Genomic DNA, 144,179 nt, shown 5'->3' on the forward strand with positions numbered 1-144,179 from the left:
AAGAGATATGGGACACCATACAGGAAGGTGGCAAGGTAACCCCAGCACCACCAGACAAAATGTTAATAGGTAGAGTATCTGTATTGGCTGTGAATGACATCAAAAGATTAGTGTAACATTTGCACATTGTTATATTAGCAGAACACTTTTTCCACAATATTAAATGAAGGATGGCTTATTCTACATGGAGCTGTCACAATTTCAAGTTAGCGAAACACTTTGTTTAGAATATCTACATAAGTTCAGCAATTTCATTCTTCTCATATTACACTTGTAGGCTACTCAGTACGAGAAGAGTTCCATCCTCATACATCTCACATCTGCCTGTAGTTAATTGAACTCTGCCTGCTGGATCCATGAGGCAGACTCTGGGATATTCAGGATGGAGTGTCATGCACTCCACCCCTCCTGCCACCTGACTGCACATGTCCATAACCTGTAATACATTACAGGAAGGGACTTCATCACCCACTGGAGACTTGCCAAGAAACTGAAGATCTCGTACAATGCTGTGTACTACTCCCTTCACAGAACAGCGCAAGCTGTCTCTAACCAGAATAGAAAGAAGGAGTGGGAGGCCCCGGTGCACAACTAAGTAAGAGGACAAGTACATTAGAGTGTCTAGTTTGAGAAACAGACGCCTCACAAGTCCTCTACTGGCAGCTTCATTAAATAGTACTCTCAAAACACCAGTCTCAACGTCAACACTGAAGAGGCGACTCCGGAACGCTGGCCTTCTAGGCAGATTTCCTCTGTCCAGTGTCTGTGTACTTTTGCCCATCTTATCCTGTTATTTTTATTGGCCAGTCTGAGATATGGCTTTTTCTTTGCAACTCTGCCTAGAAGGCCAGCATCCCGGAGTTTCCTCTTCACTATTGACATTGAGACTGGGGTTTTGCGGGTACTATTTAATGAAGATGCCAGTTGAGGACTCAAACTAGACACTCTAATGTACTTTTCCTCTCACTTGTGCACCGGGGCCTCCCACTCCTCTTTCTATTCTGTGAAGGGAGTAGTATACAGAGTTGTACGAGATGTTCAATTTCTTGGTCATTTCTCGCATGGAATATCCTTCATTTCTCAGAACAAGAATAGACTGATGAGTTTCAGAAGAACAGTCTTTGTTTCTGGCCATTTTGAGCCTGTAATCGAATCCACAAATGCTGATGCTCCAGATACTCCACCAGTCTAAAGAAGGTCAGTTTTATTGCTTCTTTAACCAGGACAACAGTTTTCAGCTGTAGTAACATAATTCTAATGATCATTTAGCCTTTTAAAATGACAAACTTGGATTAGCTAACACAATGTGCCATTGGAACACAGGAGTGATTGTTGCTGATAACGGCCCTCTGTATGACTACGTAGATATTCCATAAAAAGTCAGCCGTTTCCAGCTACAATAGTCATTTATAGCATTAACAATGTCTACACTGTATTTCTGATCAATTTCATGTTATTTTAATGGACAAAATGTTTTACTTTTCTTTCAAATACAAGGACATTTCTAAGTGACCCCAAACTTTTGAACGGTAGTGTATACTACCGGTCAAAAGTTTTAGACTACTACATGAAGCTGGTTGAGAGAATGCCAAGAGTGTGCAAAGCTGTCATCAAGGCGAAGGGGGGCTATTTGAAGAATCTCAAATATAAAATATATTTGGACTTTCTTGGTTACTACATGATTCCATATGTGTTTTTATGTTGTTTTGATGTCTTCACTATTATTCTGCATTGTAGAAAGTAGTCAAAATAAAGAAAAACCCTTGAATGAGTAGGTGTTCTAAAACTTTTGACCGGTGTATTATTTTGGGGATACCTAAAATTCAAAATCAAATAGCTGAAATCCAATCTTAGCCTGTGACCCGATCATCACTGACATCACTATGGTGGGTTTATATGCTTATTTATGTCCTTTATAGTTGTCATTTTCACTTTCATATTAGTACATCATATTTATTTGAACTAAGTGACTGGACCAGTTTTACCGCTATCAAGCCAGTCTGAAACTGATGATGGGAAGATTTCATCTCGCAAGCCTGTGTCACACAAAGCAATCTGGATGCAATTTCTGTTGCATATGCAATTTCCAAGTGACATCTCGAGCAACTTTGCACATACACGAAGCAATTAAAACACATGGTTTAATAAATGATTTGTTTATCCAAAAGTTTGGTAATTGCAACAGCGTTGGTATTAGAGGTCGACCGATTAATCGGAATGGCCGATTAATTAGGGCCGATTTCAAGTTTCCATAACAATCAAAAATCTGTATTTTTGGGTGCCGATTTTGCCGATTTTTAAAATTTATTATTATTATATATATATATTTTTTATACCTTTATTTAACTGGGAAAGTCAGTTAAGAACACATTCTTATTTTCAATGACGGCCTAGGAACAGTGGGTTAACTGCCGTGTTCAGGGGCAGAACGACAGATTTTCACATTGTCAGTTCGGGTGATCCAATCTTGCAAACTTACAGTTAACTCGTCCAAAGCTATAACCACCTGCCTCTCGTTGCACTCCACGAGGAGACTGCCTGTTACGCGAATGCAGTAAGCCAAGGTAAGTTGCTAGCTAGCATTAAACTTATCTTATAAAAAACAATCAACCAATCATAATCACTAGTTCTATACACATGGTTGATGATATTACTAGTTTATCTAGCGTGTCCTGCGTTGCATATAATCGATGCAACGCTGGGGGATGATTTAACAAAAGCACATTTGCGAAAAAAGCACAATCGTTGGACGACTGTACCTAACCATAAACAACAATGCTTTCTTAAAATCAATACACAGAAGTATATATTTTTAAACCTGCATATTTAGCTAAACAAAATCCAGGTTAGCAGGCAATATTAACCAGGTGTCACTTCTCTTGCGTTCATTGCACGCAGAGTCAGGGTATATGCAACAGTTTGGGCAGCCTGGCTCGTTGCAAACTAATTTGCCAGAAATTTACGTAATTATGACAACATTGAAGGTTGTGCAATGTAACAAGAATATTTAGACTTAGGGATGCCACCCGTTAGGTAAAATACCAAACGGTTCCGTATTTCACTGAAAGAATAAACATTTTGTTTTTTAAATTATAGTTTCCGGATTCAACCATATTAATGACCAAAGGCTCGTATTTCTGTGTGTTATGTTATAATTAAGTCTATGATTTGATAGAGCAGTCTGACTGAGTGATGGTAGGCAGCTGCAGGCTCGTAAGCATTCATTCAAACAGCACTTTAGTGTGCGTTTTGCCAGCAGCTCTTTGCAAGCACAGCGCTGTTTATGACTTCAAGCCTAATGGCTGGTGTAACCGATGTAAAATGGCTAGCTAGTTAGCGGAGTGCGCGCTAATTGCGTTTCAAACGTCACTCGCTCTTAGACTTGGAGGAGTTATTCCCCTTGCTCTGCAAGGGCTGCGGCTTTTGTGGAGTGATGGGTAACGCTGCTTCGAGTGTGGCTGTTGTCGATGTGTTCCTGGTTCGAGCCCAGATAGGGGCGAGGAGTGGGACGGAAGCTATACCGCTACACTGGCAATACTATAGTGCCTATAAGAACATCCAATAGTCAAAGGTACATGAAATACAAATGGTATAGAGAGAAATATTCCTATAAATACTATATTAACTACAACCTGAAACCTCTTACCTTGGAATATTGAAGTCTCATGTTATAAGGAACCATCAACTTTCATATGTTCTCATGTTCTGAGCAAGGAACTCAAACGTTAGCTTTTTTACATGGCACATATTGCACTTTTACTTCTCCAACACTTAGTTTTTGCATTATTTAAACCAAATTTAACATGTTTCATAATTTATTTGAGGCTAAATAGATTTTTATTTATGTATTATATTAAGTTAAAATAAGTGTTCATTCAGTATTGTTGTAATTGTCATTATTACAAATAAATGTAAAAAATTGGCCGATTTAATCGGTATAGGCTTTTTTGGTCCTCCAATAATCGGTATCGGTATCGGCGTTGAATAATCATAATAGGTCGACCTCTAGGTGGTATACACAAAATTCTAGTTGTACAATTTAGCTAGCTAGCCACAATGTTGCCTGTTTGACAACCATGTTTTACCAAGCCACACGTCATTGGCACCGGTGGCACCATAAGATACAAGAGCAATAACTATTGATCAAGTAGACTTTGTCTGATGTAAGGGATGTTAGATTTAAATTATGCAGATGAACAATGTTAAATATTGTAATTGTTATATCTGTATAATAACATATCATATTATTGACATTTTATGTGGTCTGAATGTTGAGAAAAGTGGAAAGTTTGAAAAAAATAGAAACCTGAAGTCCTGCCGCTTGTGCACTTAGCGTATTATATCTGTGAGAGTGTATTGAAGCATTTTGGAATGCTAATGTGGAGTGTACCCACTGAGATTTAAATCAACATGGTAATGCTTTCACTGATTGCACATAAAGGAAGATACAGTAGTTCCTAAATGATAGAGTGCTTGCTTTGTTATCCAACTGATCTTGTGTCCTGTCTGTCATCCTGTGAACCCCGTTAGTTGCTGCTCACAGCTATATCAATGTAGATCTTATAATTTTAGTGAGCAGTACAACATGATATTGATGTCTCTTTTCATTGTAAATGATTTAACTGAGTTAAATCTAACGTCATCATGTTTTTGGAAAGATAGGGAGTTTTGAAGATATACCTTGCCTCGGTGACAGTATAGTGTAGTACACTACTCTGAAAAGTGCAGTTCAGATTTGTTCTGTGGCATCTCTATGTAGAAGAGATGTATTCTGAAATGCTTCATCCAGACATGTACACAGAGAGGAGAGGGGAGGGGAGGGAAGAGGGGAGAGGGAAGAAGAGAGAAATAACTGAAAAGGAGGAAAAGAGAAAATAGGAGAGGAGATGCTATCAAAGTCTCTCAATGTGCCATTTGTTATGATACGGGTAGCCTCACAGGACAGAAGCAGGCTTTAACTGCGCTGTAAAGCATTGTGACAGGGTCTCTGAAGAGCTCCATGATGACACTGGCTATAAACCTATGCAGATGGTTGCAGGTGATCAGTACAGTGTGAGAGAAATACAATATAATGACTGCAGTAAGTCTTATTTGAAAGTGTAGATCATGACAGGACAAAAGAGAAGCAATGATTTAGCTGTGGGTTTGGTGATTTACACAGGACTATGATTAGAATACCACTAGAACTACTTTGTGGGGCCCCAGTGTTGAGGATCAGCGAGGTGAAGATGTTGTTTCTTACCTTCACCACCTGGGGGCGGCCCATCAGGAAGTCCAGAACCCAATTGCACAGGGTGGGGTTGAGTCCCTATGGTGTTGAAAGCTGAGCTACAGTCAATGAAGAGCATTCTTACATAGATATTCCTCTTGTCCAGATGGGATAGGGACAGTGTGCAGTGTGATGTTGATTGCAGTGTCTGTGGACCTATTGGGGTGGTATGCAAATTGAAGTGGGTCTAGGTTGACCGGTAAGGTGGAGGTGATATGATCCTTGACTCTCAAATCACTTTATGATGACAGAAATGAGTGCTACGGCGGCGATAGTCATTTAGTACAGGTACCTTTGCATTCTTGGGTACAGGAACAATGGTGACTATCTTGAAGCATGTGGGGACAACACACTGGGATAGGGAGAGATTGAATATGTCCGTAACCACACCAACCAGTTGGTCTGGGCATGCTCTAAGGATGCGGCTAGGGATGACGTCTGGACTAGCAGCCTTGCGAGGGTTAACACGTTTAAATATCTTACTCATGTCAGCCATGGAGAAGGAGAGCACACAGTCCTTCGTAGCAGGCCATGTCGGTGGCACTGTATTATCCTCAAAGCGAGCAAAGAAGTTAGTTTGTCTGGAAGCAAGACGTTGGTGTATGTGGCGTGGCAGGTTTTCCTTTTGTAGTCCGTGATTGTCTATAGACCCTGCCACATACATTGTCTCGTGTCTGAGGCGTTGAATTGTGACTCCACTTTGTCTCTATACTGACATTTGGCTTGTTTGATTGCCTTGCGGAGGGAGTAACTACACTGTTTGTATTCAGCCATTTTCCCAGTCACCTTTCCATGGTTAATGCGGTGGTTCGTGCTTTCAGTTTTGCGTGAATTCCGCCATCTATCCACGGTTTCTGGTTAGGGTAGGTTTTAATAGTCACAGTGGGTACAACATCTCCTATACACTCCCTTATAAACTCACTCACCGAATCAGCGTATACGTCAATATTATTCTCTGAGGCTACTCGGAACATATCCCAGTCTGCGTGATCAAAACAATCTTGAAGCATGGATTCCGATTGGTCAGACCAGTGTTGAATAGTCCTTAGCATGGGTACTTCCTGTTTGAGTGTCTGCCTATAGGAAGGAAGGAGCAAAATGGAGTCATGGTCAGATATGTCGAAAGGAGATTGGGGGAGGGCCATGTATGCATAGCAGAAGTTAGAATAACAGTGGTCCAGTGTTTTTCCAGCGTGAGTGCTACAGTCAGTATGCTGATAGAATTTAGGTAGCCTTGTTCTCAAATTTGCTTTGTTAATATCCCCCGCTACAATAAATGCAGCCTAAGGATATATGGTTTCCGGTTTGCATAAAGTCCAGTGAAGTTCTTTGAGGGCCATCGTGGTATCGGCTTGAGGGGGGAAATACACGGCTGTGACAATAACCAATGATAATTATCATCGGAGATAATAGGGTCGGCATTTGAATGTTAGGAATTCTAGGTCAGGTGTTACAATTACACCATGAGTCGTTAGTCATGAAAGAGACACCCCCGCCCTTTTTCTTCCCAGAGAGATGCTTATTCCTGTCAGTGAGACGCACTGAGAACCCAGGTGGCTGTACCGACTTAGACAGCATTAACCCGAGAGAGCCATGTTTCCGTGAAACAGAGTATGTTTCAATCCCTGATGTCTCTGTGGAAAGCAACCCTTGCCCTGATTTTGGTGACCATGTTATCTAGGGACTGGACATTAGCGCTTCCGAAGTCTGACCAGAAGACCGCTCCCTCTTCCTCTTCTCCGGCGGCGTTGTTTTAGGTCAGCCTCTGGAATCAGTTCAAATGCCCTGGGTGGTGCGGCAAAGGCTCTGCTTTGGGAAAGTCGTATTCCTGGTCATAGTGCTGGTCAGTTGACGTCGCTCTGATATCCAACATTTCTTCCCGGCTGTATCTAATAACACTTAACATTTTCTGGGCAAACAATGTAAGAAATAATACTTTAAAAAACAAAATACTGCAAAGTGTCCTGGGGACTAGAAGTTGAGGCAGCACTCTCTGTCGGCGCCATCTTGTCATTGGCCCCAGTCTGAGGTCTTGAGTGCTCTGGAGCATGTTTTCATCAAGGTTTTCATCTCTCTGTACTTTGCTCTGTTCATCTTTCCCTCAATCCTGACTAGTCTCCCAGTCCCTGTTGTTGAAAAACACCACAGGTGGACTCCAATCAAGTTGTCGAAACATCTCAAGGATGATCAATAGAAACAGGATGCACCTAAGCTCAATTTCGAGTCTCATAGCAAAGGGTCTGAATACTTATGTAAATAAGGTATTGCTGTTTTTTATTTTTAATAAACGTGCAAACATTTCTAATAACCTGTTTTCACTTTGTCATTACAGGGTATTGTGTGTAGATTGATGAGGAACATTTTAATTTAATCAATTTTATAATAAGGCTGTAAAATGTGGAAAACGTGAAGGGTCTGAAAAAGTGAACAGCTAAAATAGTTTTTATTTACTAACTCTATTTTATCAATGTACCAATCAGGCTTCAGGAAGAAGCATAGCACAATTGCAGCAGCCATGAAGGTTTTAAATGATATCACTGATATCCCTGAAGCCATTGACAAAAAACAGCACTGTGTCTCACTTTTTATTGATCTCTCTAAGGCTTTTGATACAGTTGATCATGCTATACTAAGGCAGAGATTGTCGAGTGTAGGTCTTTCGGAGCATGCAGTTGCATGGTTTGCTAACTATCTGTCTGATAGAACTCAGTGCACTCAATTTGATGGGCTCAGTCAGTCTGTTAAATTGTCTGTCTTGAATGGTGTGCCTCAAGGCTCTATACTTGGTCCTCTCTTATTCACTATTTATATAAATGATTTAGACAAAAATGTCCTAAATGCACAACTTCATTTTTATGCTGATGATACTGTTATTTACTGTTGTGCCTCGTCTCTTACAAAAGCTTTCCAGAACTTGCAAACTGCTTTTTATACTGTTCAACATACCTTGTGTCAATTGAAGCTTATCCTCAATACTGACAAAACTAAACTAATGGTGTTTTCTAATGCAAGAAATAGACCTCTGAACCTTTCATCTATTACTACCTCTCAGGGCAAGGAGATTGAGGTTGTAACCTCATATAAATATCTTGGAATTTTAATTGATGACGGCCTCTCTTTTAAATTGCATATTCTACAACTTACAAAAAAAATGAACCTGAAATTGGGATTTTATTTCAGGAATAAGGCCTGTTTTTCTTTTGAAGCCAGAAGGAGGCTAGTATCAGCTACATTTATGCCTTTACTAGACTATGGGGATATTTTATATATGAATGCTTCCGCTCAGTGTTTGAGATCAATTGACACTCTTTACCATGGCACGTTGAGATTTATTTTAAACTGCAAAACACTTACGCACCACTGCACTTTGTATACCTCTAGTCACTCGTAGGCTCAGTCAATGGTATACTTTTATTTACAAAGCTATTTTGGGTTTACTACCTTCTTATTTGTGCATTTTTATTGTTCAGAAATGTGGTGGGTACTCTCTTCGTTCGCTGGACTTTATCCTGCTAACTGTTCCAAATGTCCGAACTGAATTTGGTAAAAGGGCTTTTATATACTCTGCGCCATCATCTTGGAACACCTTACAAAATACTTTTAAACTGGCAGAACTTGTCCTGATTGGTGTTTTTAAATCACTGATGAAGGATTTTGAGGCTGTTTCCCTGACCTGTCAATGTTTTTAATTTGCTGTTTTATACTCTTGTGAATTCAATGGTTTTTACTAGATGTTGTCTGTCTGTAATTTTTTTGTAATGACTTGGTGCTGCCAAGTTCCTGGTCAAGCTAATGGAGGAAGATGATATGGAGATGTAATTGTGCATTTTCGAGGGGACTGTGCAATGGGAAGGAAGGCTGGCCCAAACCCAGGTGTTTTGGTATCCTCCCTTTTCGGCTACTTCGACTTGAAATCCGACTAGGCTGCGAATTATGAGGGATTCAATAGCGAGATCCTGAGCCGTTATGGATTCAGCCTCGCACTCCGTGCACAACTGGTCCATGACTGGACCTTTGACTCCACCATCTCTCCCCGCGCTCAGATGACTGACCTGGTCCGCCTTACCAAGGGCTGGCTACTGACTGACATACCGTCCCTCCCGATAATAGATAAAATTGTTCTGGATCGGTACCTTTGGCCCGTCCTCTATACAACATGAAGAAGCAGCGAGTCTGCAGAACCCCAAGAGCCTGGAGGAAATGCTGTCCGCGGTGGAAACCCACCTGAACACCCAGGACCTGCTGAAAGGGGCACGTGCAGAGAGAGTGGATGCATGGAGGGGGAAGAAAAGCATGGAGAGAGGCGAGGGGCTGAAGGGCGCCCGGAGAGAACCAGCCAAGACCGGGAAGCAGGAGGGCGACCTCAACCGATGAAAACGTCTTCTGCTGGACCTAGATCAGAGGCGCTGCTATGAGTGTGCGGCGAGCAAAGGACCCCTCGCATTGAGCTGCCCTGGCCGGGAGGAGTCCATGCCCTCCGCATCCCCCAGCTCCGGGGTAACCCGGAGGGTGAGTTATGTCACCTCATGTTGGGCACACAGAGAGATGGCCCCTCTGCTGGTTCCAGTATGAATCGATGGTGTCGACACTAGTGCTCTGATGGATTCCGTCAGCATGGTGACCGTGGTCCAACCGCATCAGACCAGGAGGAGGGAGACCTCAGGCTCCCATTTATGGAGGTGGGGGCACCAGACGGGCTGTCTGATAGGGGAATTCTCACGGGTCAGTTCAGGACGGCCCAGTTAGAGGACCCCAATCTCCAAGATGCAATGCGCCAGGTGAATACAGTGGACGGCACGCAGTTACCTGGGGTATGTAAGTGGTGCTACCCCCACTTCGCTATCAAAAAAATGTATTGTATCAAGTAGTAAAGCACAATGGGGAGACAAAAGACTTGTTACTCATAACAACCCAGTATATTAGTACTGTCTTGCAGCTCGCCCACATCCACCTGCTTGGGGCACACCTGGGGATGGTGAAAACCAGGGAGCGGATCGGGAGCATGTATACAACCACGAAAGTTCCACCCGGGTGAAAAAGGTCTTGGTGCTGATTACCACAACAGAGAGCAAATTCCTGGCTATGTGGCATGGGCCATACGACATCGTCGAGCGGGTAGACGATGACAATTGTAAGGTCCGCCAACCAGGGCGGAAAAAACCCCTCCAGCTTTACCATGTGAACCTACTGAAGAAGTGGCACTGTGCGCAACGTGGACCCGGCCACAGCAGAACCTTCTCTCTGTCAAAGTTTCCATGGGGGAAGACCTCAGCCCGACCCAACAAGCGCTCCGGCTATACCACTACTGGGTTCTTCCTTTTGGGCACCACGGGGTCCTAGTGATCTTCCAGAGATTCTTGGACCGCATCCTGCACCCGCACCGTGAGTACGCTGCTGCTTATTTGGATGATATAATTGTGCACAGTGACATTTGGGAGTCCCATCTCTGTAGATTACAGGCGGTGATGTATGCACTAAGGGATGCGGGCTGACAGCAAACTCCCACTAGTGCAAGCTGGGCTACGCCGAGGTGGAGTACCTGGGCTATCGAATCGAGCGGGGAAATGTGAAGCCCCAATTCATTTTTGGGGGGGGGGAATGGCCAGTTCCCCAAACCAAGAGGCTGGTGAAGTCGTTCCTGGGGTAAGCAGGCTGCTACAGTCGATTTGTACCTACCTTTGCCGCAATATCTTCTCCCCTCACAGACATAACAAAGGCACGACTACCCCAGACGGTGCGATGGATGGACACAGAGGCGGCGTTCCAGGCCCTGAAAGATGCGCTATGATCGCACCCGGTACTCGTCATCCCGGACTTCTCACAAAAAAAAGGGGGAAGAAGATGTACTCGATTGTTAATAAGGAGTGCCTTGCCTTGATGTGGGTGCTGGACACCCTCAAGTATTTTTCTTTTCTTCCTCGGGAGGAAGTTCACCCTGATCACTGACCATGCCCTCCTTGTGTGGATAGCAAGAGGTAAGGACTCAAATGACCGCATCACCCGAGTGGCTACTGCCAACACACTGTCAATGCCACTGACTCTACTCCAGCCACTTTAATCATGGGAATTGATGGGAAATGATGTAAATATATCACTAGCCACTTTAAACAATGCTACCTTATATAATGTTACTTACCCTACATTATTCATCTCATATGCATACGTAGATACTGTACTCTATATCATCGACTGCATCCTTATGTAATACATGTATCACTAGCCACTTTAACTATGCCACTTGGTTTACATACTCATCTCATATGTATATACTGTACTCGATATCATCTACTGTATCTTGCCTATGCTGCTCTGTACCATCACTCATTCATATATCCTTATGTACATATTCTTTATCCCCTTACACTGTGTATAAGACAGTAGTTTTTTTTGGAATTGTTAGTTAGATTACTTGTTCGTTATTACTGCATTGTCGGAACTAGAAGCACAAGCATTTCGCTACACTCGCATTAACATCTGCTAACCATGTGTATGTGACAAATAAATTTGATTTGATTTGATTTGATTTGGGTTTCCTGTCGTTACAGCGATTCTCTTTCTCTGTCATCCAGAGTTCGGGGGCCCAGCACGGCAATGCAGACACCCTCTCCGGGAGAGATGCAAACCTAGCCTTGAGCACGCATCCCTCCCGTCCAGGGGGGTTGTGTGATATGCCGGTTGGTGATAGAGGGGAGGCATGTGCCACAACGTTAGCTCACGCTGGGTACCCCGATGCCAACCAGCATTGCAGGCCATATAAAGGGAGCACCATGGCACACCACGAGGAGGACAAAGAGGGAGGAGTGAGCCTACAGAGGGGAACAAGGCACTGAGCTGAACATGAAAAGAAGGGTCGAGCCAACCCTAAGTTATTTTGGTGTTTTGTTTATATTTGTTCCCTAGTAAAGTTGTGTGTTTCTGACTAGAACCTCCCAGTCTCTGTGTCCATCTCAGCATGCTCAACCCAACACCCCACAGTTTACCACAACACCTTAAACAGAGTTCCAATGGTGTATTTGATCTGCGCATGTGGTAGCACCAGCCGAGCGAGCCTCCCTCTTTAGCGCGGGTGAAGTAAGTTCGGAATAATATAAAGTGTGCAACTTAGAAGTAGTTGTCATGTACAAACTTCCCAAAAATAACATGGTTGTCATGGTATAACTTTTTTTTTATTGGACATTTTATGCAAGTCCCATCAGGTAGCCTGACTTCAGATGTTGTCACGCCTTGGTCTTAGTATTTTGTGTTTTCTTTAATTATTTGTTCAGGCCAGGGTGTGACATGGGTTTGTGTGTTGTGTTTCGTATTGGGGTTTGTAGTATTTGGGATCGCGGCTGATTAGGGGTGTTGTATAGGCTTGGCTGCCTGAGGCGGTTCTCAATCAGCAGTCAGGTGCTTCTCGTTGCCTCTGATTGGGAACCGTACTTAGGTAGCCTAAGTTTCGCTTTGTCTTTCGTGGGTGATTGTTCCTGTCTCTGTGTAGTGTTCACCAGATAGGCTGTAATAAGTTTCACGTTCCGTTTGTTGTTTTCGTATTTTGTATAGTTTTCATGTATCGTCACTTTTCCATTAAAGATCATGATTAACCACCACGCTGCATTTCGGTCCGACTCTCTTTCGACAAACGAAGAACGCTGTTACAGATGTGTCCATGTAAACACGATTATTAGGGAAATTATTATTCTTACAAATCATGTAAATGTTTTAACCCAAATATTTTATTAAAATCATATTCATTGATGTACATGTACAACTAGTTTTACTAGTATTATTTTTGTTGAAAACTGTGAAACTTTCCTTATGTCAAAAATCTGCAGACACCTTCCTTATGCTACTAAATAGCATATACAAGATATGTTGGCCTTCAATTAAACCCATTAAAGCCCATATGAAGTGCAATTAAAGCCATATGAAGAGTTTGTCACTTCTGTATGTCCCAGATCTGTGGCTGGATGCCAAATGTAACCCTATTCACTATATAGTGCACACATTTTGACCAGAGCCCTATTGGCCCTGCTCAAAAGTAGTGCACTATATAGGGAATATGGTGCCATTTTGGCAGCTGCCTGCGTGTTCCATATGGATGTTTATGGTGGTAATTCAGGTTAAGAACCTTGGATACACAGTACAGGCCCACCTGGGAACACAACCTTCTGGTCTCTTAAGCAGCCCTGTGCTAATTGGGCTGGAGGTATAACTCACAGGGTTTTATATGTAATTACATCGACACCACAGGCTTCTGCTAATGACTCCCATGGTTGTTTGTAAGGTGGATGGCAAAGGCATATAGTAAAAAGCAGTATAAAAGCAGTATAATAACATCATCATTAAAGCTCATCACTGCTTGTATATTCCGTAACAATGCTTATGGAAAAAGACATACCAGTAATTATTTTGTAAATATGTGTTTATTTCATGATGCACTAAAGTCATGTCTGGAGGAATGTTTTGTCTAAGATGTCAAATGGATTTAAGGTGTATTATGCATGAAGATTCTGTAAATAATTGTTGCTTGTTATAACCATGTTATATTATTATATTATTCTATATAACAGTAAAATAATCTCACCAGGAGGCTGCTGCTGGCAAATTTGTTGTGTAATTAATGTAGAATTTAATCCCAGATTTAGAATAAAGAGTTGTAATACCAGTCTGGAAATGAGCAAGCTATATGCATTGTTAATGTCTTGGCTGTTTAACATTCAATTGTCTCAGACAGGTCTAACATTACAGTACTGGAGCTTCAATATTGTCAAAATGCACCCGTTGATGTGTTCGCTCCACTTACACGTGATACTGTATGTTTGTACTTACTGATTGTATGTGTGACACCCGCGGTACAAAACTAATTTGTATAATATTTAGATAGTTTCCTATGTGTGTCATGCAGCAAGGTCCCCTTTAACCTCTGAATATTGACTGAACCGTGAGTAATTGGGTGGTCAGTTCCTAGGCTAATTAATGGGGGGCGGTGTGTGTGTGTGTGTGGTAGGAGGAGGTGGAAGCCAGCCCTTATCTACCACTTGGTAAAGTAGAGCCATCACCCGTCCTCTCAGTCCCTACAAGGCTGGGGGGTGTGGTTCAGTACACTGAGGGCTCCCCCCATTCAAGATCCTTGTAAAGGATGGTGCAGGTCACACAGAGCATCCATGCCACTATAGAGAGACGTTGCGTTCCAAATGGCACCCTATTCCCTATATTGTCTCTGGTCAAAGTAGTGCGCTATAGGGAGATTTTGAGACGCAACTTGAGTTTCACTTCTCCAATCCTCATCCCTTTATTTGTATGATTTATTTGTATGATATCATGACAGGCATGTAGGCCGCTCTCTGTCCTTCTAGCATGCTTTGCTCTCTGACCACTGGCAGACCGAACAAGTACAGCCCATGGCTGAGGGCAGGCAGGCTGCAGCTGAGCGCAGAGAACCGGATGTTGGCGTGAGGCTCCTTGCAAAGTGCCGTCGCTTGTACCATCATGGATGTTGATTTCAATTAACTCAATCACATGCTCCCAGATTGACCTTTCCTGTTAGGACAGCCAGGGCTGCAGTCTTTTGTTCCAGTTCCTCTACACATGCAACACCAACACCTTAGGCTAGTAGTGTTAAATTGTGTGGTTGGTTGGTGTTTGCGTGACTCCCGGTGATGGTCTCTTGTCTCTCCTCCTCTCAGATACTCAGTTAGATTTGCCAAGACATTTCAACATTTCAGCGGCGGTTTGCCAAGGCTCGTTGGTCAGCTTGACGACCACCAGTGGGGAAAGGGGGAGGGAGGGTGTGGATTGTGGGCTTATGATGTAAAGGACTAGGCTGGTAATCAGTGTGAGCAGTGGTTGGTCCTGTACTGGTGGCTGCGTGGTGGCACGCTGGTGGTTGATGACTGCTGCTGGCAGGATGGTGATGGCGGAGTGATTGATGCTGGCCTGTTCCCTCATGCAGAGCGCTGCCATGTAGACCCTACTGTGTAAACATAGTCGCCGTGACGATTCTCTTAGCTCCTTAGACCCTGGATTGGTCAGTGGCCAGGGTTGCCTAGCTGAAACGCTGCCCAGAAACAGACAGGTAGCCTAGCATCTAGCTAGCTCACTGCAGCTAATGAAATGCTGCCCCAAAATAGACCGGTAGCCTGGCATGTAACTAGTGTCTTGAGCCAAGTGTCTTGAGAGTCCCAGTCCCAGACTTTAAATATCATAATGTCACTGCTGTGCAGGATGGGGGCTGGGGCTGGGTCGGCCCAGGCTGGGTCTGGGGCCGATAGGGCCTTGCCTGTGGGGGTCAGAGTACTCCCTCCCTCCCCACCAGGCTCCCCTCTCTCAGAATGCCCCCTCCATCCCTCCATCCCAAATGCTGAGCTCAGGGCCTGAGATAAGTGCTTCTCCAGAGATGACACCTCGCCTGCAATTGCCTTCCACATCTGTGTAAAGATGTAAGGATGTCTGAGATGTACATGTTTTAACATGGTCACCATTAATCATCAGGAGCCCAACCAACAGCCATGGGAGCTACGGGAGCCACGGGAGCCACCAACCCAAATGGAAATGTGTCCCGGGTCGTGTTCAGTGGGCACAAAATAGAAGAAAACGCTCCAAATCTGAATCGTTATTGTTAAAGAGAATGTGTTCTCAGTGACTTACCTGATTAAAGGCAATACATGAAATGGGGATAAAACAGTTTTTGTCAAATAAGAAAATAATGTTTTTGTTTTCCATTACAAAATGTTTTGCTACATGGAGTACCTAATGAACACAACCCTTGTGAAATAGAACACGGAGAACGAGAGTGGTACCATAAGAGGAGACCTCCTTATATTAGCATCACAGTTACTCAGCAGCACTTCAAGGTACACATGGCATGGTGAAGATCTTACTCTAGCCAATGGGGCAAGAATGGACAGTTAGCATGTATGTTGTTAGAGATACAGAGGTTATTACAGAGGTTGATACAGAAGTACACTGAGTGTACAAAACATTGGGAACACATGACTTCCATGACATATACTGACCAGTTGAATCCAGGTGAAAGCTATGATCCCTTATTGATGTAACTTGTTAAATCCAGAAAGAAGGATGTTTAAGCCTTGAGACAATTGACACATAGATTGTGTATGTGTGCCATTCAAAGGGTGAACGGGCAAGACAAAAGATTTAAGTGCCTTTGAACGTGGGGTATGGTAGTACACTCTTAGAAAAAAAGTTTCCAAAAGGGTTATTTGGCTGTCCCTATAGGATAACCTTTATTGGTTCCAGGAAGAACCCTTTTTGGTTCTAGGTAGAACTCTTTTGCGTTCAATGTAAAAGGGTTCTACCTGCAACCAAAAAGGGTTTTCCAAAGGGTTCTCATATGGGGACAGCCGAAGAACCCTTCAAGGTTCTGTATAGCACCTTTTTTCCCAAGAGTGTAGGTGCCCAGCACACCGGTTTGAGTGTGTCAAGAACTGCAACATTGCTAGGTTTTTTATGCTCAACAGTTTCCCATGTGTATCAAGAATGATCCACCACCCAAAGGACATTCAGCCAACTTGACACAAGTGTGGGAAGCATTGAAGTAAACATGCGACAGCATCCCTGTGGACACCTTGTAGAGTCCATGCCCTGACGAATTGAGGCTGTTCTGAGGGCAGAAGGGTGTCACGACTCCTACCGAAGGTGGCTCCCCTTCCTGTTCGGGTGGCGCTCGGCGGTCGTCGTCACCGGCCTACTAGCTGCCACTGATCTTTTTCTCCCCCTCCTTGTCTGTTTATTAGTTACACCCGTGTTTAGTTAAGTTAATTAGTTGGGCTTTATTATCCAGCCGTCCCGCCTGCTGGGTGTGTGGGATTGTTTTATGTGTACTCGTGTACACGCCTGTAAATCACGGTTGTTTGTGTACGTGAGTTATTCGGGACTGTTTAGTTCCCCTGTGTTTTGGGGCATTTGTTTGAGTGGCGTCGTTTTCACCTGTGTGGTGAAGAAAGAAATAGCGCTACTCTGAACTCTCTGTTTCCTGCATCTGACTTCTTCCTCCACTACACCCCGGGCATTACAAAGGGGGTGTTCCTAAACACTCTGTAATGTCAAAGTGAAAGATGTATTTTATTAGTATATTAATAGAAATTAAACAACTAAAATATAGTTGCTGCATAAGTATTCAGCTCCCTGAGTCGTTAGAAACACCTTTGGCAGCGATTACAGCAATGAGTCTTCTTGGGTTAACTTTACACACCAGGATTGTGCAATATTAGCACTTTATTATTTTCATAATTCTTCAAGCTCTGTAAATATGTTTGGGTTTATGGCTTGACAGCAATATTTAATGTCTTGCCATAGATTTTCAAGCAGATTGAAGTAAAAACTGTAACTTGTCCACTCAGGAACATGCACTGTCTTCTTGGTAACAACTCCAGTGTAGATTTGTCCTTGTGTTGTAGGTTATTGTCCTGCTGAAAGGTGAACTCCTCTCCCAGTGTCTGTTGTAAAGCAGACTGAAGGTTTTTCTCTAGGATTTTACCTGTGCTTAGCTCCATCCCATTTCTTTTTTTCCTGAAAAACTCCCCAGTATTTACCTATGTCAAGTATACCCATACCATGATGCAGACACCACTATGCTTGAAAATAAGGAGGCAATTACTACTGATGTGTTGGATTTGCCCTAAACATGAAGCTTTGCATTTAGACCAAAAATATATTCCTTTATGGTATGACTTTAGTGTGCCTTGTATTCTGTATATTTGTATTATTCTTTTCACTATGTCATTTAAGTCATTATTGTGGAGTCACTACAATGTTGTTGATCCATTCTCAGTTTTCTCCCATCACAGCCATTGAACTCTGTAACTGTTTTAAAATCACAAATGGCCTTATGGTAACAATCCTGAGCTGTTTTATTCCTGTTCTGCAGCTCAGTTCAGAAGGACGACTGTATCTTTGATTTGTCTGGGTGGTTTAATACATAATCCACAGCATAATTATTAATTTGGCCATGTTTAATTTGAATAAGGATCGGCACCTTTTTTTAAAAATTTCGACTAAATTGACATACCCAAATCTAACTGCCTGTAGCGCAGGCCCTGAAGCAACGATATGCATTCTTGTTACCATTTGAAAGGAAACACTTTGAAGCTTGTGGAAATGTGAAAGGAATGTAGGAGAATATAACACAGATCTGGTAAAAGATAATACGAAGAAAAAAACATCTGTTTACCATCATCTTTGAAATGCAATAGAAAGGCCATTATGTATTATTCCAACCCACCTGCAATTTAGATTTTGGCCACTAGATGCAAAGTTTTAGCCTGATCCAATGAACCATTGCATTTCTGTTCAAAATGTTGTATCGAGACTGCCCAAATCTGCCTAATTTGTTTATTAATAACTTTTCATGTTCAAAACTGTGCACTCTCCTCAAACAATAGCATGGTATTCTTTCACTGTAGTAGCTACTGTAAATTGGACAGTTCAGTTAGATTAACAAGAATTTAAGCTTTCTGCCAATATCAGATATGTCTATGTCCTGGGAAATGTTCTTGTTACTTACAACCTCATGCTACTCACATTAGCCTACGTTAGCTCAACCGTTCCGCAGGGGACCCACCAATCCTAAAGAAGTTTTAAAGGGATGTTCAATGTCTGTCATTTTTACCCATCTACCAATGGGTGCCTACTTTATGAAGCTTTTGAAAAGCTCCCTGGTCTTTGTAGTTGAAATGAAAATGACATTTTTGACTGAGGGACCTTGTAAGTATGGGGCGGCAGGGTTGCCTAGTGGTTAAAGCGTTGGGCTAGTAACCGGAAGGTTGCAAGTTTTAATCCCCGAGCTGACAAGGTACAATTCTGTCATTCTGCCCCTGAACAGGCAGTTAACCCACTGTTCCTAGGCAGTCATTGAAAATAAGAATTTGTTCTTAACTTACTTGCCTAGTTAAATAAAGGTAAATAAGACAGAGGAAGGGTTAGTCATTCAAAAATCATGTATTTTACATAGAGTGAGTCCATGTAATTTATTTTGTGATTTGTTAAGCCACATTTTACTCCTGAACTAATTTAGGCTTGCCTGAACGAAGAGGAAGATTTTTTTATTTATTAATCTTTCAAAAAATGTTAGAAATGTTCTTCCACTTTGACTTAGCAGAGTATTCTGAGTAGATTATCGACAAATAGTTGCAATTAAACCATTTTAATAAAATCACCCGTCAGCAACCAGTAGAGGAACCCCGCTCTAGATATCCTTCATCTTGTGTGAAACAGTATCCTTCTCTTTCTTTCCCTTTCTTTCTGTCTCTGGTGCCTTTGTCATGGACACAGACGGCTGTAGACAGAGAAGTCAAACTGGACCTCTGAGGTCATAGGGTCAGAGAAACTCTTCACTACTGTTGACCTTCATCCAGACAGATTTAGCCACTTGTCAATGACACACACACACACACACACACACACACACACACACACACACACACACACACACACACACACACACATACACACATACACACACACATGCACACACACACATGCACTCACACACAGTCAACATTTCTCTTTGAATACCCCCCCCCCCTCCAATCTCTTTTGTGATTGTAGACAGCCATAATGAAGATATCACTTTTAGCTTTTTGACCCCTATCATCTTTCTGTTGGTTAGTATTCAGGAATTATAGTTATTTGGTCAAAGAGTGAGGTCAGGATGGTGAGGGCCCCAGCCCCACCAACTTATGTTGTGATCGCAGACAACCATAATGAAGATATCCCTTTTAGATTTTTGACCCGTGTCTTTTTAATGCAATAGCCAGGCAATACTCAACATACATATTCAAGAATAATCCTTAGAACAAAGTAGTGAGGTGAGGACATTGAGGGATAATAGTTGTTTTCTTCACATTGTCAAAGACAGGCTGTTAAAAAAAACAAGTCTATCCATTTGCCTGCGTAATCACATGAAATTGCTCGAAGCTCATTTGCAGATTGTTTGTTGGACGAGACGGAGCTGAGACAATTTACCCACTTGACAGCTTAGTTAGCGGTCCGGGAAGTTGTGAAATGTCACACTTCAAGTTTTTCAATTTGAAAGCCACACATAGAGATGTGAGAGGGAGAACCGTCAGATAAGACACAGGCTTAATTTTGCTCTTCAGTGTCCACCTCCTTGCATTATCTCTCAAATCTAGTCAAACTAAATGCAGCAAATCAGCATATGAACACTATGTACAAGATAAGGATATTTTACTTTATTTTAGCAGTTTGTCCCATTGAGGTCAGAAGACATGCTACATTATCAGATTCACAACAATTTAAGAAGTGTGTTATGATAATCGCACACATTCGCGTTGCAACAAACAACACACATCAGACCAATAAGACACCACCACTGTACTCAGTAACAAAACAATAACCTCCTGCCTCCTCAAAACCACTTTGTTCCTCCTTCGTCAGAGGTCAGAGGTCATTGTCGCTGTGTACCCAGGTCTGCAAACAGCTCATTAGCCAAGCTGTAGTCTCACTGGGTACAGAGCTCCTGGGAAAACTTGCTACTCCAAACACACACCCATGCACAGACACACACACGCTCCCTGCCCCTGTGCTGGTACATGTGTGTGTGTGTCTGGTAACCTCAGACCTCAGGTTTGTTTAGAGCCCTCATAGGGGACTCACTCCTTCATAGTGCTAGTTATGTTGTTTGTCTGTCTCATATTTAATAAAAAATTCACTTGTGTCAACTGCATGTTTAAACACATGCTGTAACATCATGGAAAAGACAGAGGAAGAAAAGGTAATGTCAGGATGATGAGCTTTGTTTGTTTAAATGGGCTCCAGAGTGGCGCGGCATCTCAGTGCAAGAGGTGACACTACAGCCCCTGGCTCGAATCTAGGCTGTATCACATCCGGCCATGATTGGGAGTCCCATAGGGCAGTGCACAATTGGCCCAGTGTCGTCCGGGTTTAGCCAGGGGAGGCCGTCATTGTAAATAAGAATTTGTTCTTAACTGACTTTCCTAGTTAAATAAAGGTAAAATACATGGCCTTCTTCTTCTGTATTATTCTAACCCAATAATAGATGTCCATATAACGAAAATATAAATGTAAATACAAATTGTAGCCAATACTCAATGATTTAATAAAGACTAAAGAATCGTGTTGAATGTATATAAAAGCTATTCGTATTGGCCATCTCTTGACTTAATTCAGGCCATAAAGAGAGAAAATTACCTAATATAAAACCTGGATTTTCCCTCATTCTCCCAATCTCTTGCAAAATACCACAATTGGATCCAATGTTTCTCCTTGATCATCCTCAGAGGTGGAGGTGTTTGAAACACTAATAACCACTGTGACAGTTTGATAGCTTGAGGAAAAGACCACATTATTTGTGTTAGAGGATGGCGGGTGCTGGGAGGTGGTACTGTACGGTCACCACCACCTTGCCCAGGCAGTGAGTGTATGTGTCCTAAATGGCACCCTATTCAATATGTAGTGCACTACTTTTGAGCAGGACCCATGGATCTCTGATCAAAAGTAGTGCACTATATTGGGAATAGGGTTCCTTGAAATGGGAGACAATAACAGTAAAACCCCAGTTAATGAACCCCTCCTGGTATGATATCAGGTGGTCTGATCTCTCCCCTTTTGGGTCTGCTGGCTCTGCTGAAAACAGGCCATACTGCATCCCAAATGGCACGCTATTCCCTATATAGTGCATTATATTTGACCAGAACATTATTGGCCCAGGTCAAAAGTAGTGCACGACAGAGGGAATAGGTTGTTATTTGGGATCCCATAACAATAATAATTACCCGTTTCAGGTTTACTATTTCAACCTGTTTGAGTCCCTGATTCAGTCTGATTATTATCTACCAGCTTCATCTGTCTGGTGTGTTTAGCTCCATCCTCCATCCTATCTTCATAATTACTATGAGGTCCAGGGTTAAAAACTCATTTAATTGCCTTTATGTTAATAATATTATGAATAGCTGGAGCGGCTGAGGCGGATTGCAGAGGAGAGAGAGGGTCTGCGTCCCAAATGGCACCCTATTCCCTTCGTAGTGCACGTGCACTACTTTTGACCAGAGCCCTATGGGCCTGGTCAAAAGTAATAATATGTCGGGAATAGGGTGTCATTTAGGACGTAATGAGAGAGTGTAATTCTGTACAATAGCTAGCTTGCACGTTGCATAGCCCCCTGGAGGCCTGTTCATTTTGCCAGCATTACAGAACTTCCAACTCTGCTCCGCTCTACTCTCCCCTTGCAGGTGGGATTCTCTGCTCTGCAAAACCAGAATTCATGTGCAGGACACTTTATCAGCTATGACAAATATGCTCTCCGGCAAGGAATTATCTTGTAAGATTGGTTGAGGACACAGACACACATGCGTTCTTATACACACGTACGCACTCACACACACACACACACACACACACACACACACACACACACACACACACACACACACACACACACACATACACACACACACACACACACACACACACACACACACACACACACACACATACACACAAGCACTCATACAAACACTTACACAAACATATACAGACACACACGCACACACGCACACAAACACATACACACAAGCACTCGTACAAACACTTACACAAACGCATACAGACACACACACACCCCTCCTCCCCATCCACACACACTACCCTCGCTCGACTCAATCTAACTAATATAGATTTGTACATTCTTAAATGCCTCTTCAGTAAACATGGATCACATAGCAACTCATATTCAGTCTTCTCCACCTCCTGTCTCCCTCCCTGGCCCCCACGTGTGATTAAAGTTTCTACATTGTTAGGTCCTGTTAAAGGACATTCCTTCCCATCTCCTGAAATGTGTAAACCAGTTGGGCTCCAGCTAAATGAGCCAGCATAAGTCTGCTAAGCTTAGGAATAATGATAATGGAAATGCCTCTCAGCGAAGAAGCTATTTTACCCATAAATATTGCAGAGAGGTGATTTCAGAGGAGCTTTGGCACTTTAACTAATTCAAATTCTCATTAGCCGAGCAGCCGCTGAGAAAACCGGTTTCTCATTTGTGAGGCTGGTTTTTATAAGCTCAAAGGAAGATAGGTTTTTGTTGTTTGTGTTTATTACAACAACAATGCCAACTACATTCACTTTAATAAAATATAACTAGAGAGTAAAATTATGAATTATAACTTGAATCAAATATTCAATACAATTTACCATACGAGTAACATATGAATTACATAAGTAATGTACAATACAATGTAAGTCCTTGCAGACATCCAACAACCCCTCTTGTCCCTTTCAGACATTGGAGCACCTCTCTCCAGGACGGAAAATTCCCTGTCTTTGGTCAGTTAGGATAACCACTTTATTTTAAGAATGTGAAATGTCTGAATAACAGTAGAAAGAATGATTTATTTCAGCTTTTATTTCTTTCATCATATTCCCAGTGGGTTATAAGTTTACATACACTCAATTAGTATTTGGTAGCATTACCTTTAAATTGTTTAACTTGGGTCAAACAATTTGTGTACCCTTCCACAAGCTTCCCACAATAAGTTGTGTGAATTTTGGCCCCTTCTTCCTGACAGAGATGGTGTAACTGAGTCAGGTTTGTAGGCCTCCTTGCTCACACGCGCTTTTTAAGTTCTGCCCACACATTTTCTTTAGGATTGAGGTCAGGGCTTTGTGATGGCTACTCCAATACCTTGACTTTGTTGTGCTTAAGCAATTTTGCCACAACTTAGGAAGTATGCTTGGGGTCATTGTCCATTTGGAACACCCATTTGCGACCAAGCTTTAACTTCCTGACTGATGTCTGAGATGTTGCTTCAATATATCCACATCATTTCCCCTCCTGATGATGCCATCTATTTTGTGAAGTGCACCAGTCCCTCCTGCAGCAAAGCACCCCCACAACATGATGCTGCCACCCCCGTGCTTCACAGTTGGGATGGTGTTCTTCGGATCTTTTTCCTCCAAATATAACAATGGTCATTATGGCCAAACAGTTCTATTTTTGTTTCATCAGAACAGAGGACATTTCTCCAAAAGGCACGATCTTTGTCCCCATGTGCATGTGCATACCGTAGTCTGGCTTTTTTTATGGCAGTTTTGGAGCAGTGGCTTCTTCCTTGCTGAGCTGCCTTTCAGGTTATGTCGATATAGGACTCGTTTTACTGTGGATATAGATACTTTTGTACCTGTTTCCTCCAGCATCTTCACAAGGTCCTTTGCTGTTCTTCTGGGATTGATTAGCACTTTTCGCACCAAAGTACGTTCATCTCTAGGAGACAGAACACGTCTCCTTCCTGAGCGGTATTGTCACGACATCCGCCAAAGTCGGTCCCTCTCCTTGTTATGTCGGCGTTCGGCGGTCGACGTCACCGGCTTTCTCGCCACTTTTCATTTTCCATTTGTTCTGTCTTTCTCTTATCACACCTGGCTTCACTTAATCAATTACTTGTTTATTATTTTACCCCCTGTTCTACATGTTGTATTTGTGAGTGATTGTTTGTTGTATTGTGGTCCGTATTGTGTGGCCGTGTATTTACGTGTTATGTTTGAAAGTTTTGAGTAAAGTATTTTATTACTCATATTTGCTGTCCTGCTCCTGACTCATCTCACCAGCTACACACAGACGCCTTTACAGGTATGACGGCTGCATGGTCCCATGGTGTTTATACTTGCTTACTATTGTTTGTACAGTTGAACGTGGTACCTTCAGGTATTTGGAAATTGCTCACAAGGATAAACCAGACTTGTGGAGGTCTACAATTTTCTTCTGAGCTCTTGGCTGAATTATTTTGATTTTCCCATGATGTCAAGCAAAGAGGCAATGAGTTTGAAAGTAGGCCTTGAAATACATCCACAGGTACACCTCCAATTGACTCAAATGATGTCAATTAGCCTAACAGAAGCTTCTAAAGCCATTACATAATTTTCTGGAATTTTCCAAGCTGTTTAAAGGCACGGTCGACTTAGTGTATGTAGACTTCTGACCCACTGGAAATGTGATGCAGTGAATTATAAGTGAAATAATCTATCTGCAAACAATTTTTGGAAAAATTACTTGTGTCATGCAGAAAGTAGATGTCCTAACCGACTTGCTAAAACTATAGTTTGTTAACAAGACATTTGTGGAGTGGTTGACAAACACGTTTTAATGACTCCAACCTTCGTCAAATCAAATCAAATCCAAGTTTATTTGTCACGTTAGCCAAATACAACAGGTTTTGACCTTACAGTGAAATGCTTACCTTCAGGCTCTAACCAATAGTGCAAAAAAGGTATTAGGTGAGCAATAGGTAAGTAAAGAAATAAAAATAACAGTAAAAAGACAGTGAAAAATAACAGTAGCGAGGCTATATACAGTAGCGAGGCTATAAAAGTAGCGAGGCTATAAAAGTAGCGAGGCTACATACAGACACCGGTTAGTTGGGCTGATTGAGGTAGTATGTACATGTAGATATGGTTAAAGTGACAATGCATATATGATGAACAGAGAGTAGTGTAGCGTAAAAGAGCGGTTGGTGGGTGGTGGGTGGAGGGTGGCGGGACACAATTCAGATAGCCCGGTTTGCCAATGTGCGGGAGCACTGGTTGGTTGGGCCAATTGAGGTAGTATGTACATGAATATATGGTTAAAGTGACTATGCATATATGATAAACAGAGAGTAGCAGCAGCGTAAAAGATGTGTTGGTGTATGTAGCATAATGAAGAAGAACTAAAGACCATGAGGAAGAAGTTCTTGGTGTACGTCACAAATGGCATCATATTCCCTACATAGTGCAATGCTACTTTTGAATGGGCCCTAGTCAAAAGTTATGCATTATATAGGGAATAGGGTGCTATTTGGGATGCAATCCTTAGTTTACGACAACGATGGCCAGACGAAAACGAGTGCATGATGAATGGTTGTATCTCCCCCAAGCTAAAAGATGACCTGGGTACCACTTTCTCTCCCTCTTTCCTGCTCTCTCTCTCTCTCTCTCCCTTCCTTCCTTCCTTCCTTCCTTCCTTCCTTCCTTCCTTCCTTCCTTCCTTCCTTCCTTCCTTCCTTCCTTCCTTCCTTCCTTCCTTCCTTCCTTCCTTCCTTCCTTCCTTCCTTCCTTCCTTCCCTCTCTCTCTTTATCTCTCTCCTCTGTGCCAAGTTGTCCACCATTTTTCACTGGTCTCACATTTAGCCATGGACAGGCTGCAGGCTTCAGGCTGGGGCCCCTCCTTTCCTTCTCACTGTAGCCCTGACCTGCAGTATAAATACATATGCCTCCATCCTCCCTCCCTATCCACTTCCCTTCATCTTTACTTACATGCAAACGCCTCCTCCATCCATCCCTCCTCCCTCGTTCTTCCCCTCCTTCCCCCTCCAAAAAACAGTAATCCCTTCTCCTAGCTGGGCTCTGTAATTTGATCAAATAGCATGCATCCTTCCCACCACTTATTGGCCAATTAAGTCAAGTTCTCAGGCAGGGGGTCCAGCTGTCTGGGTGTTATCTGGGGATGAATTGATTGAAGCCATTCCATGTCTATGAAGGCCTGCTTTAATGATCTAGGTGATAATACTTGTAATTCTTCTCAGTCAGGGGACTCACAGGCCCCAGCTGTTGCCACAGTAATCCTGTGCATCCCAAATTGCACCCTATTCCATATATAGTGCGCTACTTTTGAAGAGAGCCCAATGGGCCCTGGTTAAAATTAGTGCGCTATGTAGGGAATATGGTACCATTTGGGATGCAACGTTGTCCTGATACACTGAAGTACTGGCGAGGCATTAATCTGTTCCTCAGATACGAGAAGATCTCACTTGTAGTAGGTTTTATTTGTAGTCTTCCCCCCTCCCCCTCCCCCTCCTTTCTCCATTTTCCCCCTTTCTCACTTAAAACATTTTTTTTTTACTCCAGCCTGTCCCTCATCACTAAGACTAGCTACATCTGTGAAATGTGACATTTAAGGTTTAGGCAAAAAAGAGAATATCATTGTGAGGGATTCTTAGAGGTTGAATATGCAGCATAAACACAACATCAACAATAGCCTCACAGATTATCCAGTCCATACCTACAGTCCGTTTCACACTGAAAAATTACCCTGAACCACTACAGTCCAGTAAATTTAAGGAGGTAAAAGATTTACGCCTGAATAATCTATAAATACATGCATCATTTTTAAAGGCAGGGCATTACCATTGTTAAACAGGTTTCGGCTTTAGTTCTGCCTCCAACCATCCAGCCAAAATATCACATTACCATAATGAGCTCCAAATGCATATAAATGTTAAGCATTATAAATCAGAGGAGAATAGTTGTAAATGTGTTACGTTATTGTCTTTTCACTACTGTGAATGAATAGTTTGGTGATTTAGTTTCCTGTCTTTTCCTAATAAATGCAGGTATTCTACAGAACATCACACCTTCCAGTTACAGTACTCTTCTATTCCATCATATTTTAAAAATAACTTTATTAACGATGAGAATTAATAATAAAGGTGCTATAATATAATCTCTTTATTCCTTTAACACATTCTTTCAGAAAGGTGCAAACTTACATTTTTATTGCCCAAATTAAAGATCCAACATTGAAGCGGAATTTTAAACATCTCATGCACCAAAACTCTGTGGAGCAGATGTCTGAGCTGGCTAAATTATGTTTTATCCAGAAATCAGAGAGAGACCACATGGAAGCAGTAGTAGGGCTCTATTCAGCCACTGGGATCTTCAACAGGGTATTTTTATCCAGTAAAACCACTAGCCTTCTCCCATGGAGTAGAGCACACGCACACACACACACACACACACACACACACACACACACACACACACACACACACACACACACACACACACACACACACACACACACACACACACACACACACACACACACACACACACAGAAACTAATTTTAATAGACAACACACACCCCCTCCAGGCCACGGTGGGGTCAGTATGAGGATCCTCAGGGGTGTTCTGTTCTACAGGGGTCAGGGGTCGCCAAATCCAGGTGGAGTCTGAGACAAATGTATCAAGGGAATGAGATCATGTAGACTTTTAAGTATCGTCAACAAGGGCAAACCTAGGCAGACCAGCTGGTGCTCTGTGGCAGAGACAACACTCACCTGCCAATAAAGAGTAAAGATGCTCTCCTCTCGGCTCTCGCTACGCACTAGGGATTCATTTACTTGGAGGGGCGGTTTCCCAGACACAAATTAAGCCTAGTCCTGGACTAAAAAGGAGAATGTCCACTGAGCTGGTTTTTTTGTCCACATTGTGTCTTATTTAGTTATAATAAATTGCCAAATGTATGTAATATTCATTTCCCTGAAAGCCATTGCAGTGTCTTGTAGGGAAAACATCTACAAAATACGTGTGTAAACGTAAGTATACTGATACAATTTGCACAGCATTCTGAGATAGGATGCATTGAAGATTAATTCATTATAAATAAAGAGCTGAACAAATTTGGATGGTTTCAGATCCAGTCTCTCCCCTCCTTAATGTGTTACACAGAGTATAATAGTACATCCCAAATGGCACCCTATTCCTTATATAGAGCCCATAGGGCCCTAGTCAAAAGTAGTGCGCTATATAGGGGATGGGGTACCATTTGGGACACAAACATACAATGCCACAAAAGATCTCGCTATTAAGGATGAAAAATTGGGCAAGTAAGCAGTCCTGGCAGAGCGGATCAGTCTCATGGTAAACAATTTGGCTAGTGAGGGGTCGTAATGACTATCTACTGTCTCATTTAGAACGCCTGTTGGTGGCTTGTGGTGGGTACGTCTCCCCATTGATGCTGCATGTACAGATTTGAAGCGTGATTGCAGTGACAGGACATTTTAGCTGCCACAGCGCGACACCTATTTCAGTCTGAAAGCCATCCTTCGTTTCTGCCTCCCCGCTACTGTAGCAAAATGTCACACCTTCTCATGTCTAATGGCATATTGCACAGCTTACCTTTAGCATGCTGCCTTTTTGTCTTAAAAATAGTTGTGTGTTGAGGGGGTTAGAAAAGCAATACATTTCAATCAACCTTGAAGGCTTGTTATGTGTGCTGAACTGATGCAGGTGGTCACTGGGCAATCAAATGTAGAAATACATTATGCACGTAAATAGCAAATGATGAAAAACATGGTTTGTGTGTATTTCCTGCATGTGTGTACTTTTCTGTGTGTGGCTCTGTGTGTGTGCCTCGTGCGCGTGTGTTCATGCTGTGTATGTGTGAGTCTGGAGGGTTATAATAACGCATCAAGTTAATTATGTGGCCTGTAAACACAACATGCACAAAGGCTAGAGAGGAGAGAGAGAGCTTCTGTTGGTTGTGCTCCTTATCGTTTTTGGCAGGGTTCCATATGTTCGCAGTGCTGGGTAGCAGTGTGATTACCATCCCAATCAGCGGAGAGAGTCACATTAATTTGTAGTAATTAATAGCAGTGATGCATCTGACAGTGTACGCTAACGAGGATCAGCCTTTGATTGTTTGGATCTCTAAGTACGCCTCTCATTGTTTGCATCACCTCAGAGGAATTCATAACATCAAAGCTTAGCAGCTATCTGATACTTGTCAAAATGCAATTTATAAAAGTTTGATTCTTTTATTGATTTAGTTTGGGTTTGATGCCTGCAGTGTCAGCTCCCCTGGTAGGACTTAGTGGATTCAAATGCTTGTCACTAGCACGGCCTCCTTTTTACTGAGAACAATCGCCATAGGCCAGCCCAACAGGCATGCTTTAATTGCCTTTAATTAAAAGCATAAATCTTTTTTTCTTCACTTGCTCTGCTCTTAAACAGGGGCTTTAGTATCTGTTTTTTTCCCTGTGCTTGTCAGAATCCCTCCTGGCTAGTAAGGGTTCACCCGCTCCCCCTCCTCTTCCCATTCTCCCTCTCTCTCTCCCTCTTTTTCTCTCTTTACCAGACGTTTCTGGAATCATCTTTTTAGCACACTCCTCTGCATGATCTGACGTGGCGTGCGTCTGTTCGGGCGTCGTGGTGATATTTAGTAAACCGGGTTCCTTCTTTATTGCAGTATAATGAGGTCAAATGAATCCCCTCATACGCATGCTTAGATGGCTCCTTGCTTCAAATCCACGCTGACAGCCAGTAAAACAGCCGGCAAACACAGTGCAGGCTCCCAGACATGGCCGTGAAAAACCATGCAGCTAGTGCGGAAGAAAAAAAGCTTTCATACGCTGACAACTTCCCTCCTCTCTCTTTCTTTAATTAGGCATTTTATAAGCCTCTGTTTTTCTCTCTCCTCCACCCAGACTGAGGCGGGCTAAATACCCTCTGTATAATGTAATACTGCTACACACTGGCAGTAGAGCTGGGTTATACGTTACAGTAGCTAGGCAGTTTAGTCCACATCATACTGTGCAACCTGTCTGAATAATGGCTGCTTTATATTGAAGCAGTTTAGATCATATTAGACATCATGTCTGAATGTGCAGCTGGTTTATACATTACAGGACATAAGCAGTTTAGATCAGATCATCATCAGATTAGTCCTCTGTAGTTCATTTGGTAGAGCACGGTGCTTGCAATCTCTGGGTACGTGGTTCGACTCCTGGGACCACCCATGTGTAAAATGTATGCACACGTGACTAAGTTGCTTTGCATAAAAAACACCTGCTAAATGGCATATTTTATTATTATATTATCAGACAGCAACAACTCCATTTTCTTTTTATTAAACCAAAATGTATTTGGCTTGGCCATATAGATTTGAAAGGGGTTCTTTTTGTTGTTCATTGTTTTGTATGTGATAAATATTTACCCCTTTTTATTTTGACGCAAGCTGTTCAGTCACAAATCTCCCTCTTTGGGGCAGACGAGGGATGGTGGGATATATGGAAGGGGTGCCGCTCAAATCCGTTTAAAGCAAGGGAGGGGTTCCACGGTTCCAAAAAATGGTATCAGTAAGTGGTGACTTGGATTCATGGTGTCAAAACAATTCTGTTCCCTTTTGCTGCCAAGCATCGTCCTCTAGCCCCTTAGCGCCTAGCCCCCTAGCCCCTCAGCCCCAGTCATACCCAGTGCTTTGGGTGGCCATGTCACCATCAACAGCTCATCCAAGCTGCACGGCCGTTTACGCATATTAGCTTTTGTCGCATCTGCCAGCGTTCGCAGCCCTTCTCCCGCTTAGACGGGAATTGATAAATTTTATTTGCCAGTAAAAAAAACATGCATATGTTTAAAAACGTGACAGCGATATCACAAAAAGTCTGAGACTTATTTCCATTGTGGTTCCTAAATTCCAGGTGCAAAAACATTACAACATTATACAGACACATTACCTAGATATACACACATTACCTAGATATACACACATTACCTAGATATACACACATTACCTAGATATACACACATTACCTAGATATACACACATTACATAGATATGGGGCGGCAGGGTAGCCTAGTGATTCGATTGTTGGACTAGTAACTGGAAGGTTGCAAGTTCAAACCCTCGAGCTGACAAGATACAAATCTGTCGTTCTGCCCCTGAACAGGCAGTTAACCCACTGTTCCTAGGCCGTCATTGAAAATAAGAATTTGTTGTTAACTGACTTGCCTAGTTAAATAAAGGTAAAATAAAATTCTAAATTCTAAACTATTTACAAGTGTTGAGGGCTGGGGCTGCCCGCGCACACGCACACACACACCCAAAACCTCACAACCTCCCACCCAGGCCTTACTGCCTTATTAAAAGCAGTGAGTGTTTCGAGTTCAGGGTCGCTGAGAGAGTACAGAGCATAAATATCTGATGGCGGCAGCACTATCAGCCGGTCAGTTTACGGAGTGTGATCGATGATAGCCCAAGCCGACACACTCCCTACAAACATCTTAAGCGGATGCTGTTTTGCCTAATTGGGAGCTTTGCAGCACAGATCAGATTCTGCCTTTTTTGATGCTGATGATGTCCCAGGAAACAGCCTGTGAGATTTCTGCTGGCTGCTTGCTGTCTTCATTTGTAGGCCGGTTACAGCTCTAACCTGCCAATTTGACCTACATAGTATTATACCTGAAAGATAATTATCTCCATCCCCTCCATTCTAGAGGGGTTATGAACACAGGCACACACACACACGCAAGCAAGCGGGAGTGCACACACATATGCTCTCTCTCTCACCATGGGGCTGAGCTTCTATTTTAATCCTGGCGGCTCCCTGTGAAGGGAGGAGGAAGTTCCAATTAAAATTAAAATAAGCTCTTTTAACGGTCTCTTAAATTGACAACTGAACAATGATTTTCGTATTGGTATCTGTCAAAGGTCTTGGAAAATCCTCAGTTGATAAGGCCCAACGCATCCAATTAGGACCAGAGCAGGGCCTCAGCCAGTAATGATTTCCTCCATGTCCCTGAAGATGTGGCTCGGACACTTATTGCAAATTACTGACAAAAATGCCTGCTGTATTGATGAGGGGGAGAACAGACTGTTCACCATGTTCCCATCAGGTAGAGGAGGAACTAGTTTACAGAGAAGGACTGAGGTGCTTGATGTTCGGCCCCTAGCCTCTCGCCTGTCTCACTTTCTACAGTAACTATTACTCTCTCCCCTTTGCTCTCTCTATCTCGGCCCAAGTATTTCTCTCTCTCTCTTTCACTCTCTCTCTGTCTCTCTGTCTCTCTGTCTCTCTGTCTCTCTGTCTGTCTGTCTGTCTGTCTGTCTGTCTGTCTGTCTGTCTGTCTGTCTGTCTGTCTGTCTGTCTGTCTGTCTGTCTGTCTGTCTGTCTGTCTGTCTGTCTGTCTGTCTGTCTGTCTGTCTGTCTGTCTGTCTGTCTTGTCTGTCTGTCTGTCTGTCTGTCTGTCTGTCTGTCTGTCTGTCTGTCTGTCTGTCTGTCTGTCTGTCTGTCTGTCTGTCTGTCTCTGTCTATATATATACAGTGCCTTGCGAAAGTATTCGGCCCCCTTGAACTTTGCGACCTTTTGCCACATTTCAGGCTTCAAACATAAAGATATAAAACTGTATTTTTTTGTGAAGAATCAACAACAAGTGGGACACAATCATGAAGTGGAACGACATTTATTGGATATTTCAAACTTTTTTAACAAATCAAAAACTGAAAAATTGGGCGTGCAAAATTATTCAGCCCCTTTACTTTCAGTGCAGCAAACTCTCTCCAGAAGTTCAGTGAGGATCTCTGAATGATCCAATGTTGACCTAAATGACTAATGATGATAAATACAATCCACCTGTGTGTAATCAAGTCTCCGTATCAATGCACCTGCACTGTGATAGTCTCAGAGGTCCGTTAAAAGCTCAGAGAGCATCATGAAGAACAAGGAACACACCAGACAGGTCCGAGATACTGTTGTGAAGAAGTTTAAAGCCGGAGGAGGCCTGTCTCCTGGTAGCGCCCTCCTACGGCCTCCACCATGTCTCCTGATGTACTGGCCTGTCTCCTGGTAGCTCCTCCATGCTCTGGACACTATGCTGACAGACACAGCAAACCTTCTTGCCACAGCTCGCATTGATGTGCCATCCTGGATGATCTGCACTACCATAGCCACTTGTGTGGGTTGTAGACTCTGTCTCATGCTACCACTAGGGTGAAAGCACCGCCAGCATTCAAAAGTGACCAAAACATCAGCCAGGAAGCATAGGAACTGAGAAGTGGTCTGTGGTCCCCACCTGCAGAACCACTCCTTTATTGGGGGTGTCTTGCTAATTGCCTATAATTTCCACCTGTTGTCCACATGTGAAATGTATTGTCAATCAGTGTTGCTTCCTAAGTGGACAGTTTGATTTCACAGAAGTGTGATTGACTTGGAGTTACATTGTGTTGTTTAAGTGTTCCCTTTATTTTTTTGAGCAGTGTACATACAGTACCAGTCAGAAGTTATTTTACTATTTTCTGCATTGTAGAATAATAGTGAAGACATCAAAACTATGTAATAACACATATGGAATCATGCAGTAACCAAAAAAGTGGTAAACAAATCAAAATAGATTTGAGATTTGAGATTCTTCAAAGTAGTTACCCTTTACCTTGATGACAGCTTTGCACATGCTTGGCATTCTCTCAACCAGCTTCACCTGGAATGCTTTTCCAACAGTCTTGAAGGAGTTCCCACATATGCTGAGCACTTGTTGGCTGCTTTTCATTCACTCTGCAGTTCAAATCACCTCAAACCATCTCATTGGGTTGAGGTTGGGTGATTGTGGAGGCCAGGTCATCTAATGCAGCACTCCATCACTCTCCTTCTTGATCAAATAGTCCTTACACAGCCTGGAGGTGTGTTTTGGCAAATTTTCCTGTTGAAAAACAAATGATGGTCCCACTAAGTGCAAATCAGATGGGATGGTGTATCGCTTCAGAATGTTGTGGTAGCCATGCTGGTTAAGTGTGCCTTAAATTCTAAATAAATCACTGACAGTGTCACGAGCAAAGAACCCCCACACCATCACACCTCCTCCTCCGTTCACCTACTCTGCGTCTCACAAAGACATGGCGGTTGGGACCAAAAATCTCAAATTTGGACTCATCAGACCAAATGACAGATTTCCACCGGTCTAATGTCCGTTGCTCGTGTTTCTTGGCCCAAGCAAGTCTCTTCTACTTTGTGGTGTCCTTTAGTAGTGGTTTCTTTGCAGCAATTCAACCATAATGTCCTGATTCACGCAGTCTCCTCTGAACAGTTGATGCTGAGATGTATCTATTACTTGAACTCCGTGAAGCATTTATTTGGGCTGCAATTTCTGAGGCTGGAACTCTAATGAACTTATCCACTGCAGCAGAGGTGTCTCCGGGTCTTCCTTTCCTGTGGCGATCCTCGTGAGAGACATTTTCATCACTGCAGTTGATGGTCTTGAGACTGCACTTGAAGAAACTGTCTTAAGTCTTAAACTAATGATGGACTGTCGTGTCTCTTTGCTTATTTGAGCTGTTCTTGCCATAATATGGACTTGGTCTTTTATAAAATAGGGCTATCTTCTGTATACCACCCCTACCTTGTCACAACACAACTGTTTGGTTCAAATGCATTAAGGAAAGAAATTCCACAAATTAACTTTTAACAAGGCACACCTTTAATTGAAATGCATTCCAGGTGACTACCTTATGAAGCTGGTTAAGATAATGCCAAGAGAGTGCAAAGCTGTCATCAAGGCAAAGGGAGCCTACTTTGAAGAATCTCAAATATAAAATATATTTTGATTTGTTTAACACTTTTTTGGTTACTACATGATTCCATATGTGTTATTTCATAGTTTTGATGTCTTCACTATTGTTCTAAAATTGAGAAAATAGTAAAAATAAAGAAAAACCCACTGGTACTGTATATACAGTTGAAGTCAGAAGTTTACATTCAACCTAGCCAAATACATTTAAACTCTGTTTTTCACAACTCTTGACATTTAATCCTAGTAAAAATCCCATGTCTTTGGTCAGTTAGGATCCCAACTTTATTTTACAAATGTGAAACGTCAGAATAATAGTAGAAAGAATGATTTATTTCAGCTTTTATTTCTTTCATCATATTCCCAGTGGGTTAGAAGTTTACATACACTCAATTAGTATTTGGTAGCATTACCTTTAAATTGTTTAACTTGGGTCAAACTATGTGTAGCTTTCCACAAGCTTCCCACAATAAGTTGGGTGAATTTTGGCCCATTCCTCCTGACAGAGATGGTGTAACTGAGTCTAGTTTGTAGGCCTCCTTGCTCACACATGCTTTTTCAGTTCTTCCCACACATTTCCTGTATGATTGAGATCAGGGCTTTGTGACGGCCACTTCAATACCTTGACTTTGTTGTCCCAAAGCCATTTGGCTACAACTTCGGAGGTATGCTTGGTGTCATTGTCCATTTGGAAGACCCATTTGTGACCAAGCTTTAACTTCCTGACTGATGTCTTGAGATGTTGCTTCGATATATCCACATATATTTCCATCCTCATGAAGCCATCTATTTTGTGAAGTGCACCAGTTCCTCCTGCAGCAAAGAACCCCCATAACATGATGCTGCCACCCACGTGCTTCACGGTTGGGGTGGTGTTCTTCGGCTTGCAAGCCTCTCCCTTTTTCCTCCAAAGATAACAACGGCCATTATGGTCAAATAGTTCTATTTTTGTTTCATCAGAGCAGAGGACATTTCTCCAAAAAGTACGGTCTTTGTCCCCATGTGCAGTTGCTAACTGTATTCTGGCTTTTTTATGGAGGTTTTGGAGCAGTGGCTTCTTACTTGCTGAGCGGCCTTTCAGGTTATGTCGATACAGGACTTGTTTTTACTGTGGATATAGATACTTTTGTACCTGTTTCCTCCAGCATCTTCACAAGGTCCTTTGCTGTTGCTCTGGGATTGATTTGCACTTTTCCCACCAAAGTATGTTCATCTCTAGGAGACAGAATGCGTCTCCTTCCTGAGCGGTATGATGGCTGCATGGTCCCATTATACTTGCGTACTATTGTTTGTACAGTTGAAGGTGGTACCTTCAGGTATTTGGAAATTGCTCACAAGGATAAACCAGACTTGTGGAGGTCTACATTTTTTTCTGAGATCCTGGCTGATTTCCTTTCATGGTCCCATGATGTCAACCAACGAGGCACTGAGTTTGAAGGTAGGCCTTGAAATACATCCACAGGTACACCTCCAATTGACTCAAATTATGTCAATTAGCCTATCAAAAGCTTCTAAAGCCATGACATCATTTTCTGGAATTTTCCAAGCTATTTAAAGGCACGGTCAACTTAGTGTATGTAAACTTCTGAGCCACTGGAATTGTGATACAGTGAATTATTAGTGAAATAATCTGTCTGTTAACAATTGTTTGAAAAGTTACTTGTGTCATGCGCAAAGTAGATGTCCTAACCGACTTGCCAAAACTATAGTTTGTTAGCAAGAAATTTGTGGAGTTTTGTGGAGTTTTAATGACTCCAACCTAAGTGTATGTAAACTTCCGACTTCAACTGTACAACATAACCGTGGCCTTGCTCATATGTGAAATCCCCTGCTGGCTTTGACCCTGCCAGACTTGTCTCTGTTGACGTGTATCTCAACCCTCCCAGACTAGTGTCTGTTTATGTGTGTCTCAACCCTGGGAAATGCTCATGCCAAAAGGAGGGCCTTGAGTGGCTCATCAATAACTTCTGGTAATGCATTTCAAACTGAATGTATCAATGTGTGTGAGATGTTGTGTTTCAACGTTGATCATATCAGGGAGCTATTGAAGGCCATTGTGCTCTTGCTAGCTAGGGGGTTAGTTCTATCATTTAATCTCAGTGCTTAAGCTCCTGTAAACCAATGCTGTTTTGTTGTACTATTTTGCATTATACGAAGTCCAGTCTATACCCCCCCCCCCCCCCCCCCATATCATATTGGATTCAGGAGGCAGTCATTTCCAAGGATTTACTTACTGCTTTATGCAACATCACATAAAGCCGGAAATGTAATACACTAATGGTAGAGTCTTATCATGTGAACTAATTTGAATATGTATCACCTTATTAAAACCGTCATCAAATGTGCGCCAACACTTTGCTTTGGCTACTAGTAGCTAGCTCAAGCTGAATATACGACCAAAGATACTGAAAACCTTTCATCTGTGGTGTGACTGTTAGCTAAGCTACTTACCAGCATGCAGGCAAAAGCACACTGTGTTGTGACTGGATGCCATAGTGTAAATTTGACTTTACACTATTAACCCAAATAATGAAGACATCCGACAGCAGTGGCTTCTTTTCGTCCCGGGTGGACAGGCTGCATAGAAAATTAGAAAATAGAAAATTACGATCCTGTCACACATGTACAGTGCACATTTCGAGGAAAGTTGCTTTTTCAATTGGGGAGAACATTCAACGGGTTTTTCCAGGAAGCTAATCCCGAAGACGGATGTTGAATCATCATGACAGTGGATGATCAGTTTATTCCATCCCTAAGCCCCCTATATTGAATCTGAGAACTGTCAGTGCATACAGTTGAAGTCGGAAGTTTACATGAACTTAGGTTGGAGTCATTAAAACTAATTTTTCAACCACTCCACAAATGTCTTGCTAACAAACTATAGTTTTGGCAAGTTGGGTAGGACATGTACTTCGTGCATGGCACAAGTAATTTTACAAACAATTGCTTAGAGACAGATTATTTCACTTATAATTCACTGTATCACAATTCCAGTGGGTCAGAAGTCTACATACACTAAGTTGACTGTGCCTTTAAACAGCTTGGAAAATCCCATAAAATTATGTCATGGCTTTAGATGTTTCTGATGGTTAATTGACATAATTTAAGTCAATTGGAGGTTTACCTGTGGATGTATTTCTAGGCCTACCTTCAAACTCATTGCCTCTTTGCTTAACATCATGGGAAAATCAAAAGAAATCAGCCAAGACCTCAGAAAAAAATTGTAGACCTCCACAAGTCTGGTTCATCCTTGGAAGCAATTTCCAAACGCATTAAGCTGCCACGTTCATCTGTACAAACAATAGTATGCAAGTGTAAACACCATGGGACCATGCAGCCGTCATATCGCTCAGGAAGGAGACGCGTTCTGTCTCCTAGAGATGAACATACTTTGGTGCGAAAAGTGCAAATCAATCCCAGAACAACAGCAAAGGACCTTGTGAAGATGCTGGAGGAAACAGGTACAAAAGTATCTATATCCACAGTGAAACAAGTCCGATATCGACGTAACCTGAAAGGCAGCTCAGCATGGAAGAAGCCACTGCTCCAGAATTGCCATAAAAAAGCCAGACTAAGGTTTGCAATTGCACATGGGGACAAAGATCAAACTTTTTGGAGAAATGTCCTCTGCTCTGATGAAACAAAAATAGAACTGTTTGGCCATAATAACCATCGTTATGTTTGGAGGAAAAAGGGGGAGGCTTGCAAGCCGAAGAACACCATCTCAACCGTGAAGCACGGAGGTGGCAGCATCATGTTGTGGGGGAGCTTTGCTGCAGGAGGGACTGGTGGACTTCACAAAATAGATGGCATCATGATGAGGAAGGAAAATTATGTGGATATATTGAAGCAACATCTCAAGACATCAGTCAGGAAGTTAAAGCTTGGTCACAAATGGGTCTTCCAAATGGACAATGACCACAAGCATACTTCCAAAGTTGTGGCAAAATGGCTTAAAGGACAGCAAAGTCAAGGTATTGGAGTGGCCATCACAAAGCCCTGACCTCAATCTGAAAGAAAATTTGTGGGCAGAACTTAAAAGTGTGTGCGAGCAAGGAGGCCTACAAACCTGACTCAGTTACACCAGCTCTGTCAGGAGGAATGGGCCAAATTCACCCAACTTGTGGAAGGCTTGTGGAATGCTACCCGAAAAGTTTGACCCAAGTTAAACAATTTAAAGGCAATGCTACCAATTGTGTAATTGTGTATGTAAACTTCTGACTCACTGGGAATGTGATGAAAGAAAGAAAATCATTCTCTCTACTATTATTCTGACTTTTCACATTCTTAAAATAAAATAACCATCATAACTGACCTAAGACAGGGAATCTTTACTAGGATTAAATGTCAGGAATTGTGAAAAACAGAGTTTAAATGTATTTGGCTCAGGTGTATGTAATCTTCTGACTTCAACTGTAGCTGGCACCAAGGAATGCTGTACACAAAAGGTGTTGCATTGTGTACAGTATTTGTAATTTACCCCTGAAATCCTATTTGCCTTGTGTGGGTTGTTGTCTTATTTGAGGTAGTGTGTCATTGGGGCTAATCATGATAATTAGGTTGTCTTCCCACTATCATTAAGCTGTAATGATAGACATTTTTGAAAATTCAACATCTACTCTGTCTGCACAGTTTCCCAGGCAACCACCGGAATGATGAGATGCAAAATTAGCTTTCCCAAGGCAAAGAAGGGGGATATGCTGTGAAACTCCAACATACAGCAAGACATAGTTATTCATTTCAAATCTGCATCAATTAAGCATTTCAGGCATCCACAAATTCCAAATACAATCATTCACAAAAACGTGTGTAACCAAATATTGCATATTTCGAATTGAGTACTTGAAAAACACCAGAAAACACACTGTAGAATGAGTAGATCACTACATCAATGAATTGATAGCATCATAACTCAGAACAGGAAATAAAGGAAATAAAATTCTCAACCCATTACAAGTTGTTAAATTTTAACAAACATTTCCATTTTCATTAACATTACAGGCTACATAGACAGGCTCCTGGATCTCCTTTTCAACGAGGTCACCCTTGATCCAGCGAAGCTGTGTGAGTTGTCCATCCCAGGACCCTTGTCTACCCAGTGTGACAGGCCTGACAAGGAGGAGGCCATAACTGGATTTGTCTTTCTCTTATATTTTGGGGGTGACTGAAGCCAAGTGGATGACTGAAGCCTGCTTGATTGAATTTGGGTACATGGCTCCCCTTCCTCTAGTTGGTTGCATTCCTAAAGCCTAAGTAATTCACTTTTACATGATATGATATCACATTTTATTACTTTGTATAGTTTTTTAAGAACCATTCGGGCGGGAGATGAGCGTTGCAAATTGTACGAATCAATGGGACAGTAAGCAATGAGTGTTCATCTTGATATATTTTTCCGCTATGCTGGCCTATTGTAAATGATCAAATAAATGTCTGATCAATACATACAATTCTAAGCATATTGTCATTTATAATGCTAATACAGAGACACCAAGAAATGGTCCAGTACACTTATTGTTTGTTGTTTTCATGTACATTCCCTTATGCCTAAGCTTGCAAGGTTACTCAGTGAACTGTATTTTGTAATTAGCTACAAAACAATATAAATACAAGAAATGGTCCAGTACACTTATTGTTTGTTGTTTTCATGTACATTCCCTTATGCCTAAGCTTGCAAGGTTACTCAGTGAACTGTATTTTGTAATTAGCTACAAAACAATATAAATACAATTGTGTATTGCTGCTGTTTTTCTGACATCCAACCGTCCATGATCAGCTCTGTTGACCAAGAGAGCATTTTGCATAATGACATGTGGCCCATTGTTTACCTTGTTACCTGGCAACGACCACAAGGGCTTTCAAAGAGCTGTCAGTCAAGGTGAGCTTACGAATATAAGCTCCCCGCCCACTCAGCCTGTTATTTCGGGCTTCCTGAAAGTTAGAGATGAGAGAAGACACCATTTTCAATTCTGAGTGTTTTAATAGTGTAAAAATATAATGGGCGATGTTTTGGTCATTCAAAGGCTATTATTACTTGGCAATAGGATGACTGTGAGGGACCTTTAAGATTAGGGAGGACGTCATTTTTTTATGAGCATGACCTTATTTATACTGAACAAAAGATTTTACACAACATGCAACAATTTCAACAATTTCAACAAAAAGAAATCAGTCAATTTAAATCAATTCATTAGGCTCTAATCTATGGATTTCACATGACTGGGCAGGGGGGCACCCATGGGTGGGTCTGAGAGGTTATAGGTCCACCCACTTGGGAGACTGGCCCAACCACTAGGGAGCAAGGCCCTGCCAGTCAGAATGAGTTTTTCCCCACCAACGAGATTTATTACAGACAGATAAACTCCTCAGTATCGTCAGCTGTCCAGGTGGCTGGTCTCAGATGAACCCGCAGGTGAAGAAGCCGGATGTGGAGGTCCTGGGCTGGCGTGGTTACACATGGTCTGCGGTTGTGAGGCTGGTTGGACGTACTGCCAAGTTCTCAAAAAACGACGTTGGAGGCAACTTATGGTAGACAAATTAACATTACATTCCTTCTCTGGCAACAGCTCTGGTGGACATTCCTGCAGTCAACTTGACACATCTGTGGCATTGTGTTGTGTGACAAAACTGTACATTTTAGAGTGGCTTTTTATTGTGGCCACTTCTGTAATGATAATGCTGTTTAATCAGCTTCTTGATATGCCACACCTGCCAGGTATATGGTTTATCTTGGCAAAGGAGAAATGATCACTAACTGGGATGTAAACAAATATGTGCACAAAATAAGAGAAATACGCTTTTTGTGTGTATGGAAAAAATGTGAGATGTTTTATTTCAGCTCATTAAACATGAGACCAACACTTTACATGTTACATTTATGTTTTGGTTCAGTAAATATGACAGCATATTGGAGGACTGTCATTCATATTCCATTCACCCAGCTAAATGTAACATCGATAGTTTTAGGTTACTACATGACGCCTGAATTTGCCATATACCCATCCTGTTGCTAAAACCTAGCCTACACATGAATGTTCATAATGTAGGTGCCCAGGTTGAGAGACAAATTGGAGTAATTAAGGTAACAAACAGTGACACATTCAATACCACCTTGCACACTCTTGCCTGCGTCTAGCTGATCTAGGATGTAATCATTAGTTCAAACAGTTCCAAATGTTCCGTTTTGTTACTAAAATAAGTGTTTATATTGGGCAAATTCAGGTAGTTCCCGCACTGTTACCTTCTGTTTGCTTCCGTTTAAGAAACTTTTTGTCACAGAATCAGCAGAATGAATACACCCATGATAACCCGCATACACAGTTTACTTTCACCCCCAATCCAATCCATATGTACAATCACGCAGTACAGTGTACAGCAACCAGTTTAGCAGTTACACCGGCGGGCCCCGGTAGCAATGAATTAATAAAACTGAAAGCTTACCTTGACTTCGTAGAATACCAGTGTTGGCTATGCCAGCTAGCTAACATAAATAGCATTCCTCTCTGTTTGAGTCAGTTTGTTGAGTAGGCTAAATTTACTGCATTAGCTAAGAAAGTAAAAGGTAAACTAAGAAGAAGGAAAAATACAACTCTCTCTCCCGCTCTCTTTCTCTGTGCTGCTTTTCCTTCATTTTTGAAGAAATTGATTTGTTCAAAACTGTTCAACTTTTATATTTCTCTCTCTCTCTACTCACCACACTTTATGGACTGCAGGGCTAGCTAGCTGTAGATTATGCTTACAGTACTGGATTCATTCTCTGATCTGATAGGTTAGAGGACATCCTCCGGAAGTCGTCATAATTAGTGTGTTAGTCTATGGAATGGGATGAGAATCATGAGCCTCCTAGGTTTTTATACCTACTGTAGAGGAGGATGGAAAATAGCTGTCCTCCAGCTAAACCATGGTGCTACTCTAGAGGGTGCTGTTGAGGCCACATTGTAAAACAATGTGTTTTAATCAGTTATTTGATGGCATATTTATTAGTGTCGTTTTATCTAAAATGTCAATGTTATACAAATGTTATTTGTATGAAATTCACTGAGTAGGATGGTGTGTGCGTGTTTGTGTGTGTTTAAGAAACACACCTCTGTTCAGTAAACCCCCATCCACCAACTTTTCTTTCAATAACAGGAGTTGATAGTGAGGTAAGCAAGCACGTTACACACAACATCCAGGAGCAACATTGATGATCATTGTGCATTTCCTACATACTAATTCTTTGTCTGTATGGAGTGCAGCTGCAGGGCTGATTACAACAGAGCTCTCTGGCCATGTCAAGTCCCTGTCAAGTCCCTAGGTCTGCGTCCCAAATGGCACCCTATACCCTAAATAGGACGCTGGTCAAAGTAGTGCACTATGTAGGGAATAGGGTGCCATTTGGGACGCAGCCTATGGCTCTCCCGCTCTCCCTTCATGTTGCTGTTGTGTAGCATCACGCTGTAGGCTGGGTAAGGAAGGTGTTGACCTCTGGTGACCTGCAGCTTGGCTTCCATTGGAGGAGAGAAGGTTGCTTCATCCTCACAGCGTCAGGGTCAAATAATTGGTAGTTTGTAGTTTCCTGCAGCTCCAGTCAGATGTCTGCTGGTGCACTGGAGATGATGAGGTGATAAAGGAGAATTCAGGTTTGTAGGAGGAAGCTGCAGTTTGAAGATTTTCATATGTGTTGTTTGATGGTTTAAAGACCACAGAAAAAAATGCAGTTTCGAAAAATTGGACTGTTATGTTTTCCTAATGTTTATCATTTTGTTTTGCAGCCCAGAATTAGTTGAAGTACATGATGTAATACCAAGGTTATTTTGTCTTATTTTTATTGTATATTTACAATAGCCTACGTGTCCAATTGATTTAGTGAAATACAATCTGTTTGAAATTGTCCTGTGTCCTCTTTTGATTCCTACAGATTTAGGATCTTAATTTGAGGCAGTGTGCTGCAGCAGGAACATAATCCTATAGCAACAGGAACATAATCCTATAGCAACAGGAAATGTGAATTATGTGGATTATAATTCATGGAAGTTTTTTTAGGAGTTGCTTCATTTCAAAGTGGAAATTACAACCTTCAGAAGCCTTTTTAAACATCAAATTTACACTACAAGTTTAACATTTTCTGCATTGTAGGAAAGTTCTCCAGCAATGAAGATCCTACATCGGTATGTGTCACTCTGACTGACACACTCTCTGACTGACACGCTTTCTGACAGGTGTGCTTAAAATTGTGAAAATTGTGCATGAGAATCTAGTCTGTCTCAATCCCTAGCCCAGGGCAGTAGAACGCCAAAGACAGAAGTCAGTCTCAATCTCTAGCCCAGGGCAGTAGAATGCCAAAGACAGAAGTCAGTCTCAATCTCTAGCCCAGGGCAGTAGAACGCCAGAGACAGAAGTCAGTCTCGATCTCTAGCCCAGGGCAGTAGAATGCCAAAGACAGAAGTCAGTCTCAATCTCTAGCCCAGGGCAGTAGAATGCCAAAGACAGAAGTCAGTCTCAATCTCTAGCCCAGGGCAGTAGAATGCCAGAGACAGAAGTCAGTCTCGATCTCTAGCCCAGGGCAGTAGAAGGCCAGAGACAGAAGTCAGTCTCAATCTCTAGCCCAGGGCAGTAGAATGCCAGAGACAGAAGTCAGTCTCGATCTCTAGCCCAGGGCAGTAGAAGGCCAGAGACAGAAGTCAGTCTCAATCTCTAGCCCAGGGCAGTAAAACGCCAGAGACAGAAGTCAGTCTCAATCTCTAGCCCAGGGCAGTAGAACACCAGAGACAGAAGTCAGTCTCAATCTCTAGCCCAGGGCAGTAGAACGCCAGAGACAGAAGTCAGTCTCGATCTCTAGCCCAGGGCAGTAGAACGCCAGAGACAGAAGTCAGTCTCGATCTCTAGCCCAGGGCAGTAGAACGCCAGAGACAGAAGTCAGTCTCAATCTCTAGCCCAGGGCAGTAGAACGCCAGAGACAGAAGTCAGTCTCAATCCCTAGCCCAAGGCAGTGGAACGCCCTATTTAGTGCACTACTTTTGACGAGGGGGGCCAGGGACCATAGGGCTCTGGTCAAAAGTGCTGCACTCTATAGAGAAAAGGGTGCTATTTGAAAAACATAAACATAAACCCCACCAACTGATACAGAAAAATGACACTGATAATAAAGATAGGCTACTGCGCTGAGGTGTCAGGCAGGCAGCAGAGAGAAACCTCTGACAAACCAGGCAGTGTCTTAAGCGAGCAGGCCCTTTGTTGTCGCGCTAAAGAGACACAGACGGGCTGAGATCTGTTGTTGTTCTCACTTTCCTCTGTCTTCAACCATTCACTCTTTCTTTCCCTCTTTTAGCCAGAGGTGATAAACCTGGCCTCCTTTACTCCTCCTCGGCCGACTTGCTTCTTCCCTTCTTCCTCTGGCCATTTGTTATCTCCTCTTTGGGTGCATCCTAAATAGCACCTCATTCCCTATATAGTATGCTACTTTTGACCAAAACCATGTTGATTAGAGCCCAAAAGTAGTGCACTATAAAGGGAATAGTGTGCCATTTGGGAGTTGGACACAGGCTCTGTTGTGTTTCAAAAGGGCAAGGCGGCTGAGCAGTCTCTGGGTTGGCTGAGCAGTTTGCCCTGCAGAGCCACGCCGTGCCACGGGCCATGCCCGCCTCAGCTGCTCCATCACTGAGGGAGTGGGCTAACGCCGTCTGACTGCACTTAGCTGTGTTTCTCTGAGACAGTCATATCAAATCAGCCTGGACACTGGGACATCACAGATCACATGCCCCTCACTACTTTAAGCAGTTTTGGATGCATCCCAAATGGCACCCTATTCCTTATATTCCCTATTCCCCTATGGGTCCTTTTCAAAATGTGTGCACTACATAAGGAGTAAGGTGTCATTTGGGACATAGGCTTTGTTGCCATCTTGCAAAAAAAAATTCTGTTATCGAGTGATGTTGTGATTTGCTGCAGTATTTTCCATCAGCTCTGCTGCCACATTTGTGTCGGGTAACAGGGTCCTATTACAACTTATGGTCTCCCTCGATCTGGAGTTTTTTTTCTTCTTTAGGCCTCCCCCTCCCCTCCTAGGTTTTGTCCATCCTCTTCTTCATCCTTACCCCTGAATTTGAATCTTCCAGATAATAGACTTTGACTTCTGGCTGCACGTTTATGGGTCTTTTCATGTTATCAGCTTAGCTCATAGCGTGGAGCTGCTGAACACAGAGTTCTAGTGACAGGCCAGCCAGTCAGCAAGGCCGGTCTGTCAGGCAGGAGCTCTCATACGCTAATGATTTCCCTTTAGTCTGTTTTCTGTCTCATTGGCCGTTTCCTTCAAAAACAAATTGCTCATTTAAATTCTCATGCCTGGGGCATTTTGGTCTTCAAATATTGTTGGAAAGTGAAAGGATTAGGCAAAATATGCTTTTTTAAAATGTTAATATATTTTCTGGTTCACTTTCTCCTCTGAGGCCAATTAGGGAGTTTCTGCTGGCTGTATTAATGTCAAACTGACATCCCCCTGCTATAATTACACAGAGCTTGAAACCTAACTTTCACTGGCTGGGAGATGAGGAGCACACCTTGCAGTGACACACATTCTCTCTGCCAGCTTTTGATCATTTAATCATTGCTTGCTTTCTTTCCCTCTTTTCTTCCCCCACTTCCTTCTACTCGCTGGATGATTTCACCTTTATTCTCTCTCTCTCTGTGTGTTGCAAAATGCAGTGTTATTTCATTATTCTGTGTTTTGCCTGGGCTTATTAGTGACATCGTCTCTCCACTTTGCTTCTGCCTGGTGAGGAGGAACCGATAGTCCCTTCAGGTGCAGATACCATATGTACATTGTTTACTTACTTTATTCACAATTTACATTGTGTTGTTTGTGTTTTCCCCTTGTTTTTACAACAGCAGCCAGCATGGAGTGAGCGTGCTGTCAGTGAGTTGAGGGATGGGGAACGTGTGGAGCCATGACCCGCCGATCCTCCCTCATTGTGCTAGCATTGTGTGTCAGGAGAAGGGAGACTTGTAATGATGGTTAACACTTCTTTTCCATGAATATGAATGCTCCCACAATGCACCCCTGTACAGCTACAGGATGGCAGCTCCATTAGTGATGTGTTGATGCTCTATCCTCTCCTCTCTCCATCCCTGCCAGTTGCCATGGCTCCACATACACAGCCAAATACGCATTGAATCAAATGTAGACATATCTATCCAGATTGGTGACTTCATTAAGGAGTTAGGGTCATCTTAGTCAAACAAGGTATAAATGCGCTAACTACCACTGAGAATTATGGGATTCTGCTATTAGACACTAATTGGACAACTGGACCCGGCTAATAAAGAAGAAGAAGCTATGTTAAGTTATATTCATTTGTTTTATGTCTGTTTTAATTTAGACAGTTTTTGAGCAGACGTCAGTTTGTCCAATATTTGTTTTTATTTTGTCATTTATATTGAATATATAAATACATAAAGACTATGGCTGGAATTCACTCGCACTCACCATAGCAATCTTTAAGCAGTACTGTTCATTTCTGCATTAAATATTCACTTGAACAGCTTAACCAGCATTGCTATGGTTATGAAGTAATTCGTTATTAGTTCATTTACAAGTAATTCCACATTACTGTAATTTATAAGTGCATATAAATCAATGATGTAGAGCCCTCAAATTCAACTCTGGACCTCAAAACCTTTTCTAATGTTGGTTTTCATTGTTCCAATCTCATCAGAGTCCAGGACACGAGGTAGGGGCAATTAATTATCAGGTAGAACAGAAACCCAGCAGGCTCCGAACCTCGTAGAGTAAGAGTTTAATTCCCCTAGTGTAGAGAATAATTTGAAGACAGTTTTTTTCTTATGGATAATGGAAACCTTTCCAGTTCTTTGTATGTTTCCCAGAGAGCAGTGCAGGCTGTGAAGGCAACACAACACACTGGGAGCAGTGCAGGCTGTGAAGGCAACACAACACACTGGGAGCAGTGCAGGCTGTGAAGGCATCACAACACACTGGGAGCAGTGCAGGCTGTGGTGGCATGGCATCACAACACACTGAGCAGTGTAGGCTGTGAAGGCAACACAACACACTGGGAGCAGTGCAGGCTGTGAAGGCAACACAACACACTGGGAGCAGTGCAGGCTGTGAAGGCATCACAACACACTGGGAGCAGTGCAGGCTGTGGAGGCATCACAACACACTGAGCAGTGCAGGCTGTGAAGGCAACACAACACACTGAGCAGTGCAGGCTGTGGAGGCATCACAACACACTGAGCAGTGCAGGCTGTGAAGGCAACACAAGACACTGAGCAGTGCAGGCTGTGAAGGCAACACAACACACTGAGCAGTGTAGGCTGTGAAGGCAACACAACACACTGGGAGCAGTGCAGGCTGTGGAGGCATCACAACACACTGAGCAGTGCAGGCTGTGAAGGCAACACAACACACTGAGCAGTGCAGGCAACACAACACACTGAGCAGTGCAGGCTGTGAAGGCAACACAACACACTGAGCAGTGCAGGCTGTGGAGGCATCACAACACACTGGGAGCAGTGCAGGCTGTGGAGGCATCACAACACACTGAGCAGTGCAGGCTGTGAAGGCAACACAACACACTGAGCAGTGCAGGCTGTGGAGGCATCACAACACACTGAGCAGTGCAGGCTGTGAAGGCAACACAACACACTGAGCAGTGCAGGCTGTGGAGGCATCACAACACACTGAGCAGTGCAGGCTGTGAAGGCAACACAACACACTGAGCAGTGTAGGCTGTGAAGGCAACACAACACACTGGGAGCAGTGCAGGCTGTGGAGGCATCACAACACACTGAGCAGTGCAGGCTGTGAAGGCGACACAACACACAGAGAGCAGTGCAGGCTGTGGAGGCGACACAACACACAGAGCAGTGCAGGCTGTGGAGGCAACACAACACACTGAGAGCAGTGCAGGCTGTGAAGGCAACACAACACACTGAGAGCAGTGCAGGCTGTGAAGGTGACACAACACACTGAGAGCAGTGCAGGCTGTGAAGGCAACACAACACACAGAGCAGTGCAGGCTGTGGAGGCAACACAACACACAGAGCAGTGCAGGCTGTGAAGGCGAAACAACACACAGAGCAGTGCAGGCTGTGAAGGCAACACAACACACAGAGCAGTGCAGGCTGTGAAGGCAACACAACACACAGAGCAGTGCAGGCTGTGGAGGCATCACAACACACTGAGAGCAGCTTAAAAGATTGAACATCCCATCAGCAAAGCTGTTATGACCATTAGAATACATTTGACTGTTCGGAACACAAAACAACTACGCTTTCTATTAGAGTAAAGTATGGTCCGAATATACAGTACCAGTCAAATGTTTGGACACACCTACTGATTCCTGGGTTTTTCTTTATTTTTACAATTTTCTACATTGTATAATAATAGTGAAGACATCAAAACTATGAAATAACACATATGGAATCATGTAGTAACCAAAAAAGTGTTAAACAAATCAAAATATATTTTATATTTGAGATTCTTCAAAGTTGCCACCCTTTGCCTTGATGACAGCTTTGCATACTCTTGGCATTATCTCAGCCAGCTTCATAAGGTAGTCTTGGTTTTTTATGTAACTTAGTGCGGAGATCCAGGCGGGATCAAATTCGACAACATCTGGTGAAATCGGAGCGTGCCAAATTCAAAATACAAAATTGTAATATTAAACATTCATGAAAATACAAGTGTCATACATGATTCTTTAGCTAGAATATTGGTAATCAAACTGCATTGTCAGATCTCAAAAAGGCTTTACGGCGAAAGCATAGCATCCGATTTTCTGAGGACAGCGCCTCACATTAGCATATTTTCCAAACCAGCACAGGCGTCACAAAATAACAAATAGCAATACAGTAAATCACTTACTTTTGAAGATCTTCCTATGTTTGCAATCCCAAGGGTCCCAGCTACACAATGAATGGTCGTTTTGTTTGATACGGTCGTTCTTTATACCCCAAAAACGCTGTTTAGTTGGCACCATTGAATTCAATAATCCAGTCCTTCAACATGCATACAAAGGATTCCAAAAAGCTACCAGCAAAGTTCATCCAAACGAGTCAAACTATGTTTTTTTAAATTAATCCTCAGATTGTCTAAAATCTAAATAAACGATAATATTTCAATAGCAAAGGAAAAGAACGAAGAGCACGCCCACGTACATGCCCTGGCGCTCAACTTGAGACTACACATACTTCTTAAATTTTCAAAAAACAAGCCTAAAACATTGTATAAAGACTGTTGACATCTACTGGTAGCTATAGGAACTGCAATCTGGGAGGCAGAAATTAGATCTTTCAATAGCATTGCATTGAAAGTCATTCGGAGCTCAAATTTCTGTTTTTCCAGGTCGATTTTCCCAGGTTTTCACCTGCTATATCAGTTATCTTATACTCACAGACATTATTTTAACAGTTTTAAGAAGCTTCAAAGTGTGTTCTATCCAATTCATGCATATCCTAGCATCTGGGCCTGAGTAACAGGCAGTTCACTTTGGGCACATCAGACAGGCAGAAATTCAGGAAACTAGCCTTACTCGCAGAGAGGTTAAGCTTGATTTAACTAGGCAAGTCGGTTAAGAACAAATTGTTATTTACAATGACAGCCTAGTGGTTTAACTGCCTTGTGCAGGGGTAGAACGACAGATTTTTACCTTGTCAGTTTGGAGATTCGATCTAGCAACCTTCTGGTTACTGGCCCAACGCTCTAACCACTAGGCTTCCTGCTGCCCCATTAATTGAATGCATTTCAATTAACAAGTGTGCCTTGTTAAATGTTATTTTATGGAATTTCTTTCCTTCTTAATATGTTTGAGCCAGTCAGTTGTGTTGTGACAAGGTGGAGATGATATACAGAAGATAGCCCAATTTGGTAAAATACCAAATCCATATTATGGCAAGAACAGCTCAAATAAGCAAAGAGAAACAACAATCCATCATTACTTTAAGACATGAAGGTCAGTCAATCCATAAATGTCAAGAACTTTGAAAGTTTCTTCAAGTGCAGTCGCAAAAACCATCAAAGTGCTAAGATGAAACTGGCTCACATGAGTACCTCCAAAGGAAAGGAAGACCCAGAGTTACCTCTGCTGCAGAGGATAAGTTCATTAGAGTTACCAGCCTCAGAAATAGGCAAAAGCCCAAATAAATGCTTCATAGAGTTCAAGTAACAGATACATCTCAACATCAACTGTTCAGAGACTGCGTCAATCAGACCTTCATGGTAAAATTGCTGCAAAGAAATCACTACTAAAGGACACCAATAAGTAGAAGAGACTTGCTTGTGCCAAGAAACACGAGCAATGGACATTAGACCGGTGGAAATCTGTCCTTTGGTCTGATGAGTCCAAATTTGAGATTTTTGGTTTCAACCGCCATGTCTTTGTGAGAAGCAGAGTAGGTGAACGGATTATATCTGCATGTGTGGTTCCCACCAGGATGCACGGAGTAGGAGGTGTGATGGTGTGGGGGTGCTTTGCTGGTGACACTGTCTGAGATTTATTTCGAATTCAAGGCACACTTCACCAGCGTGGCTACCACAGCATTCTGCAGCAGTACGCTATTCCATCTGGTTTATGCTTACTGGGACAATCATTTGTTTTTCAACAGGACAATAACCCAAAACACATGTCAAAGCTGTGCACTGGATCAGATGACCTGGCCTCCACAATCACCTGACCTCATTCCAAGTGAGATGGTTTGGGATGAGTTGGACCGCAGAGTGAAGGAAAAGCAGCCATCAAGTGGTCAGCATATGTGGGAACTCCTTCAAGACTGTTTGAAAAGCATTCCTCATGAAGCTGGTTGAGAGAATGCTAAGAGTGTGCAAAGCTGTCATCAAGGAAAAGGTTGGCTCCTTGAAGAATCTAAAATGAAAAATATATTCTGATTTGTTTAACTTTATGGCTGCAGGGACAGTACTGAGTAGCTTGGATGAAAAGGTGCCCAGAGGTGCCCAGAGTAAACTGCCCTCTCCTCAGTCCCAGTTGCTAATATATGCATATTATTATTAGTATTTGATTAGTATTCCAAAAAATTCCAAACAGAAAGTGGAAAATCTGAGGTAGGTCGATTTTCAACTCAGCCCCTATTGAATACACCGTGGGATATTGGTAAAGTTGCACTTCCTGAGGCTTCCACTAGATGTATACCGTCTTTAGAAACTTGTTTGAGGCTTCTACTGTGAAGTGGAGCCGAATTAGAGGGGAATGAGTCAGGTGTCTGGCAGAGTGCCACAGGCTGGTCATGCGCATTTCACATGAGAGGGAGCTGAGTTCCTTTGCTTTTCTGAAGACAAAGGAATTCTTTGGTTGGAACCTTATTGATGATTTATGTTGAAAACATCCTAAAGATTGATTCCATACATCGTTTGACATGTTTCTAAAGGACTGTAAATTGAACTTTTTGACATTTCGTCTGCAACTAGTGAACGCACTTTGTGAGTTTTGATTTGTTTACCAAATGCGCTAAGAAAAGTACAAATTTGGAGATAAATTAAAGATAATATCGAACAAATCAAACATTTATTGTGGAACTATGATTCCTGGGAGTGCATTCTGATGAAGATCATCAAAGGTAAGTGAATATTTATAATGTTATTTCTAACTTCTGTTGACTCCAACATGGCGGATATATATAAATGTTTTCTGAGCGCCGTACTCAGATTATTGCATGGTTTACTGTTTCCGTAAAGCTTTTTTGAAATCTGACACAGCAGTTGCATTAAGGAGAAGTATATCTATAATTCCATGTGTAACACTTGTATTTTCATCAACATTTATTATGAGTATTTCTGTAAACTGATGTGGCTATGCAAAATCACTGGATGTTTTTGGAACTACTGAATTTAACGCGCCAATGTAAACTCAGATTTTTTTAATATGAACTTTATCAAACAAAACATACATGTATTGTGTGACATGAAGTCCTATGAGTGTCATTTGATGAAGATCATCAAAGGTTAGTGATTCATTTTATCTCTATTTGTACTTTTTGTGACTCCTATCTTTGGTTTGAAAATGGCTGTGTTTTTCTGTGGCATGGTGGTGACCTAACATAATCGTTTGTGGTGCTTTCGCTGTAAAGCTTTTTTGAAATCAGACACTATGGCTTGATTAACGAGAATTTTATCTTTACAATGGTGTAAAATACTTGTATGCTTGAGGAATTTTAATTATGAGAGTTTTGTTGTTTTGAATTTGGCGCCCTGCACTTTCACTGGCTGTTGTCATATCGATCCCGTTAACGGGATTGCAGCCCTAAGAAGTTTTAACACTTTTTTTGGTTACTACATGATTCCATATTTGTTATTTTATAGTTTTTATATCTTCACTATTATTCTACAATGTAGAAAATAGTAAAAAATAAAGAAAAACTCTTGAATGAGTAGCTGTGTCTAAACTTTTGACTGGTACTGTAATTGGTCTCGGTAACATGTAGCCTATTCTTTGTTGTCATTATAGGACATACATACACGATTACCTATAGAACTACTTGGTGAGAGAATTCCATCATGTCTAAGCACTAGCATCCAGGTTGAATGTCTCAACTGGTTTTGAAAAAGCAGATTGTTGCTATTGGTGTCTGTCTATATGACAGCAGTTGAGACAAATTTCTGGTAAACTAGACAATCTTTCTGTCAAGCTCTAACGCCAATCTAGATAATAATCTACAGGGAACATTTTAAATTTGACTAAACCTGTGTTGGACGATATCAAGCTGCCATTTGTTGGCTTAGGTGAAAAAAATCACCTGCTTTGACGAAGTGTGCATGTGGCCCTCCAGCAATCCTTAATCTCCACAACCCACACCACATCCTCCTTGTCCTTCGCTCCTCCTCCTCTGTCATACTTGCCTCTCTCCTCTCGTTTGCGTTGTTTGATCCTATTGCTTGGACTTCAGGTAATAGGAAATGGCACTGACCCCTTCTGATCCCCACGATTACCTTTGTGAAGCGTGAACGTGCTATGGAATCACACATCAGGAGGCGTGCAGTAATTATTTTGCGATGCCATCAGCATGGATCAATCAAGCGGGGAGGCCAGTAGTGGGATGGCGCTCGCAGCCATGGCCGGGGCCAGCCGAGGCCCTCTCTGACTGACAGCTTACGTAATTAAGTGATTGTATAGACCCCTCCGACTGTTCTAACAACCTTGTCAGGCGGCAGGCCCAGGCTGCTGTGGCCGTGGAAATGATGCAGGGCGGAAAGGAGCGACGGAGGCTAAACTCACTCAAATCAATGTGCCCTCCACTGCTTGAGTGTCTCTGACCATTGAACATCTTGTACCTCAAGACTGGATGGATGAGGAAAACTAACCAAGAGGAAAAGGGTAAGAACATGGCCCACATGTATTTTGATTAGAGGGACAGTGACGGTGTCCGAAACAAAAAGTGTCAAGGCAAAACTGTTGGAGCAAACACGCACGCGCACACACAAGTAATCCACAAACACACACACTCAGGAGGCACACAGCTTTAACATTTTATTTTGGAATCAGATTTAAAATGTGCATGATGTCTGTTTCATACATGAGCCTAGTTACAGCACAGTATCTCTTCCCTGTCTTATAATCTCTGTTCCATGTGTGCCTTAGATTAATACTGGGCCGCTCTTCAAATTAAACTTGAATGCCACATGTTTTATTACACAGTACATTCAGGCAGAGAAAAGACTGGTAGGCCACAGCATGAAGAAACATATAATATTGGGATTTGGAAAGAACCCATTGTAAATGTCACATTGCACTGAAAGCTCAATACCTTTAATACCATAGCTCCTAAGATAGGATTTCATGTTGAATTTTGCGGCACATAACAATTTCATGTTAGCTTTTTCCAACCTGCTCAAATGGAGGATGTACTGCATATTTTATAAAAAGACAGGTAATTTGTCTATAGTGTGGTTACCGTGATAATCTGCTCACTAATAATACTTGTATAAATTAGAAATTGGTGTGTGGATGTCTGCCAAGCCAAAAACTATCTCAGCTCACGGTCACACAATACCCACAGATCCACATTAGACAGTGTTCCTTCCAATCGGCTGTCAAGCCCACAAACAAGTTCATGTTTTAATGAGAATTAGGGGTCAAAAACATTAATGAGGAAATAAAAAGGCTGTAAAAGTCTTTAGAGATTTATTGACCAACCCTTGACCTTTCCCCTTCTGTTGGTAATTGGCCCATCTAAAAGTAATGTCTCTGACATCTAGTCAATGTCACAACAACACTAACCACACAACTGTCACATCATCCCCTCCTTCATGTCAAGATGATGTCATGAGTTGGCGCTGAGAGATTGTTTTATAAAGTAAACACTCATTAAATAATCAAGTTGTGCTGGAAATGTAATCTATTTCAACTGTCATCAAGTAGTCGTAGAGTGCCACTTACTTTATGCCACTTAACTATTACAAGTATTATTAATCACTTCTAACACGAATGAACCCTACACTTCTTCTAACTACTTCTAATTACTGTAAGATTACAGTAGCACTCACTGGTGGTAGCAATTAAATAGTTATTTTCAATAATACTATCACACCCACACCCAAACATGTATCATCATCAAGCTATCAGGTCTCCTGTAAATCTGATCGACAGATGTATCTTTGAGGTCTCAATCTGTCCACTGTCAGTTGCTTTATGATTATAGTATTGTATCCAAGGGACACACTTGTGTTACATATTATCCTGTTAAGAGTGTGTTGTGGCTACTCCAGCTACTTCTTCAAGTTCGTAGAGCTATTTGAATATAATGTTAGTACTTGTGTATTTATTTTTCTATAACTTTTACAATGCATATCTTATCACAATATCCATGCTTATTTCAAACATTATTTTCATAGTCTCTTTACACTCCAAATAAAAATGTAAGAAGACATATACATTAACTTATGTGCTGCTGAAAATCAAAACATTATAGGAAATCATTTAACCTGGCAACAGAAAATGGGTGTTAAAACTTGAATCAGTATCATAAGTCACTCTGTTCACAGGATTGATCCATTTCACTTTTCATTTTGGGAGACAATTAAATTAAATGTATATGTATTAACCTAATTAATTGATACAGTCCCATAGGTATCATTCACTAGTTGAGTTTCAGTTTAAATAAAATATGTGGGCTAAAGGTGGAAGAGTCAATTTGGTGAGTAGGCCTATTTGATATCTAAATGTTGAGCTAATTTCTGCTGGAGGGATTGAAGCTGTTTATTAAAAATAATCTGTTTTACTTTTCTAATTCAGTGGCCTAGACTTTAACATAATGCAGATGGTTAAAGGCATCATTTGTAATTTCACCCTGCATGTAAACTGTAATATTGGTGCCTGGACATTGATCAACTGGAAGTGAGTTAATAGAAAAGATAGGCTACATAATGTATCATCATACACACACCTAATGTATACTGTCATGTGAATTGTTAAAGGTACAATATGTCATTTCAACAGTCTGACCCTGCCACTTTATTTTGGAAAGGGAAGGGAAAGGGGGATACCTAGGCCATTGTACAACTTCATGCCTTCAACTGAAATGTGTCTTCCGCATTTAACCCAACCCCTCTGAATCAGAGAGGTGCGGGGGCTGCCTTTGGTAAAGGCTACTGAGGGGGCTGGGGAAACGCAAGCCCTCTAAATAAATTATAACAAAACATTGTGGGCTAAGATAATACAGTCATATGAAGGTTGTACTCAAAGTACACCTTTCCCTAAAATCTAAGGGTAATGTGTCTATAATTTAAATGACAATTGGACAGGAGGAAATCTTACAGATTGTCAACACACACATGTTTGTAGATCATTTGTTTGAGTTTGAAGCAATATTCACAACATAGCTAGTCTACTGTACATTTAAAACGTATTCCTATAACCGACATTATGAAAGTATGCAATCAAAATGTTTGCTTTAGTTAGTTGGCCTGGCTTTGGTTGGCCTTATGTGCCTGCATTGATTGACCGCCTAATGTGTCTCGCCTCTGTATAAAGGCTGCAACTGGCCAAAGCAAAGGTCGACCGATCGGCAGTGGACTGGAGTGACAGCTTCGACGCGGAGCAGCGAGGTAATCAATACGGTGCAAACTACTATTTCACTGTCCGATCATCGACCATCAGTCGCGGCTAATAAGATGATACCTTAACTGGTAGTATTCAATTTGTTCCTGCTGCGACCTTAAACCTAATAAAGCGATTGATTATTGCTCAAAGAGCCGTTTCAATTAGTTGGCTGTTAATGAACATGCAATGTCCACTTTAACAGACTGACTGGCATGCTTCACCATCGCTTTGATCGTCTGTAGTGATTTGTACTTTAGAGAAAGGTAAATAGAAAAATTAATTGCGTATAGATTGTTCCCTCTCCCACATTGTGGTGGACTTAGACATTGTAAACACGCGAACTATGTGTTCTGGCACATCATTCCTATTCTAATCTTGTTTTGACATAATGTTATCTATTTTGGACTTACCTATAAACTGAAATCAAGGTAACTTAAACCTGAGTTAGGGTAATAAGAATGTTCTTGTTTATTTTCTCACCTGTAGCCTAAATGTACGCTAGATAGATAGACCTGTGTCCATCATTCTTCATAAAAGTTTGTACAGGCCTACCACGGTTTAAAACCATTTGATATTGTTATTAAAATCGATAAATCACAACAGAAGTTTCGTTAATGATCACATTTTATCAACTTGAAATTCACCTGACATATAGCTTTATTGTGCATAATAATCTAGTAGGATATCTTTGTCGCCGCCTTGTGTGGAGAATTCGTCTGATCAAGCCTGAGCTGTCTGTTGTGCACCAGAGAAGCGCATTCCAAAAGAGCCCCTCAAGGAATCACTTTTGATATTATATTCAATAAAAATGTGTGTAAATATTACATTTTACTTTCCACATCTTTCCTTTTGATTTGATACAACTCGTAAATTTGTCATGGTAAATTATTGTTAATTTTTGGAAAAAATATATGCAACATCTATAAAAGGTATATAATATAGGCTGTAATTATAGGCTATTGAACCACAGATCACCATTGCATGTCTATGTTTATATGAATGAATAGCCAGCAACAAAATATCATATACTGAATATAGCAATAGAAAATATGTAGCCTATATGGGACTTGGATTGGATAGAAATAGCTGAAAATATTGAAAATGTTAATAAGAGCTTAGTTTCCAAATATGTCCATTTTGTCGATATCCTGTCTGTGTCGGTGAACAACGTTAACTGATTTCCATCGAACACCGTCTTTGCCATTATCGATAATATTCATAAGCCGAGCAATTCATCAATTCCCTCAAAGTTTAAGCCGTTTCAGGATGAAATGAATAAATGTATGCTATTAATTGGCCTAATTAATTAAGAAAGACATTCATTGATTTTACGAATCATTAATGTTTGTAACAGTGTACTTTTTACAACTTACGTGCAATACGTGCTCGATGGTTTTTAAATTAGACCTATGAACTCTCACAATAAATCACCTTGTAGCTTCGAATGAAATAACAAAATTATAATCATATGTTGTTTAAAATGTCTATACCCAAATAATCCTAATAAAATACAATTAACAAATAACAACGAGTAAAATCTATGATAATTCAATGTTCTCAGTTTAATTGAATTTGAAGTCAGAAAACAGATATCAAAGGACTACCAACCTAGGATGACTAGTCCCACGCCAGTGTGTCAGTGGAACCCGACCCGAAGACCAAATCTCAGCTTGATCCGTTGCAGAATAATGTTTCTAACAGGTATGGTACCGCCGCCGCCAGTTCGGGAAAACATCATCACACTACACTAGTGAGAGAGAAAGGGAGAGGAAGAGTGAGTAGATAATCTGCAGGAAAAAAATGCCAATGTTGATATCTCCTCCTCAGACCCAGGTGTAGCGTGTGTCTCACAATCAGGAAAAATACCAAAACAAGAAATTCAGGAATCTTTTAGAGCACCAATAAACCGCATAGAATAGACTAGAAATATATAGAGCCTGTACCCACAGCATGCCATTCTGTCAAAGAAAACTAATTCCAGAAAGGAACGTAACGTTACCATCTGTCCTTCAATTCCTCATCAGAAAGTAGTACAGTTATAATACTTTTGATCCTTCATTAGTGCCTCATAATTACTGTACTAATTAGAGTGGAGAGCTGTGTGCTGTCATGACAGTTACCACTCCTCCCATTTAACAAGATATGTAATGCTAAATCTCATCACTCCTGTCTCCGTTCACATCCCTGCAATGTATTACCACTGGTACAATCCATACATGATAGGCTAGACATGGTTTAGGATTATAGAAAACCTAGCAATGCAATACACAATTTATCAAATATGATTACAAATAATAAGGAAATAGGCTAAACCAAAATGTGGTTTGGCAAATGCACAATATTCACCCCACAATTTCCCTAAATTACGCAACTCTGTAAACAAAGCCTGACACAAAAAAATACAACCAAAGATCATTCTATGTAACGGAGATAAACCATTGACATATTAGAAACGTCAAGCATGTTACAATTTAGCAGAAAGATATTGTAATGCTATTTCGAAAGTGTTGAATCCATTCTTGCAGTTAGAAAGTATAAGATAAAAGCAAATCAACACGTGCATAAAACAAACTCTGTATAAAAACAGACTGATGCAAGTGAATTTCCAGTGCTGCGTTTTACTTTCTTCCTATTTAACACTCCTTTAAAACACAACAATTTAGGTAGTTTTTTTCCCTGCTTACATGAAGAAGGCTTATGTCAAGGCACAGTCCTATAGGCGACGCATGGCTCAAACGAGCATCAAGAATTCAATGGCTGGCTCGAGATTGTCAAGATGAAGAAACAACTCCCTGATTGGTGAGGTGCGGGGCCCGTCACGCTGTAACCAATGACAGGAGAGGAAGAGAGAAACGCGGAGAGCGTTATGATAAGGAGAAAATATTAATTCCCCTCGCGGTGGGCCGTGACGTCAGTATAGGAAGTCAATGTAGAGCAACACTAGAACGATTACAAGCAAAGGGGGAGCGTGATGTCCAGGAGTTATCCCTTCGAATCTCCACACCTCAACTTAGAGAGAAAGTTCAATAGCCATAACAAAAGGACGTGGACTACACTGACAGACCCACTGCTCATTTACAATCGAATGTAACAACATCTTCTTGGACCGTATTTTTTTCTTACCATTTTATAGAAATATAAAACGTGGATTTCGGCTTTGTTTATTTTCCCGACCATTTCAACTCATAAATTCGTTTGACTTTTAGGTGTACATGTGCCTCGGTTTGTGTTCTATTATAATTTTCATCGGTTTTGAATAAAATGGAGCATATAACCGGTGTCCTAATGTTGTTATGAAGACTTAAATCTCCATCTCTTTTGCTTTTCTTACTATGGAATCCTCCAGCGGCTCTAACTTTGGAATAGACACTATTTTATCCAACCCTACTAATTCTGTTAACCCTGCGCTAATGAACGGAGATTTCCGCCTCGGTGACAGCAGGACAGCGGATTTCAGTCGGAGCCAGGTCACCCCGTCCCCATCATGTTCGGACATAGATACGGTGGGAACGGCCCCCTCTTCCCCAATCTCCGTCACCATGGAGCACGCCGAGCCGCATCTGCTCCAAGACAGCTTACCGCACCACCACCACCACCACCACCACCTGCAGCCAGGGAGTTTGCAGCTATCGCCCCAGCCACAGCAGCTAGGGGCTGGAGCCGGTTGTGCCCCCAGGACTGCCACCTCTTCGTTTTTAATCAAAGACATTTTAGGCGACAGTAAACCTCTAGCAGCGTGCGCACCTTACAGCACCAGCGTACCGTCACCCCATCACATCCCCAAACCAGAGAGTGCCAGGGACAGTGGGGACGGCTTCAGGGCCAAGTTGGAACAAGATGAAAACAGGAGCAAGTTGGACAAAAGAGAGGATATGGAAATGAAATGCAACGGTAAGTAAATATTTAGGATACATTTATATGGAAATATGTTTTTAGTTATTGGATGGAGTAAATGAGGTTTTAGTGTACACAAAACCTTTTTTTTTTATTGGGTAGGCTGTCATAGTATAAGCTAATAGTGTGCAGCATACATCCAAAGCATATTTGTGTTGAATTTTCTGTGCATAAAAAAGTTGATAGCAGCCTGTAGAAATATTTTCCTGGAAGATAACCATCAAATTGAATAGGCCAACTGCGCAAATAATAGTCTAACAACAATCATGTGTATGTAGTAGCCTACGGTTATTTGTAAACTAATACATATCTAGTGTACAGCATAACTGCCTTGAATGTAGACCACGTTGAAAACTAATTCCAGAAAGGAATATAACGCTATCATCTGTCCTTCAATTCCACATTAGACAGTAGTATAGTTATAATACTTTAGCATTTTCTGTCCATAAATAAGTTGATAGCAGCCTATAAAATATGTTTCTGGAAGATAACCATCACATTGACTAGGCCAACTGTGCATATAATAGTCTAACAACAATAATGACAACAATAAGAATAAGACTATGGACATCATAAATTCAAATTAATAGTGCAGGCTAGTTGGTTATATGTTGGTAGTACTACAGTTATTTGTAAACTAATACATATCTATTGTGCAATATAACTACATTGAATGTAGATCATGTTGTGTGTTTATTTGAATTTTTTACGACATTTATTAATGGCTGTCTTATTAGACAATGATATTTAAGATTTGATTTTCATTTTCCCTTTTTTTATTTAGCATAACAGAACCGAAAACAGATGTAAGGCTGGCTAGATATGCTCCCCGTGCGCAAAACTCCCTAGTGGGTCAATTAGAGAGATTATTGTTCTTCCTAGAGGGGGGATCACAAGCGGGCAGAAACTGCTACAAATATAGATGGATTGACACATCGATTTCCCAGTTTTACTGCTAAAAACTTAAGTTGACAAATACAGTCCGAATTTCTTATAGGCTGTTGATTTTTCCCCTAGCTGTCTGACAGGTGCAGTCAGTGACTGCAGTGCTTCAGTTTCAACTGGACTGCTCATCTTTATGAAATAATAGCCTATTGTTTAAACGTTTAAAACCAATTGTTTAATTCGATTGGTTTATATTTTTCATTGTTAGAATACGTAGGCCTATTTGACCTTATTTTGACTCAGGACTAATAGACAATGTATTTGTTGCTAATTTAATTTTCATTGAGCCATTGAACCATTAAGGCTTTAATTATTTAAAAACTGAAATGATTGTCCACTAATGAATATGTTCTATAATTTTTCAAATTCAGGAACAAAAGAAGAGAATGAACGGGAAATTTCAAGTAGCAGAGATAGTCCTCAATCACGGTCAAAAAAACCTCGCAAAGCACGGACGGCCTTTTCAGACCACCAACTCAACCAGTTAGAGCGAAGCTTCGAGCGCCAAAAATACCTCAGCGTGCAGGATCGCATGGACCTCGCGGCAGCACTCAACCTGACCGACACACAAGTAAAAACCTGGTACCAAAACCGACGGTATGTCACACCTACTTCAAAGCATTATTATCTTCATCAATTCATTTAAATGTAATTTAATTTGTATAATTTCTATTATTATTGGGATATTATAATTAGAATATATATTTTTTGTTATGACTATTTGATGGTTTTTGTTGCTGGTGACGTTGGTATTATTATTTACATTAATATAATACTATTATAACATTGTAATAACAGTAGTAGGCCTATGCAATTTCAGACCATAATAACACGATTTAAGGTGGATGCATGTGTTGTTTAGTTAATTTCGTTCCTAATTAATAGTGCAGTTTAGTGTATTTTTATATTTCCAGTGTACTGCCTTTTCATGCAGACCCATAACGTGCATGGATTTAAGTTAATTAGGTCTACTGAACAGACAGAGTAGAATAGAATAACTTAAGAACAGATCAAGGGGAATAATTAAACAGGCCTAATGAAAATGGTTGTCATGGAACAGACAAGGATATATTTACAAGATGAACCCACACCGTTTTATTCCATGGTATTGGTTATTGAAATACACGTCACTCTGGGACTATTAAAGTATGTCTGAACAACACATGATGTTGGCAATGCACAATTTGCCTCTCTGGCGTCATTGTTAAGATTTCCCCAATATGTCAGCCAAGATTAGTGTTAGCAGCGCCCACCTAGTAAGACAAAGACACAACCCAATATAATGACGAAATATGTTATGACTACAATCATTTTTTCGATCCTGCAGTTATCTTTTTCGTTGAATGTAGCAGCCTATAGTACAACAACACATACGTTTTTATAAATTATTTAGGTATAATATAACATCTTCAAGTAAATCTGTCAATGTTCACAGCATACTTGGTTAGTTTATGCAGAGTCCTAACGAGAAGGATCAATGAGCGAGTAATGACCTGAAATTAATCTATGAATTTATCAACCAAATATAGGCATTGCACTGTACACTTGAAATACATTTTCTGGATGTAGCTACAGGTCCTTTGCCTGGGCTAATTAAAGGCATAACCACCGATTCATGCGGCAAATAATTAGGCCTCACCAATTAAGGGCCCGTTTGGGGAATTCTCGGAGCCTGAACCGGTTAAATAATTGATTTGTTGTATTTTGATCTGATTTCAGGACGAAGTGGAAAAGACAGACAGCGGTCGGATTAGAGCTACTAGCTGAAGCCGGAAATTATTCCGCCTTACAAAGAATGTTCCCGTCGCCCTATTTCTACCACCCGAGCTTGTTGGGTACCATGGACAGCACGACAGCAGCCGCCGCAGCCGCAGCAATGTACAGTAGTATGTACCGGACTCCGCAGCAACCACATCCCGGTCTCCAGAGACCCCTTGTCCCGAGAGTACTCATCCATGGCCTTGGGCCGGGGGGCCAACCGGCATTGAACCCGCTGGGTAACCCCATGCCCGGCACGCAGCATCAGCGGTAGAAACTAGAACAAGACGATTCCTGTCAGAAAAACTGTTTTAACCACATTTGATGTGAGTAACTGCGTTGAACGATGAACAATACATTTGAAGATGACAATATATGACAGACAATTTTACAGAAGGAGAAGGAGGTAATATTTAATGACTGAGAGACAGTTCTGACGTAACCACGAACTGTCTGCAGCATCGAGTCGAGGCCATGACAGAAAAAGGACTGTTCATATGTATGATTGTTTGTTTGTTTTTTGTACAAATTCACTTATACTAGCAAATAAACTTATAAAGTTTATTAGATGGAGAAAAGGGTTGAATAAAGACGGAATGATACTAAAATGAATATTCTTGGATACTTCTATTGGGTCAGACGTCCGGGGCTGCCAGTCTGAACTTGGAACTGCATTGCCATCCAAACATTCAAAACCCCATGTGGCATTAAAATGTCTGCAGGCTAAAAGCGTATGGTGTTAATATGAGATAGGCCTACAAAGACAAAATAATATGTTTATATTTTGATAACGTGCAGTCAATTAGGTTATCAAGGAGCTAAAACGATACCTCCTAAAAGTACCTCTGTAGCCCAAATGATAACGATAATATTCGTTTTCATTTTACATACTGAACATACATCAAATGTTCGTTTTTTTTCGTTTTTTATCTGAAGCCTAATCTTCACCTCGAATCCCTGGATTTAAAGTGTTACAATTTATTTCCTATAGATTTAAAAGTCACCTACAGATTCAAAGTTATGAGTACATTTTTATTTAATCGAACATGAGGATATATGAGACTTTCTTTAGGCTACTTTTCAGTTTATCTTGTGACCGCATTCATTTTGCGAGAACTGTACCCTTGTGGCCTAAATGCAAATGCAGCAGGCAGATATCTCTCCCTCTCTCTATGATGGTGAGAATTAATGGTTTGATTAGCTGTGATGCTGGGTTGCTGCGGTGGGAACCGGGAAGGTGGTCCTCGCGCAGCAGCTGTTCTATGGGAGCACAACGCTCGAGACAAGCGCTCCGGACAGACAGCAAGCGGGAGGGTTCTCAGCGTGAGCGATCAAAAAGTCCACCAACACTAAAACCATACTTTTAAAAAAACAACACATCGCTGCACATTATCCGTTGTTCATGGTCCTTATTTTGGCCACCGTTATCCGTTGGCTTTACGGTGAAAACAGAACATTTTAATACATTTTCTTGAAGAAAAAAATAACGTTTAGCCTACCTAAACCAGATTCAGATGTATGATCATGCCTAGTAAGCGAACCCATTTGACTTATAAGAACCAGGAAGGGCAGTGATTTATGAGATACAAACAAACCAATATTAGAGCTACTGCGCAAAATATCAGAGCCTAACCTTTTTCCTTCGTTTATTGCAGTGGGTTATATCAGGGTCACACAGTGTTTCTTGGTAGTCTAAAACACATCTATTTGATACAAAAGTATACACCTCACACACATGGTTATGGGCTTACAAAAACGACGTTACCTGTACCATGTCAGATATAGAGCTGAAACGTATTCCATTTTGAGTTTGCTTCCCAATATTATACTTTATATACATCACAGAAGACTGAAATATAGCACAACTGTTTGACATAGAAACACCAGATGTTGTTGTTGAAATAATGTTTATTAATTACGAAATTATGAAAAATATCAATAACATTCAACCCATGAGGCTACTAGGTCATTTGACTGCATGATAAGACTACAAAATAATTAAGTTGGCCTCAGTCTTTTGCACCTGTCTTGGGTCTTGGATACTCTTATGATTCTCTATCTAGGACAGCGTGTATGTTGCTATCTGTGACAGAGCTAAACCAATGCCACGCGGGACTATAATTAAATGAACATTAGAATAGTTTCTTTTTTAAGTATATTCACGTCCTCTGGAGGATAGTGGTGAGGGGGCGCTTTCATGTGAATTGACTCTCGAATGGAAGCGCCTCGGGGCACGTTTGTTTGCGCTTCCCTAATTGGTGAATCGTTTGCTGATTTCTGTGTTATTAAATTCCTGTTCAAGCCAAGTTGACCTCTACTGGTCTCAACAGTGACAAGGGAACGCTATAGGCTGCTTTACGTAGGCTGTAGCCCTATCGCAGTTTCTTCTCAGTTTATCAACGAAAGAAGATTATAACCTGGCCTTTTGTCTTTATGGTCAGGCTATGAATATCCAGATAAAGCTTCAACGGCAAAACAAAAGGTAGCTCTTCAAAGCAACGTTGAAAAAATAACGAAAAGCAATAGGCTATACATCGAAGGGCACTTAAATATACGGATCATGTGTCCCATAAACAAATATTTTTTGTCATATTTCCTGCAGCGTTATTTGCTAAATCATGAATTGGTATTCTCAACAGAGACTGGAAGAGCCGGCGATTGGTGAAGTTCATCACAAGAAACATCAAACGATCTTCCCATTCGAGGATAGAAAAACGGCATAGTTCAGTCGTCCACCATTAGATTTGGTAATTAAAAGCTAACATACAGATAAAACAATGTATGCTCCCTCAGGCGAGGGACTAAGGAGGTATTCGCACAGCCACCGCATGGCAAATCATTTATTAACGGGTTGGATTGAATAGCATAGTGAAGAGCAGTGATTTTTATTGGTGCATATCATCATTATTACTATTGCAACATTTGGATGAGTTAGGCTAGTATTAGGGTTTACATTTCCTTTTTCGTATAATTTATTTGGAAATAGGGAAAAATAGAACATGTATTAGGAACACATATATTGCATCGAATTACGCAAAGTACAAAATCATTGTTTAAAAAAAACGTTAGGACTAATTGATCATTGTTATTGTACCTTGCCCACGTGTGCTCTGCTGTTTCAGCTATATGCACATCAACAGTATTGCAAACAGCACCCATGTCCAATTGAGCACCAATAAGGAGACATTTTATTGTATGCATGGATTCTAAACATTATTTATTTATTGCTCTGTGCAAAGAATGGGAGTGCCATTCTAACTCCTTAATAATAAGCCGTTCAACCCTATCTGAATTAATAGTCTGTTTCCTCTCATAGCCTATAGTCAGCCATTGCCCCCTTTTTCTCATGTCGGATCATGCAATTGAGATTATCCTAACATTGACAAAATATTCATAATTTACAACAAATAGCAAGACATAGTCAACCACTTATGCTGGCCTGACTAAAATATAAATCAATGTTGATTAAAATGCTTCCTTTTTCGCATTATTATTAAATTGACCTACACATGTTCACAAGAACTTGAGTATAAAATCCCTAGTGGCCATGCAGACAAAATACAAAGTTTGCAGAAAGAAATGAACTTGCCGAAGTTCCCCGTGTCGCCAAGAAAAAAAGTTTCAAAGATCAATCTGTACGCTCAACATTTGTATGGCTCAAGTAATTTTGCTCTGTTGAAACATTCAGTTTTATTATTCATCTAAATGCATTGCACCCGAGGCCGACCACCCATATGAAATCAGCGGCACAGGGGCATTATAAGCCAAACAGAACTGCATTGCATATTAATACCAATTATGATATCCACATAAATAATTGGAGTATTAGCTGATTTATAACATATAGTTGTGGTAATTTCGTTCATGTAGCTTTTGATAAAGGTAGCCTGGACAATTTTCTTGAGAATTGTATTATTGTCGTATTGTTGAGAAGGCTAAGCGGTTGGTTTGTTGGTTGGAGAGGGCCAAGGGAACGGGTGTTAAAAATTAAACGAAGATGTTCAGGCCTTTCATTGCCATGAAACACATTGGTCAGAACAGAACAGACGGGTTACAGAAGGCTGGTTTGTTCTCGTTGCCTCCAGGAACCAACAGCGAAGGCCCTCTTTAATTGCTGCTGTATTTGCCAACTGATGTAATGGCGGGGATATTCTAGTCATTATCTTAATGAGGTAACACTTACGCTCTCTTCGGCCCTCTCATTATCACGCCACGTGCGTCACTCTCTTAACACGAATATCACCAGATCGTTTTTATCCCAAATAATACAAACACTTCTCCAATAATTAGGGGCCCGAGACGAGCGAGGTGACTTAGTTGGATCTTGGATGGTGGTGTGGTTGGCTTTGACTATTTACGCGCACAGTTCAACAAACAGACTAGGAATGGATTGTGTGGTGATTTTTTTAACTTGTCCTGTTTTTTTGTGTCCTCCCTCAATTATCGTTGGTTGGATCCTTAATCTTGCCCGGTGGTGATGGCTGGGTGTCAAAGTGATGAATGTAAGATGATGGGTTGTCAACATGTGCGTTTTCAAAGCTGGTGGATTTGGGAAAATAGTAATAACAAGGTTAGATTCAGGCGAAGTGTGAATTGGGATTTATGCAAAGAGGCTGTTATTGTTGGCAGTCGCTGTGGTGTAGGACCAGGGCCAGCTCTAGCCTTTTGGGGTCCCTAAACTAGATTTTGTTGGGCCTCCCCCTCCTGGCAAAACATTTTAGTGGCCCCTCTTTTGACAGTGGAGAAAAACATTTACGTTTTAAGTTAATTTCCTGCAGTTCTACACGTTTTGCCATGGGGCAGAGAGAGAAGAAATGTGCAGTTTACAGCAAATCTTCTACAATTCTACATATTGGCATATTCCCTGCAGGTCTGGTTCGTATTCGGCCATGATTACTACAAGTTTAGATAGTTGGCTAGACTAACTACCAACCTAATTTAAAAAAAGCTTACATGGCTAATTTAGTGACATGACGAGAAAAACTGCTAATGCACAACCAAATGTCAAAATTGCACCCAGTGTATTCTACTATTGTTACTCTCGACAATAAATTCCGATCCCGACTGAGTCCCCCCCCCCCCAAATTAAAAAAACAATAAAAACAATAATTGGGCATTGGGCCCCTTGGCGGCCGGGTCCCTAAGCAAAAGCTTATGTCGCTTATGCCTGGAACCGGCCCTGTGTAGGACCTGTTGCATACACTCAAACCACATAGGCCTACTGCTATAGGTGTGAAAAGAACCAATATTGTCCAAGTGAATAATGCACATATTCAGTTTTTGTGTATAGGGTATGTAGCCAATATAATCATAAGTGGCAAGAATCTGCACATTGTAGGTTATGTCATTTGAAATATTATTTAGGATGGGGAGGGATTATTTAGGCTGGGGAGGGATTATTTAGGCTACTGTTCAACACGTGCAGTTAGACACACACCAGACATACAGTACATCTTAACCTTGTGTGTTTCTTTGCCATTGTTAATCTATGATATTACCAATATTGATATTTTCAGAAACTCCAACATTGTCAAATTGTGTCAGGCTGATAAGCATTGTTGAAAAAAATCTCTAAATGTTTTTTTTCTATGGACTATTTTACAATGTAACCTTAGTCAGAAATGAATAAAAGATTGATTAGGAGCAGCGGTATATCTATACCTGAGCTTTCCCTGTCAGCTTCGTTCAATTAGGCCTGACTTTGATTGTGCTGCGGCTAATACAAATTGACAAGCAGGTGTGTTAAGTGTAACACAATAAGGTGCGTTTCAGTCTATTAGTGTGCTATTAGATTTCCACCCCCATCAAGCAGTCCTTCCATCAGAAACGTATTGGTTGGAAATATAATAGGCTCAAATGTAGTTGAAGCCTGCTTGTAATATGACCTTCTGCTGAAACTGTACAGTTTGTCACATTGAGTCAAGTAGATTTTTAAGTAGTCTACAATACAGTTAATTGCAATTCGTATTTAAATGGGTCCGTATCATAATTACATGGAACTTGTTTATCTGTAGATGGCATATAGCGTACTGAATATGAGTGTGTTAGTGTCTTCACCATGGTCATAGACATGTAACACACAGGTTGCAACTTAGTCTCATGAGCTATACGTTCCATTTCAATGCTTTGAGAAAGCACGTAAGTCATCCTCCATCCCATAAACACAACCTAGTTTCCTGATCTATTCGTTCCATTTCAACGTTTTTCAACATAAATAGGTCTTCCCCAAATCAGTATGGACGTCTCTGACAGTCCTGTACAATGACGCTGTAGCCAAGTCCTATCATGAGGCTTGAATGCCCTCATCATTTCAGCACATCTCTTGCTCTCTTTCTTTCTTTCTTTCTTTCTTTCTTTCTTTCTTTCTTTCTTTCTTTCTTTCTTTCTTTCTTTCTTTCTTTCTTTCTTTCTTTCTTTCTTTCTTTCTTTCTTTCTTTCTTTCTTTCTTTCTTTCTTTCTTTCTTTCTTTCTTTCTTTCTTTCTTTCTTTCTTTCTTTCCTTCTCTCTCTCTCTCTCTCTCTCTCTCTCTCTCTCTCTCTCTCTCTCTCTCTCTCTCTCTCTCTCTCGTGCTCTCTCGCGGTCTCTCGCTCATGACAGCTGATGGTGGTGAATCTCCGCTACCTTTCATGTTTTCAAACCCAACCATGCTGTCACATGCGACCGGATGAAGGGGGAAGAGACGAAGAGAAAAAAGTCTGTCAGCAGTGATGTCAAAAGCTTCAATTTTCTCCGGAGCAATTAAGGGTTTCATCACAGCGGAGTGATGTCAGGATTCATTACAGCTCAACAACAGCTAATTGGTTCAAGGTTAAAGAAACGGATCTGACAGCATTATATTTTAAGTGACAGACTCAGTTTCTGGTGCTGGCATTTTCACAGAGCACAGCACTGACATTAAGAAATAGAGGGAGGGTGGGATGGAGGGAGGAGGAGGGGGTTGAGAAGCAATTGAAATTACTGCACATTAGGAGTGTGATCGGTTAGAACTAACATACTGTATCTACGTAGCTCTCAAAGGGAAACTGCACAGGGACTGGTGGCTGGGTCCTCTAACGGGAGAAATGACTAATACTGTAGCAATGAATCATGAACCACTTTCATGGCCAAGTAGCCTAGTACAACTACAAGCTAGATTTACATTGGATGGACGCATGACTACTAACTACCATCTCACATGTGAATTAGAATCCAGAGCAGTTTGACCATGTGTCTGGTGTCTTTCTATCCTATTCGCCCAGAGAATCTTGTCACTCGACCTGCTATCACTGTTGGCCAGCTACCCATGTCATCCAAAATGTCAAACCTTTGACTCATCTGTCCATATAACATTCTTCCAGGATTCTTGAAGATCATCCAGGTTCTTCCACTTGCTTTTTTGGCAAACATGAGTCGACTTCTTAGAAAGGGTGGGTCCCGTTTTGTCTGACGAAAACACTGCATACCAAACACTGAATTTCATAGTAAGAACCTCATACCAATGGTCAAGCATAGTGGTGGTAGTGTGATGGTTTGGGGATGCTTTGCTGCCTCAGGACCTGAATGATTGCCATCCTTGAAGGAACCATGAATTCTGCTCTGTATCAGAGAATTCTACAAGAGAATATCAGGCCATCCACCCAGCTTGGTCATGCAGCAAGACAATAATCCAAAGCAAACCAGCAAGTCTACATCAGAACATCTGAAAAGCAATACATTTTAAGTTTTGGAATGGCCTAGCAAAGTCCAGACCTAAACCCCATTGAGATGTTGTGGCAGGACCTGTTAAAGTAGAAGAGTATGCAATTTGGGATGCATACATTGTTACAATGTTCCTTGCCTCTTTCCTTCTTTCCTCATCGGCCTTATTATTATTATTAGCTCAGCGCTATCAGCCAGACAATATCATTTAGATTTTTCTTTAAATTAGGGGGCCCCAATCTGAGAAGAGAAATGGAATGTTATTGAGTGAAATTAATTATAGATTGGATCATCCATAATGTGGAGCTGCAGGAACCGTTTCTTTCAAGTGAGCAGTTGTCTACCCTTTGCCTTTCTTTCTTTTCTTTCACTCTCCTCTTAAAGTGGAAAACCTGATCCTTAGAACTGATTGTTTGTTTAACTGCTATAGCAGGTTCCCCAAGGTCTGATCAAGTGTTGATCTAAGATTGGATTTCAAATCGCCTAATGAGAAACTCTTTGGATAATTAGTGGTAGCTGGAATGCTTGTGGATAATTTGAGTACTTCGCCACCGCACAGCGGTACGAAGAGGAGGGCGGGAGGGAGACGGGGATGATGATGAAAGAAGAGAGAGATCAGGGTTAATGAACATTATCACGTTGACTTGCTCTCTACCTTTCTGTTTTTATCCTTTGTTCTTCCCAGGGCTGCGTCATTATTGGTGTAACAGAACAATTAGCTGTATAGTTCATAGCGGGGATAGATGGAGGGAGGGAGTGGAGGGGGAGGGGGAGAAGGGAGGGCTGTTGTTGGGACTGTGGAAATAAGACTGTATGAAGGTGTCTGCTGGGGAGGTCCAGCAGGGAATAAGGAGATGACAGTGGGCCTATGGAGAGACGGGGACTCTCCCTCCTCTACCCTTTCTCTCTCCCTCTCCCGCTTATCTCCCTCTCCACCATCTCTCTCTCCTCTCCTCCATCTTCCCTGTCTCCCCCCTCTGTTCTCACTCAGCAGTCAGCAGGAGACTATAAACAAGAGCTGTGTCCAGTTTAGACAATCATACAAGTCCTGACTGGTCCCCTTACTCCCCTATAAACCGCCAGTAATAAACTGTGGCTGCTATTTTCCTTCCATGATTGATCCATCAGGACTGTGTGAAGATGGGTGAAGACTACTACCCTTGACTTGTGTGGCTAAATTCGATTTTTATCAGGTTTATAGCACAAAGAAAGGATCCGCATTGAGAGGTTTGTTTGTTTCTACATAGTGTTATACAACATTATTAGCCATTAATTCAGAGGGTAACGGCACCATTCCGTCATGTTGCATGAGTTGGTGATGCTGCAAGATTTTCTGTTTTGTTCAATGTGAAAAACGACAACCCCATGTTGTTTATCTAATTTCTATCCCGTCATTGTCTGTTTTCAAGCTGGAACCAAAGTAGTGAGAGAGAGGCCCTTTACTGAAACTAGCCTGTTTTGTGTTAGATTTAATTACATAAAAAATTACGGTTGACTCCAGTCTCCAGTCCAGATCCATTTCTGGCAAGGACAGAGTGACAAAGCCTGGCTATTAAGTGCAATGAAGGTGTGAATAGATGGGTGATAAGATGTTAGCAGATACCTGTGAGGTATACAAGCCTGGGCCTGCCACATGGTGAAAGTGATTCGCGGCTAGCTGGGCTAAAGCATTATTGGCCATGTCCACTTCCCACTCCTACTGCTGCTGTGGGCATCAGGGCGGAAAACAAGTTGTTGATTAGTGCTGTATTGCCAGCTTGCAGCTTTTTCATGACATGCAACAATCAAGGCCTGTAAAGACTAGCAGAGAGACGGTTGCTTTTAATAAACTCACTCACATAAGCGTTGCACGTCGAAGACACACACACACACACACACACACACACACACACACACACACACACACACACACACACACACACACACACACACACACACACACACACACACACACACACACACACACACACACACACACACACACACACACACACACACACACACACACACACACACACACACACCTACTAGGATATGGGCAGAAATAATGGTACATCCAATGAAGGACCAGGGTTTGCAGAGTTTATGTGGAGCCATAGCTCTGCCCATTGAGAGGCTCCTGCCTCCTAATACAAGGCACGGTAGTAAACTTGATCCTCATTATGGTTCAATGTACTAGTAAACACCAGAGCATTTGTTCCTATTTCTCCCAGCCAGTGGGAAAGAGGACTTACCTCCAATAGACTAGCCTGGAAACAAAACTGGTCTGTCTCTCCGTAAACTATGGGGATGCTCTTTTTATTATGAGGTTTATTATCTTCTCTGTAGCCACACACACAAAGCAATCCCCCTCAGTTGAAGCGATTTGCTGTTCACAATACGTCAGCTTAACCAGCCAGGTCAGGTCAAGTTGACTCAAAGAATAGAGACTTTAGTGTCCCACCCACCCAAGACTGCACAACTAGATTGCATCCCAAGTGGCACCCTATTTCCTACATAGTACCCTACTTCTGTAAAGTAATGCACTATACAGGGAATAGTGCCATTTGGGACACAATATTTACAGCTTTAAGGCTCACTGTGGTGGATACCAAGCCAAGGCACAAAGTGTCACAGAGACAAAGCACCTCTTGCTCAGTGTGGAGTAAACATCTCATCAAGTGGCTGGTTGCTCATTATGTGCTTCAGCTTATGTCCTTCCTCTTTGTGTTTTTTTGTTCATAGCCTTTTTACAACATTAAATGTAGATGTTACTTTTCCATAGGCAACATCATTGTTTAAAGATATTTCCCTATTATTTACCATTCAAGTCTCGCAGTTTTTTTGCATTGTCCAAATGGGGTCCCAACTGTGTCAACACTTACACCTATCACACAAGGATACTCAGTCATAGATATTCTATGCCAGAACACGCATATACCATCATTGGTACACAAACACATACTTTATGGATGCGCACACATGCTCACACAAGCCTACTCAGACACGGATCCTCGCGGCAAACTACCCACAATGGCGTCGGTTGAGCGGGATGCAGGGAAGGAAGACGAACATCTGATTTGTCACATTCGAAACGCTAATGTTTAAACCAAAAGGAAGAGCACACAGTAATGTGTTCATTCATCTGCATAAACACCACCTGTCCCGTCGCAGACAGATCCTCAAGCACTAGAAAGTTTACAGGCAGCCTGTGCAGAGCCAATCAGAGTGGGCCCAGCTGTGGTTTCACGAAACCACATCGTTTTCAAGTGTCAGAACGCACTGTGAGGACTGCTGGTGGTGCTGGAGAGAGAATATTTTAATTTCATGTCATCCACCAACGTGCAGCGAGTTGAAGAGGCTACACGATAACAAAAAGAAAACAGGGTGCGCTACGTATCACGATTGACATCCACCAGGTAATTTATGCTGCCCCTTTATTTTATTTAGTCACTCCAGCGGCTTCAGTATAGACGCTGAGGAGTTGTTCTTGAAGGGTAATTTGGAGAGCATTTGGCATATTGGAGCCACTCTTCGCTTCAGAAATTCCCTCATTTGTCTCAGACACAAGCATTCAATGACTAAGTTATCAAAATCCCCAACAGCATTGATCAGTTTGCCTTTCTTTTATAACGTTATCTCTGGAACAGCTCTTTAATGCCAAAGACCTTGTTTATTTTGTTGTTGTTGTTGTTTTTCTTATACTGAGGCTGGAATAACACTTTGTCAGTTTTCTTTCTTAACTTCATTTCCAGGAGTTGAATATGTGAATATGCCATGTTTGGAATGAAAAGTAGAGCTTGCCTCACGACAAACGTTCTTCAATACTCCTCACCAAACAGAACGAGGAGCAGATACTTTTGCACAGGGGACTTTCAGGATAGCTGAACTCTTCCTTTCTGTAAAACTGATGAATAGCTGGGTTGCCAGCTTGAAAGCAGGACCCAAGATAGATAGGAAATCTCATGATCTCCTTTACATGAACAAAATATGAATGCATATGCTGAAATTAAATCTCTTAATACGTTTCCCCGTTCGTAAGGGAAGTTGTATATTGTCCATCATTTTCTGTGTTGTTTTCAAGTGATCAAATATTTAAAAAAAATAAACATCCAAAGTTTTTCCCTGTCTAGCTACAGTATCTCCCCTATTGTCGACTCCAGATCAGGCATTTTGGGGCACTGCATCCATTACCTCTGGGTTCTGCACTTTGTTTTTCTGTCCTTCAAAGACATCACATCAATTACCCATTGCCTTTGATAATAATAATCCAACTAGGACAATCATCTTTTTGTTGTCATACAAGTGTTGTTAAGATAATAGGTCTCTTTCAAGCTGCCTACTTTCAAGGGTATTGGCTTTTAAAGGTAGAAATTGCGGCGGGCTAAGTAAGTCATCCTCCCGTCGCTGCAGAAATCATACGAGTGATCCGACAAGGAAGAAAGAGAACAATTAGAGATCATTTGGCAAAGAAGCTTTCCATTGCTTTCACTCTAGAGCCCTTTGTCTTTTGTGACCCGTTCTTTAAGAGCAAGGGGGGGCGGGGGACTCGCAGAAAACCAGGATAGGGGCCTCAGTCACAGCCTCATGGCCTCGTCTTTCATCTAGCATCACAGTGAGAGCAGCACAAGTGCCAGTGTCTGCCAAGCCAGCCACTTTAATCAACTTAATGCAACAGATGCTGACGGTGGTGGTGGCTTGCGAGGCCCCAGGTCAGATTCAAAGAGGCCCACCGATGGATGGCGATGATGACACTGAGTGGATGCTTTTACTTTTCACTGCATGGGCTCTGTCTGTGGCTAGGGAGTACATGTAGTAAGAGTCAGGGATGGAGGGATATAAGGATGGAGGGATGGGGGAGATGAGGGTTGGGTCATTGGACATGCAGTCAGACAACAGTCAGACAACCTGTCAGCCAGGCCAGGCCATGCTGGTCCTTATCCTCGTCTGTACAAGGGGATACACAGTCCTTCTGATATGAAGTGTTGGTGATGGTCCTTTGTTTAGTTCAAAGGTTTATACCTCTTTATTCCAAAATCCCTTTGTTGAGCCTTGGGCTTGAAATATGTATCACTGTCCCTTTCATTCCAGCCCTCTGAGGGAAAAGTCTAAGCTTGAAGTTTCTCTCCGAGAGTCGGTTTGAAATGGAGAGTCCATCCACACAGTGTCATAATCTGGCTAACCTGATTCCCAGTGCTAGGAAGAGGTGGGAAGGGAAAGGCCAGAAGTGATGCCTGACCTTTGGATATGGAGATACACCAGACCTTTACAACACGATGATACTATGGCTGGTACCCTTATTGGACGTATTATTATATTGTTGTTTGCTTTTTTGCTATTTTGATGTATTGCTGAATGTTTTTTCTTCATTTAAGCTTCATGCTGAACTTAGTTTATGCACTCCAGCATATTTAGCATTTATCTTTCAACTCAACCCTTTCCATTTATACAGACATTTGTGTCAGATAGTGCATCAGTGTGGTTAAGTGTGTGGTGATGTGGTGAGGTGAAGTGCACCATGTTTTGTAAACTGTTCAAATCTAGGCCAGTGTCAGGATCGTTTTTAAGGGTTTGCAGTTTGATCCCGCCTTCTCAGAAATCTTAGTTTAATGTAACATTCTGTGCTAACGGAAAATGCAAGAATATTAAAACATTTCACAACCACATACAATGGAAATCACTTTTCTGCCTACCATACCTTCAAAAGCCCACGGTAAAAATCACTGAGCTGTGTAACGTGACATCGGCATCTCTTATAAAAAATCTTCTAATTGAGTCATAGAGAGCTAATGGTGTTCTGCCTGTCTGTATCTCCTGTTGTAGATTAGACAGTCAATTGAATTGAGCGGTGTTAGCTGCCATAGGAGAGGACAGAGAGACATGCAGAGACACGATGCTCCCAGGCATGACATTGTTTTGGACGTAGCAAAGTGCTGAGCTCTGCACCTGACCGAACACAGAGACAAGGAGACACTCGACCCCTGAAGGAACTGGGAACTAGCTACCCAGACAGACTAGTGAGAGGACTCCCCTTACCTTATCCAGTAATAACATAAACACGACTGAACTTAGCCGAACCAAGCCAAGCCAAGCTGGCCTGGATCCACATTCACCTTACCTTCTCGAATAACATAATGTAATCATCCAGAGAGGGACCAAGACCTTGATATTCTAACACAGGGGGAAGATCTTTTCTCTGCTTACACAGTTCTCATCTATTGTATATCAGTACTGTTCTTTAACAACAACATCAACTAAAAGGTAAAGACATGTGTCTTATTAATAATTAATAATTCATACTTTTCTTGCACTTCAACTTTATAAAGTCATATTTTCTATTCTATTGAACTGGCATTTAGTTTTGTTGTTCCTGGAACAACACAATTGAGGGTTTGTTTTCATCTTTAGCTAGGTCTTCTTTGGGGAGTTTCTCTCACAGGGGTCAAACCACAGATTAATAGGGCTGGGTAATGAGTTCCCTGGAGTAAGTGTCTGGGTCTACACCTCCACCCCCCCCCCCCCTTTCCTCATCCTCCTCTCCAGTATCTCCTTCTATCCTCCTGTGATGGATGAATGGATGGTGGCAAGTATCATTCACACTCACACATTTCAAAGAAAAATGGATAGGATGCTCCTTCTGTGGAGACATCAGCTATACTACTGCTGTATTTGCTCAGAGGCTGCATTGTTTTTCTTTCTATTTGTGTTTGTTGTCATCCATGTTGAACTGTCACAGCTGTCGCTCTCTTGTTGTTCGGTGTTTCAAATACTGCATCCCAAATGGCACTCTATTCCCTATTTAGTACACTACATAGGGGAAGGGTGCCATTTGTGACACAAAGTAGGAAGTACGAGCAACAGGAAGGAATGTTAAGTTACTCCTTTGTTTTTCTCAGGTACTTAAAGCAGCAGCTTAGTGTAGTTCCATATCTGGTAGATTCCCACCAAGTCTTTGATGTAATCAAAGCCCTTGATGCTCAGACCAGAACGTTGAGATGAATATGAAACCCATCAAGAGCAATATGAATGACAAGGCATTACGCTTGCAGATTGATAAGGCCTAATGGAAGTACAGCATTATGCAATGATACAAGGCTCTATTCCTGGAGGAGCAATAGTCTTCCAGGAATCCTCTATGTAGGAACACTGAATATGTTATTTTGAAAAGTGTAAAGGCCATGCTGAGGTTGTACTGTGAAATCTTCAACAGACTATTGATGATGATGGAGATTGGGATGCTCAGTACGGCTGACTGAAGTTAGTGCTTCTCTCTTTTTAGACTGGGAGTGCTTGGCCCATTATGAGATAGCTATATAATGGAGAATTGTAGATCAGTAAGCAAGTAAGCTACACAAATAATGTATTGAAAAAAGGTTACAGCCTCAAGGAATTTCAGTGATGCTGTTTAACACTTGACCATGGACTAATTTATATAATGGACCAAGTAAACACCTGCCTTCTGCCCCATTGCACTGTACTTGGATTGATCAGCAAAATTCCTCACACATAAATTATGATTAAAATGTAAAAAGTCACCCACACAGTAATGGTAACTTAAAATGTAAAAATCTCTCTGGCGAGCAATGCCGTCCTCTGAGATATGTCTAGAATCCTAAACAGTGTAAGATTAAGAGGTTTGGGGAATGAGGTTATAATCAGAGAGGTGGAGTAGACTCCCGTGGTCAGACATCTTTGTCCGGCATCATTAGCTGACCTTCCACGTGTAGTGAATAACCACAGGGAGCAGGACAGATAGGCCGGTCATCACAGGAGATACAGGAGACAGATACTGGGAGGTGATTGCTTTATGCTAAACCATGGCGAGATGCTAATGACCTCTGTGCTTTTGCATTAATGGGGATTGGGCAGAAAGGCTGCAGACTACGCCACCTGTCCGTCATAATGTATGTGTCCCAAATAGTACTTTATTCCCTATGTAGTGCACTATGGGCCCTAGTTAAAAGTAGTGCACGACAAAGGGAATAGGGTGCCGTTTAGGACACAGACATTACCATGCAGTAGAGGTAGAGGTCTATGGAGAGGTTTCTACAGCGCTTAGGCAGTTTAACCAGGGAATGGGTGGCCATTGGAACTCTGTAGAGGGAGAGTTAAGACAAACCAGTATATTCATGAATATAGCGTTGATCACAGATGTTTAAAGTCATCGGTTCATCATCATATTAGAACTGAAACATCTCTTTGTCATGTCATTGTTTCTACCCTTCCTTCTGTCTCATCCATTTATGTGAACCATGTAACTTTTTGTTCTTTGTGACAGGGCCCTTGGTCTTGTCATTCCTCTCTCATGCAATGGCTACTACAACGTTCAGTAGATAGTTCAGTGGATAGGAATAACTTAACACTACCCCTCACACAAAAGACTGTTCTTAATTCTGCCATGTTCACCTCATTGAAAGACCCAATATATCTCCTGCAGAGATGCAAAGCCTTCTGTCTAATAGCTTATGACCCTTTTTTCTGTGTGTGAAGGGAGATAGCTGATTGTCAATGGATCATTGGAGCCCATCACCTTCCTCTCCCGTTGAACCCCTGATAAAGAGAATGGAGCCCATCACCTTTCTCTCCCGTTGAACCCCTGATAAAGAGAATGGAGCCCATCACCTTTCTCTCCTGTTGAACACCTGATAAAGAGATTAGAGCCCATCACCTTTCTCTCCTGTTGAACCCTTGATAAAGGGAATGGAGCCCATCACCTTTATCTCCTGTTGAACCCCTGATAAAGAGAATGGAGCCCATCACCTTTCTCTCTTGTTGAACACCTGATAAAGAGAATGGAGCCCATCACCTTTCTCTCCTGTTGAACCCCTGATAAAGAGAATGGAGCCCATCATCTTTCTCTCCTGTTGAACCCCTGATAAAGAGAATGGAGCCCATCACCTTTCTCTCCCGTTGAACCCCTGATAAAGAGAATGGAGCCCATCACCTTTCTCTCCTGTTGAACCCCTGATAAAGAGAATGGAGCCCATCATCTTTCTCTCCTGTTGAACCCCTGATAAAGAGAATGGAGCCCATCACCTTTCTCTCCCGTTGAACCCCTGATAAAGTGAATGGAGCCCATCACCTTTCTCTCCTGTTGAAACCTTGATAAAGAGAATGCAAATCAAGGTAGATACTGTATATTAATGGTCATCTCCCCTCGCACTTTGAAACTGGGACCCAACATCCTAATAAATTGTTTGTCTTCTGCTCCGAGCTGATCTCTTCATTATACGACTCTTGGAGGATTACAATAGGATTCGGAAAGATAATGTAGATCTCTCTGACTCATAATTTCAATGATGAAGCCCAATCGGTGCAATATTTTCAAGTGTCATAAGAGCAAATAGCACGGCACTATGGGCTTTAAGGTATTCTGGTTCGAATCACTTCACTTATCCAATTTATGGTCCACTTTCTCTTATGGTGTCACGTTCATTATAATAAGTGGACCAAAGCACTGCGTGATCTGGGTTCCACATCTTTTTTTTATTAATAACTGAAACTCACAGCAAAACCAAAACAATAAATCTCAAACGAAACGTGACGCTAACAGTAGTGCTAACAGGCAACTATCCATAGTCAAGATCCCACAAAGCACAAAGGGGAAATGGCTGCCTAAATATGATCCCCAATCAGAGACAACAATAAACAGCTGCCTCTGATTGAGAACCATAACAGACCAACATAGATGTATAAATCACCTAGATAACCCACCCTAGTCACACCCCGACCTAACCAACATAGAGAATAAAAAGTTCTCCATGGTCAGGGCTTGACATATGGTCATATACTCCAAACTGTTCTGAGGGATTGAGTCTATTTACAAAACCGGCTAAACATTACTTAATCGGCTAAATATCATTTGTGAAAATATCAATTTAACATGCATTTAATAAAATGTTAATGGTGCTGGTACCAAGAACGATAATGATTAGATATTTGGGTATTACTAAAGTTCTAAAATGAGCTGTTTTACTAGTTTTTTTTGTAATCATTTAGAATATGCTACTGTTTTTTAAAACTTGTGTAACCTTAAAGGCAGATAAGCTATATTGTCTGTGCATCATTTCATTTCACACTTTCCAATCAAGTGGGGTCACAACTTGTGTGTATGGGTTGACCAAGGTTCGGCCCTACCGATGTTGATGTCAACACGGCTCTGTCCCTGTGCTTGTGTGTGTGGTGTTTGTGTGTTTGTGTGTGTGTGTGTGTGTGTGTGTGTGTGTGTGTGTGTCTATCTGTGTGGAACCATCAGGCCCTAAGGGCGGTTGTGCCCGATGTGCCCTCTCATTCAGGGGGTTCAACGGCCAAGGCTTTCTGGGTGCATGGATCTGATGTACACACAATTCAAGGAGCGTTGCAGAAGAGAAGGTTTTTTAACCATTTCTTCAGCTAGGTTTTACTCAGATGTGTTCAGTGTGGACCCATTGTATTAGAGTGATGTGAAGTGTTTCAAACACACTACACATGTGCTAGTTACAGTACTTCTTTTCAATGTATTTTTGTCATTACAAGGATACCCGCAAATTCATTGATTAAACTACATTTGTTGGACTGTGGATTGTAATCATATTTTATATTTTTGTTAGAGACAGACTGGCGGTAGAGAGGACGTCTTCCCGGGTCTCTCTTCATACTTCTCTCTATCCCTCCATCTTCCATTCTCTCCATGTCTCAGTGGCAGACAGTAGCAGCAGTTAAATGACCGTCGTGTGATTCCTGCATCGTTAGCAGACCAGTCCAGACGCCGGCCTGAAGGAAAGTGTTGCCTTTGAATTCTACTGCCGAGACACAGGCAGGCTGAGACTAAAAGACTCATGCCCCCTTTCTCCTCCTTCTCAACTCCTCTCAACTTGCCCCTTGAAGTTTTATTTTTTTTCTCCTACGGTGAAAAGAGAGAGCAGGATCGTGCTTTAAAAAAAGTTGTGTTTTTTTAATCTGGGGAATGAGTGCTTCACCATGGAGCGGGCTCAACAGAGAGTGCCAAGCAGGGCCGCGGAGTGTATTAATATTTAAATTCCTGTCTAGATAATCAATAGAAAGGGGTACTTCTGTGTGCTGTTACCCTCAGACGGGAGGCGATAATAGGGAGAAAACCTGCTGATTAGCCTCCTTAGAAGCTTTCTGCTCTGTGTAGTACTCAATACTTTAGCAGTGATTATAACCTATTGAGGCAGAAAACTTGATCGAATATAACCTCTTTTGAATTCCTTGTTCCCTCAATGGTGTGTCCAAAAGAGCATTCAGCGGTTCAAGAAACAAAATCACCGCCTGTCTAAATTATTCTCATTTCTTCATTGCATATGGTGTGCAAGAAGAAGATACAGCACCCTTTATGTGGTAACATAATGCTTTGATATGGGTTCCATTGCCATAACGGGCACCAATAGAGAACTTATATTTTAGTCTTCTTTTCAGTGTACATAAAAAAATCCCAGCTTAGTCCTTTTTGTCTTTTGAATGCTTTGAACTCTTTTCAGCCTTTAGGGGGACTTTTTGTGCTTTGGACTGTGGTGTGCATTCACTGTAAAAGCACTCAATGACGCAATAAGACCACAAGCAAAACTGTGAGTGTCTTAAGCGGGACCACACATCTAAAGCATTTGCATATTTTAAGGAGAAAAAAGAAAAAGCAAAAAAAACAACCCTCTTCATTTAAGATTTGAAGAATTGAGGCAACGTTGCATACCTCTCTCGACCTATAGGGTTAACCGCTCCTTCGACGGTCAAACTCTGACCACAAACTTTTGGTCCAAAACATCTTGGTGTTTCACATTTTTTAGAACGCTAGTTTTATTCAATATAAGCCATCAATTTATATACATTATCCAAGATTTGAAATGCATTAAAATGATTGAACATCTTAATAAATCCTAAATGTTTGAGAGAGAAAAGGGTCAGGATTTCGGTGTTTTCGGTCTTTGTCTTGGCTTAGTTAAGGAGTCGTAGATAAAGAAAGATGGAGGGGGCCCTATGCTTGAGTCTGGGGATAATATCTCGTTTGAAGGGCCAGTGGAAAGAAAAGCAGAAGGAGCTGAAGTAGTGGTGGTAAGGATCTTGAAAGAGATGCAAGGCCAATTCTGAACTGCTCAGTTCATTTTCCACCTGACTGGCTGGCGTAATCCATCGCGGCCAGCTGCTAACAAGATTGGGTCTGAAGTTTACCTCCACAATGACATAATCAGATTAAATGCCACAAAGATCAAATAATGACCTGGCTTCAGGGCAAGTTCACCAGGCCCTTGATTGCAATGTGTGGTCCTTGAGATTTATTAAAGAATTAAGTGTGGGTTGTCTCAGAAATTGTATAATGAAATCACCATAGTGGTGGTAAACTACAGTATCTCTATTTGTTGAGGTTGGATCATGTGGTTGGGTCATCCAAAATATCTGACTAAACTAACTTGCTTTTTCCAAATCGGTAATAGATGTTTAGGATGGGAACAAGTCTTGAAGTAATCTCAGCACAACAATTTAGAGTGATCAAGCCGTTAAATGTGGGGAAGTGTCTGGGGAAGTAGAAAAAGCACATTTGGCAAAGTTCCTACAGATTAGCGGTATGCTAGCTGTCTCAGATTGTGATTTAATAATTTTGAGTTTCTTCCTTGTGATTTCATCTCTCTCTCTCTCTCTCTCTCTCTCTCTCTCTCTCTCTTTCACTCTCTTTCTGCCTGCACAGCCCTGTGCTTAAATTGAGTAAGGGGATTATAAGGAGAGGCATAATAATGTGATTGTCTCCTAGCAGATGGTGCGCACTGCTTCACCTTTGAGAGAAGTTAATTAAGCCCACCATATTGTGTCTATCCAGGGGAAAAATGTAGATGAATATTGAGCAATCGAACTTTGTGTCTCCTTTTCAAGCCTCCGTGCAGGGACAGAGGAGGCCATTGAGGCAGAATTATGTACAGAATTAAATTAATTCATGTCCTGCCTCCCAACTCCCTACAACTCCCTTCCCACGTCTCCACGGTGCAGCGCAACAGGACTCAGGAAAGTTCAGCCCCCACTAAATGGACCACACCACGGAGTCTGCCAAATTAAATTAATCTAGAAATTAAAATCTGTTGTGGGATATTAAAGGCCCAGTGCAGTCAAAATGTGATTTCCTGTGTTTTATATATATTTCCACACTATGAGGTTGGAATAATACTGTGAAATTATGAAAATTATGATAATGCCCCTTTACTGTAAGAGCTGTTAGAAAAGGCCACCTGAAATTTCAGCCTGTTTTAGTGGAATTTTTGGCCTGCCTGGTGACATCAGCAGGCGGTAAGCTAGTTAATAGGCCAATAAGAAAGAGAGCTCCAAATCTCTCTGCAACAGCTAGTTTTACCCTCCCCACTCAGACCACTCCCAGGCAGTCCTAGCAAAATTCTTGCTTGAGAAATTGCTTTGCTAGGAAGCCATTTTTGTTGACTTTTGACCTTTTTGATTGAAAACAATCACAGTAAGGTAACCAGAAATGCTTTAATATTGACTTTTAAATGTGTTGGTAGGAGGGGGGTTTGAATCGTTCGAAAGGGCTCTCACTCTGTTGTCGCCGTCAACAAAATACTTTGTAAGTACCTGGCATTAAACAGAATTTTCACGCTCATATTTTTTTTAAATATTGCATGTAGAATGAAAATACAAATAAAGATAGACTTCTGTTGACAATATCAACCAAAACCACAACAACGAGTGACAAGAAAAATTGCCATTTCATGTATTCTAAAAATATCAAAGAAAAAGTGTGCCTTAGAGTTCTAGAAAGAAACCGGTTCAGGGGAGCGCCGGTCGGATTACGAAACCAAGTGGAGTCAGAATTACAAAATAGTGTTCAAAGTGCACAACATGGAGGGGAAAGCCAGCTGGGCGCAATATAAAAGTAGGGGTTAAGCTTATTGTAAACTCCCTCTGCTACGTTCCAAAGGTAGATGTTACATATGATTAGAGAGCCCTCCTCTGTGGCAGTCTCAGCGAGGTACTTCCGTTCCAGTTGAGCATTGCTAATTTTCTTAAACCCTTGACCACAGCTACGGCTACTTGTGGCTCTACTTTTTCACTCTATCCTTTTTTTCTTCTTCTTCTTGATCTGTTTTGGGACTGGAGGATGGGGATATTATGGTAAAACTCTTGAGTCGTTTCCTCAAATATTTAATCCTGCTTAGCCGCACACAACATGTGTAAGGAAATTCCAATTGGTTACGAATTCTCACGTTTAAGTGGTATTTGAAAAGGAGTAAAACCATTTTTTCCCCCAAACTTAAAGGTGATTCAATCGATTCTTCACAGCTGACTAAGGATATTTTTTACAACTGCAATTTCCTGCAAAGTCCTTCAGAGTTTTGGTGATTTTGAAAATATGCCTATCAATTACTCTGTTTTCCAGTTTTTTTTTTGATATCCCGCCTAAAATAGATAAGTCAAACAGGTTATTGTGGGTGTGTGTAAGGGGGACTGATGTTAACCAAGTCACTCGTTCTCTTCATTGAATGCTACTCATCCCTTTGAATGTGTTTAAGGAAAGCTGCTTGGCTCTTGGTCTATCTGTCTGTTTGTGTGCACAGTCTATAGAGACCCACAGTGGAGGTGTCATAATACCCATAAAACCTAGCGGTCAAAGAAGGAAACGGTTCTAATTGTTTTTCCACCATTCATTTTTCCCATAGGGAATTTAAAAAACTTAAATTAAGGGCTGTGTATCACGTAGGCTTACCCTGGCGTGATGTTTTGATAACCATGTAAATCTCTCTTGGACAAGGTGACTTTTAGCAATATATTAGGCTCTATTTACTTTCAGATTCGAAAATGCTAATTAGCATCAAAGTAGATATCATGCAAGACTACAAATCCCTCCAAGCTCTTTCATGTCATCTCTATCTGACACCTTTGCTAACAGGTATTGTATCAATTTAAAACTTGCACAAGACATTTCACAGAATTGTCTATATAATGAAATGTAGCCAATTCATTACAAAATGTACCTAACATTAGATAGTCAATCAAGAGTATCTTACCTTTGCCTCGATTCGGCAGTCTCGTCCAGATCATCATGGCATTTGGAGTTCTTTATGTTAGCCACATTAGCAGCTAATTAGCATGACATTTTGAGAGGTAAATACAGGCAAATATATTGATAAAAGTAATCTTGTCCTAGAGAGATTTACTCAGTTATCAAAACGTCATGCCAGGGTAAGCCTACATGAAACATAGCCTTTATTTTAAGACATTCTAAAATCCCATATGGGAAAAATGAACAGTGGAAAAACAATAGGAACCATTTTCTTGTTTGAGCGCTAGGTTTTATGGGTATTATTACTCATACTGTGGTACTCTATACTCCATAGAAATGGCCTCCTGGCAGAGATTGCATTATTCCAGACATAAACATATCTTTGGAATCTATTTTCCGTAACACTTTAAGTGGATAGTCCCAAATATATGATTTGTAGAATTGAGTAGATGTTCAACTGTCAACATAATTTAAATTAACTAACCCTATCCTTAGCTCTGCTCTGTTAGTTTTCTAAATGATTTTAATCTCTTTTATGTTAATACCTATTAATACCTATCTATGAACTAAAGCTGCCTATTTCCAGTGTATTTTTAGCTAACCAGGTTCCTCCAGGAATGTGTAGTTAGCTATCACAAGTGGGGTGAATGTGACCTTTCCATGTTTGTACATTACAACATATGCTGTCTTACCTAAACCACATAATTCAGTCCAATTAAAACATGGTATCACACAAAACGTGATTATTTCATTTTATTACCAGTAAATACATAGTTTATACCAGAACACTTCAGTAATTTTAGGGAAGACAAAAAAGGAGTACAGACAGTAACGCTTGACCAGCTGTCTAGCAAATGTTATTGTCCCTCTTTTCTTTTTAGCTATGGGCATAAAATACACATGAAATGAAGAGCAAAGGCTGGGGGAGCATAGAGGGCTAGGCTAGATGGTGAGATAGATAGGCTAGATCTCAGCAATGACCATCCTATTTGAGTCATTGAGTCACGCTCTCCTCAGTCCCAACCCTCATTAAAACATAGAAGGTGAAGAGGTCTACAGGGTGGCCGTCCCAGGTTAGACATCATGCTGCTCTGTCAGCAGTAAATTGACAACATGGAGTTATCCAAATCTCTAATTGAAGTTCTGTTATCTTCAGTTACTCTGGCTAATGATAGAGGAGAAACTTGAAGGCTGGTCTCTTGGCTATATAGTTTTAATGAGACCCCCTTTTCCTTTAAAGACCACAAAATGCCACCAATTTAAGTTCTGCCAATTTCCCCAACTTCTCTCTTGAGAAGTACCCATGGAGAGGATGACATCACATTGGTGGCCGGTAGCAGATCAAGACTGCAGACTCAGACGGCTGCAGCTAAAAAGGACCCCAGCATGGGGGACCCTCCTCCCTCTGTGAAGGAAGAGAACACTAGATTAAAATCATCCAGGAATAAGGGCTTCCTGTCATGTGTTCATCTCATCATGATGCTCAAACTTTTTATTAAAATAAAAAATAGTAACTTTATATGGCCACCATAACACTTAGTTTGAGATGAGACAGGTTATGCGTCCCAAATGGCACCATATTCCCTATATAGTGCACTACTGTTGTATAGTGCTCTGTTAAAAGTAGAGCACAATAAAGGGAATAGAGTGCCATTTTGGACGCAACAGGATTGTATAGAAGACAGGAGAAGATAGGAGAAGACTAAATATGATATATGCCACTTAGCAGATGTTTTTATCCTAACTTCACTTGATTTTGCAACAACAGGGCTGTTGGTAAAAAGGCCATATTTATTTTGTTGCACTACAATCTCATTCTGTATCCTGTGCATACTGCCTCTCTCTCTCTCTCTCTCTCTCTCTCTCTCTCTCTCTCTCTCTCTCTCTCTCTCTCTCTCTCTCTTCAACACCCTGTCTATCTCCAAAAATGAACATTTTGCAGAAAAAGTAAGCAGCTCTATAAGTACAAAAAGCATGATGTTGGACAGCTGGACCGATTTGATTTATGTTTGATTCAAGAGAGCAATTAAAATACATTTTGCACACATCACCAGGGTGGGGTTCACTTCATTACTTACATTTATTATAAATGCAAATTTGAATTAATATTTGGTGTGGTGGTCTAAAAAACTCTCCTGTTCAGAAATAAATGAGGCATTGCATTGTGGGAATTGGCTTTGCCATGTTAGCATGTTAGCGTATTCACCCATGACAGCTGTTCTTCCACCCAAAGCTCTTCTCGCTCTCCACTACTGAAACAATAGGACCGAGGAGAACTTCCCTGAACACTGCCCAACTTTCTAGCCAAAGCACCATGAGGGGATGAGGTGAGGGATAAATCCCAAATGGCGTCCTATCGCCTAATGGCACCAAACACAAATACACTCACTCACTCACTCACTCACTCACTCACTCACTCACTCACTCACTCACTCACTCACTCACTCACTCACTCACTCACTCACTCACTCACTCACTCACTCACTCACTCACTCACTCACTCACTCACACACACACACACACACACACACACACACACACACACACACACACACACACACACACACACACACACACACACACCTTTACACTCATCTTATGCTACTCTGTTCTTTATTTTAGTCTTATTATTATCTATCCTGATGTCTAGTCAGTTTACCCTGCCTTCAAATACCTCATACTCCTGCACATTGATCTGGTACTGGTACTTTCTGTATATAGCTCAATTATTGTGTATTTTATTCCTCTTGTGTTACTAGTTTTCTTTTTCTATTATTTTTTAACTCTGCATCGTTGAGAAGGGCTCGTAAGAAAGCATATCATGGTTAAGTCTACACCCGTTGTATTTGGTGCATGTGATAAATAACATTTTATTTGATATTGTAACTTGCAATATTCATATTTGTGAATTTATATTTGCCCAACAAACAGTACTTAGAGGACTGTTTTGTTGGCAGCCATGTTTTGAGAATCAGAGGACCCCTGGTTTTGATATTATATATTTCTGTTGTTCAAAGTGCTCCTGAGTAGTCAGATGGGGGTGTCATGACATTGGCCTGGGGGGTAGGTTTATGACAGTCATAAATACCTCTTCCCCATTTTTCCTCTCTCTACCCTACTGAGGTTACATTTGCAAAACCCTTGGTTAACATAGAGATTCTGGGAACATCAGTAGGTGGGGGGAAATTAACTATATTCTGGTAATCCGAACAATTGAACATATGCGGTGGTACTTAATAAATATGATGTCAGTTCAGTTGTCATCTGAGAAATTCTCATCAATGATAAGATGACATAAACTCTACAGTGGAAAGTCTACACATCAGAGTTATCGGATTCACATGGAATTGTTGTTCAATTTACATTTTTGAATATGAAATTATTTGTGAGGGGATGAAATGTGATTTTAGCTTCTAATACGTGAGATGTGGGTTTTCATAAGATAGGGCTGCTCACTCAGTGGCCCGCCCACGTGAAGAGACAGAGGTTGTAAACTATGAAACACACCCCTTTTCTCCCTTCCTATATAAAGCCTTGACGACAATAGAACTTCCTGTTCCGGGGATGTAGGACGATGGTCCTATGTCAGAATGGTTCAGATAATAACTACAGAACGAAGCCAACATCAGCGTGAGCTTTGGTTGCGAATGGTATGAACTTTAAACTCTTATTCACTACAGAAGTGATATCTCCTAGCCGTTGAGTTAGCAACCGCAGCTGCAAACACAGGTTAGGAAGGAACAGACAGAGTAGTCCCGTCTACCACACAACGACGTTACTACAACGTATCCAATTGACCACCAGAGACATTCTTCAAAGGACTCGGTTGGGCAACATGGCCTTCCATCTACCACCAACCTACCGAAGCGCAGCTCAGAGTAAATATTTATTGCATTTTCCTTTTCCAAATGGGCGGTAATTTAGAATACATAAGATACTGTATTTACGATAGCACAGCTTCTTCCCTTTGTTCCTCAGTCTTCCCGCTCTTTCACTCAAACCCAGCCCCTTTTCTTTTGTGTAACAAGTTGTCATATCGGTTCCGCCCGCTAGGGACGTTTTCCTTCATGACATAATTTGTAATCAAGTTATGATTAATTGTGTGTATGTGTAATTCTGTGTGATTAGTTAGGTATTTAGTAAATAAATAATTAAATCCAATGTTGTATTGCTGATTCAACTTGTTAGCCAGGGTTCGTGCAGATAAAATAATTTACAACTTTCAGATGAGACTGAATTAAGATGACGATTGATATTGATTGATATTGATGTAAAATATTACTAGGTCTTTAAGAGTTTATTCGGAAGATAACAGCTCTATAAATATTATTTTGTGGTGCCCGACTCTCTAGTTAATTACATTTACATGATTAGCTCAATCAGGTGATATTAATTACGGAGAAATTATTTTATAGAATAGTATAGAATAGTCATATCACTTAATCCGGCATAGCCAAAGACACGACAGGGGGATATTGTAATACAATGTTTTTGAATTACATAATGTAGTAGTTTATATTTGAAGGTTGGGAAGTTGTAGATAAATATAATAAATGCAGAGCTATTTGGCTTTCAGATCACAACCTCCCTTATCGCACTTCTCCCCTGTCTCCCCTTTTTGCAGAAATGGCAAGAGAAGTGCACATTTGTAGCTTGCAGGTTGTAGTGGACTGGGGGTACAGATTGAAGCTATGATATATGACATGTGTTGCAAGCAGTCTGTGTATGTTTCCCAGGGACCTGTCACAGCTCCAGCCTATGCTGCTAAAGACTCGGTTATACTCAGCATAGTTTAATCCTCCATTTAAAATGGGGTGTATGGGCTAACATGCAGTGCCTGATATTATTCTTGCAATAATCACAACCTTTTTTCAAATTAAAGTTGAATCTCGGTTCTTTATAAATTCAGTTCCAAATACTAAACGAGTTAAAGGCCAAAGGTAGTCGCTTTTATCTCAATATCAAATCTCCAGGTAACAATTAAGTACCTTACTGTAACAGTTGTCCATTAAAATCGTCAACATTTTTGCAAAAAAAACATTTCTAAATAAATAATTATGCTAGGACTGTCTGTGAGTGGTCTGATTGGGGAGAGGAAAGGCACCAAAGCGGTGGACGGGCATAATGGGAGGGATATGTAATCTGAAAACTAGCTCTTATTGGCAGAGATATTTGTTATTGGTTTACTAATACCGCCTGGTGATGTCACCAGGCAAGCCAAAACTCCACCCATGCAAAACCTGCTGATTAGAAGGTCCTGTGTTGATTGTATTTTCAAACAGCAACTATTAGGAAATAACAATTATCAAATTTTTTCACACTATTACAGTGTTAGTTTCATTAGCTGTGGTACAATATGATACAAAACAAAGGAAAAATCGTAGGTTTATTGCACTGGGCCTTTTAGCATTGGTCAGTAGTAATGTTATATTGATATAAATAATCTCTGTGTAACAATTAAATACCTTATTGTAATAGTTTTCTATTAAAATTTACAAAAATGTATTTTTAGCAAAACAATATTTCTCAAGCAAGAATTTTGCTAGGACTTTCTGGGAGTGGTCTGAGTGGAGAGGGGAAAATGTAAAACTAGCTGTTATTGGCAGAGAGGTTTGGACTATGCTCTATTAACCAATTTACCACCAGGTGATGTCCCCAGCCGCCGATGTAAACAGGCTGATTAGAAGGTCCTGTGTAGATTGTATTTTCAACCAGCAACTATCAGAAAATAACACTGATTAAAAATGTTCTGACTTTTACAGTGTTAGTTTCATCAGCTGTTGTACAATATTATTTTTAATTTAACTAGGCAAGTCAGTTAAGAATAAATTCTTATTTTCAATGACAGCCTAGGAACAGTGGGTTAACTGCCTGTTCAGGGGCAGAATGACAGATTTGTACCTTGTCAGCTCAGGAATTTGAACTTGCAACCTTTCGGTTACTAGTCCAATGCTGTAACCACTAGGCTACCCTGCTGCCCCAATATATATGATACAATACACAAGAAAAACATAATTTTGACTGCACTGGGCCTTTAAAATGTTATAAATATATTTTTATTTACCTATTAGCATATACCTTTTCTACTTTGAAATAATTTCGCTGATTGCAGGAAAACATAAGGATATCCCCATATACGTATGTAGCTGTACTCTCCAGTGCATTAGCCATACACAGTTAAGCAGCCTAATTCTTCTCTGTTACATGTGAAGCAGGTTCTGATTGTCCCCCAGGTTGCTAGCCCTCTGATCCCATCTGATGGCTGATGATTGGGTTTGTGTTAGTCATCCAAGGTCGTGTCAATGCTAGGAGCCTCGTTGAGCTTAAACCTTGTCCAACTAACTCTAACTCAACAGTTAAATGCACATGCACACACACACACACACACACACACACACACACACACACACACACACACACACACACACACACACACACACACACACACACACACACACACACACACACACACACACACACACACACACACACACACACACACACACACACACACACACACACACATTCCTCATAGGCTCAGATGTGATGAATTCCAGAACTTCTGCGAAATAAACAAAGATTTTACAGCACACCATCTCTTCCCCAGGTGCTGCCAGCCTAGCCTAACCTATATTTTCTAGCGACACCCGGGTCCTGGCTATTTATAAAAAGCAAGTCGGGGGCCTTTCTCTGTTATGGCACGGCAGGTTGAGAGGAAGGGAGAGGGGGGCACATCCTCTGGAATGCAGTCTGAAGGTGTCTGACGTGGCTCTGAGGGTACAACGGGCTGTGTCCCAAATGACACTCTATTTCCTTTGTAGTGCACAACTTTTTATGGGGCCCTGGTCAAAAATAGCACTCTATATAGGGAATAGGGTATTTTTGGGGGATGCACACAACCTGTATACATGACATTCTACCAGGCTATCTCCCTCCATGTTGGCACGGCAACCTCTAGGCTGGGGGGTTAGGGGTTTAGGGGGATAAGAGGTTTGGGCGTTAGTGGTGGAACTGGATGAGGGCATACGGCTCTAGATCTCCTCTGCACCACCATAGACTCAGGTCCATCTTGGAGGAGTAGCTACAGTAAACAGAGATCTAGCAGAGCATCTTCTTCCTTTCTCCAGAGCCCCGGGCCTGCTGATGCTGAGTAAGACCAAGCAGCAGTAGGATGCCCTGGCTCTAATACTCTCAGACAGTAAATGTCATCTGAATTTAAATTACACTAGGCCTGCTCGCTCTCATAACCATGAGAGGCTTCTTCCTTAACCTATATCGGGATGCCAACATGGCCAGAGGAGCCTGTGGGGGGGAAATGTTTTTGCTCTTCAGCCAACCAGGGAGGAGGGCTCTGATGGAGTTCCAAATACACCCTATTCCCTACATACTGCACTACTTTTGACCAGAGCCCTATGAGAATAGGGTGCTGTTTGGAATGCAACCTCTGAAAGCGACCAGCTCAGTATTTCTGGTGGCAGATCTGGGAACGTGCGAAGGATCCATCAGGCAGGCATACAAGGTGGCTAATTTAGTAGGATTCAATTAGGATGATCATTAGCGTTGTGGACAGATGTGTCACACACCCTCCCCTCTCCTCTCCTCTCCTGGCCAGTGGAGCGTCTCAGTATTCATTAGAGTAGGGAAGAGATGATGGAACAGACTAGGCTGGCTGTGCTGTTATGCTTCATACCCACAGCAGCTGTGTCAACATCACAATTAACTTTCATTTAGAAGAACATCGGTTACACTGATAACAACACTGTTTGGCTGTATGGGAGAAATGTGCATTTTGTGTTCACATAATTGGAGAGCTATGTACATAGACAAAAATAAAATATGTGTTATACATTTATGTAGATGACAAATATAAAGGTACAGTATATTATACAAATCTCATTCAGACATTTGTAAAGAGCATAGTCCATAGTCCAAAACGAACAAATAGAAAAGATGTACTAAAATATTACGATATGTACAACTGCATTCAAATCAAATGTTATTTGTCACATGCTTTGTAAACAACAGCTGTAGACTAACTGTGAAATGCTTACTTATGGCCCTTCCCAACAATGCAGAGAGAAAATGTAAAAAAAAAAAATACATATGTACAACACCACTACACTTACAGTATATTAGAAATGATGTAGACATGTTGTAAAATAGCACAGTCTAAAGTCTAACAGTGTCAATGTGTTGACCTTTATTTCCCATTTCCTGAGGTGTTTCTTCTTCTCTGGTGTTTTTAGCCTCTCCTCCATTCTCCTCCACTCTTCACCTTGCCATGACTTATCCCTGGTATGTCACACGATTTTGTAGTAACCCAGATAACATGGATTCCATGAATGCCTAGAAAGCCAACAACTGTTGTGTAAACTGCCTTTTCTATCTGAGTAGTGGAGTCCCACTTCAGATTGTAAATAAAACACAGGTACATTTTCAGGCCTTACATCCACTTAAAAATGCCATAAAATATGTTATGATTCATTGCCAATATCAGGGCCTGTTATAAGGTAAGGGAAGGGTTGTAATGTCTCAGTTTTACAGTGCTTATTGGCTATTGTATGTGGGATGATGAATTAACCATCACGTTTGGCATTAGCACCAAAATACAAACCAGCTACTCAATGTCGGTGTTAGGGTTCGATTTGGCATAATGTACAGCACGTAAAGTTTGAAGATAAGCTCCAATTTGAAAATGATTCTGGAGCAGTCAGAGATGGGAGAGGAAATGATATTAGATGTCAGCAGCATGGAATCACCTTTAGCTGAATGAACAGTAATAAGCTGAATGACCTTTTCTCACTGACTGCTCACTCGTCCAAGGCATTTACAAAGGGAATCTGCAGAAGTATAGTAGATGCATTTCTCAATGTCAACTGTCTGTTTGTAATAGATAAACAATAGCTGACGTGGAGTTAAGGGCAGATGTTTCGTCAAGCGTTTCAGACATGGGTGTCTAAAGCTAAATGAGCAAGTTTCTCTTATGGTGCATTCATTCAGTGTGGGGGACATTTCTCAAGTCTGGATTTATTTTATCACAGGCCATCCACATCAGATGCCATTCCTACACAAATAAATCTTTAATTCCCCCATCTGTGCTCGCAGGAGATGGAGGGAAACGTCTCTCCTCATAATGCTCCTCAGTAATAGCATTGTGGAGTGGGAAAGAGAGGAACATTTATTAAGCTATTTATAAATGGAGCTGGAATATAGGCGCGTCAGATGGGATTCCATTCCTATTCCTATTCCATGTGTTCCAGCGGTGTTTCACAATGTTCTACAGGAAGGCCATATTATAACCTATAAACATCAAAAAACATTTCAAGAAGGCTTCCCGAAGCGGTTGTGTTCAAGAAAATGCATTCGTGACACCCTTTGGTTTGAATTCCAAAATGTATTTGCTTAAGCCTTGTCTCTGGAGGTATTCACATCTGTCCTAGAGTTCCCCATCCTACGAAAATTGTGGCGCTAGAAATGTCAAGATGGATCTGAACTCCCTGTCTCCTCCCCCCATCCTAACCCCCTCTAAAACCACTTATCCATGCTGAAGTGCACTCGGTCCGTAACTAGATGTAAAGGCTGTTGTTTTGCTCCTGCCGTTTGGAAGAAGAGAAGCCGCGATGTCCGAAGCATTGAGTGTAAAGCTCACTTCTCCTTGTATTTGTAATTTTCTGTGCAAATATGTGTTTTGCTTACAGAAGGGGAAAATGTTCTTTGGTGATCCAAGCATGAAGTGGAAAAAATATGATTCTGATGGAGCATGAGTGGTCAGTTAGAGATGTGTGTGTTTTCCTTTCCCCATTTAGACTACTGTGTCCTCAGGTCATTTCTTTATTCTGTTGACTTCCCTTCTTCCGTCTTCCTTCCTACACCCCACGCCATGATTTCTGATCACGTTAAGGTCTTCTTTGTGAGCAGACACATAAGGAAGCCTAAATAAATGTGGTATTGGATATCAACACAATAGTTGGCTCACTTCATCTTTGCGTCTTTGACATGGGTTCCTTATGCTTTTTTGGGGGAGGGGATTGGACAGATCCATACTTTACAAAGTATTTGCAAATTGACCGCCCAGTGTGGAAAGGATGATGGCAGCACGTAATGGAGAGCTATAGTGTTGTCATCGTACATATGTTTTAAGTAGCATACGATCGGGTGACTCCAATGGCACTTGATATGTTCCTGTATGTACAGTATGTTGGTGGCGTATAATCTTCTTTGCCAGTGTGGATGCAATGCAAACACTCTGCTTGCAGACCTGGCAGCCATTTTACGTTTTGCACGTTTCAATTACCCAGACTCACTCAACATCACTCACAATTCCCCATTTTCACAAACATTTATGGAGTTTGTAATTGCACGAAAACATTTAGGTTGAAATAAAAGCACAGTGAAAACCGAACTGTTCCCTTTGGGGCCAGTGGCATAACCACTTTAGTCATACAAATTGAACTTGCTCTACTCCTAAACCGACATGCACATCTCTCTCCGTCCCTCAGGTGTTTAGGCCCTAAGCGTTCTCCAAAAAGAAAAGGAGCTAGTGCATTTATCCAAGTGTTCTTGTTTATTAGCGGCATTAGTGTCCCAACACTATTAAAAGCACAGCAGAACCACATTAAGGTAATCAGATACATGTTTGGACACACCTACTCATTCCAGGGTTTTTCTTTATTATTACTATGTTCTACATTGTAGAATAATAGTGAAGACATCAAAACTATGAAATAACACATATGGAAACATGTAGTAACAAAAGAGTAGCCACTCTTTGCCTTGCACTCATGGCATTCTGTCACCCAGCTTCATGAGGTAACCTGGAATGCATTTCAATTAACTGGTGTGCCATTGTTAAAAGTTAATTTGTGGAATTTCTTTCCTTCTTAATGCGTTTGAGCCAATCAGTTGTGTTGTGACAAGGTAGGGGTGGTATACAGAAGATAGCACTATTTGGTAAAAGACCAAGTCCATATTACGGCAAGAACAGCTCAACTAAGCACAGAGAAACGACAGTCCATCATTCCTTTAAGACATGAAGGTCAGTCAGAAGATAAGTTCTTTGGAGTTACCAGCCTCAGAAATTGGAGCACAACTAAATGGTTCACAGAGTTCAAGTAACAGACACATCTCAACATCAACTGTTCAGAGTAGACAACATGAATCATGCCTTCATGATCGAATTGCTGCAAAGAAACTACAACTAAAGGACACCAATAATAAGAAGAGACTTGCTCGGCCAAGAAACTCGAGCAATGGACATTAGACCGGTGGAAATTTGTACTTTGGTCTGAATTTGAGATTTTTGGTTCTAACCACCGTGTCTTTGTGAGATGCAGAGTAGGTGAACGGATGATCTCCGCATGTGTGTTTCCCACCATGAAGCATGGAGGAGGAAGTGTGATGGTGTAGTGGTGCTGTAGTGTAGTGACAGTGCTGGTGGCACTGTCTTTGACTTAATTAGAATTCAAGGCACACTTAACCAGCTACCACAGCATATATGCCATCCCATCTGATTTGCATTTAGTCGGACTATCATTTGTTTTTAAACAGGACAACATTCCAACACACCTCCAGGCTGTGTAAGGACTATTTGACCAAGAATGAGAGTGGTGGAGTGCTGCATCAGATGACCTGGCCTCCACAATCACCCGAACTTAACCCAATCGAGATGGTTTGGGATGAGTTGGACCAAATAGGGAAGGAAAAGCAGCCAACAAGTTCTCAGCGTATGTGGGAACTCCTTCCAGGCTGTTGGAAAATAATTCCAGGTGAAGCTGGTTGAGAGAATGCCAAGAGTGTGCAAAGCTGTCATCAACGCAAAGCGTGGCTACTTTGAAGAGTCTCAAACCTCTAATATATTTGGATTTGTTGAACACTTTTTTGGTTAATACATGTTTCCATATGTGTTATTTTATAGTTTTGATGTCTTCACTATTATTCTACATTGTAGAAAATAGTACAAATAAAGAAAAACCCTTGAATGATTAGGTGTGTCAAAACTTTTAACTGTTACTGTATGTGTGGCATGCAAGAAGAGTATCCAAACACGCAATGCAGAGATGCACTGTAATGTTGAGTTTTCAACTGTGTGAATGTGAAGGTATTACAGCAGTAAAGTACGTATCAGAGAGAGTAAAGTCCGAAAAACAGGGTAGCAGTAGTTTTTATTCTCTGTCCTCCTAATGCGACAGCCGGGCTACGTCTCGAGTGGCACCCTATTCCCTATGTAAGCGTACTACTTTTGACCAAGGTCTATAGGACTCTGGTCAAAAGTAGTACACTATAAAGGGAAATGGGTGCCATTTGGAAGGCATTCCTGGTGTCGTGTCGTGGTCGTCTCTGATTACCTGAGAGCCTGGTGGTATAGGTGGATGGTACCCTGACTAAACAGCTCCTCTACGGCAGGCCCTGGCAGCTGAGACAGGGGATGAAGACAGAACAAACACACTGTGACAATCTTGTCCTCCTTTTCTTCCCTTCTGGAGCTTTCAGTGTTGCCGTAGCATTGGTTCTGCAGGTTAATGCCCTCATACAGCATGACACACACACACACACACACACACACACACACACACACACACACACACACACACACACACACACACACACACACACACACACACACACACACACACACACACACACATACACACACACACACACACACACACACACACACACACACACACACATACACACACACACACACACACACACACACACACACACGCACACTCACACCCACACAGACACACGCACCACACACACATGCACACGCACTTACTCCCACACAGACACACACACACCACACAGACAGACACACACACGCACACAACACACGCATGCGCACTCACACCCACACAGACACACACACGTACCACACACACGTGCACACGCACGTACACCCACACAGACACACACACCAAATACACACGCACTCACACCCACACAGACACACACACGCACCACACACACATGCACGCGCAAGTACACCCACACAGACACACACACACACCACACACACAGGTTAATGCCTCTGTACAGCATGTAAGCAGCAGCAGCTTCTCCTGAAGAAGGGCGCACGGCTGTGACTTGCCTCTACGCGACGCCCGGCCTGTTAAGTTTGGAAAACGTTCTACTAGATCTGTACCAGAGGAGGAAAATATACCCTCCTTTCTAATTGTGTCAGATGCTCACAGGTATAGGTTATATTGCTCAAATGCGCAAAATGACACATTAAGGTTTTTGTGTCCGTAGGACACATAATGTGTAAAAGCAGGCAGCTTGTATTACACTGTAACAGTATGGCGCCATTTCCTTTATTATTTTCTTGTCTTTCCTCTCAGTGAACTGATGTCAAACAAGGTCATTGACATTGTGAAAGGCCATTATAATCCCACACCATCAGCATCACATGGTTGAGGAATTGAGCTCCTTTCACAGGTACTTACAGTAGTTTAGTTCAGAGCAAACAGAGGGACCTTTAGAGAAATCAAGGAGGGAGAAGGGAGTTGTTAATCTAGGGAGAAGGGAGTTGTTAATCTAGGGAGAAGGGAGTTGTTAATCTAGGGAGAAGGGAGTTGTTAATCTAGGGAGAAGGGAGTTGTTAATCCAGGGAGAAGGGAGTTGTTAATCTAGGGAGAAGGGAGTTGTTCATCTCGGGAAAGGGAGTTGTTCATCTAGGGAGAAGGGAGTTGTTCATCTAGGGAGAAGGGAGTTGTTCATCTAGGGAGAAGGGAGTTGTTCATCTAGGGAGAAGGGAGTTGTTCATCTAGGGAGAAGGGAGTTGTTCATCTGTTTGATCTGTATGTCCAATTTGTTAAACAGTATCACACCATTCTGTCCACATGAGCTGGGAGATAAAATGAGTGAATGCTCTTCAGTGTCCTACAGCTCCATTTCCCCTCCCTGTCCCTGTATTGTGTGGCTGAACGTCACATCCCAGTATGCTTATTGGGAGAAATGGCTGCCTTTTAGACTCCACATTAAGGCCATTTTGGACGAGTGGCTTTGTGAAGGTCTGCAATTCTCAGGGTTTGCCGCGCAAATACACCCATTTATGGATTCACTCGTTTGGCAGGGGAAGCAAGTGTTCATTTTATCCTAAGTAGATTTGGTATGGTTGTGTGGCACAGAGGCATAGGCCAATTTGCCTCGACTGCTCAACGTCTTCGGCTGACCATGCGCCTGCCGTGAATGGACATTTAGTCTACATATGGAACTGAACTGTTCATAAAGAATCGTTGTTCATGTGCTTTGCTGAATGTGAAATTGCATCCAAGTTGTTCATGGTTGCTCTGTTATTATGGCGAGAGTAGGAAACAGTGTAAAGTGGACACGAAATTAAGCCTTTCATTGCTTGTCATCATCTATCCAGGGTCAGTATCTCAGCTGGGTTATAATCATGTTCATGTGCTAATTGAATTGAATAGAAGGAGCTTAGGTAGGTTTCTGATAGGGCTCACTGCCTATCTTCGGCCAGTGAAATGCCTGCCTGTGTCAGTCTCCCCCTAGCCCTTGGGCCTGGGCGTGACATAAAGTAGGCTAAACCATACACACACACATTCACAGGAGGTGGTGTGAGGTGATGATGGCTAAAGCATCCAACGAGCAGAAAACAACAGCCGTCTGCCCATTGGCCCGCTGCACACATTACCTCACACTTTCTAGCCATGTATGCCACACTCCGTTAAAACCCAATGGATTATTACTGAAATTGTTAAAAAGGCATGAATACGTTTTATTCATATGTACGTATGAATAAAAATATATTATCTTCATTGTTTGCATTGAAATTTACTGAAGTACATTCATTCAGTTATCAAAAACAACTTATTTCACATTTATTTTATTTTTATAAACTGTAAATTCTGCATCAGAAACGTTACAGTTTTGTATTTAGATATGTCTCTAGTTGAGTAATGGATTTATAACATCGGCGTCTTTGTGTCAAAATCAAAGTGTTTTTATTCATTTTCTCTCATGGATGTTTTATCTCTCCCCAGTGAATGCCTAAAAGGCAGTCATGCTCTGTATTCTCCTTCTCTCAGAGCTGACAGCTTCTGAACATCTCACAATGCAAAAATACATCCGCTTCTGCTGGTTCTGTTTGTTACTGATGTTTGTCAATGCAGAAGTTGTCGACAGAAGGACAAAAGCAAATGATGGTTTTGAGCTGCAGTATCTAGGGAATCCATCTGATATTCAAAAGGGAATGTATCTGAAACACAATTAAAACAGAAGACAACATATTAGCCTTTAAATGGGACTACTATACAGAGTCAAATTGCTTAAGGGATCAAGCCTATAGTATGTCTTGTCAGAGAGATGTTGTACGTCGCTCAATGTTCATTCCTGAGGTCTTTGATGGCCGGTGGTCTCAGCAGTGTGTGAGGTGTAAATAGAGAAATATATGCCGGGGCACAGTCCCTCAGATCCAGCCATGATTAGGTTGCTTAACAGTTTAGAGGATGCTTTGAAAGTGAGATTCCTCCTCCCTTTAACTCATTGTCATGTTGTTTTTCAGGTCTATAGATCCCTGCCTTAATCTGTTTAGCTTGACTCAAATTGGTGACGTTCGTTAGTCGACACCTCCTCACTTTAACACTGGGAGATTTCTGTTTTCTCCTACTCCGAATCCCCCTTTCATGTAACTTAACATGCCATCTTGGTCTCTCTGGGACAATAATTGAGTTTAGGGAGAGGTTTAAAGGACGAAGGGTAATACAGATGAGATTGCATCTCTGTGATTAGCACACAGCTCCAGCCCGTCCCACAGCCTTCTGTGTCCTGCCCAGGATTAGGACATTACGTAGAGAATGACAGAGCTTTTTGGCACTTTATACCCTCTCAATAACATTCTTTCACATATTAGGTTAATTCCACCCCTAGGTAGCTACTTTATCATGCAGAAGACCTTAATCCAGTGCTGTTGAGTCCATCTCGACCTGGCTTTGATGCCCCCCCCCCCCCCCCCCCCCCCCCCGTGTGGTGTGTGGGTGCACTGGGCTGTGCTGGGGCCTGTGTGTAAGACAAAGCACCCGTGACAGGGACAATGAGACACAGCAGCTCAACCCACAACAGAACAAGAGAGGCTTCATCTGTTGGAGTGGAGAGGAGAAATAAGAGGTGTCGCTCGTTGAAAAAACATGATTACCCCCCCCAACAAAAAAAAAACATCAAAGGATGAAGGAGTAAAAATAACAAAAAAATGCCACGACAAGACTTAACACCTCTTCACAAACAAAAAATATCAGTTTCAATTTCAAAAGTGTTTTTTTATGTTGTCGTCCTGAAGAGCTCCTCCCCTCTGATCTCCTTGTACACCACTTTATCTGAGAAGCACCTACGACCTCCTGTTGAAAAGGCCCAGGAGATATGATGAGCGTAAGCCGGCAGTGGTCTTTAGATGTGGGATTGCTGCTATCTATCCCCTATGCAGGGTATTTGTGGTGTCGTTGGCCAAGCCTTAGCCACCCCCTGGCTTCTGCTTCTTTCCATGGGAAAAAAGATTAGGAGTCAGTTCTCCCCCTATTACACAACCACTCACAACCACTTTTGATGATCGAAAAACTGTTCCAATTTATTGTGGATCCCCCCGAAAAAAGCATTTGGAGAAAGATGGTGGAGTGGTGCGGTTTGATGACGTAACCTTATTTAGGTGTAGATCTACTTGCTTCTGGACTGTTCACTCAAAGCATACAGTATACCTTAATAATATGTTTACTTCAATAAACAATAATATACCAAATATAATTTATAGAAGTGACCCACTTAATGTATTGAAAAAACAAACCTCAAAAGATGTGACAAACCGTTCAGGAGGTGCCATTTTAGTATATTGTAGGGCCAGGGAGGGCTGAGGAGCTATAGGGCCAGGGAGGGCCAGGGATCTATAGGGTCAGGGAGGGCTGAGGAGCTATAGAGTCAGGGAGGGCCAGGGATCTATAGGGTCAGGGAGGGCTGAGGAGCTATAGGGTCAGGGAGGGCCAGGGATCTATAGGGTCAGGGAGGGCTGAGGAGCTATAGGGTCAGGGAGGGCTGAGGAGCTATAGGGCCAGGGAGGGCCAGGGATCTATAGGGTCAGGGAGGGCTGAGGAGCTATAGGGTCAGGGAGGGCCAGGGATCTATAGGGTCAGGGAGGGCTGAGGAGCTATAGGGTCAGGGAGGGCTGAGGAGCTATAGGGTCAGGGAGGGCCAGGGATCTATAGGGTCAGGGAGGGCTGAGGAGGTATAGGGTCAGGGAGGGCCAGGGATCTATAGGGTCAGGGAGGGCTGAGGAGCTATAGGGTCAGGGAGGGCTGAGGAGCTATAGGGTCAGGGAGGGCTGAGGAGCTATAGGGTCAGGGAGGGCTGAGGAGCTATAGGGTCAGGGAGGCCTGAGGAGCTATAGGGTCAGGGAGGGCTGAGGAGCTATAGGGTCAGGGAGGGCTGAGGAGCTATAGGGTCAGGGAGGGCCGAGGAGCTATAGGGTCAGGGAGGGCCGAGGAGCTATAGGGTCAGGGAGGGCTGAGGAGCTATAGGGTCAGGGAGGGCAGAGGAGCTATAGGGTCAGGGAGGGCTGAGGAGCTATAGGGTCAGGGAGGGCTGAGGACCTATAGGGTCAGGGAGGGCTGAGGACCTATAGGGTCAGGGAGGGCCAGGGATCTATAGGGTCAGGGAGGGCTGAGGAGCTATAGGGTCAGGGAGGGCCAGGGATCTATAGGGTCAGGGAGGGCTGAGGAGCTATAGGGTCAGGGAGGGCTGAGGAGCTATAGGGTCAGGGAGGGCTGAGGAGCTATAGGGCCAGGGAGGGCCAGGGATCTATAGGGTCAGGGAGGGCTGAGGAGCTATAGGGTCAGGGAGGGCCAGGGATCTATAGGGTCAGGGAGGGCTGAGGATCTATAGGGTCAGGGAGGGCTGAGGAGCTATAGGGTCAGGGAGGGCCAGGGATCTATAGGGTCAGGGAGGGCTGAGGAGCTATAGGGTCAGGGAGGGCTGAGGAGCTATAGGGTCAGGGAGGGCTGAGGAGCTATAGGGTCAGGGAGGGCTGAGGAGCTATAGGGTCAGGGAGGGCTGAGGAGCTATAGGGTCAGGGAGGCCTGAGGAGCTATAGGGTCAGGGAGGGCTGAGGAGCTATAGGGTCAGGGAGGGCTGAGGAGCTATAGGGTCAGGGAGGGCCGAGGAGCTATAGGGTCAGGGAGGGCCGAGGAGCTATAGGGTCAGGGAGGGCTGAGGAGCTATAGGGTCAGGGAGGGCAGAGGAGCTATAGGGTCAGGGAGGGCTGAGGAGCTATAGGGTCAGGGAGGGCTGAGGACCTATAGGGTCAGGGAGGGCTGAGGACCTATAGGGTCAGGGAGGGCCAGGGATCTATAGGGTCAGGGAGGGCTGAGGAGCTATAGGGTCAGGGAGGGCTGAGGAGCTATAGGGTCAGGGAGGGCTGAGGAGCTATAGGGTCAGGGAGGGCTGAGGAGCTATAGGGTCAGGGATGGCTGAGGAGCTATAGGGTCAGGGAGGGCTGAGGAGCTATAGGGTCAGGGAGGGCCGAGGAGCTATAGGGTCAGGGAGGGCTGAGGAGCTATAGGGTCAGGGAGGGCTGAGGAGCTATAGGGTCAGGGAGGGCTGAGGAGCTATAGGGTCAGGGAGGGCTGAGGAGCTATAGGGTCAGGGAGGGCTGAGGAGCTATACGATCAGGGAGGGCTGAGGAGCTATAGGGTCAGGGAGGGCCATGGAGTTATAGGGTCAGGGAGGGCTGAGGAGCTATAGGGTCAGGGAGGGCCATGGAGTTATAGGGTCAGGGAGGGCTGAGGAGCTATAGGGTCAGGGAGGGCTGAGGAGCTATAGGGTCAGGGAGGGCCATGGAGTTATAGGGTCAGTGAGGGCCAGAGAGTTATAGGGTCAGGGAGGGTCGGGGAGCTGGGGCTAGAGCTGGGAATCAGGACTCCCCAGCAGCAGCAGACAGAGAGAAGGGTATGTGGGGGGAGAAATCCCTTAAGAAGACCATAAGCTTGAGCAGAGAAACAGAAAGGGTCTGCTACTGCTGCTAATTACCCAGAAACCACACAGAAAGGGCCCACTGTCCCTTACTGAAGAGGTTCACATCCCTTCCTCCACACATAAAAGGCGTAGTATGAAAACATTTCGCGGGGGACAAAGGAAGGAAGATTACCATAATCTTTTGGTTTGTATCCCCTGTAAGCTGTCCATGTGTGAGTCTCTTTTCTCACCTCTTTCTCCTCCTCCCTCCTCCTCCTCCACCCTCCCCCTCTCTTTCTCTCCCTTCTCCTATGCTCACTCCTCTAATGTCTGGTTTTAAGGAGTAGGCACGGCGGGAATTGGCTTTGTCGCCTAAGCCCGACAGTTGTGTTTTTTCCCGCCTTTCTGTGATCATCCCTGTCGATGCTGAGCTGCTGTTTGGGGTAATCAGACAATGGCAGGCGAAACGAGGTGTCAGTGCGCTGACAGACCCCTCTTCATGTTATGTCATTGTTAATCCCCAGCCCCTCAGCGTCCTGTTTTTTCCTTCTCCCTCCTTCTCTCTCCGCTACTTTCATCCCTCCATTCCCAGTTGAGGGATGGGGGTAAATATGACGCCTTCATATTTCTACATATCAAAGCTCCGCTCTCAAGCTCGGGCTGTTTTCTCCCTAAGTGGCGAGGGGGATTGTACAGCACACAACTCGGAGCGAGAACTTTTATAAAATGAGGACATCACAGCTAGCAGCGGAGGCAGCAGAGACAGCTGCTGTTGCATCGTATTGGCTCCTTCCATTTCTCAGTCTCTCAGTCTTCTCAGTCACAGGAAGGAATCCTGCACCAACGCCAGACACACAGGCAGGAAAACAGCTGGTTGGTTGGCGTCTTGTAAATGCTGATGCCTTTTCTTTCCATCTCTCCTGCCATCCAAGGATCACTCCTCCGGAAGTCTGATCCTTTCAGCTTGCCGTCTGTCTGCCTGCCTGACTCATAGACCCTCTGAGCAGCACCTCATGGATCTCATAGGAGAGATAGTAGGGTGGAGGGTGGAGGGGAGGTGAATGCTTTAGCGTTGGTGATGGAGGAAATTGTTTCAATTAAGAGGCAGAGAGTGACGGGCGACACTGGGAATGCAGTCTCTCAGTGAGAACAATGGAGAGTGTGAGAGAGTCTAACGGCAATCATTGTCTGTCACTTTCATATTGAATCTTCTGAAAAGCCCAAGCCACATGGTGATGGAGTCGAGAGAGTACTGTATGTGGGATCCTTCCATGTCTGAGATGAACGAGCCATAAACTGCTTAGCTTTTCACATTCTCACAGGGTTATTTTCTCATTCTCTCTCTCCGTCTCTTTCACAAGCCTCTCTCCCAGGCCTCTCTCCCTCTATCCCTCTCGCTCTTTCCTGCGCTCTCATTCTCTCTATGCTCTCTTGTTCTCTCTCTTGTTTTCTCGCCATCCGTCTCTCTCCTGCTCTCTTGTTCCCTCTCTCCGTCCTTCACAGGCTTCTTTCATTCTCTCTCTGTCTCTTTCCTTCTCTCTCGTTCTCTCCATCTCTCTCCTGCTACTTTTCCCCTGAAAGTGACAGAGCACTTGCTGGTTTTAGTAAAATCTGACGTTTAGAGCATTTAGGTGACTTCCCTGCAGATGTAAAAGGCGGAACAGTTATTCAGTTTTTCATTTACATATTTCCCTGCTGACAGAGGCGAACTAAGTTACAAATTGAGCATTTTTACTTTCCCCTGTTTAGTTCAAGGAAAGCTCTGTAGCTCAGTTGGTAGAGCATGGCACTTGACACGCCAGGATAGTGGGTTTGATTTGCAGGACCACCTATACGTAAAATGTATGCACAAATAACTGTAAGGCGCTTTGGATACATGTGTCTGCTAATATGGCACATATAACGGTTTTAATATAAATTATTGGATGCCTAATTAGCTAGAATAGTAGGACCACAAATTATTTTGGAAGATAAGACCTTGAATTATGTATGTTTGGGTTTGTTTTGGTGTGCTGCATGTGCACCACTTGCATTTGAATGTTCTACCACAGGTCCGATCCTACAATCCCATTCTGGGTGCTGTCAGGCTGCGCTTTGAGGCTGCTCCTCCCTGTCTCAGTATGAGTCTGAGGTATCAGAGGGTTCGACACGGGTGCTCCTGGTAACGCTCCCTGTAACTCTGTTTATACAGCCTCCCCATCAAGACTCCTCTCTCTACCCTTTATATGTTACATGGAGGAGCACAAAAGGCCCCGGTGAGACAGCACTCCCCTCCTGCTGCTGTAACAAGTATGTCCCCTGTGTGTGTCAGGATCAGGGGAAAGGCATGAACTAGTCCTACACACCTGTTTTACCAACCTTACTGTAGGATGGAACTGGTGTCATTGACTTGGGTTTAAATTGAACCACATTTAAATGGATAAATATAGTGATAGCACAATCTCCTATAAATGAGGAGTTGCCTGTATCTGGCCTTAAAGCTGCAACACTTGCAACACAGTTGAATTGGAGCTACTGCTAAGAGATGGAAGCTACAGGATTTGATACTGGTGGATGTAAAAGGCTTTTGGATGGATGGAAGCTACAGCCAGCCGAGTGGACGCTAGAGTCCATGTCTATCTTGTATCTCCATTACAGTCAAACTGCATCTCTTATTTAAACTGTGTTCATTTACAGAACTCAGAACTGGGCATGCTGAATTTTTTATCCAAGTAGTAGATTCCTCTGACAACAAACACTAAAAGGTGTGTTTGGGTGAAATCCTACAGTACCCTCAAGCCTTGTTCCTGAGATACTGCTCGACAGTGGAGAGAGTATATCCTCAACCCTAAACCTAAGCAAAACATTTTGGCTTTGGTTTCTGCATATATAATTATGCTATACCAAAATAAACATAATGTTCAAAAGCAGAGACTCTGAGATCATTGAGTGCTTTTGAAATCTGTAGCCTATCTCTGCTGCTCTGTATCAGCTCAATGGACAGCACCCTATAGCAAGGCTGTTTTGAAAATAAATATACGCTACAAGATACAATATATACAGAAGTATGTGGACACCCCTTCAATTAAGTGGATTCGGCTATTTCAGCCACACTTATTGCTGACAGGTGTATAAAATCAAGCACACAGCCATACAATTTCCATTGACAAACATTGGCAGTAGAATGGCCTTACTGAAGAGCTCAGTGACTTTCAACATGGCACAGTCGTAGGATGCCACCTTTCCAACAAGCCAGTCATCAAATTTCTGCCCTGCTAGAGATGCCCTGGTCAACTGTAAGTGCTGTTACTGTGAAGTGGAAACGTCTAGGAGCAACAACGGCTCAGCCTTGAAGTGGTAGGCCACACAAGCTCACAGAACGGGACTGCTGAGTGCTAAATCGTCTGTCCTCGGTTGCAACACTCCCTACCGAGTTCTAAACTGCCTCTGGAAGGAACGTCAGCACAAGAACTGTCTGTCGGGACCTTCATGAAATTGATTTACATGGCCGGCAGCCGCTTACAAGCCTAAGATCACTATGCGCAATGCCAAGCATCCGCTGGAGTGGTGTAAAGCTTGCCGTCATTGGACTCTAAAGTGATGAATCAAGCTTCACCATCTGGCAGTCTGACGTTTGAATCTGTGTTTGGCAGATGCCAGGAGAACACTACCTGCCCGAATGCATAGTGGCAACTGTAAAGTTTGGTGGAGGAGGAATAATGGTCTGGGGCTGTTTTTCATGGTTCGGGCTATGTTCCTGTGAAGGGAAATCTTAACGCTACAGCCAGGGGCGCAACTTTGGTTTTAGAAGTGGGGGGGGGGGGGCATAACTTAGTGGGGGGTCTATGGGTACTCCCCACTTGAGCATCTAAAGCTAATTTCCTGCATTTCTACACAATCTAATATGGCTAATTGTCGTTCTATCTCTCTATTTAGAACAATAAAAAGTAAGCAAAAATGCCCACAGTCATCAAGCTAGGTAAAATATAATTATTAAATATGTTTAAGTGATTGATAATTCAATAATCATAGTTTCATAGTTGCATAAAAGCATTTCGCTGCACTCAAAATAACATCTGCTAACCATGTGTATGTGAACAATACAATTTGATTTGATTGTGTTGCCCCTTTAACCAATAGCCTAACAAATGAACAACTTACAAAAAAGTACAAAGACTTAACTTTTGATTGTCTTTATTAAGACATCCTCTGTATCAAATTTCAGCCAGACCACCCAGCCAACCCGAGCCGCCTGCTCACACCGACCCCCACCAGTCTCATCATTAAGGTAGTAACAGCAGTTACTTTGCCAGCTAGATCAGTCAACTTAAGAGTAAGCAGTTTCTCCTCTGCTTGCTTTTACAACTCTGAGAAAAAGCGCAACATCTCTTCTATTTTTTATTTTATTTTTTTATTTCACCTTTATTTAACCAGGTAGGCAAGTTGAGAACAAGTTCTCTTGTATATAAACAAGTCTATATACAATGTGAGCAAATGAGGTGAGAAGGGAGGTAAAGGCAAAAAAGGCCATGATGGCAAAGTAAATACAATATAGCAAGTAAAATACTGGAATGGTAGTTTTGCAATGGAAGAATGTGCAAAGTAGAAATAAAAAAATAATGGGGTGCAAAGGAGCAAAATAAATAAATAAATTAAAATTAAATACAGTTGGGAAAGAGGTAGTTGTTTGGGCTAAATTATAGGTGGGCTATGTACAGGTGCAGTAATCTGTGAGCTGCTCTGACAGTTGGTGCTTAAAGCTAGTGAGAGAGATAAGTGTTTCCAGTTTCAGAGATTTTTGTAGTTCGTTCCAGTCATTGGCAGCAGAGAACTGGAAGGAGAGGCGGCCAAAGAAAGAATTGGTTTTGGGGGTGACTAGAGAGATATACCTGCTGGAGCGTGTGCTACAGGTGGGAGATGCTATGGTGACCAGCGAGCTGAGATAAGGGGGGACTTTACCTAGCAGGGTCTTGTAGATGACATGGAGCCAGTGGGTTTGGTGACGAGTATGAAGCGAGGGCCAGCCAACGAGAGCGTACAGGTCGCAATGGTGGGTAGTATATGGGGCTTTGGTGATAAAACGGATTGCACTGTGATAGACTGCATCCAATTTGTTGAGTAGGGTATTGGAGGCTATTTTGTAAATGACATCGCCAAAGTCGAGGATTGGTAGGATGGTCAGTTTTACAAGGGTATGTTTGGCAGCATGAGTGAAGGATGCTTTGTTGCGAAATAGGAAGCCAATTCTAGATTTAACTTTGGATTGGAGATGTTTGATATGGGTCTGGAAGGAGAGTTTACAGTCTAACCAGACACCTAAGTATTTGTAGTTGTCCACGTATTCTAAGTCAGAGCCGTCCAGAGTAGTGATGTTGGACAGGCAGGTAGGTGCAGGTAGCGATCGGTTGAAGAGCATGCATTTAGTTTTACTTGTATTTAAGAGCAATTGGAGGCCACGGAAGGAGAGTTGTATGGCATTGAAGCTTGCCTGGAGGGTTGTTAACACAGTGTCCAAAGAAGGGCCGGAAGTATACAGAATGGTGTCGTCTGCGTAGAGGTGGATCAGTGACTCACCAGCAGCAAGAGCGACCTCATTGATGTATACAGAGAAGAGAGTCGGTCCAAGAATTGAACCCTGTGGCACCCCCATAGAGACTGCCAGAGGTCCGGACAGCAGACCCTCCGATTTGACACACTGAACTCTATCAGAGAAGTAGTTGGTGAACCAGGCGAGGCAATCATTTGAGAAACCAAGGCTGTCGAGTCTGCCGATGAGGATATGGTGATTGACAGAGTCAAAAGCCTTGGCCAGATCAATGAATACGGCTGCACAGTAATGTTTCTTATCGATGGCGGTTAAGATATCGTTTAGGACCTTGAGCGTGGCTGAGGTGCACCCATGACCAGCTCTGAAACCGGATTGCATAGCAGAGAAGGTATGGTGAGATTCGAAATGGTCGGTAATCTGTTTGTTGACTTGGCTTTCGAAGACCTTAGAAAGGCACTATTTGAGTACTTTCGAAGCCAATTTCTGATTTCCATTGTGGCAGATTAGCTGGTTTGAGCTAGTTGAAATATGCCAAGGCTAATAACACTAACGCTTTTTACAGCTAGCTAATAAGCTAACTAAACTCGGTAGTGGGGGGATATGAGGCAGAGTTGAGTGAAGTAGCTTTATAAATCAAAATCAAATATTACAGGCGGGTCACATATTCACTTATCCTACCACAGAGATGAGCAATATTTTCCCCTGATTTTTATGGAAACCCAAAGGAGTCATACCTAACTGCCCAGTGGCTTTGCATAGCCCCCCTACAAACACCGCGGCGTGCCCTGTCCATTGTGCTGACAGAGCTCAGCGGGGTCCATACTTAGCACTCTTCATGAAGGGTTTATTGTGTAAACTACTGTAGTGTGCTAGTACATCTAACCGTAGCCGATGTGGGACGGCTAGCTAGTTAGCTGCGTGTGCATTAGCACACCGTTACAAAAAACACAAATAAAATAAAATTGTATTTCTCAAATGCTTACTTACAAGCTCTTAACCAGCAATGCAGTTCAAATAAATATAGCTAATCAAATATTTATAAAATAAACTCAAATTTAAAAAATAGAATCAATCAAAAGGTAACACATAAATGTATATAACAATAACGAGACTATATACAGCGGGTACCGGTACTGAGTCAATATGCAGTGGTACAGGTTAGTCTAGGTAATGTGTAAAATGACTATGTAGATAATAAACAGCGAGTAGCAGCAGTGTAAAAATAAAGGGGGTTCAATGTAAACATTCTACTTATGGCTTGGGGTAGAAGCTGCTAAGGAGAGTTCTGGTCCTAGACTTGGCGTTCCAGTACCGCTTGCCTTGTGGGAGCAGAGAAAACAGTCTATGACTTGGGTAACTAGAGTCTTTGACCATTTTTGAGGCCTTCCTCTGACACCGTGTAGTATATAGGCAGGAAGCTTGGCCCCAGTGATGAACTGGACTGTATGCACTACCCTCTGTAGCGCCTTACGGTCAATTGCCATACCAGGCAGTGATGCTACCGGTCAGGATGCTCTCAATGGTGCATCTGTAGAACTTTTTGAGGATCTGGGGAGGGGGAAAAGGTTTTGTCGTGCTCTCGTCACAACTGTCTTGGTGTGTTTGGACCATGATAGTTTGTTGGTGATATGGACACCAAGGAACTTGAAACTATCGACCCGCTCAACTTTAGTCCCGTCGATGTTAATGGGGGCCTATTCGGCCCTCCTTTTTCTATAGTCCATGATCAGCTCTTTTGTCTTGCTCACTATGAGAGAGAGGTTGTTGTCCTGGCACCACAGTGCCAGGTCTCTGAGCTCCTCCCCATATGCTGTTTCATTGTTGTTGGTGATCAGGCCTACCACTGTAAGTATTACAGACTCGGTCAGCGAGAGGTTGAAAATGTCAACGTAGACACACCAGTTAGTCTGCGCATGCTTTGAGTACAAGTCATGGTAATCCGCCTGGCCCTGCGGCTTTTTGAATGTTGACCTGCTTAAAGGTCTTGCTCACATTAACTACAGAGACATTGATCACACAGCCATCCAGAACAAGCTGGTGCTCTCATGCATGCTTCAGTGTTGATTGCCTCGAAGCGAGCATATAAGGCATTTAGCTCGTCTGGTAGGCTATCGTCACTGTGCAGCTCGTGGCTGGGTTTCCCTTTGTAGTCCATAATAGTTTTCAAGCCCTGCCACATCCGACGAGCGTAAGAGCCGGTGTAGTAGGATTCAATCTTTGTCCTGTATTGACGCTTTGCCTGTTTTATGGTTCGTCTGAGGGCATAGCGAGATTTCTTATGTGTCCGAATTAGTGTCCCGCTGCTTGAAAGCGGCAGCTCTATCCTTTAGGTCAGTGTTGCCTGTAATCCATGGCTTCTGGTTTGGGAATGTACGATCTGTCAATGTGGGGAAGACGTCGTCGATGCACTTATTGATGAAGCCGGTGACTGAGGTGGTATACTCCTCAATGCAACTAGATGAATCCCGGAACATATTCCAGTCTGTGCTAGCAAAACAGTCCTGTAGCGTAGCAGCCGCGTCATCTGACCACTTCTGTATTGAGCGAGTCGCTGGTACTTCCTGCTTTAGTTTTTGCTTGTAATCAGGAATCAGGAGGATAGAATTATGGTCAGAGTAGCCAAATGGAGGGTGAGGGACAGCTTTTGGGCTCTTGAGTGGCGCTGCGGTCTAAGACACTCCATCTCAGTGCAAGAGGTGTCATTACAGTCCCTGGTTCGAATCCAGGCTGTATCACATCTGGCCAACTCTCTGTGAAACATAAGATATTACCGTTTTTAATGTCCCATTGGTAGAATAGTCTTGATCAAAGATCATCCAGTTTGTTTTCCAATGATTACACATTGGCCATATTGGGCTCTGAAAATATGAAATATGCTTATTTAAGTCACTGAGGGAGAGAGGGGAATGTATAATGTTTACATTCTGTCCGGATATGCTATTGCTAGCCATTAGGGATCCTATGGGAGGAGAAGAGACACAGTCTGGTACAAGTTAACATGACAGCTGTGAGTTGGGGAGGAGTGAGCAATTTAGGGTCGAAGTCAGGTCAGATGAAGTGAGGAAGAACAGATATCACTAAGGTTCTGTCTAGCAACATAGATGCATTGGCTGTTCAGATGTGTAGGAGGAGGCCCAGCATAGGAGAAAGGGTTAATTATCAAGGCTTGTGTGAGTATGTATTTTGTGTTATACAGCTGTATGACCCAATGGGTGAATAAACTTGGTTCAAGCTTTACTAATCGTCCGTGAGTTTTACGAGGTTCATTTAGAACCTAACAGACAATACTACCGAAGGTAGTGGGGGTTTACCTACTTGTCGGCGTATTCTTACAAGGCACCCTGCCCTTCTCCCTCTTTTAATCTGTCTTTTCTTCACTCTGATGACAGGGATTTGGGCCTTATCTTGACAAAGCAGTGTATCCTTCGCGTCGGACTCATTAAATAAAAAATATTTGTCCACGTAAGTAATTGCTGTTCTGTAATCTTTGTCCCGAAGCTATTTTCGGTCATAAGAGACGGTAGCAACATTATGTATAAAATGAGTTACAATAAATGCGAAAAAGCTATCAAAATAGCACAGTTGATTAGGAGCCCATAAAACGGTAGCCCTTCCCTCCGGTGCCATTCAAATCTTATTTTAATGCTAGTAAAAAAATATACTTAAAAAAAAAAAATATGCCAAAATGTAGATAACTTTGTAGATTTATCCATGGTTCTGGATGACAATGTAAATACCAAATAATAAATCCTGCTGTACTAACTAAACCACCAGCTCTGGAAAGCACATTAGTTTGATCTTATTCTCACTAGTTGCACCCAGATTATCTGTCAGATTATCTTTTTTCCACTGTTGAACGCAGCAGTGGTAAAAAGGGAACTGGTAAGTGGCACAGTGGGATTTTGCTGTAAAAGTGTTTTCGCCTTGAGTGAGTTTTGGAGTCGCTATGGAAAGTGTATATATATGCACACACACACATGCACGCACACGCACGCACACACACACACGCACACACACACACACACACACACACACACACACACACACACACACACACACACACACACACACACACACACACACACACACACACACACACACACACACACACACACACACACACACACACACACACACACACACACACACACACACACACACACACAGCCCTAATATATTTTCATCGTTCCCAAACAGTAATAAGAGTGAACAGAAGTTCAGTGTTTTGGATCCATCTGAATAAATTAAGCTCAGTATCCATAATTGAGAGGCAAATGCATGGAAAATGGTTGTACATCACATTTCATTTCAGTGACAAAGCATTTTAGAGCCAGCGGGTGGCTTGTATTGTGTCCTAGCTGAAGTTGGGGTGGTGTAGGCCTTGATTATGTGACAGTGTTAATTGAACTGATTTAGTTTGTAGCAGGAGGACCCCTGGGAATTGCTGTCCGAAGGTGTTGGGTGTTGAAGTTGAGAAGCTTTTCTGAGTGCTCTGCTGTTGCTTTGTTCTGGGTGCTAGAGTAGTCATGTGTGTGTGTGTGTGTGTGTGTGTGTGTGTGTGTGTGTGTGTGTGTGTGTGTGTGTGTGTGTGTGTGTGTGTATTTCTCATGTATGGCTGCTATTTTCATCAGAACATAAGCACTTTTCTGCTTTAGAGTACAATATAATATTTAGAATGCTATAAAATTTATAAATATGAAGTCTGTTTTCTATTTCTGTTTTCAAATTTTTGATGATGATCATTTCAAAAACATACTGTAATAGGGCATAATGCAAAAAGTCAAATAAGGTATAATATGTTTTATTTGAGTTTAACTGTTGTTTTCACTGTAGCTCCAGCTAATTCAGCCAATTGAGTTGTAATCCTTGGTTACTAAATGGAACCTGTGTCTCCTGATCACTAGCAGTCGAACCTCCCTGTATCTGTATCCGGTGTAAGTGCAATCCTAGTATTGATGTGCAGTATGGCTTTGTGTAAGCACATACAAAAAGGGAGAGTTGACTTAAACCTCAACAAAAGACAGTAAGCTTGAGGTGAGTGAGGGGGTGTATGGGGCGGGAAGGGAGTTTTAGCTGTGGTCACTAAAGCACCCTATTACCTCTATGGAGTACTACATTGTACCACAACCATATGGGCCCTGGTCAAAAGTAGTGCACTGTAGGTAATAGGGTGGCATTTGGGACACAACCTAAGTCTACTGTCACCAGATGGGGTGTTTTGTTAGTTGGATCTCTGTCTCTTTGTAACAAAACAATGACAAATTTAGCTCTTTACCCCTCCCTCTCAACCTTTATTGTTCGGCTGGAGACGAGATTGGGAAGGTATTTACTGTATCTGCAGCTCTGTAATCTTAGATATGTGAGCGTGCATTGTGTCAGATGGCACTCAGTCTCACAGTCTGGTCTAGTCTGTGCACTCTTATGTAGACTACCGTATACCCCCTGATCAAAGGATAATGCACAGACTGTCGATTGCTCTCCCCTGGGCCCTGACCGTTGGAGGGAAGAGTCTTGCATAATTGAAAAATCCTAGCATAAAGAGTTTTGCTGGTGCACAGGATTGTTGTCGGTGATGACTACTGTAGCATTCACCTCAATAGAACACCTAAAAGGCATCGGTTAATGTGTGTCAAGCAATGCATTAGTGTCAATACCAGTTGGTATTGTTGTGTGTACTTCTTTCACCTCTCAACAACTCTGCTGATCAAGGGGAAGGCTGATTGTGAGAGAGAAAGAGAGAGTTAAGGAGGGTCACGGTTCATCAAGAACTGTGACTTGGAGTGAGAATTGGTTCAGCCCCTTAGCCCCCATGGCTATGTCTTGCTGATGGGGAGGGTTGGTTGTCAAGGACTGTGATCAGTGAAGTTGTTCTACCTTGGAGTGAACCTACCCTCATATCCAGATGGCTGAACCAGCCTTTAGTCTCTGGGATGAGGTGCAGTAGGGGGGTCAGGGATGGGAAGTAGGGGTGCCTAGCCAGAGCTACAGAGCCATCTAGGGAGGAAAGAGGAAAGATCAGTATATCACTCCAGTCCACTCACTACGAAGTAAGAGCCCATAGATCCAATGAGCCTATCCAGCCAAGGAGCTGGGAATACCAGACCTTCATCATTAAACTGATAGTTGCAGAAATTTGGATTAGATTAGGATTAGCACTATGTTCAGATTACAGCAGGAATAAAGGTGATTCATTGGTAATTATACCCTAATGCACAAATGACCACATCTCGACAGGTTTGTAATTGGTTAAAGCTGCAATATTTAACTTTTTGGGCGACCTGACCAAATTCACATAAAAATGTGAGTTACAGATCTGTCATTCTCATTGAAATCAAGTATAAGAAGCGGTAGTTCTGTTCAATGTGTACTATTTCTATGCTTCCTCTTCTTAATTGTAGTTTTTGCATTTCACATTCGGTTTTGTACACCAGCTTCAAACAGCTGGAGATATTTCTGGTTATGGAAAAGACATTTCACAGCAATTCAGACTGGACAATAGTTCTCTACACTATACTTTCTTGCTTTGTCACATAAACTGAAATTAGGTGAACTATTAGAATTTCAGCAGCCAGGAAATAGCGGAGCGATTTCTGCATAGTGCACCTTTAAAAGATACCACATTGTAATGCCTTTTGCTGGAGACAAATATAACTTTCCCTTTTGATACTAGTGGTTTGTCAATGTTATCAATTATTATTCCAGCAATGATCTTGGCCCCGTCTATTCTCCACACATTTGTTCCCTGTAACCATCCATACCAGCCCAGCCACAGTTGGGTTTGTTGAGATGAAGTGAGATGAGATGAATAATTCAGCAGTCGAGAAGCAGCTTCAGCACCAGTGGGGCCTTCATAGCTGCCAACTCCCGCTTACTGTGGCCATTAAGTTAACAAGCAATATTTGTATTTATCAGCAGGTCTGGGTGGTTAGCAGCATTCAAACTCCAAAGACACAGACAGACAGATAGAAGAGAGAGAGGAGGGAGACACAGAGTCAAGGCAGCAGGTTGATATGTCAAGAAAAACTGAGGTGAAGTGCTGACACGCCAACGTCTTAGCAGATAACGCTTAAATCGTTTTTCCTCCAAAACATCAGCAGTAAAGGTTCAAAGAGATATAGCCATAATACAAATTTTCGGAGTAAGTAGTGGTGTTTGAAGTTATTTTATGGGATTTTGCTGTAAGGCCCAGAATTGATTTGTAGAAGGGATAAAAGGGAGATACTATATCGTCAGAGCTTTGTCGGAACAATCTTAGCATCCATTTGTAGTTCCGCCAATATGCCTGCAGGCTATGTAGGTGGGGTGAGGGGGGCTTGTTGGCATTGACATTATATAGCAGAATGAATTGTGCTGAGTTTACACCTCCTGCTGTTTACGCTCTGCTCTTTCATAATCTTTCATGAACCATACAATGTTTTATTTAATGTCCTGGGTCAGAGAGAAACTTGAGAAAAAAACAGATTAATAATGAAACGTATAGTAGTGGGGAGGAAGAGAGGGAAAGGAGGAAAAGGAGAAGAGGAGAAAGAGATGGAGAGGGAAAAATGGATTTGAGGCTTCTCAGCAAACAGGTCAGCGGGATCTTTTCAAGTCTGCAGCTTCAGTGCAGTCAATAGTTTAAAAACTTGTGTTATTTCTGAATGTGAGGCTAGCTCGCTTGTATTTTTTCTTCCTACATGACAAATGCCTTGCTGTCCAGTGCCTTGCTGCTGTGGTTGAAAAAAGGCTATTCTAACATAAAAGGCAAGAAAATAGAGTTTCTCAGGTCCTATACGGTTAAAACAATCCATATGGTTTTACCAAAGATAATTTAAATAAAGAGGCCCAGAAACTGCTTCTTCAATCGAGTTTGGAGTATCGAATTACAATACATATAGAATTGTGAGAATCGCAGGACATTTAAGTATCTAAGTATCGTGAAAATATCATATCTTGAAGTCCCTGGCAATTCCCAGCCCTGTTACATACACAATCTTACAAGGCCACAACACACACACACACACACACACATACACACACACACACACACACACACACACACACACACACACACACACACACACACACACACACACACACACACACACACACACACACACACACACACACACACACACACACACACACACACACACACACACACACACACACACACACACACACACACATGTAATACAGTATCTGAGTTCCCCACATCTCTCCAGGACATTTTAGGTCTACCAGATGAAAGAGTCAGATCTCAGAGTCTTGCCACCTTCAGAGGAAGGTCCAGGGGCTGTGTGACTTATTTATGACTCTCCTGGTACCTGGTGCTCCCTGTCCTATACTCCCCTCCCCTCCCTCTCCCGGGTCCCCTCCACTTCCATCTCTCCCCCTGCCCTATGCTCCCGTCTCCCCTGCTCCTTCTCCACCTGCACGTCCTACTATTCTCCCGTCTCTACCTCCCTCTACCCCTGTGGTATACCCCTCCTCCCTGTCCTATATACACTCTACCCCTGCGCCCTCTCCTCTCGCCCTCTCGTCCTCCCTGTTCTATGCCCCTATCTCCCCCTCTCCTTCTTCACTCTCCCTCTCCACACTATAAGCAATGTAGGCTCACAGGGCTGGCTCCGTTGCTTTCATATGATGAAACTCCCTCTATTCCTGTCCCCCATCTCATCCTATTTAAAAGGTGTGCCTGTCGTGATAAGGTGTGCCTGTGCTAATAATTGGTGTGTAGGGAGAGAAAAATGTGTTTATGTGAGTAATTGAGATGCCATTAACACCTGATGCAGCTGCTCCACTAAGGAAATAGCACCCCTCTGGTTTATCTGGGTCACTGCATGCTATGCATAGAGGTCCTATAGTGCTTCAACATTGACCAGATATCTAGATTAGAGAGCCATGTAAATAGATCTTTCAGTTTTGGCTTGATTTTATATTTCTATAATTATATTTTTATCTTTCAAAATGAGGTGCCAGTATACATACAGTCACTTTCTCAAAACCCTAAGGCAAGGCATGTTTAAACTTCATCTTTTATTTTTTAATTAACCTTTATTTAACTAGGCAAGTCAGTTAAGAACCAATTCTCATTTACAATGACGGTCTACCCTGGCCAAACCCTAACCCGGTCAATGTTGGGCCAATTGTGCACCGCCCTATGGGACTCCCAATCACGGATGGTTGTGATACAGCCTGGAATCGAACCAGGGTCTGTAGTGACGCCTCTAGCACTGAGATGCAGTGCCTTAGACCGCCACTCGGGAGCCCCAGGTAAGATGCATTTGTTCTAATGCTGTAATAAGACATAAGTCCTTGGTTCAATGTAAACAAAGGCATTGTGGCATTGCACCACAGTTTATTGAAGTACAATGCTAACAGTTGTAATATTCCGTACACTGTATAGTACTGTATGATAATCATCATAGAGACTAAACTTTTCACATACTAAACAATCAGATGGCTTGTTTTTTGTTCAACACAACATCCTTAAATGTGCTGGTATAATTTAGTACTTTAGTACTCTAGTACTCTCTTAGCCACAGTGTGTGACAATGGTTTGCATTCTACAGGGCAATAAATAAAACCATTACAAGTATCTCTTTGTTTATCACGATGGGTACATATTGTGTACATGATTTAGCCTGAGTGGTGTTAGCTAGCATTGCTGGGATGGGAGGAAAATTCTTCATATCTATTTGAACTGCTAGCTAACATACCCAAATATTTTATGCTAATATTCCTTCAGTTGCATCACTCAAGACATTACATGCTCTAAGCTTTATCTTTTAAAACCTCTTTTTAATCGACCGTGCTAAAATGTTAATTCCATATGCCTACTCTAAAACACACTCCCTTCTATTTCCTTTGTCAGAGGCTTTTTGTACGGGAAATATGTTACTAATGGGTTATGAATTAATAACCACCCAAACTGAATTTGATTTTTATACAAGGTGATTCTAGAAAGCCATGCCACACAGAGCCGCCCACTGCATTTTCAGCATTTTCTGGACGAGTGCTTCCTTACATTTTCCTTGGTCCTATAATGCATCCTTTGTCATCATCCCCATCGTCCCAGCCAGTAATGTAACTCCCTAGGAACTTCTCCTGGTGTAATTTACTTACCAAAGCCAGGCCCATTAATTTTCTATTATTGTGAAAAGATGATTTGTGTTTTGGGGGCCTGTCTGTATGTTTTATGTTTTATTTAGTTCCTCAGCCGGGTAACATGAGGCACTGGCTAATGGAACATAGTCACACAGGCCTCATTCCCATTCTGACATTTAACTACTGAGCCGCTGTGCACTTGTTAATGTGTCCTCCCCAAGCACCTTAATTCAACTTGCAATTCCTAATGGAACTCACTATCGTTGGTGGTGGTGGGTCTTCAGAGACGTCGAGGGGAAGGGAAGGGGTGGGGGCGACAGCAACTTAACACGTAAATTCACTTGCCTGAGTCGGGGCTGTGTGTCTAGCGACTTAAATGCTCCAGTGGGTGTGTGTCTAGAGGGAGACTGGAGAGAACATCTTCTGAAATAACCTCTCCGGGTCCTGACCTGCTTTCGTAAAGGGGGTGTCTTTTTCTGATCCCCTATTTTTTGACTGCTACAGTCATATTTGTTTGTGATAGACACAGTGATATAAGATTGGACATGTTGGTACCAAATCACTTCAGTTGATGACTAGTTACATTTCCTCAACAACAATGCAGTTATTGTCTTTTATGATGCCTTTTGATACCTTTTGATACCTTTTGATACAGACATTTGTTTCAATTTTAGCCATGCTCTGCCACAGCAAACAGTCATTACTATATTAACAACATTATGTTTATATCATAAACATCACTATAATCCAAACTACAAACTGGAACTAGCACATTTTCATTCCCTGGTAGAAACGGGAAGTTTCGACTTCCTGTGTAATTGTCTGCTCATAGTGAATCAAAAAGTCTGCCATTCATACCAAATGCAGTTACCTCTTGTTAAAGTACAGTGCATTCAGGCGAGTTTTCAGACCCATGATCCACATTTTGTTACATTACAGCTCTATTCTAAAGTGGATTATATATTTTTTAAACTCCTCAGCAATCTACACAAAATACCCCATACGTTCTTAGAAATGTTTCCTAATTTAAAGAGAATGAAAAACAGAAATACCTTATTTTCATAAGTATTCAGACCCTTGCTATAAGACTCGAAATTGGTTGATTGGACATGATTTGGAAAGGCACACACCTGTCTATATAAGATCCCACAGTTGACAGTGCATGTCAGAATAAAAAACCAAGCCATGAAGTCAAAGGAATGGTCCGTAGAGCTCTGAGACAGGATTGTGTTGAGGCACCTATATGGGGAAGGGTACCAAAAAAATTCTGCAGCATTGAAGGCCACCAGGAACACAGTGGCCTCCATCATTCTTAAATGTAAGAAGTTTGGAACCACCAAGAGACTTCCTAGAGCTGGCTGCCCGGCCAAACTGAGCAATCGGGGGAGAAGGCCCTAGGTCAGGGAGGTGACCAAGAATAAAATAGTCACTCTGATAGAGCTCTAGAGTTCCGCTGTGGAGAAGGGAGAACCTTCCAGAAGGACAACCATCTATGCAGCACTCCACCAATCAGGCCTTTATGGTAGAGTGGCCAGAAGGAAGCCACTCCTCAGTAAAAGGCACGACAGGATGCTCTCAATTTTGCATCTGTAAAAGTTTGTTATGGTCTTAGGGGCCAAGCCGAATTTATTCAGCCTCCTGAGGTTGAAGAAACGCTGTTGCACCTTCAACACCGCACTGTGTGTGGGTGGACCATTTTAGATTGTTGGTGATGTGTATGCCAAGGAACTTGAAGACTTTTTACCTTCTCCACTACTGTCCCGTCGATGTGGATAGAGGCATGCTTTTTCCTGAAGTCCACAGTCATCTCCTTCATTTTGTTGAGAGAGTTTATTTTCCTGGCACCACTCCGCCAGGGCACTCATCTCCTCCCTATAGGCTGTCTCGTCATTGTTGGTAATCATGCCTACAACTGTTGTGTCGTCTGCAAACTTGATGATTGAGTTGGAGGCATACGTGGCCACGCAGTCATGGGTGAACAGTGAGTACATGAGGGGGCTGAGCAGGTGGGGCCCCTGTGTTGAAGATCAGTGAAGTGGAGATGTTGTTTCCAGTAGTGGAGAGGGTAGTAAGTTTTAAGTTCCTCGGCGTACACATCACAGACAAACTGAATTGGTCCACCCACACAGACACCATCGTGAAGAAGGCGCAGCAGCGCCTCTTCAACCTCAGGAGGCTGAAGAAATTTGGCTTGTCACCAAAAGCACTCACAAACTTCTACAGATGCACAATCGAGAGTACCTGTCGGGCTGTATCACCGCCTGGTACGGCAACTGCTCCGCCCACAACCGCAAGGCTCTCCAGAGGGTAGTGAGGTCTGCACAACGCATCACCGGGGGCAAACTACCTGCCCTCCAGGACACCTACACCACCCGATGTCACAGGACGGCCATAAAGATCATCAAGGACAACAACCACCCGAGCCACTGCCTGTTCACCCCGCTATCATCCAGAAGGCGAGGTTCGTACAGGTGCATCAAAGCTGGGACCGAGAGACTGAAAAACAGCTTCTATCTCAAGGCCATCAGACTGTTAAACAGACACCACTAACATTGAGTGGCTGCTGCCAACACACTGACTCAACTCCAGCCACTTTAATAATGGGAATTGATGGGAAATGATGTAAAATATATCACTAGCCACTTTAAACAATGCTACCTAATATAATGTTTACATACCCTACATTATTTTTTTTTTTTTTTTTTTAACCTTTATTTTACTAGGCAAGTCAGTTATGAACAAATTCTTATTTACAATGAAGGCCTAGGAACAGTGGGTTAACTGCCTGTTCAAGGGCAGAACGACAGATTTTGTACCTTGTCAGCTCGGGAATTTGAACTTGCAACCTTTCGGTTACTAGTCCAATGCTCTAACCACTAGGCTACCCTGCCACCCCATCTCATATGTATATGTATATACTGTACTCTATATCATCTACTGCATCTTTATGTAATACATGTATCACTAGCCACTTTAACTATGCCACTTTGTTTACATACTCATCTCATATGTATATACTGCACTCAATACCATCTACTGTATCTTGCCTATGCCGCTCTGTACCATCACTCACTCATATATCTTTATGTACATATTCTTTATCCCCTTACACTTGTGTCTATAAGGTAGTAGTTTTGGAATTGTTAGCTAGATTACTTGTTGGTTATTACTGCATTGTCGGAACTAGAAGCACAAGCATTTCGCTACACTCGCATTAACATCTGCTAACCATGTGTATGTGACAAATAAAATTTGATTTGATTTGATTTGACCTCCACAACCTCGGGGGCAGCCCGTCAGGAAGTCCAGGACCCAGTTGCATAGGGTGGGGTTCAGACCCAGGACCCTAAGCTTAATGATGAGCTTGGAGGGTATTATGGGGTTGAAGGCCTAGCTATAGTCAATGAACAGCATTCTTATATAGGAATTCCTCTTGCCCAGATGGGATAGGGTAGTGTGCAGGGTGTTGGCGATTGCATTATTTGTGGATCTATTCGGGCGGTAAGCGAATTGTAGTGGGTCTAGGGTGGCAGGTAAGGTAGAGGTGATATGATCCTTAACTAGCCTCCCAAAGAACTTAATGATGAAAGAAGTGAGTGCTACAGGGCGATAGTCATTTAATTCAGTTACCTTTGCTTTCTTGGGTACAGGATCAATGGTGGACATCTTGAAGCAAGTGGTGACAGCTGAATGGCATAAGGAGAGATTGAATATGTCCGTAAACACTCCACCCAGCTGGTCTGCGCACGCTCTGAGTACGCGGCTAGGGATGCAGTCTGGGATGGCAACCTTGCGAGGGTTAACATGTTTAAATGTCTTACTCACTTTGGCTACGGAGAATGAGATTCCACAGTCATTGGAATCAAAGCTGGCGAAGAAGGTGTTTAGCTTGTCCGGGAGCAAAATGTCGGTGTCCGTGACGTGGCTGGTTTTCCCTTTCTAATCCATGGTTGTCTGTAGACCCTGTGTGAGCCGTTGAATTACAACTCCACTTTGTCTCTGTAATGAAGTTTTGCCTGTTTGATTGCCATACAGTGTCTTGCAAAATTATTCACCCCCCTTGGCGTTTTTCCTATTTTGTTTCATTACAAGCTGTAATTTAAATATATTTTTATTTGGATTTCATGTGATGGACATACACAAAATAGTCCAAATTGGTGAAGTGAAATATAAAGTGAAATTATATTTTTCTTTATAAAAAAGAAAAACTGAAAAGTGGTGAGTGCATATGTATTCACCCCCTTTGCCATGAAGCCCCTAAATAATTACCTTCAGAAGTCACATAATTAGTTAAATAAAGTCCTCCTGTGTGCAATCTAAGTGTCACATGATCTGTCACATGATCTCAGCATATATACACCTGTTCTGAAAGGCCCCAGAGTCTGCCACACCACTAAGCAAGGGGCACCACCAAGCAAGCGACACCATGAAGACCAAGGACATCTCCAACAGGTTAGGGACAAAGTTGTGGAGAAGTACAGATCAGGGTTTGGTTATAAAAAATATCTGAAACTTTGAACATCCCACGGAGCACCATTAAATCCATTATTAAAAAATTGAAAGAATATGGCACCACAGCAAACCTGCCAAGAGACGGCCGCCCACCAAAACTCACGGATCAGGCAAGGAGGGCATTAATCAGAGAGGCAACAAAGAGACCAAAGATAACCTTGAAGGAGCTGCAAAGCTCCACAGCAGAGATTGGAGTATCTGTCCATAGAACCACTTTAAGCCGTACACTCCATAGAGTTGGGCTTTACGGGAGAGTGGCCAGAAAAAAGCCATTGCTTAAAGAAAAAATGAGCAAACACGTTTGGTGTTCACCAAAAGGCATGTGGGAGACTCCCCAAACATATGGAAGAAGGTACTCTTGTCAGATGAGACTAAAGTTGAGCTATTTAATAAGTCAAACATACTGCAAAGTTTCTTAGGAGCTAGAAGCTGAGCTGCCATGTCTGTCGGCGCCATCTTGCCAATCAGCTCCCAATATCCTCTCGTTGTCCCTAAACCATACGCTAGCCGGTCCCATTTGGTTGACACCTTTACCAAAAAATGCATGTTGCTCTAAGTCCTTTCCGCAAATGTTTTAAAATTCTAACACCACAACCGACTTTCCAGGAGACGTGCATTACCAGCAAATCTTCTGCAAGAGGACCAAACAGTTGGTGGTTAAGAAACCCTACACCACTTTCGGCAGAGTCTTATCCAGCTGGCCATTCACCATAGACATGACAAGACCATTCACCATAAGCACAGTCTCAGCTTCTCCAGCCAACCATGCTGAACACCATTGCCAATGTACCAAAGCCGGACAAAGGACTATGGCTGCACTTACACAGGCAACCCAACTCTGATCTTTTTTCACTAACTGAACTTTTGACCAATCAGATCAGTTCTGAAAAAGATCTGATGTGATTAAGATCAATTAGTGTGAAAAAGATCAGAATTGGGCTGCCTGTGTAAACGCATTCATAGTCCTTCATTCGGCTTTGGTACACTGGCAATGGTGTTCGGCATGGTGGGCCTAATCTGGATCAGTTTATCAACCAGCTAATTATTAGAATCAGATTAGGGTTGGAGTGTATATTGTTGCCCTCTTATGTTTTTCACTGAAATTGTCCCCATCATTCTGTCTGAATGTTTGTTTTGTCTTGTTCATTTTAAAGATGATGATACAACAATAAAAAGAAAACACGTATGGTTTTTTTCATTGTATTATCTAAACCAGATCTATTGTGTTATATTCTCCTACATTCAATTCACATTTACACAAACTTCAGAGTGTTTTCTTTCAAATGAAACCAAGAATATGCATATCCTTGGTTCTGGGCCTGAGCTACAGGCAGTTAGATTTGGGTGTGTCTTCAGGCGGAAATTGAAAGTAGGGGGGTAGCTGTAAGAGGATAATTATTAATGCTAACTCAAGATAACTGGGAATTCAACAAGAACGTTCTGTTTAAAGTAACATACAAAAAAATGTTGTATGAACAGTGTACGGTAGGTAGTACTATTCAGTGTGTCTGAGTGTGCCTCAGGTGCAGAGACACACAAGTGCAGAGAAAAGATTTTTACACCAGATAATGTGTATTTCACCTAAAGATATTTGCAGACATATTGTCTATTTCAAGTCTTTTCTCATTGATCAAGACAGGTGGGTGTCCACTCCAAAGTTCTGCATGGAATGATTCTTGAGACCTGTCTCGATCAATGAGAGAAGTCTTGAAATAGACAACATGGCAGTGTACACATTGTTGGATTAATTCATGGAGCAAAAAATATATTCATTTCAAAACAGAGCATTTTCTAAATACAAACTGACCCTCTGCAACTGGACACAGACATTTTATGAGACTCTTCTTTCCCCAAATCGAGGACAAAGACCCAATTGCTAAGATTCGTCGAAAATTCTCTGTGCTACACCAAACAGTACCTATCATTTAATGGATATAAAATATCTATGGTTAAATAACCTTATCAGGTGTAACAATCGCAAATAAACATACAGTAAGAAAATACAGTATGATAAGTGTAGTAAAGTTCAGGGAATACTTGTATAGCTGTGGTAGGAGTGTTGTCATGATCAAACTGCCATTCAGCTCCTCATGAGTCATCTGCTTGAAATCTAGCATAATGTATAATCCCTCGGGATACTGTTCACAGGATACAGTTCTGCTACAGTGACACACAGGCAAAGGAATTATGTTTCGGCATCTATAATCCACTCCAGGAAGAAGCCCAGGCAGCACAGTATTGTCTGCAAGACCAACATTTTTTATTTTACTCTATTGTAGTTTGAGTGACAGTTGACCTGTGCCAGCATAACATCAACATTAGGTTAGACTAGTTGAACATGCATACACATGCACAGGCACAAAGATTCCACATATATCTAACCTAATAGAAAGTACAACAATATTTAACCTAATAGAAAGAAAAATGGCATAACCTTCATCCTTTGCAAAGTGACGATACCGTACAAATCTACCTAGGTAGGTAAGCAGACAGCATCTACCTACAGCCATGTCTACCAGGCGTGCTTAGGCAAATATTTTTTATAGTAAAACCAGCTTCAGTTTTAGAGATTTCCAACAATAAATTGTTGCATGATTGTTTCTCCTCACTGTTTGTTATTTACATCTGTTTGGAACCCTATCTTGCAACATGCCTATAATTTTGTTTGATTGAAATACATCCATAGTCATAATCATAAACAATGTCAACCCTCATCAATAATGTTACATAGCTAGCTAGTAAAAGTTAGCAGGCGCCAGGCTAACTAGCTAGCCAACTCCAGTCATGTGCTAATGTTTGCTGGTAAAGCTAGCTTTAGTTGGCTGGTTGTACTGTTGAAGCAATCTGTTTAGTAGCCATATCTTCGACTAAAAAGAGAAGAGGTTTTACAATCGAGATACAAAATATCTGATTGTAAAACCTCTTCTGTTTTAGATATGGCTACCAGTAGTTGTTTAGCTAACGTAGCTACCTAGCTAGATAGCTAAGTTAGTAAACAGAAAAATAACTTGATTTCCCCCTACTGTAACAAAGTAGTATGTTAGCCAGCAATACACAATATGGGCTTCAGTAGATAAACTAAAGTTAGCTAGCTAGCTAGTCGGCTTGCAGGAAAAATGACTCAGCAAGGCACCATATTTGTCATCTGCCCTCTTGGTGCTGGCATCGGCTGAAACATGTATGGATGAATGTAGCTAATAGAACAAATAAAAATTGCTCCATGTTCGAATTCGTGTTGATGAGAGAAATCACTTGAAGACATTGCGTTTGGTCAGTTATTTAAAAAAATTCCCAAAGGAATGTGTTGTTAATTTCTGCCTCCTTTTCAAAAAAGCCTGCCCTGGGGGAGGGACGTGGGCCAGAGCACGAAGCACTGCCCAACACAAGTTTTTGTCTTTCAAATGTTGAAAAACATTTGCCTACTTTTATATTTAGCAAAAATTCCGCCTATAGGAAGATTGCTGAAAGACATCCAATGGCTCTAACGAACAAGGACAACCATATCTATATGCATAAAATGTATATTGCTATCATTATAGCATATAGCCTTTGCTAAATGCCACAAAGCATGCTCCCTGCCTTCCTCTGGGGTAATTACAGTGCCTTCCCTTTTTCCACACTTTGTTACGTTACAGCCGTATTCTAAAATGTATAAAAAAATATATAATAAAGCGAAAACAGATTTTTAGAAATTGTTGCAAATGTATTAAAAATAAAAAACAGAAATACCTTATTTACAGATGAAGTCGGAAGTTTACATACACTTAGGATGGAGTCATTGAATCCCGTTTTTCAACCACTCCACAAATTTCTTGATGACAAACTATAGTTTTGGCAAGTCGGTTAGGACATCTACTTTGTGCATGACACAATACATTTTTCCAACAATTGTTTACATACAGATTATTTCACTTATAATTCACTATATCACAATTCCAGTGGGTCAGAAGTTTACATACACTAAGATGACCGTGCCTTTAAACAGCTTGGAAAATTCCAGAAAATGATGTCATGGCTTTGGAAGCTTCTGATAGGCTAATTGACATCATTTGAGTCAATTGGAGGTGTACCTGTGGATGTATTGCAAGGCCTACCTTCAAACTCAGTGCCTCTTTGCTTGACATCATGGGAAAATCAAAAGAAATCAGCCAAGACCTCAAAAACGAAATGTAGACCTAACACAAGTCTGGTTCCTTCTTGGGAGCAATTTCCAAATGCCTTAAGGTACCACGTTCATCTGTACAAACAATAGTATGCAAGTATAAACACCATGGGACCACGCAGCCATCATAACGCTCAGGAAGGAGACATGTTCTGTCTCCTAGAGATTAAGGTACTCATCAATCCCAGAACAACAGCAAAGGACCTTGTGAAGATGCTGGAGGAAACAGGTACAAAAGTATCTATATCCACAGTAAAATTAGTTCTTTATCGACATAACCTGAAAGGACGCTCAGCAAGGAAGAAGCCACTGCTCCAAACCCCCCATGAAAAAAATCCAGATTACAGTTTACAACTGCACATGGGAACAAAGATTGTACTTTTTGAAGAAATGTCCTCTGGTCTGATGAAACAAAAAATAGAACTGTTTGGCCATAATGACCATCGTTATGTTTGGAGAAAAAAGGGGGAGGCTTGCAAGCTGAACAACACCATCCCAACCGTGAAGCATGGGGGTGGCAGCATCATGTTGTGGGGGTGCTTAGCTGCAGGAGTGACTAGTGCACTTCAGAAAATAGATGGCATCATGAGGTATCGAAAATTATGTGGCTATATTGAAGCAACATCTCGAAACATCAGTCAGGAAGTTAAAGCTTGGTCGCAAATGGGTCTTCCAAATGGACAATGACGTCAAGCATACTTCCAAAGTTGTGACAAAATGGCTTAAGGACAACAAAGTCAAGGTATTGGAGTGGCCATCATAAAGCCCTGTCCTCAATCCCATAGAAAATTTGTGGGCACAACTTAAAAAGTGTGCGTGAGCAATTAGGCCTACAAACCTGACTCAGTCACACCAGCTCTGTCAGGAGGAATGGGACAAAATTCACCCAATTTATTGTGGGAAGCTTGTGTAAGGCTACCTGAAATATTTGACCCAAGATAAACAATTTAAAGGCAATGCTACCAAATACTAATTGAGTGTATGTAAACTTCTGACCCACTCGGAATGTGATGAAGGAAATAATTCTCTCTACTACTATTCTGACAATTCACATTCTTAAAATAAAGTGGGGATCCTAACTGACCTAAGACATGGAATTGTTACAAAGATTAAATGTCAGGAATTGTGAAAAACTGAGTTTAAATGTATTTGGCTAAGGTGTATGTAAACTTCTGACTTCAACTGTACATAAGTATTCAGGTAGGTGACCAATGGTTACTCTGACAGAGCTCTAGAGTTCCTCTGTGGAGATGGGAGAACCTTCCAAAAGCACAACCTCTGCAGCACTCCACCAATCAGGTCATTATGGTAGGGGGGCCAGTCGCACGCCTTTCCTCAGTATAAGCCATCCCTACGGTGAAGCATGGATATTTTTCAGTGTCAGGGACAGGGAGACTGGTCAGGATCGAGGCAAAGATGAACGGTGCAAAGGAACTCAGACTGGGGCGAATGTTTAAGTAGCCTTCATGATGCAAAATCAAACGTACAAAGAATAACAATAGATGCATCTTCCGTGGCCGAAAACCTACAATAGGTTAATGTTCTTGGTTAAAGTAACATTGATAGACATCGAAATACTGGGCCAATCTTGTACAATGCTCTTAATTTAAATTGCATTTGCCTATGAAATTGTACAACTTTATCTTCTTAGGGCTGAGATCCCGCTAGCGGGATCGATATGACAACAGCCAGTGAAAGTGCAGGGCGCCAAATTCAAAACAACAGAAATCCCATAATTAAAATTCCTCAAACATACAAGTATTTCACACCATTTTAAAGATACACTTCTTGTTAATCCCACCACAGTGTCCGATTTCAAATAGGTTTTACGGCGAATGCACCACAAATGATTATGTTAGGTCAGAGCCAAGTCACAGAAAAACACAGCCATTTTCCCAGCCAAAGAGAGGAGTCACAAAAAGCAGAAATAGAGATAGAATTAATCAGTAACCTTTGATGATCTTCATCAGATGACACTCATAGGACTTCATGTTACACAATACATGTATGTTTTGTTCGATAAAGTTCATATTTAAAAAATCTCAGTATACATTGGAACGTTATGTTCAGTAGTTCCAAAAACATCCTGTGGTTTTGCAGAGCCACATCAATTTACAGAAATACTCATCATAAATGTTGATGAAAATACAAGTGTTATACATGGAACTTTAGATACACTTCTCCTTATTATCTGTCGTACTCCAACACAACCCAAAATATGAGCTTGTTTTACTCCATTCTTTGTAATTGTACATAAACACTCTATACCATAGCTTAAAATATAAATGGTCATTTTGGTCTCATGTATGGCCAGTTCTTGCACCCATAGCTGCGTCTGAATTTGAGAGTGGTTACATTTCTCCTGCCCCATCCCTCACCAGAAAAGTAGCGTGATGACCGCTTTGTTGTTGATTCAATCATAGATTTGACCGTTAATGCAACCGCTGTGTCAGATTTCAAAAAAGATTTATGGAAAAAGCAGAACCGTGCAATAATCTGAGTATGGAGACCAAACAAGCCAAAAAGATATCCGCCATATTGTGCAGTCAACAGAAGTCAGAAATAACATTATAAATATTCACTTACCTTTGATGATCTTCATCACAATGCACTCCCAGGAATCCCAGTTCCACAATAAATGTTTGTTATGTTCGATAATGTCCATCATTTATGTCCAAATAGCTCCTTTTGTTAGCGCGTTTGGTAAACATTTTCCAAATTCACGAAGTGCGTTCACTAGGAGCAGACTAAATGTCAAAACATTCCATTACAGTCCGTAGAAACATGTCAAACGAAGTATAGAATCAATCTTTAGGAAGTTTTTAACATAAATCTTCAATAATGTTCCAACAGGAGAATTCCATTGTCTGTAGAAAAGCAATGGAACAGAGCTCGCTCTCACGTGAACGAGTGTCACGAGCTCAAGGCATTCTGGCAGACCTCTGACTCATTCCCCTCTCATTCACCCCACCACACAGTAGAAGCATCAAACAAGGTTCTAAAGACTTAGTGGAATCCTTAGGAAGTGCAACATGACCAATATCCCACTGTATCTTCAATAGGGAATGAGTTGAAAAACGATCAACCTCAGATTTCCCACTTCCTGGTTGGATTTTTCCTCAGGTTTTTGCCTGCCATATGAGTTCTGTTATACTCACAGACATCATTCAAACAGTTTTAGAAACGTCAGAGTGTGTTCTATCAAAATATACCAATACTATGCATATATTAGCAACTTGGACTGAGAAGCAGGCAGTTTACTCTGGGCACCTTATTCATCCAAGCTACTCAATACTGCCCCCAGCCATAAGCTCATGAGTAATTTCAGTCTTAATAAAACAGTGGTTATTTATAATACATTTAAATAATCAAAGCTCAAACTTGACACAGTAATAAATAAAAAAGTACAAGGAGCTCAGTTTTATAATAACATAGATTTGTTTTATTGTTATTCAATAATTACACGTTGTTACCTGTTGAGGAGTCCATGTGTTATCATTGTGATTTAACAAAAATGTGAACCGCTGCTTTGAAAGACCAGAGTCAATGTGCTGCAAATTAATAACAGCACAGTTACAGCGTGTACACAGAGAACGTGCATGTACCTGTTGTTGCCTTTTGCAGTACACATAATACACCTACACACATTCTCCACATTCTGCATTAGGTGTTAGTTTTCCAGTTCACCTCTGTAACACATACCACCACATTCCATTTGCCCTTTCTAAATATTGCAGAAGTTGTTCCTTTTTTTTTTACAAAATTAAGACGTCAGTGATCTGTATGCCCAGGAGTCAGGTCTCTCCAGAGATGTTTGATTGGGACTCGACCCCGCCCTGTGCAACTGTGTCCTGGACTTTCTGACGGGCCGCCCCCAGGTGGTAAGGGTAGGAAACAACATCTCCACCCTGCTGATCCTCAACACTGGTGCCCCAGAAGGGTGTGTTCTCAGCCATCTCCTGTACTCCCTGTACACCCATGACTGCGTGGCCATGCACGCCTCCAACTCAATCATCAAGTTGGCAAATGACACTACAGTGGTAGGCTTAACTACCAACAACGACGAGACAGCCTTCAGGGATGAGGTGAGGGCCCTCGGAGTGTGATTTCAGGGAAATAACCTCACACTCAACGTCAACAAAACAAAGTAGATGATCGTGGACTTCAGGAAACAGCAGAGCGAGCACCCCCCTATCCACATCGACGGGACAGTAATGGAGAAGGTGGAAAGTTTTAAGTTCCTCGGCGTACACATCACGGACAAACTGAAATGGTCCACCCACACAGACAGCGTGGTGAAAAAGGCTCAACAGCGCCTCTTCAACCTCAGGAGGCTTCAGAAATTTGGCTTGTCACCAAAAACACTCACAAACTTTTACAGATGCACAATCGAGAGCATCCTGTCGGGCTGTGTCATCGCCTGGTACGGCAACTGCTCTGCCCACAACCGTAAGGCTCTCCAGAGGGTAGTGAGGTCTGCACAACGCATCACCAGGGGCAAACTACCTGCCCTCCAGGATTCCTACACAACCCAATGTCACAGGAAGGCCAAAAAGATCATCAAGGACAACAACCACCCGAGCCACTGCCTGTTCACCGCGCTATCATCCAGAAGGCGAGGTCAGTATAGGTGCATGAAATCTGGGACCGAGAGACTGAAAAACAGCTTCTATCGCAAGGCCATCAGACTGTTAACAGCCATCACTAACACTGAGTGGCTGCTGCCAACATACAGACTCAATCTCTAGCCACTTTAATAATTAATAATTGAATGTAATAAATGTATCACTAGTCACTTAAACAATGCCACGTTATATAATGTTTATATACTCTACATTACTCATCTCATATGTATATACTGTACTCTATACCATCTACTGCATTATGCCTATGCCGTTCGGCCATCGCTCATCCATATATTTACATGTACATATTCTTATTCATTCCTTTACACTTGTGAGTATAAGGTAGTTGTTGTGAAATTGTTAGATATTACTGCACAGTTGGAACTAGAAGAAAAAGCACTTTGTTACACTCGATTTAACATCTGCTAACCATGTGTATGTGACCAATAACATTTGATTTGATTTGTACATGTCATTTCTCTGATGTCCTGGAGTCAAGAGTTGAAGTTTCTCTTCTTCCTCTTGATCACAAACCAAATAGACCCAAAGAGTTCCAACAATCAAGACATTATGTAGCCTGCTTCCAAGTAAGACATCTCTATGTCCTCTCCTTCACACCCCTCCATACTCAACCTGAACCTACACACGTCTAATGAAATACACTGACAGTGGTTTATCAGAGACATACATCTCTGTATTGGATGCAGTAGTAGTGATAATGAGTGATTGGTTCATCAACACAGTGTTAGCTGTTTGTTTGTAACAGGCCTCCTATGAGCCAAGCGGACGTGCAGGGAAGTCTGGATTGACGTTTCTTTTTTGAAGCATGGGGGACAACATTCCTACATACCTTTTTCAGAAGAGTTCCAGATTTCTCTGGCAGGGCAGAGTTGGGCTTTTTACTCAAACGTCCAGATCTCAACATCCTGAAGAACAAAGTCCTCCTTTTTGGACAGCATGGGGTTGCCAAAGGATTTACAAGGGTTACTTTTGCCGTGGTAGAGGTCTCCATCTCGCCACAGAGTAAACTCACCCCTGGGGAAGAAAAGAGGATAAAGAGATAAAGAGTTGACTATCATGAATGACTGAGTACAGACAGAGATTGAAATATTTACACACAATCAAATATTCTTGATAGATTTGTATAAAACAAGAATTCATTAACGAGTCCTATTTCTGCTCAATAACAACAAGTGATGGCTTAAATCTGTCCACTTACCCTCCACCACCAAATGCTAGGGAATCCATATCTCCTTTGAGGAAAAACATGTTGTCACCAGTCCAGTTGAACACCTACAAAGACCGTAAATGCATATGACCACAGCACAGGACTCACAATGCATGCAAATGTATTAGAGAAAGGGAAGTTTTTTTAACGTACCTAAAACTGGCAGAATATCTTTAACTTATCTATTGTAACAGGGCTCCCGAGTGGCACAGCGGTCTCAGTGCTAGATGTGTTACTACAGACCCTGGTTTGATTCCAGGCTGTATCACAACCGGCCGTGATTAGGAGTCCCATAGGGCGGTGCATAATTGGCCCAGCGTCGTCTGGGTTTGGCTGGGGTAGGCCGTCATTGTAAATAAGAGTTTGTTCTAAACCTTCCCGCAGGGCAACGACCCTAATCACACAGCCAAGACAGCGCAGGAGTGGCATCGGGACAAGTCTCTGAATGTTCTTGAGTGGCCCAGCCAGAGCCCGGACATAAACCCTATCAACATCTCTTGAGAGACCTGAAAATAGCTGTGCAGCAACACTCCCCATCCAACCTGACAGAGCTTGAGAGGATCAGCAACGAAGAATGGGAGAAACTCACCAAAAATAGGTGTGCTAAGCTTGTATCGTCATACCCAAGAAGGCTGTAATCGCTGCTTCAACAAAGTACTGAATACTTATGTAAATGTGATATTTCAGTTATTTATTTGCAAATTAGAAATTTCCATATTCCCCCAGGGTGAAATTCCCCTTTAAGATGATCATTTGTCTAATGTAGTGGGAAACTTTTTAGCAGAATTGCTAATCGTGGAGACTGTGGAGGTGAACAGGTTGACCAGAGTTGGACAGTACATACAAGACATACACCTCTATGATGAGTGACAGGACTGGGCAGGCCAATGAGTTGGTTATGAATCAGAGACTCAACACTCACTAGATATTACTGATAATGATGACAGTGTCTCGTCTGCATGAGGACTGTGATGTTATGTAGCCATGAGAGGCTGTCTCTGTCTCTTTCTCTCTCTCTCTCTCTCTCTCTCTCTCTCTCTCTCTCTCTCTCTCTCAGGGTTAGGTAGGTTGTTTCTAAATGTAATCCATTACAGTTACTAGTTACCTGTCCAAAATTCGAATCAGTAACGTAACATTTGGATTTCCGGTGAACAGGTCTGATGTCCATAGCCGCAGGCAGAACAGTTGAAATTGGAGCAGCAGCACGACCAGGTGGACTGGGGACAGCAAGGAGTCATCAGGCCAGGTAGTCCTGAGGCATGGTCCTAGGGCTCAGGTCCTCAGAGAGAAAGAGAGAGAGAAAGAGAGAATTCACACAGGACACTGGATAAGACAGGAGAAATACTCCAGATATAACAGACTGACCCTAGCCCCCCGACACGAACTATCACAGCATAATTACTGGAGGCTGAGACAGGAGGGATCGGGAGACACTGTGGCCCTGTCCAACTATACCCCCGGACAGGGACAACCAGGCAGGATATAACCTCACCCACTTTGCTTTCTCCACACCACTAGAGGGATATCTTCAACCACCAACTTACTACTCTGAGACAAGGCCGAGTATAGCCCACAAAGATCTCCCCCACGGCACGAATCCGATGGGGCCGCCAACCCGGACAGGAGGATCACGTCAGAGACTCAACCCATTCAAATGATGCACCCCTCTTAGGAACGGCATGGAAGAGCACCAGTGACTCAGCCCCCATAATAGGGTTAGAGGCAGAGAATCCCAGTGGAGAGAGGGGAACCAGCCAGGCAGAGACAGCAAGGGTGGTTTGTTGCTCCAGTACGTTTCCGTTCACCTTCACACTGGGCCAGACTACACTCAATCATAGGACCTACTGAAGAGATGAGTCTTCAATAAAGACAAAGGTAAAGACCGAGTATGCGTCTGTCACATGGATAGGCAGACCATTCCATAAAAATGGAGCTCTATAGGTGAAAGCACTGCCTCCAGCTGATTGCTTAGAAATTCTAGGAACAGTAAGGAGGCCTGCATCTTGTGACCAGAGCGTATGTATGTATCGGCTTCCTATTTCGCAACTATTCTACCGATCCTCGACTTCGGCGATGTCATTTACAAAATAGCTTCCAATACTCTACTCAGCAAACTGGATGCAGTCTATCACAGTGCCATCCGTTTTGTCACCAAAGCCCCTTATACCACCCACCACTGCGACCTGTATGCTCTCGTTGGCTGGCCCTCGCTACATATTCGTTGCCAGACCCACTGGCTCCAGATCATCTATAAGTTTATGCTAGGTAAAGCTCTGCCTTATCTCAGCTCACTGGTCACGATAAACAACACCCAACTGTAGCACGCGCTCCAGCAGATATATCTCACTGATCATCCCCAAAGCCAACACCTCCTTTGGCCGCCTTTCCTTCCAGTTCTCTGCTGCCAATGACTGGAACGAATTGCAAAAATCGCTGAAGCAGGATACTTTTTTTCCGTCACTAACTTTAAACAGCTTACCGATTGCTGCCGCTTTACATAGCCCATCTGTAAATAGCCCACCCAATCTACCTACCTCATCCCCATATTGTTTTTATTTACTTTTCTGCACACCAGTATTTCAACTTGCACATCACCATCTGCACATCTTTCACTCCAGTGTTCATTTGCTAAATTGTACTTATTTCGCTACTATGTTCTATTTATTGCTTTATCTCCTCACGCCATTTGCACACACTGTATATGGGCCTTCTTTTTTCTATTGTGTTATTGACTGTACGCTTGTTTATTCCATGTGTAACTGTGTTGTTGTTTGTGTCACACTGCTTTGCTTTATCTTGGCCAGGTCGCAGTTGTAAATGAGAACTTGTTCTCAACTAGCTTACCTAGTTAAATAAATGGTTGTTTGCTTTAAATGTACGGCAGGACCAAATTGGAAAGATACTGATTATGTAACGATGTACGCTGAGAGTCAGGAAGCAAGTTCAGGGAGTGAATACATTTAATGAATAAACGAACACAGCAAGAAACACAAACAGCGCACCAACATGCAGAAACAATGACGACTGGGGAAGAAACCAAAGAGAGTGACATATGAAGGGCAGGTAATCAATGTGGTGATGGAATCCAGGTGAGTGTCATTATGCACAGATGTGCGTAACGCTGGTGACAGGGGTGCGCCATAACGAGCAGCCTGGTGACCAAGAGGCCGGAGAGGAAGCACACCTGACAGTACACCCTCCCAGACGCGATGACGATCCCGGGGATCATGAGCGGACTGGTCACCTCTTATAAGGCGCGGGAATCTGTCAATCCGGCTGAGGCACGGGAGCATGACAACCTAGAGCGCCGGGGAGAATGCATACATGACAGTACCCCCTACCTGGTGCGTTCGGCTCCAGCCGCAGGACGCCAACCAGAGGGACGATCCCGGGGATCCAGAGCGGACCGGTCGCCTCTGCTGAGGTGCAGAAACCTGACAAACAGGCTAAGGAGTGAGAACCTGATGAGCCGGCTGAAACCTCCCTGGTTGCCTCGGTTGAGCCACGGGAACCTGTTCACCCAGCTGAGGCATGGGAGCACTACAAACCCACTGAGCCCTCCCAAGTAGCTCCGGCTCCAACACCCGGACCCGACATCACCTCCAACACAAAAACCAAACAAACAAAAACACTCCCTGATGCTTCCCTTTTTTGAGTCGTCATTCTATAACGATGTATGCTGAGAGTCGGGAAGCAAGTTTAGGGAGTGAATACATTTAATAAATAAACAAACACATCAAGAAACATGAACAGCGTACCAACATGATACAGAAACAATGACGACTGGGAAAGAAACCAAAGAGAGTGACATATAAAGGGCAGGCAATCAAGGAGGTGATGGAGTTCAGGTGAGTGTCATTATGCACAGATGCGCGTAACGCTGGTGACAGGTGTGCGCCATAACGAGCAGCCTGGTGAACTAGGGGCCGGAGAGGGAGTACACGTAACAGATTACATCCCCAACCCTGCTATCTCCCCCCTCTCCCTCTCTACCCCCTTCCCCTCCCTCTCCCCTTCCCTCTTATTCAGAAGAGTGGGATGGCTCAGCCAGTGGGCCACTACTTTCTACCACAGAAAACTGTTCAGACATTCCAGCACAGATCTGATCTGAACACAGTTTCCCTTTACAACTTTACAAGTCACAATTGTACTGTTTTAGGTAAAGTGGAATATTGCTATTAATAAGATGCCTTTATTTCTCATTAACATACAGTACACTGTATTTTACAAAACATTAGGAACAGGAGACAGACTGACAAGGTGAATCCAGGTGAACGCTATGATCCCTTATTGATGTTAAATCCTCTTCAATCAGTGTAGATGAAGGAGGGGAGATAGGGGAGGAGATAGGGGAGATAGGTTAAGAAGGATTTTTAAACCTTGAGACAATTGAGACATTGAGTGTGTACAATATGTGTGCCATTCAGAGGGTGAATGGGCAAGACAAAATATGTATGTGCCTTTGAACAGGGTATTGTAGTAGGTCCCGTGTGTATCAAGAATGGGTCACCACCCAAAGGACATCCAGCCAACTTGAGACAACTGTGGGAAGTATTGGAGTCAACATGGGCCAGCATCCCTGTAGAATTCTTTCGCCACCTTGTAGAGTCCATGCCCTGACTAATTGAGGCTGTTCTGAGGGCAAAAGGGGGTGCAACTCAATATTAGGAAGGTGTTCCTAATGTTCTTTACACTCAGTGTAGGATGGGACAGAGATCTGACTGACACAGTAGTAATCAACATGGTCCCATTAGAATATCAAAATACTGACATTTAGCCATTGTAGTTATACTGTATGTCATCTATGCTGACTCATTAGTATAAACTGGGTGTGAATGCATTGGTCGGGCCTTAAGATAATTGCAGAGACAGAGGTAATCTTTGTGCGGATGCAGTGCTGGATAATTTAAAGAAATGGAGGCTGTAAAGACGTGGCGACAGTAGCGGTAAGGACGTGGCTATTAGCAGGTTAATTAGGCAATAATGAAAGTGATACCTCAGGGTACCGTAGGCTTTAGCACAATAAGGCTCTCAGGCAGGCCGGTATGAGGTGGGGTGTTAAATGTAATCCCCCCACATTAATAGAGACCGGCATACATTCCCTTCCAGACGGTTATTGCCGAAAGACTTCACCTGCTCCTACACATTGACATAATGGAGAAATTAGAATATACTGTGTTTGGTGGCTGTCCACTCACATTAGTTTGATGAACAAAGCTTTTAGACTGAAGGATATTTGAGAATTACGCAGCAGGCACATTTCATCCAGCAACAGTGGCAGTACCATGTCACTAAGAGATATATTTAAGTCTTTCATTTAATAAGCCATTGGTTCAACCTTAGATGTTTTTTTGCCCACATATCTACATTATAAAAGGATGACAGCTTGGTATAATAATATATCATCTCTTCATACAGACTGGTTTAAAACAAATATTATAAGATATAGTACCTTTTTATCTTTTAAGGTGAAATTTGTTTGCACCAGCTACATAATACATACAACGCCAACATACACATTCCCGTGAGGTATGGCCGTATAACGTTCATGAGAACAGATTGAGTAGATTTACCAGGGCAATGTAATGATGTGTATAGTACTCACATGTATTGACAGCATCAACCTCTACGGGATCGGTGTCCCCCCACGGGACTGTTGAGCTAACGTTGGCTAATTACGTAGCTATTACAGTGAAATAATACCATGCTATTGTTTGAGGAGAGTGCACAGTTATGAACTGGAAAATGTATTAATAAACCAATTAGGCACATTTGGGCAGTCTTGATAGAATATTTTGAACAGAAATGCAATGGTTCATTGAATCAGTCTAACACCTGGCACATACACTGCTTCCATCTAGTGGCCAAAATCGAAATTGCGCCTAACCTGGAATAGTACATTATGGCCTTTCTCTTGCATTATGGCCTTTCTCTACTCTCTCTCTCTTCCCCCCCCCTCTCTCTATCTCTCTTCCCCTCTCTCTCTCTTCCTCTCTTGCTCTCTTCCTCTCCCTCTCTCTCTCTCTCTCTCTCTCTCTCTCTCTCTCTCTCTCTCTCTCTCTCTCTCTCTCTCTCTCTCTTCTCTCTCTCTCTCTCCCCTCTCTCTCTCTCTCTCTTCTCTCTCTCTCTCTCTCTCTCTCTCTCTCTCTCTCTCTCTCTCTCTCTCTCTCTCTCTCTCTCTCTCTCTCTCTCTCTCTCTCTCTCTCTCTCTCTCTCTCTCTCTCTCTCTCTCTCTCTCCCCCTCTCTCTCTCTCTCCCTCTCTCCTCTCTCTCTCTCTCTCTCTCTCTCCCTTCCTCTCTCTCTCCCCTCTCTCTCTTCCTCCCCTCTCTCTCTTCTCCCCTCTCCTCCTCTCTCTCTCCCTCTCTCTCTCCTCCCTCTCTTCTCTTCCCCCCCTCTCTCTCTCCCCACTCTCTCTCTCTTCCCCCCTCTCTCTCCCCTCTCTCTCCTCCCCCCTCTCTACCTCACCCTCTCTCTCTTTCTTCCCCTCTCTCTCTTTCTTTCCCCTCTCTCTTCCTCTCTCTCCCTCCCTCTCTCTCTTCCCCCCTCTCTCTCTTCCCCCCTCTCTCTCTCTCTCCCCTCTCTCTCTCTTCCCCCCTCTCTCCCTCTCTCTCTCTTTCTTCCCCTCTCTCTCTTTCTTCCCCTCTCTCTCTCTCTCTCCCTCTCTTTTTTTCTTTTTTTAGAAAGCTATCCCGCTAACCTTGCAAGCTAATCCACAAATCCGACCTTGAATTTGAGCCACCGAGTTGGATGGGAAAGTAATTGGGTTGTGGCTAATAATTCGATTTTCTGCTGCTTGGTCAGAAAAACATAACGACCAATGTCCTAGTGGAGAGAGAACGGGACCTCTGTAAGCTCTTAGTTCAGAGGTCTGGCTGGAGCCCCAGGTTGCAATGTTATAAAATGATTAACATATACGATCAGCTTTAGAAATGTTGTCGTTGAGAAAGACTTCAAAATCTGTGGTTATGTGATTGTTGTTGAACATGCAAAGTTGGTGAGAAAATAGTACTAAACTATCAGATACTGGTAATAACAAAATTTACTGAATGCACTTTGTTAATTTCAATTAATTGAACGTTGAATCGAGCTAACTTTGAGTTCTCCCCTGAATACTTTTTGGATTGTGTTTCTGAGAATCGTTGTTGTTTTATTACACCTTCCTTGAACCCAGTAAGATTGATTAGAGCCTTCAGTCAGTCTGTGAGAGAGTAGCAAGTAGTGTATGTATCTGTATCTGCCTGGCTTTGTTGTCGTTGTTGTTGTTGTCATTGTTGCTGTGGACAGATACACGTGTCAGGAGGGGTGTCTGGTGGTAGTGGAGGAAGACAGAAGGGTCATTCCATATGACTTCAATCACTTTCACTTTCTGAAATCATATATGTTGGCCATGGTAGAAGTGGACTGAAAGGGCCTTTTTGAAACTGAATGCCAAAACATTCAGGAGATAGAGGTGCTCAAAGATGACCTATTTTGCATTCATGTCTTCATCAATGAAAAATATAAAAAATTAGACAAATCTGAGTTGACGTGTGTTTAGGAAGTTGACGTTATTAAAGGTTAAAATTATATTGAACTCAACTGTTTATCTTTCCAGTGATGAAGACATGGATGTGTAATGGTATGGTGGGGTATGCAAAATGGTTCACTTTGAGCACCTCTATCTCCTGAATGTTTTGGGATTCAGGTCCAAAAAGTACCTTTCTGACAACTTCTACCATGGGCAAACATGTACGGAAGGTTACGCTCAAATCTAAAGGGGTGCAGTCTGAAATGATTGAATTCATATGGAACGACCCATAACCGTAATTAGAGTTTGGTAGAGTAAGAGAGAAAGTTTACAGGGAGCCCGAGCAGGAGATGGAAATGAGCAATCTATCAATCTACCACACAGCGTGTCCATGGATGGAATCAGGGGGACAGAGTCTTTCCTCCCTGCAGAGACTTTGAGTCACACAGCCCTGCATTGTCTGAGCTGAGAGAGCCAACTTCAGACTGCTTTAAAGGAGTAGTGGATGGAGTGCAGCTTTTACACTGGTCCCTCGCTGGTTATGGGCACCCTGGCTGATAGGTGTGTATGTGTGTGGATAGCTGTGGAGTCACCTTGGTATAGTGTTCTCTTGTGAAGACCTTAGGCCTAGAGATATACTGAAGACATGCTGGTTTGGCAATACACTATTCAAAGGGCCAGTATGCCACACAAGGTCTGGGCCACTAACACAATCCACAGGCTGCTGCAGATAGCAATATAGAAACCATGGCTGTGGATGCATTTCATTTTCCATGTACAGAGGTAAATATGTATAAGAAATTGTCCAATATAAAGTATAAGAAAATAAACATAATATGAATCAATATTTTTGATCTGTGTTTACAAAACGCAGTGCATATTTGAACAGAAACAGGATTAACTTGAAGGACACAGGGACAATAGTTACAGTTAAAGTACCTTT

General features: G+C 42.3%; 1 protein-coding gene across 1 annotated transcript; it reads left to right on the plus strand.

The window, feature by feature from the left end:
* The first annotated feature begins 60,281 nt into the window (after positions 1–60,281).
* On the plus strand, positions 60,282–64,595 carry LOC109903010 (barH-like 2 homeobox protein). Its single transcript, XM_020499678.2, has 3 exons — positions 60,282–61,277; positions 62,597–62,822; positions 63,945–64,595. Exons 1-3 carry the CDS (start codon positions 60,719–60,721, stop codon positions 64,255–64,257), a joined length of 1,098 nt encoding a protein of 365 aa, XP_020355267.1. The 5' UTR covers positions 60,282–60,718; the 3' UTR covers positions 64,258–64,595.
* Positions 64,596–144,179: the final 79,584 nt, after the last annotated feature.

This window comes from Oncorhynchus kisutch, linkage group LG13 (assembly GCF_002021735.2).
Source record: "Oncorhynchus kisutch isolate 150728-3 linkage group LG13, Okis_V2, whole genome shotgun sequence".
In the NCBI taxonomy this organism is placed as follows: Eukaryota; Metazoa; Chordata; class Actinopteri; order Salmoniformes; family Salmonidae; genus Oncorhynchus; species Oncorhynchus kisutch.

Excerpts from the sequence above, each read along its gene's own strand:
- LOC109903010 (XM_020499678.2), top strand. The coding sequence starts at position 60,719 with ATGGAATCCTCCAGCGGCTCTAACTTTGGAATAGACACTATTTTATCC. Across the intron at positions 61,278-62,596 it reads TATGGAAATGAAATGCAACG|GAACAAAAGAAGAGAATGAA; the intron begins GTAAGTAAATAT and ends TTTCAAATTCAG. Across the intron at positions 62,823-63,944 it reads ACCTGGTACCAAAACCGACG|GACGAAGTGGAAAAGACAGA; the intron begins GTATGTCACACC and ends ATCTGATTTCAG.